The sequence below is a fragment of the Ammospiza nelsoni genome, chromosome 12 (genome assembly GCF_027579445.1).
Source record: "Ammospiza nelsoni isolate bAmmNel1 chromosome 12, bAmmNel1.pri, whole genome shotgun sequence".
Taxonomy (NCBI): domain Eukaryota; kingdom Metazoa; phylum Chordata; class Aves; order Passeriformes; family Passerellidae; genus Ammospiza; species Ammospiza nelsoni.
The window spans coordinates 14,655,740-14,795,712 of record NC_080644.1 but is presented as its reverse complement, the minus strand read 5'-3'; the positions used below and the strand labels follow the sequence as shown (position 1 = coordinate 14,795,712).

The following is a 139,973-nucleotide window of genomic DNA, read 5'->3' as shown; positions in this document are numbered from 1 at the left end:
GGGCTTCCCTCACAGACCTGAGCACAACCTTCTCCTCTGTTTATTCTGCACAGAGCTAAACACACTCCTGAAATGAGAATAACAAAGCAGCCTCAGTGCCCAAAATGACTGCCCCTGAGCACCCCAGTGACAGCCTGAGATCTCCTGCAGCCCCTTTGCCTCAGTGAGTGTGACCAGAGGCTCCTGGTGGGAGGTGGGCAGTGCTCAGCCTGCCCCGGCTGCCCAGCACAGAGGGGCAGGGGGGCTGCAGCTGGGGGCTGCCCACCCCAGCATGGCTGGGCCAAGCACAGCCAGCTGTGGATCCTGGGCAGGATTTCCCCTGGAAACAGGGCAAGAAAAACCCCACGAGCTCGGAATGAGCTCCTTGAAGCCCATCCAGGAGCAAACGGGAGCCAGCCCAGCTCCTGGCAGGCCAGCACTGCCCGGGGCTGGCGGCCCTGGCTGAGCTGGGCAGCAAATGAGGGACACAGGTGCCAGTCAGGGCCAGAGCCGTGCCAGGGCTAGTCCTGGCTGCTGCCCTGTGCTGTGCCCCGCGTTGTGTCCTGTGCTGTGCCCTGCTGCCCGGCGCTGTGCCCTGCTGCCCGGCGCTGTGCCCTGTGCTGTGCCCTGCGCTGCTGCCCTGTGCTGATGCCCTGCGCTGATGCCCTGTGCTGTGCCCTGCGCTGTGTTCTGCGCTGTGCCCTGCGCTGTGCCCTGCACTGCTGCCCGGCGCTGCTGCCCTGCACTGTGCCCTGAGCTGTGCCCTGCGCTGTGCCATCCCCTGTTGCCCTGTGCTGTGCCCTGCGCTGCTGCCCTGCGCTGCTGCCCTGTGTTGTGCCTTGTGCTGTGCCCTGTGCTGTGCCCTGCACTGTGCCCTGCACTGTGCCCTGCGCTGCTGCCCTGCGCTGCTGCCCTGTGTTGTGCCTTGCACTGTGCCCTGCGCTGTGCCCTGCGCTGCTGCCCGGCACTGCGGATGGCACCGGGAGGATGCGGGGAGGCAGCTGCCATCTGGATCCAGGGCTCTCCATCTCTGCGGCGTGGCAGCAGCGCTCGGTGCTGATTGTGGGCAGATTAGAGGGGACACAGCGTGCTCATCCCGATCCTGCTGCGCTGCCGCTACCCAGGCTGGAAATAAAGCCTCGTTTTTCATGCAAAGATGCACAATGGTTAACAGGGAAAAGCTTGCCTGGGAGGCATGCAGGTAGCAAACCAATTTCCAAACGGGTCTCCAATTACTCCTGATGGTTATTCGATTTACATTTTTTTTCTGGCTCACCAGATGTTGATGCTCCGAGGGTGAAACCGGGCCCAGCACGAGGGTGTGGGAAGGTGCAGGAGTCCCCTGCTGCAGAGTGGCACGTTTCCCTGGAGCTGATCTGTTCCTCACCACTCACAGCCATGCTTCCATCCGTACTCTGCGTCACGGACACGGAGAGGAGCGAGGGAGCAGGGCTGCTGCAGACACGGAGCCACATCTGCCAAGCCCACAGCTGGAAAAGCCCTGTTTTCCTGCCAGCACAGGCAGCAGCTCTCTGTCCCAGAGCATGAGTGGCAGCTCCTACCAGGTGACAGCTTCCTGTGAGAAGCCCCTGGGCTGGCTCTGTGCTCTGCTTCCTCGGAGGAGAAGCAGTGGAGGTGGATTCATGAGGCTCTGAGAGTCCATTTTGCAGGAAATGCTCCAGGCTGCCCGGGTCCTGTGGAATGCCAGCCCCACACCTCTACATGGACACAGCTGCCCCTGGCAATGCAGGTGCCAGCCCCACACCAGGCACGGGGGCAGGAAAGTCAGCAGGGCTCTGCTCCTCAAAGGGATGCTGGTGCCAAGCTCCAATGGAAATGATGGCAACAAGGCTCTGAATCCCGTTCCTGCCCGGGCCTCATCCTGGCCCTGAGCTTCCAGAGTGCGTCACGGCAAAGGCCCAGAGCAGAGTTTGTTATGTGGCACCTCTCTCCTGCAGGGGACTGGCACGGGGATGGGACATTTGTCTGCCCCTCCAAAAGCCTAATGATAGTGCAACCACCCAACCACAACCCTGGGACTGATCCCAGCCCATGGTGCAGCTGAAGAGGAACCAGGGGTGGCACACAGGGACAGGGACAGCAGGCACTGATCTGCCAGGCACTGCCACTCGCTGCCAGCCAGCTCCATTCCCCACGGGCTCCACTGCCCACAGCCCCACCAGCTCTGGGCAACCTGGAGCACATTTACATGGGAAAACCCACTGGGAGAAGGGTGAGGGTTGGGCACAGGGCTGAGGGTCAGGGAGCTCTGCCCGCACACACTGCAAACCATCCCTGCCAGGGGAAGGACAGGGCACATCCCAGGCACGGCAAACACAGGTCAAGGCCATGCTCAGTGCCAGTGGCCACTCGTGACATGGGGACAGGTGCCCAGAGACCACCAAGGCTGCAGCCAGGCTGGGGCCCAGGCACGGGTGTGCTCACACAGTGAGCCCTCTCCCTCCAGCACCCCTGAGCATTCCCTGGCACACACCTCCAGCCCTGCACACCTGCAGGGACATCACCAGTGACCGCTGCACACGCGTGTGTGTGACACACACCCCAGAGGGGCACACCAACCCCAGAGGGGCACACACACATATCCAAGGGGACACACACATCCAAGGGGACACACACATATCCTAGGGGAACACACACATATCCAAGGGGAGGACACACATATCCTAGGGGAACACACACACATCCAAGGGGACACACACATATCCTAGGGGAACACACACACATCCAAGGGGACACACACATATCCTAGGGGAGCACATATACATCCAAGGGAAACACACACACATCCAAGGGGAACATACGCACATCCAAGGGGAACATACGCACATCCAAGGGGACACACACATATCCTAGGGGAACACACACATATCCAAGGGGAGGACACACATATCCTAGGGGAGCACACGCACATCCAAGGGGAACACACGCACATCCAAGAGGAAAACACGCACATCCAAGAGATGCACACGCACCCAGAGCGGAGCACACACACATCCAAGGGGAAGACACGCTCGCCCATGGGAGCACAGGCAGGCGCGGAGCGCGCACACCCGCACGGCCGGGCTGGGGCCGCTCCCCCGCCCCGGCTCGCTGCGGAGGGCACGCACGGGGAATCGGGGCTGCCCTCAGCCCCGCAGCTCGATCCCGGCTCTGTGCCGTGGCTCCCGCAGCCGGCGCGGCTCCGCAGCGGGTCCCCGCACACGCGCCGGGCCGGGGTTCCCGCACACGCACATGTTTGTGATATTGGTGATATTGGTGATGCGGGGAGCAGCGAGGCAGCGGCGGGGCCGGGCTCTGCCGTGGCTCCCGCACCCCTGCGCAGCCGCGGCCCCGCCACGCCGCAGCCCGCAGCGCAGCCGGCCGCCCGCTGCCCCGCACGGACACGCGTGGGGTGCGCTGGGCCACGCCCCCGGGGTGCGGGATGTCTCTCACACACACACTCTCACACTCACACTCACATACACACTCACACACACGCTGAGCCCGGTTGCTCCGCAGCCACTTAACTCTTTGTTGCCCGTTCCCGCACCAGCCAGCCCAGCCCTGCACCAGCCAGCCGCTTCCCGCACCGTCCGGCCGTTCCTCCCGCACCGTCCGGCCACACGCCCCGCTCTGTCCGGCCACACGCCCCGCTCTGTCCGGCCATCCCTGCCGCACCGTCTGGCCACACAGTCCCCTCCGTCCGGCCACACACCCCGCTCCGGCCGGCCATCCCTCCCGCACCGTCCGGCCATCCCTGCCGCACCAGCCGGCCCCTTCCCGCACCATCCAGCTCCTTCCCGCACCTCTCAGACCTTCACCCCACGCCGTCCATCGCTCCATCCCGCACTGTCCGAGCCCTTCTCCGCACCGCCCGTGTCCTGGCCCCGCACCGTCCATTCCCGCCCCGCTCCCGGCGCCCCCCGCAGCCCCTCCTCACCTGGCCCGGCTGTGCGGGTCCCTCGGCGGGGCAGCGCCCGCTGCTCGCAGCGCCCCGGCGGGCTGGGCGGGGGGCCCGGCTCGGCTCGGCCCGGCCCGGCCCGGCCCCGGCCGCTGGCCGGCCTCGCTGCCCCCCTGCCCGCGGCGCGGTGCGGCCGCCTCGCCCCTATGCGGAGGCTCGAGCGGCACCGAGGCGATGCCCATTCATTCAGCTTGGCCCCCGCAGCCCTCCCCTTCCGCCCCGCGCCCCAGCCGCCTGCATGGAGGGGGCTGGCGATGCTGCAGCGGTACCCAGAGCCCCCGGAGAGCACAGTGCGGAGAGGAGGGAGGGAGAGGAGGAGGAAGGAGAGCAGAAGGAGGGAAGAGGAAAGAGGGAGAGGGAGATGGCTGCCCCCAAAACCAGAGCTGGATCTGGAGAAGACTCTGGGATTTCCACCAGGAAATCAGGGCAGGGAGCGGAGCGGGGCCGGCGCAGCACCCCCCGCCCAGCCCGGCACGGCAGCCCCAGCCCCGCTCCCGAGGATGCCCGGCCAGGGGCTGGGGCTGCGGGCGGTGGGCACGGCCCCGGGCAGAGCCAGGGCAGGTCACGGCCCCCCTGCCCAACCCAGATGTGCCCCCTGAGACCGGGCTGACCCAGCCGGGGGACGCCAGCCTCCCCAGCCAGGAGCTTTGCTTTAGGGGCATGGAAAGCTCAGGGGGCACCTTTTGGTGGTGTTGCCGACCCAGTGTACGGGGGCTGCACGCTTGGCCCCACACCTGCAGCTTTGCAGAGCCCAGCTTTGCTCAGGCGGGGCCCCTTGACCCTCCCACACAGTCAGGACCCCCTCACATGCACCAGGGTCCTGAGCCCCAGGATAACGTCCTGCACGCCACATCAAAATTTCTCAGCTTTTCCTAATCTGGGTCTTGCCTAACCCTCTGGAAAATAATCCACTGACCATCTGCCACAGTGAAACTCATTTACAGCCTCACACAAATTAGGCTCAACTGTTCACTTCCTGCTCCTCTTCTGCTCAGGGCTTTTGGTCGCTCTGGTGCACGTGTGTCTCCCTTCCCACAGGCTGGGGGTGACCTTCCCACGGGCTGGGATGTCCTTGCCATGGATTGGGGGTGACCTTCCCATGGGCTGGGGGTGACCTTGCCATGGGCTAGAATGTCCTTGCCATGGGCTGGAATGTCCTTGATGTGAACTGGAGGTGACTTTGCCAGCGCTGGGCTGCAGGGCAGTGCTTGCTTCTGACACACTCTTGGATCTCAGGGTGCTTTATCCTGGTGGGATGGCATTCCCATGCCCAGCCTTGCCATGGACTGCGGGTGACTCTGCCATGGGCTGTGATGTCCTTGCCCTGTGATGTCCTTGCCGTGGACTGGAGGTGACCTTGCCATGGACTGGGCTGAAGGGCAGTGCCTGCTCCTGACATGCTCTGAGATCTCTGACATGCTCTGAGACCACGGTGTTTTCTCCTGGTTGGATGGCATTCCTATGCAGCCGTGGCATTCTCATGCCCTGATGGCATTCCTGTGCAGCCATGGCATTCCCATGCCAGGATGGCATTCCCATGCCCTGATGGCATTCCCATGCAGCCATGGCATTCCCATGCCAGGATGCCATTCCCATGCCCTGATGGCATTCCCATGCAGCCATTCTCATGCCAGGATGGCATTCTCATGCAGCCATGGCTTTCCCATGCCAGGATGCCATTCCCATACCCTGATGCCATTCCCATGCAGCCATTCCCATGCCCTGATAGCATTCCCATGCCAGGAGGGCATTCCCATGCCCAGGGCACAGAGCCCTGCCCTCGGGAGGGCTGAGCAGCCTCTTTGGGGACCAGCCTGTCCCTCTGGGTGCCCTTGGAGGTGTGTGCAGGGCAGGTGAGGAGCCTTCATGGGTCCAGGCAGGACCGAGCAAGAGCTCTTGGATTTCCCTCTGCCAGGGATCCCAGGCTGCCCTCACTGGGTGATCCAGGCATTGATCCAGGTGTTGCTGGTTTCAGAGGTGATTCCAAACCCATGGATTTTGCTGGTTTGGGATGCCTGGCCAGGGCTGCCCCGTGGGAGTGAGGGATCAGAGCCAGGACTGCTCAGCTCTGTGAAACACCTTTGCAGTCAGTCCCTGCACCTGCCTAAAGCCCAGCCTGGGGCTGAGCACGGTGTGGGAGCAGCGACCACGGGCATTTTCCCATCCCTTTGCCCGGGTGCTTTTGCAAATGGAGGGCTGGCTTTCTGGGGAAGAGGCTTCATTCTCTAAGGAAAATGGAAATATACAGATTTTTTTTTCCTTCCTGTAGCAGATTCAGCAAAAGTGCAGCTGCCTTCCCAGTCCTGAATACAGAATTGACCATTCAGTTCATCCCTAAGGGGAAATGGCCCAGCAGAGAGGAACAACGAGCCCCACAGTGCTCTCTGCACCCTCCAAAGTCTTTCTCAACCCTCGAATTTTCCTCTCCCAAATTCCAGGGGTGCCAGGCTCCCTTTTCAGGGCAGTGAAGGTTTTCCTCATGCTTCCAGCCCCCCTCTCTGAAAAGCTATCAGCTTCAAAATGTGTAATTTTTTCCCCTTAAACTGTAATTTTCCAGGTTATTTGTCCATGGTGGAGCCTGGGGGGCAGAGGCACTGGGGCAGCCAGAGCAGGAGCTGGGTGGGTGCTGAAGGGCACCCCAGGGGGACAGGACAGGGCATTCCAGCCATGCCAAGGGCATGGAGGGCTGGCACCAGGCAGCCTGGCACCTTTTGGCTGTGAGGAGCAATGTTTTGCCATCCCTCTACCTATCCTGAGCCTCATGGCCGCTCCAAGTGCTGGAAGGACATGAAAGGAAGGCACAGGTGATGATGTTTGCTGCTGATTTCACCGTGAGTGTCTGGGTGCTGCTCAGGAAAGTCACTCAGTGTCCTGAGCAGGCCAGGCCAGGTGCAGTGCCAGGGGCATGGAGCAGCCCTGGCAGGCTGCAGGAGGCCCTGCTGGGCTTTCAGTCAGCAGCCCAGCCAAGGCCGTGTGGAGGAAAAAGAGTAGGGAATTTAGGAAGACATTAAGGAATTAATTATTTTATAATGTTTAAGAAGAAATTACTCCCTGTAAAAATGGGGAGGTCCTGACACAGAGAAGTTTTGGCTGCCCCTGGATCCCTGGCAGTGCCAAGGCCAGGCTGGATGAGGCTGGGAGCATCCTGGGACAGTGGAAGGTGTCCCTGCCCAGGGCAGGGGGGTTGTAACAAAGAAGTTCTTCGAGGTCCCTTCCAGCCCAAACCATTCTGGAATTCTGGGATTCTATGGATGAAGGGCAGCTGGGGAGGTTTTTCTATGAAAGAGCCCAAAGCTTCATTTCTCAGCTGTACCAGAGTGAAGAGGGGGCTTGGGCACCTGCAGGAAAGCCACAGGCAGCTCCAGAGGCTTCTCCAAGTGAAGACAAATGGATCTCATTCCTGGTGATCCAGGAGGGACAATGGAGGGTGACACAGCTCAGGGCAGAGGCGAAATGATCTCTGCAGGAGCTGCTGTGCTGAGCCCTGGTTCAGTGCCAGGCTGGGACCTGGGGGCAGCCCCAGTGCAAGGGCAATGTCCCAATGTCCCTGAGCAGGGGAGGGCTGTCCTGAGGCACTGACACACCTGGAGCACTGATGGCACAACAGGAGGGACTCAGGCGTGGCTGGGCTCCAGGGGGAGCAGAGCAGTGTCTGCACAGCAAGGATGGGCAATGGGCAGCACATTTCAGAACTTTATTTTGTGGGGCGTGGTGCAGGATCCGCCAGCAGACGGAGGGAGGGCTGTCATTGAATCACCCTCCAGCTTCCCTGCCCCAGGCTGCCCCTGCAGGAGCTCCACTGCCCTTGGGCATGCACAGAGCTGGGGCTGGGCCCCCCGGGCCCTTGGGAGTGCCAAAGGCACCCGGGGCCATCCCAAAGGCACCGTGGGGCATTCCAAAACCACCCCAAGATCATCCCCAAAGCTACCCCAGGGCTGTCCCCAAAGCCACACCTGGGCCATTCCAAAGCCACACTGGGGTCATCTCCAAAGCCACACCTGGGCCATTCCAAAGCCACACTGTGGTCATCTCCAAAGCCACACCTGGGCCATTCCAAAGGCACCCTGGGGCCACCCCAGGGCCACCCTGGGGCCACCCCAAAGCCACACTTGGGCCATTCCAAAGCCACTCCAGGACCATCTCAAAGCCACCCCAGGTCCACCCCCAAAGCCACCCGGGTCCATCCCGTACCTCTCAGCTCGCTGGGCTCAGCACTGGGCCAGATTCAGCATCCTGAGTACCGTGTGTCCCTCTGGGCTCCAGGGCTGTCCCTCATGAGGGGACACACAGAGCAGGGGCCGTGTCCTCCCGGGGATCAGGGTGGTGGCTCTGTGCTCAGCCAGGCCCAGGGGCTGTCCCTGCAGTGATGGCAGCCTGGCTGGGTGTCAGGGGAAGAGAGGAGCCTGGCACAGCACAGGGAGCTGGGAGTCACCACAGGGATGTGGCTGGAGCTGGCGGGTGCTGGGGATCCCCAGCCATGGCTGGGAGAGGGGACAGGCAGCCAGCAGGACAGGGAGCCAGGCCTAGGGCAGGCAGGGATGACAGAGGCATGTAGGAAACAAGGGAAGGGCACCAGAGAGGCTTTCTGAGCCTTTCTGAGCATGGCTGAGTGTGTGCAGAGCAGGAATAAAATCAGAGAGCTTTGAAACCTTTGGGAGGAACACGGGGCCAGGAGTCAGCTGGGCAGGGGGGACAGAAGGCAGGGACAGTGTGAGCGTGGGGGTGGAGAAGAGAAGGCCTGGGACCTGGGGCAGCAATCCAAACAGTCCAAGGGGATTTCTTCAGCCTTAGAGATGTTTGTGCTGCAAACCTGAGGGGCCTGGCACTGCTCATGGGGACAGCAGAGCAGGGGGAGGTGTGACCAGGCTGTCCCCATGGCTGGAGCTGAGATGCAGCCAGGAGAAACAGGGGGATCCAGAGGAGTCCCAGCACAACAGCAGGGCACAGCACAGGAGGGTGAGGGCTGGCACCTCAGGGGCCCTTGCAGCCCTTCTGGAGGGTGCTGTGTGGGAGGGCTGACAGGAACAGGGTCCTTGAGGGAGGAGGAGAGGGGAGCAACTCCCAGAGGAGCTGTTTGGAGCTGGGGAGTTGGCTCAGGTTGGGATTTGTGTTATGGTTTGCCCCATGGGCACAGGGAGTGTGTGATCCTCCCCCCAGGTCACACCGAGGCCCTTCTGTTTCAGGTTTTGGCATGGCAGGGCTCAGCTGGTGGTGGCTCTGCACAGGACAGGCTGGGGGTGTCACTGCTCTGAGGCAGGAACAGCTCCCCTGGCACTGCACTGCTGCTGTCCCCAGGGGTGACAGAGTGGGTCAAACGTGACAATGGCCAGTTCAGTTACAATGGGCCAGATCTTCAGTGCCAGCAGGAGAAATGATGGCTCTGGCTCCATCCAGGAAGCTGGGGAGTGACTGGGGGAAAATGTGTGGAGTGGAAGGTGAGAGGAGAAGGAGGCAGTGCTCAGGGATGGCCACAGTGCTGAGCATGCCCAGGCACTGCTGGGGCTGTGGGACAAACAGCCAGGGCTGGCCCAGGAGCTGGGGACAAGTGAATGAAGGCAGGGGAGGGCACTGCATGTGAGCAGGGTGCAGAGCTCCCAGCCCCACAGAGGGGCAGGAACAGGGATGGGCACTGAGCACTGGGCTCCCCCAGACTCAGCAAGCTCTGAGCCCCTCCAGGGAGAACCTGCAGCCTTCTGCACTTGAGGGTGTTGCAGGTACCTCTGGAGACCACTGAGGGCTGGAAGGGCAGGAAATCTGAGGTGGGCTGTGAGAGATGAGGGATGTGCCTGGTGGGTCAGACATCCCCCTCCTCCCCAGCAGGCAAAGCTCAGCCTGGCTTTGCTTTGCTCTCCTGCCCATAAATCTCTCACAAGTCAAATCTTGCCCTTTGTGCTCCTCACTGCAGTCAAACCCTGGTGAGCAGCAGCCTGTTGGGGCAGCCTGGTGCCCAGAACCTCAGTGTCCCCCTGCCCCTGCCTTGCTCTGACCTGGCAGCCCCTCCAAAGCCTGGGCCACATGGAGGAACCTCTGCCACAGCAGCCTGTGCTACCCTTTGTCCCAGAATTCCTCCTGAGCAGGCAGTGGCTCCTTCCAGGCCATGTGGCTCTGCTGAAGAGAAATTTGAAATTCTCTCTGAGCACAGATGGGAGTTTATTCTGTGGGCAGCTCTGGGCAGATCAAGGAGCTCTTGCCCTGTGTGGAAGCCACCAGCCTTACTGAGGACAGACATGTTCCATGCAGACAAAATGCAGCACCTCCAGTCAGTGAGATCTTGGAATGAAAAATGTCCTATGCCCTGTTCTTGGAGCTCACACAAAACAGGGCACAGCAAGGGCTGAATTCCCAGCAGGGTGAGAGGCTGAATGGAAGCCATTGCAGCAGTCCCATGTGAAATTCAGTTCCACCCAGGATGAGCCAAGGAGCGAGCACAGCAGCGCTGGAGTGTCTCTGCTCGGGGAGGAGCGCTGAGCAGTAATGGGATAGAGCTGCAGGGAAGGGCTCAGTGGGGCTCAGGAGGAAGATTAGGTGCTTAGGGAGCAGAGGAGCATCTGCAGCCTGGTCCGGCCCCAGGACAAAGCACAGAAGGGATTGCAGCTCCCCTGCTGGACCTCCCCTCAGGGCAGGGCTGCAGCCAGAGTCAGGAATGTCCTGCAAGGCACCCACCAGAGCCATGATTCAGCTCCTGGCCCTGCACTGACACCCAGCAATCCCCGAGAGCAGTGTCCCAACCCTCCTGCAGCTCTGGCAGCCTCAAGGCTGTGCCCATTCCCTGGAGCCTGGGCAGTGCCAGCACCCTCTGGGGGAGGAACTTTAGGTGTATTTAAGGACATCCTTGGGACTGTTTGCCACTGCTGGACATGCAGACAGAGCACCAGTCTGCTCCAGTGGGGTGTTTGTAGGTTTTTACAGCAGGAAACCATGGCCTGGGCATGAGGACACAGCTGGACACTGTGTAGTGCATGTGGCATCTGCACAGCTCTGAGTGATGCCTGTGAGAAATGAGCCTGTACCAGAACAGAAGGATATTTAATAAGGCAGCTCCTGTCCTCCCTGCACAGCTCAGGAGCTCAGGGTTCTGCCCCACTCACAGCAGGCTGGGGAGCAGCTTCACTGAGGAGCTGTAGCCCCTTCCCTTCCCTTCCCTTCCCTTCCCTTCCCTTCCCTTCCCTTCCCTTCCCTTCCCTTCCCTTCCCTTCCCTTCCCTTCCCTTCCCTTCCCTTCCCTTCCCTTCCCTTCCCTTCCCTTCCCTTCCCTTCCCTTCCCTTCCCTTCCCTTCCCTTCCCTTCCCTTCCCTTCCCTTCCCTTCCCTTCCCTTCCCTTCCCTTCCCTTCCCTTCCCTTCCCTTCCCTTCCCTTCCCAGGCAGGGGCACCAGGGCAGGGCAGGGCACCAGGGCAGGGCACCAGGGCAGGGCAGGGGGTCGTGCTGTGCCCATCAGCACCTGCAGGATGGCCCTGAACACCAGATCTTCGCAGGGCTTTGCCCCTGGAGCCCAGCTCAAGGTGCTGCCCTGTGCTGCCAGCCGGGGGAGGTGCCCGGGCAGGGCAGTGCCAGGAGAGCAGTGAGCCAGTGGCTGGTGGGAGGCAGGAATCCCTTCTGGAAGGAGCAGAGGAGCAGGAGGGTGGTTGTTGTGTGAGGATAAGGCCAGAGCAGGGTGCACAAACCCCCCCTGTGCCCCGTGCCCTGACTCCTGCCCTGTCCCCATGGCCCCAGGTGTGCCAGCTCAGCCCACCCACTCCTGTTTGCCCCCTGAACCAGGTCAGATCCTCAACCCTGGGAATCCTGAGCTCCTCCATGGGGGGATCAGCTGCAGGCTCAGAGCATCCAGCTCCTGTGGTGGGGAATTTCACCCTCACCCCACTGAACACAGAGCTCTGCAGCTCTGGGGCGATGGAGCCCTGGGTCACCCTGTGCCTTGGTGTCACCCAGTGCCCCTGCCCATGTCCCCAGTGCCCGTGCAGGAGGGGCAGGCTGGCCCTTCCCCAGGCTGGGAACACGGGTCCCTGCATCTCACAGCAGAGATCAGCTGCTGGATGCTCGTTGCTTGGCAGCCACGGGCTTAGAAATGTCAATTTCTAATTAAAACCATGCACCCAAAACCTGCACAGCCCCCCCAAAGCCTGGGATTTTGTACCCTGTTCTCACTGGGGGGGCATGGCAATACCCACAGTGTGCCAGCACCTGGGCACGAGCTGGGGCTGTGCCAGGGAGGAGCCAGGGAGGCACAGCAGGGCCTGAGCAGGAGGCATCCAGCTAAAAAAGGCAGATGCCAGCTGAAAAGAAGGGAGATGGAAGATGTGACCCAGAAACAGGAGAGAGGAAAGCTCCCCTGGAGTACATGGCAGGGTGCCAGGGTGCCAGGCACAGAAACCAGGGCAGTGGGGTGGGAATCCACGGCACAGGGCAGTGCTGGGGGCTGGGTGTGGGGATGAGGGCATTGAGCAGCGGGCAGCCCCTGTGCCAGGGCAGTGCCAGCACCCTGTGCCAGCCTGGCCACAGCCCCTCCTTGGGCACCCCTGCATCCCCTGGGCCCTGTGCTGGGCAGTGATGCCTGGAAATCACCAAATCTCAGAATATTTTGGGTGGGAAGGGACCTTAAAGCTCATCCAGTGCCACGGCTGCCATGGCAGGGACACCTTCCACTGCCCCAGGCTGCTCCAGCCCTGCCCAGCCTGGCCTTGGGCACTGCCAGGGATCCAGGGGCAGCCCCAGCTGCTCTGGGCACCTGTGCCAGGGCCTGCCCACCCTCAGAGGGTACAATTCCCTCCCAGTGTCCCATCCAGCCCTGCCCAGCTGGTGCTCCTTGTGGGAAGTGGTGTTTGCAGTGTTGGAGCTGGCTCACCTGGGGTCACCTGTCCAGGGCCCCTGGTCCCTCTGGGCAGGGCCACAGCAAACCCAGCCCTGTGGCTGCAGCAAGGACAAGGTGACTCCATGGGAAAGTCTGAGCATGAAAAACTCAACCCACTGAAAAGTGCAATAAAAGAAATTAGTTTTTTAAATCCGTGTCATTGGATTGCAGTTTTGGGGAGATTAAAAATTCAAATGTTGGCATCTGAGCCTTCAGCATTTGTATTTCTGTGCTCTTGCTCCATGAGAGTGACAGGGAGAGGGAGGAAAGGCCCTGGGAGCCCCAGTGCAGCCCCCCTGCCAAGCAGGCATGGCCAGCACGGGGCTCACAGAAGCAAACAGCCCCAGTTTATTTTTTGAAGTTTGCAGAACCTCTTTTTAGCATTTTCTCACGGAATAATTCTGGGTTTCTGCTTCCAAGTGACATTCAATTTCCACATCTGAGCTAGGGATAAAATGAATATTTTTACAACCTGACTGAATTCAAACCAAAATGCTCCAAAAAAATGATGAAACTGTCATCCATGGAGCCAGGCAGGGGTGGGCAGGCAGCTCCAGCTGCTGGGTGGCTGGGGGTGCTGGTTTACCCAGCTCAGACTGGAGGGAACTCAGTGTGCCCAGCTGGGGCATGCCCAGCGCCCACCCAGAGGAGATGGGCACTGGGGCAGCCCCAGAGCACAGCCTGGCATGGGGCTCTGCCCCTCAGGGGGGTTTGCCCTGTCAGATCAGCGTGGTACCAGGCTCATCTCTCCATCCTCTGCCTCCCTTGTCTCCTTGCAGCTGATCTCAGGAGACATTTGATTGGCAGGTCATGCCAAACACATTTGCTTTGAAGTTCTCCCAGTTTCCTTGGAAAAGACTTTCTTATCAAAGGGACCTCACTGCCTGGTTTCTTATCAAAGGGACCTCACTGCCTGATTTCCCTCAGGTGAGAGCAGAGCCTGGGCTGGGCAGGGTGGGAGATGTTTCACTGGGCAGCCTGGGCTGCTGCAGGTGTCCCTGCCTCACAAATCCCTGGGATTTGTGTTCCTCTCCAACCCAAACCAGTCTGGATTCTGTCATAGACAGACCAAAAAGAACTTTTTTTCCTAGGGTCTTACATCCCCTATGCCATAAAATAATCCTTTAATTAGTGAGGCCAAAGTGTTCAATAATTAACAGAAGAACCTTTTTCCATCATGTGCATAATGGACAAAACTAGTTAGACAGGTTTAGTTAATCCTGGGTTTGCTCCACTCTCATCCTTCAGCACTTCCTGGCCTATCCAAAATCTCCAAATTCTGTCCAAAATCCAATTCCTGGCTGAAGCACAGACAAAGCAGCACTTGCTCCTTGTTTTGCAGGGTTCTTTGGGAAAAGACAGCTGGGCAAAGACCAAGCCTTTAGCTGGAGAGAGGAAAAATGCAGATTCCAGGTGTCAGGCTGGAGTTCCCTCAAGAGAAGTCAAATTTCCAGGGGCTGTGAGGAGCAAACACAACCTGTGGGGTCACTGGGCTATCCCAGAGTAACTGGCCCTACCCCAGTGCAGGGGGAATCTGGGAGCATCATTCCTGAGGATTTATGGGTGGGATGCTGGGGTGTCCCCTGCAGGATGGGATGGGGGATAGGGCTCTTCAGAGGTGCAGCATCAGCATCCCACAGGCCTGGAGTTAATTACCCAAAAAAGCCAACTATAAGCTTCATAAAAGCCTATAAAGGCTTTATAAAAGCCTAATAGAAATAGAAATAGCTGTGCTTTGTTTTTAAAATCACTTACAACACGGATCATTATTAGTCTAATTATCTCCCTGCAGTGTGGAGATGCCATGGGGTTTTTGGGTTTGTTTAAATTTTTTTGTGTTTTTCAGGCACAGAAAGCACACAGGGCACATTTTGGGGATAGAATAGGAAGGCCAAGCAGGAGGAAAGGAAAGTTATGCTGTCCCAGGAGCCTGGGGCTGACTGCTGGCCCCGTGTCCAGCTCCTTGTTGCCCTTCTGTCTGGATTTGGACAGACAGGTGTTTGCTGAGGAAGGCAGTAAATGGAAAATATAAACCCCCTCCCTCTGAATTATTATAAGTTTGAAATTAAAAGGCTCTCAGGCAAAGATATGGGAGCAGGAATAACAGTTCCTTACTAGAAAAATTAAAAATACAAAGGCAATATTACAAATAAAGAAAAAACACAGAGTGATCACAGGCCCTGTCCCCTGTGTGTCAGGGGGGTGTCCCAGCCCCATGCCATGGGGGCTCAGCCCTCCTGCAGTGCCAGCTGTGGCTCTGCTGCAGCAGGGATCCTGCACAAGGGGGGAGTTTTCCTCTGCAGCTCCAGGGCTGCTGCAGATGGGCCTGGGCTCCCTCTGGCCATGCAGGGCAGCAGAAAGCTGCTCCTCTGGCAATGCAGGGGGCAAAGGCTGCTGGGCTGTGCCAGGCTCAGATTGGATCCAGGTAGGAATGCTTGGCTCCTCCCCTGGGCGGAGCATCTCCCCATGGGATGCTGGGATTGGATCAGCCCTGCAGGGACACTCAGTGGCCATGGACAGCAGAGATCTCCTGGAGGGAGGGTTGGCGGTGGGAGAGATAAAGAAAACTGTCCCAGGAACAGCAGAGAGCTGCCCCAGCTCTGACAGATGATAATTAAATACACACACATCTTGCAGCCCAGGACACCTTCCCAGTCCAGATCCTGGACCCAAGAGCAGCAAGGTTCAGCCCAAGGCTGGGCTGAGGGCAGAGCTGTGGCACCCCTGGCACAGGGTGTGAAGGGGCCAAGAGTGAACAGGAACAGAGGCAGAACAGCCTGGAAGAGAAATTAGTGACAGCTCAACGCAAGAATAAGGACTGAATAAATGGAAATAAATTAAATCCACGGGCAATAAATTAAATCCTGGTCTTGAATATCCAGAGACCAGGTCTGTGTTGTGAAGTCCATGAGCTGAAGGGGACTGAATGAGCTTTAAGGTCTCTTCCAACCCAAAACTTCTGTGATTTTACTGTTCTGTGAAATCCCCATTCTGCGTTCAAGGCATTGACACCAACAAGATCCTACAGCCAAAGGACACAAAGGAGATTTTCCTACATGACCTTGCCATTTTTAGTGACAGGTGCACTTCTTCCCTGCCAGCCACTTGTTCTCCTTCACTGATATTCCATGGATTTCCTGCTGGCTGCTGCTCCCTGGGTGCATCAATGGCAGCAGCTCAGCACATCCCAGAGCCCCTCCTGAGCTCCCTGTGGTGAAGCAGAGCCTGGCCAAGGCCCAGGGAAGTTCAGAGGTGGCTCTGGGGGTGAGCAGTGAGGCAGGAGCGACCTTGGGAGCAGCAGGGCCAAAAGCACTGGGGCACCCAGCCAGGCACATTTGGGCACAGCCTGAGGTGTCCCCATCCTCCAAGGGCACCCACAGGACTCCCCTGGAGCTGGGACACAGCCACTGCAGCTGGGAGCTGCCCTCTGCACCCTCCTGGCCCCATCTGCTGCACACAGAGCCAGGGGTGGCATTCCATGGGCACAGGGATTGCTGCTGCCCTGCACGGGCACCTGTGCAGTGACAGGGACCTGCAGACACTCCTGCCAGGATGGAAAGGTGTTGCCCTGATTTTTTAAGATTTTCTAAGTCTTCTGATGTTTACATTCTTGTAACAAACTTTCTCATACACTTTCTGTAAATAACTCATTGTTTTGCATTCCTTTATGAAGGGGGAGAAATTTGATGGACTGTTGGTTTGTCCAGTGTCACTGGAGAGGTGGCACTGGCACCCTCCAATCAGCTGTCACTTTTGGAAGTCTATAAATGTTGGAGTCAGAAATTAAACTTCCCTTTTCCTTCACCTTGAGAACAGTGGTGTGAGCTTGTGTTCTTTGATGTCCTATAGTGACAGAAAGGTTATTTTAGCATCACCTCAAGTGCCACTCTCCCAGGGGGCTGCCCAGGGTGTCCCTGTGCCCTGGGAAACCCTCAGTGCCTCTGTGGGAGCTCCCTGAGCAGCCAGGCCAGCGTGGGCAGGACAGGTCAGGCTGGCACCTCTGTGGGTCGTTCTGCTGGGATCTGGGAGAGACAGGAGGGCAGGGGCAGTGCCCAGGCTGGCACCCACCCAGTGAGGGCAGAGAGGGGCAGCTCTGCCTCCCTGTGTGCAGCTCTGGCCACCAGAGCTCTCCTCTGACACCTTTGTGGCCTCTGGGCCCTGGCACAGCCCCAGGTGGCACCAGCAGGCCCTGGCACAGCCTTGCCAAGCAGAAGGAAGGCAGGGGCAGAGCCCAGCAGGTGGGGATGGATGGGCTCTGTGCCCCTGCCAGCATCACCTGCTCAGCACGTCCAGAGAGCTCTGGTGGAGCAGGAAATGCCAGGCCTGGACAGTTTGGGTGCAGAGCCCACAGGTGAGGGCCTGTCTGAGCTGCTGCAGGTGTTGGGACAGGAGCAGCGGCCAGGATGGGGACAGTGACAGAGGCCTGGGCAAAACAAGGGCACAGGGAGCTGTGACCCTGCAGCCTGGGAACCCCAGAACCCCAGAATGGCTTCTATTGAAAGAGACCTTAAAGCCCATCCAGTGCCACCCCCTGCCCTGGGCAGGGACACCTTCCACCACCCCAGGGTGCTCCAAATCCTGTCCAGCCTGGCCTTGGACACTCCAGGGACAGGGCAGCCACAGCTGCTGTGGCAGGAGATTTTCTGGCTCTCCAGGAGGCACCAGAGCAGCCAGGAGTGAGTTACTGCCCCACCACTGCCCAGCTGCTCCTGCTCCTCAGAACAGAGCGAGGGGAGCAGCTCCTCGTGTGACAGGAGGGACATGGGGACACATGGCTCCCTCCTGCTCCCAGCAGCTCCAGGATGGCACCATGGCTCCTGGTGGAGCTGGGCCTGGGCTCTGGAGCAGGAACAGAGTTAGGGCCAGAGGGGATGGCACAGGCTGGGCATGGCTCCCTTGGATGCTGTTTTCCAGAGCAGCAGCACAGTCTGTGGGGAATCCCAGCGTTCCCAAACTGCTCTGGCTGCAGGAGCCACCCCGTGGCTGGGACAGGAGCCTGGGATGTGGAACAGCCTCTGCTCCATCCCCTGTGCTCCCACAGTGCAAGAGAAGGGAGGAGGGACCCCAGTGCAGCCCCTCTGGGCAGGGGTGAGGGGGCACAGCTGGACACAGCTGAGACAGGGGTGTTACAGACACATTTTATAAAAAATCCTTTCCTCAGGATTTTTCCTCCTGAGAAGCTGAGAGGCCTCAGGAACAAAATGTAACCAATGGTTATCTGCTGCTGTGGAATGCAACAGGTGCATCTGTGATTGGTCTCATGTGATTGCTTCTAATTAATGCCCAATCACAGTCAGCTGGCTTGGACTCTCTGTCCCAGACACAAACCTTTGTTATCATTCCTTCTTTTTCTGTTCTTAGCTAGCCTTCTGATGAAATCCTTTCTTCTATTCTTTTAGTATAGTTTTAATATAATATACATCATAAAATAATAAATTAAGCCTTCTGAAAGGAGGAGTCAGATCCTCATCTCTTCCCTCATTCTAAGACCCCTGTGAACACTGCCACACATGGGATTGGGAATTAGAGGGGTATTGATTAGAAATAGATACTTAGATGAAATATTGTTTAATATTTGCTGCATTTTACTGTGCTAACTGCCTGTAAAGGGAAGACAAGGATGTGGGGGACAGGGCATACCTGCGAGAGCAACATGAAAGAATGCAGGGATGTGTGATAGGGAAGGATGATATTCATTGAACAGGACAAAATTACAAAGCTACCAAGATAACAAGGCTCTTCTGGACCCCCAACTAGATCAAACCATCCTCATGGATTGGACTGTGACAAAAAGATCAGTAAGCATGCAAGAAGATGAGGTGAAAAGGTCAGCTCTGATGAAGAGTACTTACTTCATCCCCTGTGACCCCCAAAGACCCACAGATGACCACCAGAGACAAGTATGCAGGCCAGGGGACTGATAAAATAATTAATTGATAAGATAATTAACATATGAAGTGGGACATGTGGAGCCAGGAAATGAATATGCATTGATGTATTGCACAACCTAATGTATATATAACATTTTAGAGGATAAAACAGAATGCTGAGAATGGGTAGATGTGCATGTCTTTGTGGAGGTATCCTGCCTGAAAATACATTACTACTTTATATCTCACTTTGTCTTTGGGTTTTAGAGGCTTTCTGTGTGTCACAGTCACGGGGCAGTGCCCAGGGTGGTGTCACAGCAGGGCTGGTAGGAGGGGACAGCCCCAGCTCCCCTGGCCACCAGCCCAGGGGACAGCAATGCCCAGCCCAAGGGGTGGCACCAGCTGCACCTGGCAGGGGCTGAGCCTTGGAAACTGCATCTCATAAAAGCTGTCACCACCTGAAACCTGCATCAATCCCAGCCCAGGGGGGAAATCTCCAATACAGAGAGCATTTCCAAAATGGATATAACTGGGAAAGCAAAAGTGCAAATTGAGTTTTAAAATAAAATGCACAAAATTTAGAATAAAATGCTGACTCCATCCCTTTCCCAGGGATGCAAGGGGTATTTCTTTCCATTTCTCTCAGCCAGCAGTGCTGTGTAACATGCACCAGGTACATGGTGGGACAGAGGATTCCTGCTCTTCCATTAATTTATTCCCATTGCTCTATTTGTTCTACAACATTCAAACCAGCTTTTACTCAGTGTTGATTGAAACATCTTATTTTCCAGATCAAAGTGCTGCTTTGTGCTTTAATGAAATACTTTGACACAATAGCTCTGCGTTTGTTGGAAGTTATTATTGAATATATTGAGAGCTGCTGGTCCTCTCATTAACTTGCTGTGTGCTTGTCTTCCCATCTTGTTCAAAGTGTCAAAACATTTCACTACAGAACAATTCCATCAGGATTTACCAGCAGTGCTTGTACACACCGGGATGAGGCTTTGGATGGCATCTGTGTGCTGGTCCAGTATCAAAATAATATCAACAGTGAAAATTAGAGGCTTGAAATTAAAATTAATTTTGAGTGTAATTGTTGTTTCCCCAGTTAAAAGTTTTTACCCTTTGCCCAAATTCTGCCCTATTTCTCCCCTTTTCTGTCCCTCACCTGTCCTTTTTTCCTTTATGTTCATTTCTCTGCTTGCCTTACACCTGTAAAAGTCCCTTTTTTCCACTTGGAGTGCCCAGTGTGCAGTGGAACAGGGAGATGCTCTTTGCCAGGCTCGTCATCCTCTGTTAGGAACAAAACAATCCTCTTTCCACAACATATTTGCAAAATCCTACAAATATTTTCACTAAAAATTGCCAGTTTTTCTAATCCCAGGGAAAAGTACAGAAAAGGAATTTTAAGAAGAATTTTAAGCACTATTTACATTGTCCTCAGCCTGAAAATATCCATTTTGTGACTGCCAGAGAAAGGCTCTACTTTAAGAGCAGGAATCTCAGATGTGGAGGAGCAGGGCAGAAATTGGGGCAGTGCAGAGCAGAGCTGCTGGCCCCCTGCCCACCTGGCTCAGGGTTGGTGTGGCTGGGTTAATGTGGGGTGTGCACCCCTGAGCTCCTGCAGACAGACACATGCTCTGTCAGGGACAGGCTTGGGTTTTGCACTCCATCTTGTTATAGATACACATTATAATATTGGCTTTTCGCAAATATTAACATGGATTTTATATGTGTGGTGTTAAAGAAACTTTGGTATAAAGATATAGTTTTTATTTCTGCTGTTAATTAAGCTTAAGGCATAGCAGTGCAATAGCTGATATCAGTGTGCTGTGTTCCACTGCCTGCTGGGGTGGGATAACACCCAATGCACACAGGATGAGCACACCTGGGCAGATCTGCCAACCATCAGCACTCACCCTCTGAAGGCAGAGTGGGCCAAGGCTCAAAAACTGGAAATGATAAAGAGAAAGAGCCAAAACCACAGCTAAGAAACACACATGCTCTGAAAAGGCAGAACCGAGGAGGGGCCATGTGAAATAATCCTGAATATGCAAACTAGTTTATGGATATGCATGAGGGTCTATGAATATGCAACAGGCTGATGTAATTCAAGGTATTTCAGGGGTATTCCCGAAGAGAACAGGGTGCTCCTGGCTCAGTGCCAAGATGCACCTGGCTGTGATAACCTTTGCTCTGTGCTCCTTGTCCCTCATTGTCCTTTAATGAACTTTTTACGTTTTCACAGGAGAGTGAATAGGTTTTTCACAAGCTGAACCGTGAGAGGCTTTGAAGGGCTCTTCCAGCCCGTGCTCAGCCCCTGCCCCTGTGTTCATCCTGTCTGTGCTCACGGTGATTCACCAAACTGGGGTTCCCAGAGCCTGGACCAGGCACGGCCCCTCAGTGTGAGGGTGTGCCTGGAACACAGTGCTCACCCAGACACCCAGCTCCATCCCTGTGCTCACCCAGACACCCAGCTCCATCCCTGTGCTCACCCAGACACCCAGCTCCATCCCTGTGCTCACCCAGCTCCGTCCCTGTGCTCACCCAGCTCCGTCCCTGTGCTCACCCAGCTCCATCCCTGTGCTCACCCAGCTCCATCCCTGTGCTCACCCAGCTCCGTCCCTGTGCTCACCCAGCTCCGTCCCTGTGCTCACCCAGACACCCAGCTCCATCCCTGTGCTCACCTAGCTCCATCCCTGTGCTCACTGAGACCCCCCAGCTCCATTCCATGCTCACCCAGACCCCCAGCTCCATCTCGTCCTGGCTTTGGGCTCTCTGTTGCTGCAGAAGGTTCTGGAAGCAGCTCCTCAGCCCAGGCTCTGCCTCCCTGCTCCCTCCTGCCCTTTCCACAGAGTTTGCCCACTCAGCTGTGGGATAATCCAGGCCTGGACCAGGGAGAAGGGGCTGGGGCGTGGGGAGGAGGGCAGGGAAGGGCTGGCATGACCCTGGCACCCCCTGGGGGAAGGCATCAACCAGACCATGGGCCCTGCTCCTGGGCATCCTCACAGAGGCAGCAATGCCAAGGCTGTGTGCTGGGGGAGAACCAAGAGTGGCAGGGAATTGTGCCCTCAGGAAAGCCCCGGGCTGTGGTGGCTCCTGCAGGGTCCCTGGGGCATGGATGGGGAGGTGAGGGGACAGGACACAGGGCAGCACTGGCTGTTCACTGTCTCAGCACAGGAGTTAATGCAGCACAGCTGCTGCCAAACACAGGGTTTGAAATGTTTGAAATGTGCAAAAGGCAGGATCTGCCCACAAACATGTGAGGGAACTACGGAGAATGAGGGAATTTGGGATGGGGAAGTCAAACACTCAAGGTGATGGTGTGCACACAGTCCCTGCAGTCTCTGGCCCAGCAGTGGCACCTCAAGGAGGCAGCTGCAGGAGTTTGGGCTTCTCATGGTGCCAGCCCTGCTCCCCCAGCATCCTCTGGGCCACAGACCCTCATGATGGCAAAGCCTGGAGGTTCCTTTCCTCATTACCTCGAACACCCTGGCATTGCCACCTCCACCCTCTGGAACAGCTCCTTTCAGAGCTAATCTGTTACAGAATCCCAGAATCCCAGAATGGTTTGGGTTGGAAAAGACCTTAATGCTCATCTCATTCCCCCCCTGCCATGGGCAGGGCACCTCCCACTAGAGCAGGCTGCTCCATCCAAACTGCCCTGGAGCACCTCCAGGGATGGGAAGAGGGTTCAGGGTGTGGAGCCCAGCCCAGAGCCTGGGACAGGGCTGGATTTTGTGCAGAGTGTCCCTGTGCCCCTCTCTGCCTCTGATCTTTGACAGAGAGGTGCAAGGCATGGCCATGCTTGCCCAAGCATGCCTGCCCTGGCTGCTGACTCTGAGAGCAGGAATTGTCAGCCAGCAGCACAAAGCCATGTTTCATTCTCCTCAGGTACATAAAGCAGGGTTTGGCCTCACTGCTCTGCCCTTCTGCACCACAGATGAAAGGAGGAGAGCCCTTTCAGCATGGCACTGCCAGGGCAGGGGGACATGGCCAGCAGGGAAGGGCCTTGTTTGTCACCAGGGTCTCTGCCAGGGTACCCGGGCAGGGGAGCAGGGCAGGTTCAGCCCAGAGCCACCATCACCACAGCAAGAGGAAATGGCCCCAGGCTGGGCCAGGGAGCTCTGCAGGGACATCAGGGAGAGTTTCGACAGGGAAAGGGTGCCCAGGGCAGTGCTGGAGTCACCAGCCCTGGAGGCGTTCAAAGCATGTGTGGATGTGGCACCTGGGGACAGGGGATAGTGCTGGGCATGGGTTAGTGCTGGGCATGGGTTAGTGCTGAGCAGGGTTAGTGCTGAGCAGGGTTAGTGCTGAGCAGGGTTAGTGCTGGCCATGGGTTAGTGCTGAGCAGGGTTAGTGCTGGCCATGGGTTAGTGCTGAGCAGGGTTAGTGCTGGACATGGGTTAGTGCTGGCCATGGGTTAGTGCTGGCCATGGGTTAGTGCTGAGCAGGGTTAGTGCTGAGCAGGGTTAGTGCTGGCCATGGGTTAGTGCTGAGCAGGGTTAGTGCTGAGCAGGGTTAGTGCTGGCCATGGGTTAGTGCTGAGCAGGGTTAGTGCTGGCCATGGGTTAGTGCTGAGCAGGGTTAGTGCTGGCCATGGGTTAGTGCTGGCCATGGGTTAGTGCTGAGCAGGGTTAGTGCTGACCGTGGTGTTGTTCTGGAGTCCTGGCTGCACTCACTGACCCCAGAGGTTGTTCTGTCCCTAATGATTCCATGGTGACTGTACTAGGGTGAGGTTATGATGCTGTATCCCCATTCCTGTGTTCTGTTCATGCTGGATGTCATGTCCTGTGCCTTCAGGACTGGCTCTGAAGAGCGAATGTTTTGTTTTGGTTTTACTATCAGCCACTCCCCCACGGCTGGCAGGACACAGAGACGGGCAGTACATGGTGCTGCTTTTGCTTTTTGCTTGGCTTTTCACTTTGCTCGTGCATTTTTGCTTCTGCTCATTAGTTAGTTTAGCTAAGCAGTCCAAATTTTCCCTGGACTGTTTCTCCTTTCCCGTTTTTGGACCTACTTGTACCTGCTGCTGACTGGGCCCTGGGAACACCGAGAGTTTGCACCTTGTGGCTGCAGCAGCTGCCCCGGCACAGGATGGACTGATAACAGAGTGACCACTGTCGCAGACATCTTTTATGAAAAATCCTTTCTTTAGGATTTTTCCTCCTGAGAAGCTGAGAGGCTTCAGGAACAAAATGTAAACAATGGTTATCTGCTGCTGTGGAATGCCACAGGTGCATCTGTGATTGGTCTCATGTGGTTGTTTCTAATTAATGGCCAATCACAGTCAGCTGGCTTGGACAGAGAGTCTGAGCCACAAGCCTTTGTTATCATTCCTTCTTTTTCTATTCTTAGCCAGCCTTCTGAGGAAATCCTGTCTTCTGTTCTTTTAGTATAGTTTTAATATAATATATATCATAATAAAATAAATCAAGCCTTCTGAAACATGGAGTCAGATCCTCATCTCTTCCCTCAACCTGAGACCCCTGTGAACACGGTCACACAACCACCCCCAAGAGAGACTTTCTGAATTTTCAGAGCAGTGACAGAGTGGTGTTATCTGGTATTTTGCTCATTTTGTGTACTGGGGGTGCTGTGCCTGTTAAATAAACAGGTTCTTTCCACTTCTCTCTAAGGAATCCTTCCTGACCTGGTTGGGGGCAGGGGCCATGTGGGTTTGCTTTCTGGAGGGGCCCCTTTGGAGGTTTTCTCCCAAATTTGCCCTAAGCCAGGACAGTGATCAGACAAGTCCCTGGTGGTGGCACAGCCCCAGGTGAGCCCAGGAGCCAGGCCCAGGCAGGGCAGGGGCTCAGGGGCCAGCCAGGCCCTGGGTGCAGGGCAGGGCACGGTGCCACAGCTGGGATCAGCCCTCAGCAAACCCTGCAGAGCCCTGGGACAGGAACACCCTGGAGCCTCACCAGGGGCTCCCGTGGGGATGCTCTGGGACCACCCTGAGGGTGCTGGGTGCCAGAACACGACTCAGCCTGGCAGGGACAGTGGCACGGGCACTGCCAGCACCCAGGGGCAAAGCCCTGCAGCTCTGGGCTCACACAGCCCCTGGCAGCCTTGCTGGGCTGGGGTGAGGCTGCCCAGCACACAAACACAGCCGTGCACCTGGCTGTCCCCGTGAAACGACCTGGAAATGTCCCTGAGCTGCTCCCAGGACACCTCCAGTGCCCAGCAGGGAACAAGAGCGTGCCAGGGGAGAATTACAATGAGCAGCCAGCCCCTGCCCAGCCCACCCTGCCTGCCCCAGCCCTGGGACCCTGCTGGTTTAACTGCCCCAGGGATAAACCCTGCCCAGGGGCTGGCTGTCCATTGGAATTGTGTTCTGCAGTAGCTGCAGCCCCGGGGATGTGCTGGGGGTAAAAGCAGCACTGAGGAACACCTGCAGGAGCCACCTGGAGCAGGCTGGCTGCAGTGCCAGTCGTGGTTCATCCCCAAATCACAGAGCTGGGCTGGGCTTGGATGGGAACCTGAGTCCTCAAAGTGCCTCCAGCACTGTCCCTTGGGGCAGGGACCCTGCTGTCACAACCCCCAGCTCCAGGGACTGGTATCACCCCTCTGTAGTACAGGTATGGCACTAATGAACCTGAGGACTCCTCCAGGACAGGACTCACTCTTCCTCAAAGCACAGAAAAACACAAAGATGTGGGTTTGTCTTCCTTGGGACCTTCCAGGAAACTCCCACCAAACCCTGTTGGTTGTATTTGTGCCCCCGGGATACCAAAGTTTGGGTACAAAAGACAAAAAGCCCTGAATGAAATGAACTGCTGACCACAAAGCTCCCCTGAGACATCTGAGCACTGGAGTGGTGGAGGAGGCACTGATGGGGCGGCAGGGTCCTGCTGAGGGCAGGAGCAGGGATGGGGCAGGACCCACAGGGATGGGATGGGCAGGATCCACGGGATGGGATGGGATGGGATGGAGCAGGATCACAGGGATGGGGCAGGATCCACAGGGGTGGGATGGGCAGGATCCAGAGGGATGGGATGGGGCAGGATCACAGGGCTGGGGAAGGATTCACAGGGCGGAGCTAGGGCAGAGCAGGACCCTGCCCATGCCTGGAGGGGGCCCTGGGGCTGCCCCAGCACCGAGCCCAAGCAGCAGCCGTGCAGTGCAGCTGGGACACGAGGGTGTGCACAGGCTCCTGCAGGAACCTGCCCTGCCCAAGCCCCCCCAGCCCCTTCCCTGCCCAGAGCTCTTCCAGGGCACTGACATTCCCTGTGCTCACCCCTCTGGCAGCAGCAGCTGCTGGGGAACAGCAGAACCTTGGTGTGCAGCCCCCAGCGCTGGCACCCCAGAGGTGGCTCTGGGGGTGGCTGTGGCACAGGGCAGCACATTTGGAAATGCAGAGCTCAGGGTTGGTGCCCTGGCTCTGTCCTGCCCTCTGACTCCACCCTTGATGCAGCTCCCAGTGAGCACCAGCCAGGAGAGGGGCAGGACAGAGGGGACAGCCCCCATGTCCCCACCCTCACAGCCCAGGGTGAACCTGCCTGCTCTGCCAGGGCTACATCTCCCTGTGCTGTGCCACTGGTGTCCCTGGTGTCACTGGTGCCACTGGTGTCACTGGTGTCACTTGTGTCACTGAGGTCACTGGTGCCACTGCTGTCACTGGTGTCCCTGGTGCTACTGGTATTACAGGTGCCACTGCTGTCACAGGTGTCACTGGTGTCCCTGGTGTGTGCCAGTGACTGCTCAGAGCCAGGCCTGGCACCTCACTGTGCCCAGCATCGCCCCAGAGCTGTTATTCACTGGCTCCATCCTTTTCATTGCTTCACCCCCTGATGGTCCCCAAACTCTGTGGTGTCCCTGCTGGGCGCCCTTGGATTAAACAGCCCCAGAGGAGCCCCTGGGCTCTGCCCTGCTCTCCTGAATGCTTCACTTCACGTGCAGCCCCTCAGGGCTCTCCCCCTCCCATCAGCTCCATCCATCACAGTCTGCAGCCCTGCAGCCCCACGTGCTGCTCTTTGCAAACCTTGTGTCCTTCCCTGGAACAAACAGAGCCTCTGCCAGGTCAAGAGCACCAGGGCAGCTCAAGCTCCATGAGCCAGCCTTTGTGTTTACCTTTGGGCACAGAATCCTGATCATTTTGGGTTCATTCTGTGTCCTTCTTGTGGCTCTCTGAGTTTTTCCTCATCTCTGAATTGCTGAAAGGCCTCATCTCCTCTGAGGAATCATCAGCCCTGGCAGCGTTTCCTCTTCAGACTCACAAGAGCCACAAATTCTCTGTGCTACTTCTGCACTCAGGCCAAGGTGCTGCTCAGCTCCTTGGCTTTTCTGAGGGGCACAGAGCTCCCCAGTTCCCCACCATTCCCCGTGATCATCATCTTCCTCCACTGATGGATAGCACCACAAACATCCTGGGCTCCGTGTGCAAGGCTGGGAGCTCCTTCCACAGCCTTCCCTCACCTTCCTCATCCTTCCCTCACCTTCCTCAGCCTTCCCTCACCTTCCCCACTGGCACAGGCCCAGATCAGCTCCCCCGAGGGGCTGTGCCCTGGCCAGCCCTGTGCAGCTCCCTGCTGCCATCCTGCCCCTGGCACCCCTGCAGCCCCTGGCAGAGCCCTGGCATCACCCCCTGGCAGTGGGCTGGGCACGGCCCTGCAGCCTGGCCCTGCTTGGGGACCCTGCCCTTGCTCAGTCCTGGGGGACAGACCCCATTTGGGGACAGCCCTGTGCCTTGGGGACAGCTCCTGATCTGGGGACAGCCCCTGCTCTGGGGCTCAGCCCTTCCTTTGTGTCTCAGCCCCTGCTTTGGGGTCAGCCCCTGCTTTGGGGACAGCCCCACTTTGGGGTCAGCCCCCATTTGGGGGTCAGCCCCCCGTTTGGGGTTCCTGCAGTGCCCTGCAGCAGCACAGCAGGTTTGGGGTGGCTGAGGGGAGACCCCTGGGCCCTGCTGCACTGGGGGTGCCTTTGCAGAGCCCTGGAGCCCCAGAGCAGGCAATGGATGCCCCATGGGCAGCCAGGGTGGGGACAGGGCCCAGCAAAGCCTTTGGCACTGGGGCCCTCCCTGCAGCCTCAGCCAGGGCTGCCCTGAGCTGCTCCATCCCCAGGGGCACCAGAACAGCCCCTGAGCTCTGAGCACCAGGACAGCCCCCCTGAGCAGAGCAATGCACAAATGGCCCATCCCACAGGACTCACTGGGGGCTCAGGTGGCCACTTGTCTTGTTTTGGAAAGACAGGAGTCTGCTAAGGAAGGCAGGAGCCTCCCCTGAAATGGAGAATGTAAACCCTCCCCACCCCTCCCAATTGCTATGAATTTTAAATTAACGGGCTCTCAGACAAAAACATGGGAGCAGGAAATAACAGTTCTTTAAGAGGGAAAGGGAAAAAAATAAAAGGATAAAATAACCAATGCAGTACACTAGAACAACACTGCCAGAGTCAGAACCCAACCTGACACCCTGTGGGTCAGGGTGTTGGCAGCAGTCCCATTGGAATTGTGGCTCAGCCCTCCTGCAGTGTCAGGGGTGGTTCTGCTGGAGCAGGGATCCTGTAGAGAAGGATGGATTCTTCCTCTGAAGATCCCATGGAAGAAGAGACAGCTGCTGTTCCTCTAGGGAATCCAGTGGAGAAGCCGTGCTGGTGTCTCAAAACCTCTGGATTATATCTGGGTAGCAATGCTTGGCTCCTCCCTCTGGGCTCACATGTCCCAATGGGATGCTGTAGTTCTTATCAGCCATGCAGGGACATTCAATAGCTGTTATCAGCAGTGTCCCCTCCTGAGGGAGGTGTGAATGTGGTCACTCAGAGAGAGAGAGAAGGCAAACTGCCCACTTGACAAAGGTAATCTGCCATACAGATGGCAATGGAAAACATCTTGCATTGCAATCTTCAACACCACTTCACCCCTGGGATCGATGGGGCCTGTTCCAAACCTCCCTGTCCTTCACCAGGGGCACTGAGTGATGCCCGTGCCCCAGAGCCAGTGTAGGGTGGGGCTGATCTGGGTGCTTTGGGGACACTGGTCACTGTCTCTGCCCTGCTGAGGGGCAGATGATGCCAGGGTGCCCAGGGCATGTGGCAGTCATGGTGCAGGGTCAGGGCAGGAGCTCTCAGAGCCATCACAGCCCCACAGCCCTGCCCAGCACTGGCTCCCCCAGAGGACATAGGGGACACAGCACCAGCTCCAGGCTGAGCCCTGGGACCCTTCTGCGCCCCCTTCTGCAAGGTCACCCAAACCCCTGGAAATCACCAAAGGTTGGGAGTTGCTGTGATGAGTTGTCCTGTCATGCTGATTTTTAAGATTTTCTAAGCCTTCTGATATTCTTGTAACAAACTTTCTCACATACTTGCTGTAAATAACTCATTGTTTTGGCATTCCTTTATGGAGGAGAAGAAATTTGATGGACTGTTGGTTTGTCCAGAGTCATTGGAGAGGTGGCACTGTCACCCTCCAACCTGCTGCCACTTTTGGAAGTCTATAAACGCTGGAGTCAGAAATTTAAAAACTCTTTTACCTTGAAAAGAGCAGCGTGTCCATGTCGTGTTATTTCGTGTCCTAGAGTGATATTGTCCCACGATGCATCAAACCCTGTCACCACCAGTGTGCCACGAGCTCCCTTCCCTCTTGCTGCCCCCAGAACAGCCAGGGAGGGTGCCCAGCCTGGAGCAGGCCTGGAGCTGAACCCCCTGTGCCTCCTGCTTGAACCCCCTGTGCCTCCTCCTGCACCCCCTGGGCCTCCTGTGCCCCTCCTGTGCCCCTCCTGTGCCTCCTCCTGCCCCTGCTGTGCCTCCTCCTCCTCGCAGCCCTGCTGAGGAAGGCAGGTGAGGTCCTGCCCAGCGCAGCTCTTGCCTCATTCTGCCAGGGAGCATCACGTCAGCGCAGGGTGCCCTGCTGTTGGCACAGGCAGCACCGAGCACACGGGCACGAGGGCACCTCAGCCCCTGCCAGGAGCTGCAAAGGTCCCAGGTGGCCCCAGGAGCCGGAGCTGAGCTCTGCCCCAGCCCTGGTTGGCTGCAGGAGGGACTGGTGGGGCCCAGAGGTGTCAGCCCCGCTTTCAGGCTCGGCTGGGCAGCAACAGGAGCAGTGCTGGCAGCAGGGACAGCAGTGGTGGGAGCCAGGACAGTGGTGGCAGCAGCAGCAGCAGCAGGGACAGTGGTGGCAGCAGCAGCAGCAGTGCTGTGGGGGACACTGGGAGTCTCAGGGCGAGTTGTGTCAGCTCTGAACGCCTGGTGTTGGGGAAGATGAAGCAGGAAAGCCACATCAATATGATTGCCTGGCAAAAGATTTTGAGAATATGGAAACTGTAAGTGAGATTAAAATGAAAGCAAGCTTTGAGATACCTCAGTTACTGAAAAACTGGAAAACAATGGCATGGTCAGCTGAAGGTGATCCCCTTTTGATGGAACAACACCCTCTGCTTGCAGGCAGGCCCAAGGGTCAGAGCAGACCCCACTAGCTTGGCAGAAGGGTCCAAAGAGGAGTTTTTAGGGTTTAAAATGTAACACAGTATGGTAATGTAATGACTCTTATAGGCTGTATGGAAATGCTGTAGGATTTGTATCTTGTACTAGATTGGTTAGAATATTCAGCAGAATATTCTGCACAAAAGAAGATTTATTGTATTATAACAGGAACTTTGCTCTCTTTCCCTCTTGCTTTTATTCTTCTCTCTCTCTCTCTCTTTGGGGCTCCTCTCTCGGGCCTGCTCTGAGCTGTGTTTGGCAGCTCCCAGCAGGGCCCTGCCCCCAGGCCCTTTGCAATAAACCACAAGTTCCAGCCCTGGCTGCAGAGACCTCTGCTCAGAGCACCTGGGGGCTGCACCTGCATCCTGGCCCTCACAGGAGCTGAGGGAGCTGGCCAGAAATGATTCCCTCCTGACCTTTCCCTTCAGAGCAAGAAAGTCTTGATCTAAACTGGAGCCTTGAGTCTCGGAGTTTGGTTGTTAATTGCTGCCCCAAGATGTGCAGGATGTCTCTGTTTCAGCCTGTGTATCAGAAGAACAAGTCAGAGCTCTTCACCTTTCAGCCTTGAGCTTTTGTTTATCAATTCTTATCTATAAAATTTTCTTTCTGCCCATCTGAGGTCTGCTCAGCAGGGCAGCCACAGGCACTCTGTGTTGTCCTTTTATACTACAAACTACTATAACATATTTACACTTAATTCCCAATACCTATCACCCATGTTAGACAGTGCGCTTCTATTCTAGACCAATCCCAAAGTGCCAACATCACTGCAGAAAATGGAGAGGAAGAAGAGGAAGAAGAGGAAGAAGAAGAAGAAGAGGAGGAAGAGGAGGAAGAGGAAGAAGAGGAAGAAGAGGAAGAAGAGGAAGAAGAGGAAGAAGGAGAAGGAGGAGAAGAAGAAGGAGAAGGAGAAGGAGAAGGAGAAGGAGAAGGAGAAGGAGAAGGAGAAGAAGAAGAAGAAGAAGAAGAAGAAGAAGAAGAAGAAGAAGAAGAAGAAGAAGAAGAAGAGCTGGACTGGACATGCGCAAGTTCCTCCATCTTGTCCCCATAACCCCCATAGCAAAAAATCCTAAAATCTACATTTTCACCCTGTGATAATTCTATTATTATACTATTTAAATTTCTGTGACTTTCAGGTCCTCATACAAAGCTGGTAATTTGCTCCAGGGGTCATAATCAAATCTCCAGGTACTCTGGGCTGTGTGCCAGGGTCTGGGATCCCCCTGGCGGGGTCCTGGACACCCAGAAGGATGTGCTGAGTTCTGACACTTGAGCAGCTGAGCAATCTTTAACCTGTTTCTGCAAGTTTTTCTTTTAAGACACCCAAGAAAGGGTCTGTGCAGTAGGAACAAACCCAACTCACTTGATTCCAGTGAGCCGTGTGCTCCTGCCCAGCAAACAGCCTGGGGAATCAAAAAGCCAGCAGGGATTGCTGAGGAGTGAGCCCAGGGATCAGAAGGGCCTGCAGGGCTCCCAGTCTGTCCCTGACCACGGGCACACAGCAGGGAGAGCATCCTGCCCCTGCCAGAACAGGGATGGGGTGGGATGGACTCTGGGGGCTCTGGGGCCCTCCTTCCCCATTGCCCTTGGGAGGGAGAATGCTTTGAGCTGCAGTCACTTCCATCAGTCCAGGCTTTCTGTGCAGGATGTTTTGTGTCAGCCTGGCTCTGTGACAGTGCTGCTGCTGGGCCGTGCCTGCAGCCGTGGTGGCAGGTGGCTCCGTGTCACTGTGTCCTTGCCAGGGCCCTGTGGGGACAGTGCTGTGCCTCAGCTGTGCCTCTGCAGGGCCCAGCCTGGCCTCTCTGGCCCAAATGGAGCCCTTGTCCCCTGTCCTCCAACCCAGCAACCTGGGGCTGCCACAGCAAAGGGAGGTGGGGCAGGGCTGGGTGCTCATCCCCAGGGCTGGGAGCATCCGTGGCTGTGCTCCCTGCAATCCCTGCCCCTCAAAGGGTGGGAGAGGCTGGAGCTTCCCACCAGGACAGGGGCATCCCACCGGGACAGGGACATCCCATCAGGACAGGGACATCTCACACATCCCACCCAGACATCCCACCAGGACAGGGAAATCCCACCAGGACAGAGACATCCCACCAGGACATCCTATCAGGAAGAGACATCCCACCAGGACATCCCAAGGACAGACTCGTGGGCTCTGCTACCCAGAGCAGTGTCCCCAGCCCCCTTGCAGTGACCCTGCTGACCCCTCTCTCTCCCCCATCTCTCAGAGTGCCAGGGCAGTGCCCAGCTGCTCCTGCAGCATTCCCAGGCTCTGGAGGCTCGTGGGCCTGGACAAGGCTGCAGAGACAGAAATGAACCATCCAGGGCTCATCCTGCTGCTGCCATGGCTGTGCCAGCCAAGGTGGAGGTGCTGTGGCTCTGCAGGGATGGGCACACAGAACCATGGCCCCGTGCCCAGCAGCCCAGGCCTGGCACCCATGGTGCTCCCAAAGGCCTGGCACTGGTGGTGGCATCAGGGGGCTGCAGGCAGAGGGCTCAGGGAGGGCACTGAGCCCCCAAGGCAGCATCTGTGCAGATCTCCTGGATAAATCCAGGCCAGACTTGTAGACCAGGCAAACCCAGGCAGATCCAATTGGCAGATTGGGTTAGTGAGGAGAGATAAGCCAATCCACTTAGGGGCTTTGCTGGGCTGGATTGGCTAAACCAGATTAGGTACAGCTGCTCAGGGGGTGGAGGTGGCCCAGGGCTGGGGGACAGCACCAGGGACACAGCACCGGGGCTGGGGGGACAGGGACACAGGACCGGGACACAGCACCAGGGCTGGGGGACAGCGACACAGCACCAGGGCTTCCCTGCCAGTAATCTCTGCAGTCTCCAGGGGAAAACCTGCCAAGTGACATTAATACAGAGGGATGGATTACATGGCAGGCTTGGAGGTAGCATTGGGCACAAGTTTCTGCTTTGGCTTACTGCAGACACCTCAGCCCAGCCCTTCTGCAGGGGCAGGGGATGCAGCAGTGCTCGGCTTCCCTGCCAGCTGCTGCCCCTGGCACTGCTGGGTCCCTTTGGCCAGGGTGCTCCAAGCCCTTCCAGCCTGGCCTTGGGATCCAGGGGCAGCCCCAGCTGCTCTGGCACCCTGTGCCAGGGCCTCAGCACCCTCACAGGGAACAATTTCCTCCCAGTATCCCATCCATCCCTGCCCTCTGGCAGTGTCCCTTGTCCTGTTTCTCCATGCCTTGTCCCCAGTCCCTCTCCAGCTCTCCTGGAGCCCCTTGAGGCCCTGGGGCACCTCTCCTCTCCCAGCCTTGCCTCCCAGGCTCAGAGAGCTGGGCCTGGAGAGGAGAAGGCTCCAGGGATACCTCAGATGCCCTTGGAACCAGGGGAGCTTTAAGATCCCTTCCAACCCAAACCACTCTGGGTTCCACAGTCCACCCTCCCTCCTGTGTGTGCCTGTGGCTGTCCCTGTGTGTCCCTGCTCCTCCAGGGCCCCTCCATTGGTGGCAGTGGCGGGAGGGCAGTCCCGAGCGGGACAGGCCGGGAGCAGCTCCCGGAGCGGGGAGGGGCAGCTCGGCTCTCGGGTTTCCTGTTGCTGAAATGGCTCCCGAGGCATTAAAGAGGTTTTTTCCCAGCCCCACGACCAAAGAAGAAGTTGGGATTCCTTGGCTCTGGTTGTCAAGGTTGTTTATTTTCTCTTATCTATTCCATTCTTTCTCTGACCTGCTGAGGTCTGTCCAGCACGTTGGGTTGTGGCACCCTGACAGCCCTTGGGGTGATGATAACTTTTTATACTAGAACCTACCTGTACTTTATTTACAATAATTTTCCAATCCCTATCACCTATGTTAGACAGTCTGTCTCTACTCTAAACCAATCCAAAAGTGCCACCATCACAGCAGAAGATGGAGGACAAGAAGAAGAAAAAGGACAGGACATGCCCAGATTCCTCCATCTTGCCTCTTGAACCCCCATTCTAAATCCCCAAAATTCTACTTTTTCTCCTTTTTACAAATTCACTATCATTCTATACAAACTCTTGTGGCTTGTAACCCTTCACACAAAGTTGGTAATTGTTTCCATGGGTTAAAATGGATGGCACAGGTGTTTGTGACTGCGTGCCAAGGTCTCTGAGCCCCTGGCAGGGTCTCTCATCCCCAGGGCAGCCAGAGCAATGTCCTGGGTCTGACACTGGGCAGCACCTGGGGCAGCCCCGCCCGCCTCTCTGCATGAATGAGGCAGCTGATGAATATTCACGATTGGCAAAGCAGATCGCTTTCAGCTAAATTTGATCACAATACAGGATAAATTAAGCCCCGGGATGAATGCATCTGAAATGAAGATTAAAAGAACTCACTGTACAAAGTCAGGAAAGTAGGTTTAGCCAAAATCTGACAATGTACACAAACAGATAAAAATAAAGTTCCTTTCACTGAGCAAATAATGAGGTCGAGATCAGCCTCTCTCCAAGTTCCTATGGAAACATGGCTTTTTTTCTTTTTAATTTAAAAATAAAGGGGGTGGGGGTAGAATGCCTGGGAAGCAAATGATGCTCAGAAGGTCCACGGATAGAGGGAGGTGCTCAGCACAAGTGAGATGTGGTGAGGAAACAACCTCCCCTCAGGGGAGGGCCTGGGCCCCACAGGCAGGAGCTGCAGGGGCAGCACAGCCCAGCCCCAGCCCGGATGGGACCCAGCTCAGCTCCAGCTTGCTGAGGTCTGGATCAGGCACTGAGCTCTGCTGGCAGCTGCGAGAAGAGTGAAGAGGAGCAGGAGGAGGAGGAAGCTTTTGGGTTTGCCATGGGAGCACAGAGCTGGAGAGCTGGCTGGAGGCTGAGGAGAGGAATGGGGGCTCGCATCACATCTGCTCCCAGGTTTGGAACATTCACGTTATTGGGGGACCCTAAAGCAAAGCCAGGGATGGCACAACTGGGGAAACTGAGGCAGAGAGGCTGCCAGGGAGCTGGGCACCCCCTGCCAGCGTTTCCATCACCTCTCACTGGTGGTACTGGCATCACTGTCACCTCCAAGGTACCGATTCCCTCACTCACATGTCCCTGGCTGTGTGCTGGGCAGGCAGGACAGGTGGCAGCCCCACTCCTGGGCGAGGAGCATCCTTTGGGGTGGGATCCCCCTGTGCCAGGCTGGGAGCAGGAGGGCAGAGCTGCTGCAGGGGTACAGGACCTTTCTGAGCCCACTGTGACCTGTCCCTGGTGTCCCTGCCAGCAGCTGGGACAGTCCCACCAGGGCTGGGCACAGCAGCACAGGGCAGAGGGTGTGTGTCCAGCCCAGGCAGTGCCTACCCTGGGCACAATTAGTGTCCCCACTGGGCACAGTGTCCCCCTGGCAGTGCTCCCCTGGCAGGTGAGGGGAGCAGCAGCCCCCCAAGGCCAGGGGAGGAAGGGATGGAAGGGGAGGAAGGCCATGTGTCTGTGTCTGGCGCTGCTGTGGCTGAGCAGGCAGAGCCAGGGGGTTCTGAGCCCCCCTCCAGCCCAGCCGTGCTCCTGTGGGGGCTCCAGGCACTGCCCCTGGGCTGGGGGTGCTGGGTCCCAGGGAGGGGACAGGGGCAGGGACAGGAGGTCCCCAAGGAACGCCCTGTGCCCACCACAGCGCTGGGGCTGAGCCCTGTCCATCCCACTGGGCTCCAGCAGCACTGGGGTCACTGATGGCTCCCCTGCCACCCTCCAGTCCTTGCTCAGGAACCTGATGGATCCCCAGGGGCACTGTGAGTCCCTCCCTGTGTCCCTCTGAGGGGCAGTTCCTGAACCAGCTCTGCCGAGGATGTGAAAAGCCACCAGTGCTGGAGCCAGGGCATGAGGGACCCCAGGGGACAAGGGGGAGGCAGGTGGCAGCAGGAACAGGCCAGGGCCAGGATTTCCAAATGCCTGGGATCGAGGGCATTGCAGCCAGGGAGGTACAGGAGGAGATGGGCCCTGGCACAGCAGCTCCCAGGAGGGCACAGGGACAGGCAGGTGCCACCCCAGCATGGGCAGGGGGGAGTTGATGGCCACAGCAAGGTGTGCAGAAAGCTGGGGGGTCACAGCCCTCAGCCCCTCCTTGGAGCTTCCCTCCCTCCTGCCCCAGAGCTGTGCCCACCTCGGTGCCAGCCTGGGAGGAGCAGAGGGCTGGGGCAGGCCTGCAGGCTGGGCTGGGGGCACAGCAGGGTCCTGCTCAGCCCAAGGGCTGTTAAGAGCCATGTCCAGCTTTGGCATGGAGGACACAGAGATCTGAGCTCAGCCAGAGGGGCAGGGACACTGCAGGCAGTGCAGGATCCTGCCCTCCACACATCCCCACCCCATGGCAGGGCCTCAGGAGCTGTGTGCTGCCTTTGCTGGAAACAGCTGCTGCACCAGGAATAGTTATTTAATTATTGTTTTAGAGATCAAGCTGGAAAAACCAAATGATGGTGATTTTTACCTTCTGGAGATCTCTCCACAGGCAAGGAGGTAGGGGTCAGAGGGAGTGAGAGGAAGGCACATCTGCAAGAGGCTCTCCCCTTGCTTTCCAGGCTTTTCCCTGCTCCTCTGGGTCCTTTAGCGATCCCAGTGTGCTCAGAGGGTCTCACCCCTATTTCCTGTGCACTAAAGGGGAACTTATTTCTGTCCCTGAAATGCCAAAACCCACTCTGTCCCCATGTGGGGGCATTTGTGCCTCACCTGAGGATTCTGGCCTGGTGGCCCAGGAGGGGGAGGACCCCAGAGGGCCCCAAAAAGGACTCAGGGCCAGGGATGAGTAACAAGTGGCACAGACTCCATATATCTCAGAAGGCTAATAATAATCTTTATTAAGAAACCCATGCTTTCATACCCTACTTCACTACAGGTGGACTTGATTGGTCCTTGAATTAAAACACCATCACCATTGGCTAATTAAGAAACCACCCTTTGGTAAACACATCTCCATAACACATTCCACATGTGCACAACACCAGGTGCAGCAAGTGAAGATAAGAATTGTTTGTCATTCTTTTCTCTGATTTTCTCCCAGCCTTTCCCAGAATGATACTTGGGAAAGTTGTGTTTGTGGCCAGAGAGCTGCTGCCACAAGGGGCAGCTGCTGGCATGGAGAGGCCAAATGTGCTTGCAGAGATCAGAACCAGCTGCTCCAGCAGCGTGGGACCCTCTGTGTGCCTGGGCAGTGTCACCAGTGCCACCTGGGTCACTGCAGGGCTGCAGTGACACACGGGGGCTGAGCTCCTGCAATTAGTGGCACCCATTAGAGGAAGTGCTGCATTCATTAGTGACAGGTGGCAGCTCAGCCCCCATCTCTGGCACTCAGCAGAACTTCCACTGGAGCTGGCTCCCACCCCAGGAGCTCCCCTGGAGTCACCCCAGACATTCCCAGAGCTCTCTGGGGGTGTGTGGCAGGGTGGGCACTGTCCTGTCCTCCTCCCTGGGCTCTGCAGGGCCTGTGCACCCTCAGGGCACTGAGCACTGGGGCCATTTGCCACAGGCCACCAGGCCCAGGCAGCCTCTCCTTTCCTCCCCACTGCCCTCCCTGTGCCAGGCCTGGGGAGAGCCCAGCACGTGCCAGCCCTGGAGATGGGGCCACACAGGCTGGGGGAACCATCCCACAGAGGGGACCAGGGCCAGCATGGCCAAAGCACAGATCCTCCCAGACTGAGAGGACTTGGGGTGATGAGGGGGGGTCAGGATGGAGCAGCTGCCTTGGCTGAGGCTGCCAGAGCCAAGGGGATCCTGGGCATGGCCTGGGCCAGGCTCCTGTCACAGCCACGGGCCCTGGCTGGGTGATAATTAGTACAGACTCCATGTATTACAGCAGGTTGATCAATAATAATCTTTATTTAGGAAAACCTTGTTCTTTTATAGACAGTTGTGGCACAGGTGGAGTTAATTGATCCTCCAATCCAAACCCCATCACCATTGGCTAATTAAGAAATCACCCTTTGGTAAACACATCTCCATAACACATTCCACATGTGCACAACACCAAGTGCAGCAAGTGAAGGTAAGAATTGCTTCTCATTCTTTTTCCTGATCTTCTCACAGCCTTTTCCCACAATGATGCCTGGGAAAGTTGTGTTTCTGTGGCCAGAGAGCTTCTGCCACAGTTCCCCCTGTGCTGCTCTGAGTGAGCCCACCAGCATCCCCAGGCTCCCCCTGCAGCCCTGCCTGGCTGTGAGCCCCTCCTGCCCCGAGCTCAGCTGTTTTACCTGGCCTTGGCCCCTCTGAGGGATGGCAGCTTTGGGCTCTGTCTCCAGCAAAGGCTCAGGGCTGGCAATGCCAGTGAGAGCTGCAAAACCAGAGGAGGAGTTTGGGCAAATCCCTTTCAGCTCTGGAGCTCTCACAGAAGGCAGAGCAGAGATCATGCTGAGTGACAGGAGCTCTGCTCTGCTCTGAGGTTTGGTCTGTCCTGTTCCATGGAGTCAACAGCCAGTGACACAGAGGGAGAAGGACCAGGGCCTTCACCTGCCCACAGGGACAGAGCTCCCTCTGCAATGGACTGGCTCCTGTTCCTGTCAGCAGCACTGGAACCAGGACCAGAGGTGTCCTTTAAACCCTTTACATTCATTCCCCACCTCAGAGGTACAGGAACAAAAGGATCTTCTTGAGTCAGAGATTCCAAGATCACAGAATCATTGGATCATGGCATAGTTTGGGCTGCAAGGGAATATAAACCACACCTAGTGGCACCCTGCCCTGGCAGGGACACCTTCCACCATCCCAGGCTGCTCCCAGCCCCATCTAGCCTGGCCTTGGGCACTGCCAGGGATCCAGGGACAGCCACAGCTGCTCTGGGCACCCTGTGCCAGGGCCTGCCCACCCTCATAGGGAACAATTCCTAATTCCCAATATCCCATCCATCCCTGCCCTCTGGCAGTGGGAGCCATTCCCTGTGTCCTGTCCCTCCATCCCATGTCCCCAGTCCCTCTCCAGCTCTCCTGGAGCCCCTGTAGGCCCTGGCAGGGCTCTGAGCTCTGCCTGGAGCCTCCTCCAGATGAGCACCCCCAGCTCTGCCAGCCTGTCCCAGAGCAGAGGGGCTCCAGCCCTGGGAGCATCTCTGTGGCCTCTTCTGGACTCACTCCAAGGCCGAGAGATCTGCAATAAGAGATCTGCAGCAAGAGATCAGCTGCTGCCCCCAGCCCCTGTCCCAAATCAGGCAGATGCTGAAGAGAGGAGTTGGTTGTGGTTGTGGTTGAGCCATGGGCAGTGCACTGCAGGTCCCCTCCCACCCCGAGCTCCTCCTGCTGCATTCCAGGGGGTCCTTCCCTTGACCCTGGCACAGATTTCTTCCTCATTTTCCCCCAGATGTCGATGTTTAAAGAGCTCCACCCAGCCTTACTTAAAAGGCACATGAAATTTTCATGTAGTCAATCTGCAGGGACAGCTTTAATGCTGTTTAATAAAGGCTGATGGTGCCTGAACTTCACAGCAGAGTTCCTTGCAGACTCCCTGGTGGAGGCAGCTCTGGTCCCCACTGCCTCTTTCTCTGGATCTGTCAGCATGAGGAGCAAGGCCTGGTGAGCCACGTGGCAGCTGTGCCCCTGAGACAGCAGAGGAAACCCTGGGCACTCCTGGGTATTTTGTGCAAATGAGTCAGCATGGTGAAAAGCTGTGCTCTGGCTTTTACAGCTCTGAACTGAGCTGCTCTGGGTTAGAGAGGCAGGGAAATGCTGTCCCTACACCCCAGGAGGAGTCTGGTGGGGAGACCCAACAGAGCTGGACACAGCCCAGTGTGGTCCTGCCCAGGTGTGCCAGTGCTCCCCTGGGAGCCCAGCCTGCTGCACCCAGGGCAGGTGTCAGCACCTGGCACTGCCCAGGAGGGCCCCAGCACAGGGACCCTGCCCCAGGCTGGCTCCAGGCTCAGCTGCAAAGCTCTCCAGGCAGCCTGGAGCTGTAAACCTCCCCAACCATCCTGGAGCTGCAAACCTGCCCAGCCTGGAGCTGTAAACTTGCCCAGCCTGGAGCTGCAATCCTGCCCATCCTGGAGCTGCAAATTCCCCATCCTGGAACTGCAAACCTGCCCAGCCTGGAACTGCAAACCTGCCCAGCCTGGAACTGCAATCCTGCCCATCCTGGAGCTGCAATCCTGCCCAGCCTGGAGCTGCAGACCTGCCCAGCCTGGAGCTGCAGACCTGCCCATCCTGGAGCTGCAAATTCCCCATCCTGGAGCTGCAATCCTGCCCATCCTGGAGCTGCAATCCTGCCCAGCCTGGAGCTGCAATCCTGCCCAGCCTGGAGCTGCAAACCCCAGCCTGGGGCTGCAGATCTGCCCAGCCAGCCTGGAGCCCCTCAGGAGCCCCTCCCAGCAGCCGTGGTTCAGGCTCCAGCCCCTCCATGGGCACACAGCCCGGGGCTGCTCCCAGCACACCCAGAGTGGGGCTGGAGCCTGTCCCACCAGGCTGGGCTGGACTCTCACTAGGGCATGGCTCACTCCCAGGCTGATGGGCTCTGAGGAGGAGAAGCTCCCTGGGCACCTCATGGCTGAGATCTGAGAGCCCCCAGGAAGGTCTGGGAGCCAGAGGGGGTCTCGGTCTGGGGTGACAAACCCCACCCAGGGCTCAGATGTGGCACCAGCCTGGTCCCTTCCAAGCTGAGATGGATCAAGCCAGGGGGCAGGAGGGTGGGGAAGGGCCAGGCAATGGTTTCCCTTCCCCAGCTGGGATCCTAGCCCGAGCTGGGGACACACCAGGAGCTCTGCTCTACCTCTCTGTGCAGTGCCAGGGCACAGAACTGACCCACCGTTACTCAGGGACACATTTCCCCACGGGCTCATTTCCTGAGAGGAAAGGAGGAAGGCTGCAAACAGAACATCGCACTGGAGTTACAGGTCTGGAATTCAGAGCTCTTGGCTTTGAGAGGTGTCCTTGGCAAATGCCTCTGGGCTGCAGGACCAAAGGCATCCTGGCAATGGCACGAGGCAAAGAACCAGGTAGACACCTCTTAAACATGGGTGTCACCCACGACTGTGCCAGCATCTCCCAGAGGGACTGGGAGCATCTCCCAGTGCCAGCCAGAGGCAGGGAGTCCTTGTGAGGAATGATCAGTCAGGGCCTCACTGGCTCCCCTGGAGGGTGCAGTCTGTGACAGGGACACCCACACAGGTGTCACAGCACACCTGGCATGGGCATGAGGGAGCTGCCCACAGCCTGGCAGTGCCACCAGCACTCACAGCCTGTGGTGCCCACCTCCCCTCTCTCCCCAGGCTCTGGGGTGTGAGGGCATGGATGCAGCTCCATCCCTCAGAAATCAGAGTGGAAATGATCCCAGCCCAGAGAGCAAAGCCATCCCTGCTGTGCTCTGGGCAGGAACAGCTCCCTGGGCTCAGCCCTGGGGCTGCACCAGTGTCCCCAGCGTGGCTGTGGGTCCCTGTGCTCCCCTGGAGCCTCTCTGGAGCACCAGGCCAGCTCCTGCACTTCTGCTCAGATCTCTGAGACCTTCACACACTGCCCAAGAGCAGAGGGAGCCACAGGTGCCCCTGTCCTACATTCAGAGGCCCAGCACCATCTGGTTATTTTGGGTTGAGCACCTGCCTCCTCTCTCCAGCGACAACAGAGCTGTGCCAAGAGCTTGGCATGGAAGGGCTGCAGGTAGGAGGGAGCTGCCAGCCCCTGGCAAGGGCTGCCCTTGGCCTGTGCCCCCTCACCTCTGCCTCAGACCCCCTGAGGACAGGATGGTCCCCAGGCCTGGGGGGGCACTTTGTCCTCTCCTGGGCACCAGGGGCTGCAGCCAGAGAGCAGATCCTGGCAGGACACAGCAGCCAAAGGAACAGAACAGACATCAGCAGCTTGGACAGCCCTGGGCACTGCACAGACACAGTGCTGGCCAGGACATCAGGATTATCTTTCTCCATTAGCAAAAAGCACTATGGGAGTGCTGGCATCCACCTGGAAAGCCATCAGGGACGGTCAGGAGGACGTTTCTCATCAAGAAGGACAGCTGCTGCTCAGCGTTTGCTCCTGGGAGGCTTTGCCTCAGACCCCTGCGTCCCCTTGAAACAATAAACCTTTTATATTCCATATCTTGATGCTTGGAAAGAGGGCACAGGACTCTGAAGGAGAACACAGAACTCTGGAGCTTCCCCACTTGGCCTTGGCTGGCTCCTGCACCAGGAGGGTTTAGTGGTCAGACCACAGCATCTGTGGCAGGGCAAGGAGCAAGGGGGTGCAATAAAATGGCCTCAGGCCACTCTGATGCAGGTGACAGCCCCCTGAGTGCCCCTCTGGCACTGCAAAGGCTCCACCAACCCCTGGTGTGTCACAGCTTGCACCATGGGGGGAGAGCCTGGCAGCACCAGGAGGAGCAGGAGGAACATCTCCTGCTCATGTAAGAACAAACTCTGCTCTGCAGCAGCTCAGGCTGGGCCAGGGGTGGCTGCCAGAGCCACCTGCCCCCGTGCCATGGCTCTGGGGACATCCTGGGGGAACTGGTGCCACTTACAGCCCCTCCTGGGCCTAGGGAGCTTATTGAAAAGAGAGACAGGGTTTTTACAAGGGCAATGGCTTCAGATGAAACTCAGTAGGTTTAGATACAATACTGGGCAGGAATTGTTCCCTGTGAGGGTGGGCAGGCCCTGGCACAGGGTGCCCAGAGCAGCTGTGGCTGCCCCTGGATCCCTGGCAGTGCCCAAGGCCAGGCTGGGCAGAGCTGGGAGCAGCCTGGGACAGTGGAAGGTGTCCCTGGCATGGCAGGGTGAACCAGGAGGGTCTCCGGGGTCCCCTGCAGCCCAGCTGGGCTCTGGGGCCATGTCCGTGTGTCCATGTGCCTGTGTGCCCGTGTGTCCATGTGCCTGTGTGCCTGTGTGTCCATGTGTCCGTGTGCCCATGTGTCATGTGCCCGTGTGTCTGTGTTTCCCTGTGTCCGTGTGCCTGTGTGCCCGTGTGTCCATGTGCCTGTGTGCCTGTGTGTCCATGTGTCTGTGTGTCCGTGTGTCCGTGTGTCCGTGTGTCCATGCCCAGCCTGGGCAGTGGCTGCAGCGCTGTGTGGGCTCCAGGCTCTGTGCAGGGGCTGCCGTCCGCCCAGGGAGGGGAGGGTGACCTTGGCCTAGATTTTAAAGGCCACTTCTCATCTCCAGCAAGCAGCCAAAGGAGGGCAGCAGCAGGCAGGAGAGGATGAGGATGCAGCGAGGCACGGCAGGGCTGGCACGGGCTGCCCCAGCCCTGCTCCCCCCTGCCCTGAGCACAGCCCTGGGGGTAGGACAGCCCTGGGTGGGGGTGACCGTGTTCACAGGGGTCCAAGGATGAGAGAAGAGACAGGATCTGACTCCGTGTTTCAGAAGGCTGATTTATTATTTTATGATATATATTACATTAAAACTATACTAAAAAAATAGAAGAAAGGATTTCATCAGAAGGCTAGCTAAGAATAGAAAAAGAAAGAATGATAAAAAAGGCTTGTGTCTGGGACAGAGAGTCCAAGCCAGCTGACTGTGATTGGCCATTAATTAGAAACAACCACATGAGACCAATCACAGATGCACCTGTTGCATTCCACAGCAGCAGATAACCATTGGTTACATTTTGTTCCTGAGGCCTCTCAGCTTCTCAGGAGGAAAAATCCTAAGGAAAGGATTTTTCAGAAAATACCACGGCTGCAGGTGGGGGTCCCTGAGCTGCTCCCACCAGGGTTGGTGCAGCTCCCCCAACACAGCAGCCACAGCCTCTGGCCTGGCCCTGCCCTGGCTCTCAGCCCCTGGGAGATCCAAACCCTGCCAGGAATGTAAAGCAGGATCCCAGCATGTCCCACAGACATCCTGCACACTGACCATCCTTATTTCCTCAGGGAAAGGTAAGAATTCTCTGCAAGGGACCCCAGCAGCACCATCACACTCCAGACATGTCCCTCAGCCTGTTCAGAACCTCAGAACACCAATGGAGAAGCCCAAGTCAGCTTTGGCAGGGCAGAAGTGATGGTGGCACACAGAACCTCCCTTGGGGGTGCCAAGGGCCCTCCAGGGCCTGTCCTGTCCCTGTGAGCAGCCCTGGCCCAGGGGGAGCAGGCATTGTCCTTGTCCCTGTCTGTCCAGGCCTGTCTGTCCCATCTGCTGGGGATGGGAGCTCCTCCAGGCATCTTGTGCTGCAGCTGGGAGCTCTCACTTCTCCTCTGGAAAGCAGCTCAGAGATACTCTTCAGCATTTTGCTGCTTCAGGGCTTTAATGACAAGTGCAGGGCTTGGCTGGCAGGAGCTGGAGCTCCCCTCCTCCCCAGGAAGCATTAGCAGAGGAAAGGAAAGCTGCGTGAGGGGCTGATGGCCTCCATGAGGGGCTGCGTGAGGGGCTGATGGCCTCCATGAGGGGCTGCGTGAGGGGCTGATGGCCTCCATACAGTCTCCATGTTCTGGGAGGAAGGATTGCTCAAGTGCAGCCATTAGGGAGGAAACAGGCCCTGCCTCCCAGCCCTAAAATTGGAAGGTTTGCTCTGGTTAAACAATTGAAGAATTCCTGGGAAAAAAGGCTGAGGTGTCTGCAGAGGAAAGGACGGGAAAGGTCAGAGCAGGGGTGCCAAGGGGACACAGTTGTGTCCTTGAATCAGAGGCAAAACCTTGCTCTGCACACAGGGCTCTGCTACAGCCCAGCCTGGGCTCTGCAGGGCCCTGCCTGCCCCATGTGCAGGTGTGACACAACCTGGCGCTGCCATCCTGGGATGGCACTGCCCTCATCCCCCAGTGCCTCCCTGCCAGCCCCTCACAGAGCCCAGGGTGCCATGGTGTGTGCCTCGGTGGGTGCCACTGTGGGTGCCATGGTGGATGACACAGTGGGTGCCACCTGTCCCTGTTGGAAGCCCCAAACCCTGGGGATGAGGGTGTGAAAAACACCAATCACTTGTTTTTAAAATTTTTAAAAGTTTAATGAGAATAAAATGGTTATAAAAATAGCAATATAATTAGAGTAATAATCATTTGGACAGTTTGGATTAGGATAATATGAGACAATACAAACAAAGAGTATGGACAGTCCAGGTACCTTTTCTGGGCAAGATAAGCTCAAAAAAGGACGTCCGTTAACAGAGGATTAACCCTTAAAAACAACAGCCTGTTGCATATTCATACACCTCATCCATGATGCATAAATTCCATTCAAATACAGGATTCTGTCTGGGCAGTGTCAACTTCTTCCTCTGAATCCTGACAGTGTCTTCATGACTGAGCAAGGCAGGAAGAAGTTCATTTCTTCTGATAATGGAGCAATAAATTCTCTTTCTCTGAAAGATTCAGGTGTCCTGTGGCTGCTATCTCTCTGTGAGTCCTTTCCTTGAAAAAGTATCTTCCGTAGCATTGTTTCTATTTTAACATTGTGTTATAACTTAAAATTATATTTAACACGCTACTTAAGAAAATTAATCCAGCATAACTTTCTATCACAACACATATAATATTCATTTTAATATTTGCAAAAAGCCAATCATAAAATACACATTTTTCACCAGGGGGATACTTGGGAATGTTCCCCACACTCCTGGCTGCTGCTCTCAGGTGCAGCAGGGGCTCAGCCCCTGAGGCTGTGGCTGCTCAGAGCTCCAGGCTCCCTGGAGATGCTCTCAGATGTTTTTACCTCCAACAGTAGCCACAATTTGAAGTAAAAAAGAGGAGGTTTTAGACAGATGGGGCTCGGGGTTCTCCCAGTAATGAGTGAGAGGAGAAGAGAAACAGCCTCAAGTTGCAGCAGGGGAAATCTAGGCTGGAAATTAGGGACAAGTTCTTCCCTGAAGGGGTGGTCAGGCACTGGCACAGCTGCCCAGGGCACGGTGCAGTCACCATCCCTAGGGGGGTGGCACCTGGGGACAGGGGGCAGTGGTGCCCTTGCAAGTGCTGGGGGAGCAGCTGAACTCCACGATCTTAAAGGCTTTCCCAGCCAAAAGGAGGGGCACTGTGCCCTTGGTGGCACAGCTCTGGGGTCAGACCCAGGCTCCATGGCCAGGGTTCAGCTCCTCTGGGGTGAGCTCCGGGCTGCAGCCCATGGATGGTGCCAAAGGTGGGCACGGAGTCTCCTGCAGGAGCCACCCAGCCCTGCTGGTGCTGCTGTGCCAGCCCAGGCTGCACGGGCACTGGGCAGGAACACAGGGGGAAAGGGTTTTGTGGTTTTTATTTTTTAGGTTGGGATTAAATTGAGAGATGGTATTTTTTGTTTATTTAGATGTTTATTAGTTTTTATTTATATTCTATTATACTGTAATATAAACAATATATTGTATTATAATTTTATTTATTTATTTATTTATTTATTATTATATTATATTCTGGTTTATACTCTATTTCTATATTGTATGATATGATATGATATGATATGATATGATATGATATGATATGATATGATATGATATAATATATATACCAGTCTTCTGAGAACTTGGAGTCAATTCTCATCTCTCACTTCATCCTAGGGACCCTCACAACACCACAGCACTCTGGTTTCTCAGTCTCAGCAGTGCCTGTGGTGCCTGGGACACAAGAACAGCCCAAAATCCCCCTGTGCCCCCCACAGCCCCAGGGTCACTGCAGAGCAGCAGCCGGGACACTGGCACACACGGGGGACACCACCACACATGGGGGACACTGGCACACCTGGGACACTGGCACACACACAGGACACTGGCACACACAGGGCACTGGCACACACAGGACACTGGCACACACACAGGACACTGGCACACACATGGGACACTGGCACACACAGGGGACACTGGCACACCTGGGACACTGGCACACACACAGGACACTGGCACACACAGGGGACACTGGCACACACAGGACACTGGCACACCTGGGACACTGGCACACACACGGGACACTGGCACACACAGGGGACACTGGCACACACAGGGCACTGGCAAACACACGGGACACTGGCACACACAGGGGACACTGGCACACACAGGGCACTGGCACACACACAGGACACTGTCACACAGGGGACACTGGCACACACAGGGGACACTGGCACACCTGGGACACTGGCACACCTGGGACACTGGCACACACACGGGATACTGGCACACACAGGGGACACTGGCACACCTGGGACACTGGCACACACAGGGGACACTGTCACACACAGGGGACACTGGCACACACAGGACACTGGCACACACACAGAGGACACTGGCACACACAGGACACTGGCACACATGGAACAGGCACACATGGGGGACACTGGCACACACAGGACACTGACGCACACAGCACTGGCACACACAGGGGACAATGGCACACACAGGTCACTGTCACACATGGGACACTGGCACACACAGGGGACAATGGCACACACGGGACACTGGCACACCTGGGACACTGGCACACACAAGACCCTGTCACACACAGGGGACACTGGCACACACAGTACACTGTCACACACAGGGGACACTGTCACACACAGGACACTGGCACACACGGGGTCCCCGAGGGCACACAGACAGACTGACAGCCCTGAGGGCACTGTCCAGGCCGGCTGGGTTCCCTGGCCAGGTGTGGCCATGGCAGGTCCCCTGCAGGCCCCGCGGGTCCCCTGCTGTTCCTGCAGCCCGGGGACACAGGGACACAGAGCCCTGGTGGCGGCCGTGCTGCCCCAGCCCTGCCCACGGTCCCCAAAGGAGGAGTGAGTCAGTGCTCCAGGGCCGCTCATGCACCGTGTGGGTGGAGCAGAGCTGCAATTTCTTCCCCAGGAGGTCACACTCCTTGCAAAGGCTCTGTGTTTATTTCTCCTTTTGGAACTCAGCAATCGCTGACTCGCCGACTCCCCCGCAGCCAGGGCTGCCACGCGTGGGCAGGGGACACTGCCAGTCTGCAGAGTGCCAGGCTGGCATCACAGCACAGCCACGCGTGGGCAGGGGACATTCAGAGCCTGCAGAGTGCCAGGCTGGCAGCACAGCACAGCCACACATGGGCAGGGGACACTCAGAGCCTGCAGAGTGCCAGGCTGGCACCATGGCACAGCCACAGGCTCCCCTGGGACCCATGTGACACGAGGGGTCAGGAAGTGAGCAGCAGCTTCACTGCTGGGCCACAGGACACCTGCAGCCCCATGGGCACCCCCGTCCTGAGTGGGACACCGGGGTGTGGCACCCAGCAGTCAGACACAGCAGTGCTGGGACAGAGGCAGGAGGAGCTGGGACGATGCTGGAAGGAGCCTCAGGGCTCCTCCTGGCTCTGTGACAGTGTGTGCAAGCTGAGATGGCAACACCCCATGTCCCCAGAGACATGCAGATGTAACTCAGTGCCAGCTGCACACAAACAGAGCCTTCAGTGCTGGGGACACTCCACATCACTTCCCGGGTGTAAGAGCCAAAATGAGGGATGTGGGACTCCAGGGGCTCTACAAAATGCAGTTTATTGTATCCAAAATGCAGTTTATTGTATCCAAGGTGTTACAGCAACCCAAGGTTGTGGGTGACAGAGCTGTGCCCAAAGCTGTCAGCTCCAGCTGCAGGCAGGCCTGGAGACCCTTTGGTTTTGGTTACAATGCATTATAGACTTTTCTTTGCTGAGCATCTTCATACAGCAGAACCAATCTATACCTTAACTATTATCTATAGTCTATCATAACTATTGTAATTACCATATTCATGTTACTGTTCTCCAATCACTAAAAGTCAGTACATTAGAATTTAAGGTAGAAGTTGTTTTTCAGTTTTCTTGCAGTAGAAAATTCTTTTTTCTACTTGCCACATTTGCTGCCTTGTTTGCCCGTACTGTCTTTCCGCTTGGTAAAAACATCTTCTTGTTTGAGGTGGGTTTATCCTTTGCTCTAAGCCATAAAAACCCCTTCCAACCAACATACCCTTTGCCTCCTTGGTTATCCAGTAAGACTGGCCCAGCAATTCTTTTCTTCTATGTCAAAACTTGCTTCCATCTCTATTCCTTCTTCATATTCTACATTCAAAAATCTCTCTGCTAAGCACACATACCTGTGAGACTTTCTTGTCAAATTTTCATCCTTCCTAACTCCCAGGCACAGCTGCAAGGTCCCTGCTCTGAGCAGAGCCTCGGGGCCGCTGGTGGCCCTGAAGGAGCCCTGTCCCAGCCCGGTCCCAGCCCTGTCCCTGTCCCAGCCCTGCCGGGGTGGCCCCACCTCCCCCAGTTCAGCAGCGCTGGGTCCTGCCCTGCCTGGCCCCGGGGCTCAGGGAAATGAGGGAGCTGCTGAAGGGCTGTGCATGGGGAAGCGTTCCTTTAATCTTCATTCCTTTAATGGTTTCATTGCTTTAATTTTCTTTATTACAGCTCTCAGATTAGTCTGTGGTTCAACCTCCGGGTGATGATCCTGTATCCAGAATCTGATGCTTGTTCTCAGCAAAGGAGCTGATTTATCCGTGCTGATTCGTGCTCCTGGTTCTTAAAGGAAATTGCACACAGAGTGGTTAAGTGTGTTAAGTTGAGGAGTGTTTGGGTGACAGAGGAGGAGCTCATCCATATCAGCAAAAGTCCCAACATGGAAGAGGCTGCTGCTGATTTCAGCTGTGAGGGCAGCAGAGAAGGGATGGAGGAGAGAAGGGCTGGGAGAGACTCCCATTGCAGCTTTCCTAAAATAGCAGAGGCATTCTTTGTCAGACGTAGCAAGCCTGCTCCCACTAGCTGGGTTAATAGGAACATGATAAGAAGCCTGAGATAAGTCCAAAGAAATCCTGGGCATCCCTGTGGGCAATATCCCACAAAGTGTGGTGAGATTTGGGCCCAATATTTTGGAAACAGCACAGAGTTCTTTCCTCTGGAGAGCTGAGAGAAATCCACCACAGGCTGAGCACGAGCCAGGCTGTCCTTTGGGGAGGGGACAGGGCTGGGGACAGCACCCAGCACAGCTCACATTCAAATATCAGAGCTGCCTTCAGTCAGCATCACCAGAGCTCAGGGCTCCTCTGGGAGCAGCTTCAGGCACTGCTGGGAGAGACAGAAAATCCACCAGACATTGTCAAGGCAGGATGGAAGGAAAGCAGAAGTGCTCCAGGAAAGGTCACCTGAAGGAAAAGCTGCTCCTGTTGTCCTCTCCTTGAGCTCTCCTTGCTGAAGGGCTGAAGTGTTCCCAGCCCATGGCCAGCACTGCCTGAGGCTCTGCTGCCCACAGAAGGGCACAGCGCAGCAGCAATGCCCCCTTGTCCTGCCAGGAGGTACCCCCAGGGCAGCCTGCACCCCCCAGACCCAGCCTGTGGCACTGCTGGGCTGCCCCTGCCCTGCACCCAATTCCTGCCCAGCGCAGAGTCCAGGGCAGCAGGAGGTGTCCCCTGGTGTTGAAGATTGCAATGCAAGGTGTTTTCCATTGCCATCTGTATGGCAGATTACCTTTGTCAAGTGGGCAGTTTGCTTTATCTCTCTCTCTGAGTGACCACATTCACTCCTCCCTCAGGAGGGGACACTGCTGATAACAGCTATTGAATGTCCCTGCATGGCTGATAAGAACTACAGCATCCCATTGGGAGATGTGAGCCCAGAGGGAGGAGCCAAGCATTGCTACCCAGATATAATCCAGAGGTTTTGAGACACCAGCACGGCTTCTCCACTGGATTCCCTAGAGGAACAGCAGCTGTCTCTTCTTCCATGGGATCTTCAGAGGAAGAATCCATCCTTCTCTACAGGATCCCTGCTCCAGCAGAACCACCCCTGACACTGCAGGAGGGCTGAGCCACAATTCCAATGGGACTGCTGCCAACACCCTGACCCACAGGGTGTCAGGTTGGGTTCTGACTCTGGCAGTGTTGTTCTAGTGTACTGCATTGGTTATTTTATCCTTTTATTTTTTTCCCTTTCCCTCTTAAAGAACTGTTATTTCCTGCTCCCATGTTTTTGTCTGAGAGCCCGTTAATTTAAAATTCATAGCAATTGGGAGGGGTGGGGAGGGTTTACATTCTCCATTTCAGGGGAGGCTCCTGCCTTCCTTAGCAGACTCCTGTCTTTCCAAAACAAGACACCTGGGCAGGGTCACTCCTTACCCATGTGTCACTCCTGCTCACAGCACACCCAGCTGGCACAGGGATGTCCCTGTGGCTCTGCCCCAGCCCTGGCATGGGCTCCCAGCCCCCTCACTCTGTGTGGTCTCCCCATCATCTCCCACCAGCATATTCCTCATCCCAGTGTGGAGCTGGGGCCTCCCCTGGCTCCTGGCCCTGCTGCAGGGACCTTTCCCTGGCTGCTCCCAGCCCTGGTGCTGAGCCTGTCCCAGCACATCCCAGGGAGGAAGAGCTGTGGGGCTGGAGGCAGAGATCCCCTTGTTCAGCCCTGTCAGGTTTTGCTGTTCTTCCTCATGCCAGACACCCCTGTCTGACCTCTCCCAGATCCCACTGCCCACAGAGGTCCCCATCCCACCTCACCCCCTCAGACACCCCCCAAAACTGCCTTCCTTGTGTCTCCTTGCTAAATCCAAGCATCTGCATTCCTCAAACCTCCTCCAGCCCACTCCTGCCCCAAGTCCTGGTGCCACCATCCCCATCTGGGGGACTGCTCTGCTCTCCTGGAGATCCCACTGGGTGTTTCCTTGGCTGCTGGTGCCACACAGGGCTGGGAGGGAGCAGAACACCTCCAGCACCTCCTCAGGCAGCCCTGGTGCCTCTGGTGCTCAGCACTCCCCACACTGACCCCACAGTGAGCCAGGTCTGATGTGTGCCCCCATCCCTGCCTTGGCCTCCATGGGCTCTCCAGGGCAAATTGCCCTTGCAGGGACGCTGTGGCACCAAGCTGGTCACACATCTGTGCCCCATCTCACAGGACAGCCTCCTGGCACCAGGAATGTGCTGGGGCCAGGTCTCTGCAGCCACCATGCCACTGTCACATTTTCTGGAAAAATCCCCTTGCCCAGGATTCTTCTCTTGGGAAGCTGAGAAGCCTCAGAGAAAAATGAAAACAATATTTTCTCATTTGCTTCTCCTGTGTTTTGCTGCTTTGGAATGTGTTTGGAGATTATTTACCCACAGGTGATTATTTCATTGGTTTCATGTGAGTTGTTTTCACTCTTTGGCCAATCAGGGCCAAGCTGTGTCAGGACTCTGGAAAGAGTAATGAGTTTTCATTGTTATTTTTTAGCTTTCTGTAAGTATCCTTTCTGTATTCTTTAGTATAGTTTAGTATAGCATTCTTTAATATAATATAGTATCTTAAAATAATAAATTAGCCTTCTGAGAACATGGAGTCAGATTCATCATTCCACACTTTGGGAACCCCACAAATCCAAGAGCACCAGCAGGGCCAGTGGATGGGGACAGGTACCTTGGACAGCCTCCGTCTCATTCTTGTTCCAGGCCAGTGGGAAAAAAATGATCCTCACTTCCAAGAGTTTAAAAGGTTTATTAAAACCTAATCAAAAATCACAACAGAGGACTGAATAGAGACAACATTACAGTGTCAGGAGCAGAGGATCTTTCCCAGCATGTGCTCACCCACACAATGGAGATTTCACCTTTTAACCCTTTAGCTCCTCTCAAAGCTCTGTCCATCGACTCCTCCTTCACTGTCCAGTGGTGGAGCTCACTGCCTTAAATCCTGATTGGAGCTCAGGTGCTGCCATAGTGACAAACTGACCCTCCCAAATGTCCCAAACCCAGGTTACCCCTGATAATAACACAAGGGGGTAAAACATAACTATAAATCTATAAAACTTGACATGTATACAGGATATTTGCCCTTTAATTGTGCGAGTCAGCCATGGCATTGCTCACCTGTCACACGGGGGGGGGCACACAGAGCTCTCCTGCATCTCCCATCAAGCACAGAGCAGCAGAGGCTGGGATGAGCAGAGACAGAAACCAGGGCCGTGGGGAGGAGGAGGAGGAGCAGCTTTGGAAGCGGGGCAGCCCCAGCGATGGGGCACAGCAGTGCCCAGGGGATGGGGGCACAGCAGCCCCAGGGATGGGGGCACAGCAGTGCCCAGGGGATGGGGGCACAGCAGCCCCAGGGATGGGGGCACAACAGTGCCCAGGGGATGGGGGCACAGCAGCCCCAGGGATGGGGGCACAGCAGTGCCCAGGGATGGGGGCACAGCAGCCCCAGGGATGGGGGCACAGCAGTGCCCAGGGGATGGGGGCACAGCAGCCCCAGGGATGGGGGCACAGCAGTGCCCAGGGGATGGGGGCACAGCAGCCCCAGGGATGGGGGCACAGCAGTGCCCAGGGGATGGGGGCACAGCAGCCCCAGGGATGGGGGCACAGCAGTGCCCAGGGATGGGGCACAGCAGCCCCAGGGATGGGGCACAGCAGTGCCCAGGGGATGGGGGCACAGCAGTGCTCAGGGTATGGGGCACAGCAGTGCCCAGGGATGGGGGCACAGCAGGGTTCAGCAGCTGCTGCCCAGGGCATCCCGTCCCTGTTCCCTCAGCCGCTCCCTGCAGCACACGCGGAGTCGCTGCTGGTGTCCCTTGGGGCCACAGGGCTCTGTCACCACGGGCACAGGGAGCTGAGCAGGTGCTGTCCCTGCAGCTTGGCTGGGTGGGTGCTCCAGCCCCGCTCACAGCTGAGCCCAGCCCCAGGCCTGGGGCAGTTCTGGGCAGGGACACCCGGGCACATCACCCTGAGCACTGCACAGCTGCTCTCCTTTGGACAGGAATCCCCAGAGCCCTTCCCAGGGATTCCTCTCTCCATAACCTCCCCTTCCACCCTGCAGAGCAGAAACCACTCGAGCCCCTCCTCACCCATGTGAAAAACACGTTCACTCTCCTGTGAAAATGTAAAAAGTTCAATAAAGGACAGTGGGAGCCCAGGAGCACAGAGCAAAGGTTATCACAGCCAGGTGCATCTTGGCACTGAGCCAGGAGCACCCTGTTACCTTCGGGGTACCCCTGAAATACCTTGAATTACATCAGCCTGTTGCATATTCATGGAACCTCATGCATAGTAAACCTTTCCCCAAACTAGTTCACATGTTCCAAGAATTGTTTAGCCTGGCTCCTTCTTGGGTTCACCTTTCTAGAGCATGGGCATTCCTTGGGTGTGGTTTGAGTCCATTATCATCCCCTCCAGTTCTGGGCCCTGGCCCTCACTGCCTTCAGAGGGTGAGTGCTGATGGTTGGCACATCTGTTTAGGTGTGCTCAGCCTGTGTCCATTGTTGTTATCCCATCCCAGCAGGCAGTGGAACACAGCACACTGATATCAGCTATTGCACTGAGATCATGAACAACAGAAATAAAAACTGTATCTTTATAGCAAAGTTACTTTAACACTACACAGATACAATCCATTTTAATAGTTGCAAAAAGCCAATATTATAATGTGTATCCATAACATCCACCAGGCACAGGAGGGAGAGGTGAGGTTCTGAGGGCACTGGGCAGAACCAGGGGCAGAAGCTGAGCCCAAACCCCACTGCCTGCCCAGGCCCTCAGCTGAGTGATGCACACACAGGGGCTGCCCTTCCTGATGAGAGGAATAGCAGATTTGTCTTTACAAACAAGCTGTGGGTCTGCTGGTAGATAAAACCAGCACTGGGAAATAAAAGAAACAATGGGAAGGATTCCACTGATTGATGAATGGAAAAAAGATATTTGCCTTCACAAATAAACTTTAAGTTTGCTGATAAATGAAATTAGACATTGAAAGATGAAAGAAACAGTGAGGAAGAAAAATCCCTAAATTCCATAAGAATTAAAAATGAAAAGGGAGGGTTATACATTAGAGGGAAATCTCTGGTATCAGGCAATTTGGGAAGTCTAAACCTCTCAAGTACCTCAGCCAATGGGGAAAGAGAGAAATGTGGCTGGGAAATTGGGATAAAAAGGAGGCTGTGTCCTCCAAATATTGGAGAGATCCCAGGGGAATGCCCAATGGCCTCTCCCTTTATTAGAATAATCTAAAAGGGCTCCTCTGTCTCCTTTTTGCACATAAACCTCTGATGCTTGTGAATTAATTTTCCCGGCTCTGAGCACCTTGGGCTTCAGCTCTGAGGGACCCTCCTGGGTGCACACCTAAAGATGCTTTCACTGTTTTGGAAAATACACCAAGTTTAAATTGTTTTATTTTATAGCTGTAGTCAGTTTTGTTCGCCCTTGGCATGGGGGAAGGGAATTGAACTTTATTTTCAGAGGATTGGTCCAGCAAGGTCTGATGAGCTTCAAACTCAACAGACTGGTAGTGGCACAGAAGGTACACAAAGAATAATGACCATTAACAGCCATTAGTGACCATCAACACCAAACATCACCCCTGGCTTGGTCAGAGAGACCTGGTCTGGGAAAAGAGGGATAAAAATGAGAACCTAATTAACATTGAAAGTGAAGAGATTGATAAGCAGTAGGAAACCAAACACTGAGAACTGAGCAACGTGGGACCAATGTACATGGAACCAATGAATTTCTATGGGTTGTGACAGTGTAAGTAAATAAAAATTCTGGTAAAGTTTATATGTGATGGAATGATTTTCTCTGTACACCTGTGCAATGTGTGGATGCAATGACTTCTGTTGCACATCCTGGCCAGCATGAAGTAATGCCTTGATTCTCTTACACTGAAAATGTTGGAGAGATTTTGTTTTTCCTGCAGCTTTGGTGACAACTGGGTGGTGACCATGGGGGGAAAATGGTTTATTGCTGATGCACGACAAAACCTTCCATCTCCTTCCATCTCCTTCCACATCCTCCCACTCCTCAGGTGTGGGCAGGCTGATGGTTGAGCCTCACTGGAGCTGGGTGAGGACCCCAGCCACAATCAGAGGAGTTGTCTCATCCTTTGAAGCAGCAATAAATGTTTTGCCACTGAAGAAGAAAAGGGAGAGGAAGGAAAAATAATGTAAATCAAAGGTGGCTTTTCCCTTGGGAGTTTAAAAGAATCTTTGCAGGGAACAGTGGATAATAAGGAAGGTGGAACATCTTTTGCTAATGCAGGAGAGCTCTTGACCTCCCCGATTCTGCTGAGGAATGAAACGAGTGCGAGCCCCGGAGGAACACTGGGTACACTGCTTATGGGGCTTGTTAAGAAATTCGGTGCATTAAATGAGCACTCCTGGGCAGTGAGGAGCTCCAGCAGTGCTGAGCATGCAGAGCCCTCCCCAGCGAGCTGCTGCTAATGAAATGAAGCCATTAGAGCCCCCAAGTGACCAGCAGCACAGCTGGGTGACGTGGCTAACTGCTCCCTGCTGCACTGCCTGCCTGCCAAGGTCTCTCACAAGTCTGTGGAGCTCAGCAGACTCTCAAGTGATGCTTTTGAAATCCTGAAGAGGCTGTCTGACAAACAAAACAAAAATACCCCCAGACAGGAGACTGTGCTTCACACAAAGGGGAAAATGGAGCCCAAGGGGCTGCCCAGCAATTCTGCCTGACTCTTCTCCCAAAGGTTTGCCAGCTCATCCTGCTCCAGCCCCAGCTGCCAGGAATTCACCCCAGGGACATTTGTGTCTCCCACAGGGATGCTCAGGCAGTCCCTGTGGCATTGCCCTGCCCTGGAGCTGGGTGGCAGAGCAGGGATCCCATCCCATCCCATGGATGTGTGTAAGCAGCTCACACCCATCTGGAGGGCCCAAGAACCTTCCCAGAGAAGGATTTCAGCACGGAGTGAATACATATTAATGTGGCCCCATCAAATCCTCCATCAAACCTTATTAAAGGATAATTCACTCCTGTCACTGGGAGCAGCCGGGCTCTGCCTGGAGGGAGCAGCTGACCCAAAATCAGCTTCTGCCAGGGCTGTGGTGCAGAGCCTGCCCTGCTGTTGGATTATACTCCTTTCTGACCCACAGATGGGGCAACTGAGAGGCATTTAAAAACTTTTATTCTATTTTTAGTCTCATGAGATTTCTTGTATTTTGATGTTGAAATTTCCAATCCAGCATTTTGAGCTCCATTGATGATGCTGTCTTATGATCTCAGGTGTGATCCAACACCCTGGTGCTCCATGGACCAGGCATTCCTGGGGGATTCCTTCCACACCAGCAGGAACTGGGGCATGTGGGAAGAACCAGCTGCCAGCTGGGATAGGACTGGACAGCCCAGGATGTGTCACAGCACTGCCAGGATAACCCTGGGATAACAATTCCTTGGAATGGCTGCAGTGAAACAGCAATCAGGCTGGATAATAATTGATATAGACTTGGGAAGGATGAAAGTTTGACAAGAAAGTCTCACAGATATGTGTGCTTAGCAGAACGATTATTGAATGCAGAATCTGAAGAAGGAATAGAGATGGAAGCAAGTTTTGATCTAGAATAAAAGAATTGCTGAGCCAGTCTCACTGGCTAATCAGAGAGGCAAAGGGTGTGTTAGTTAGAAGGGTTTTTATGGCTTAGAGCAAAGGATAAACCCACCTCAAACAAGAAGATGTTTTTACCAAGCAGAAAGAGAGCACAGGCAAATAAGTCAGCAAATGTGGCAAGTAGGAAAAAGGTCTCAGAATTTTCCACTGCAAGAAAACTGAAAAACAACTTCTAGCTTAAACTGTAATGTACTGACTTTTACTGATTGGAGAATTGTAACATGAATATGATAATTATAGCAGTTATGATAGGCTAGAGATAAAAGTTAAGGTATAGATTGGTTCTGCTGTATCAAGGTGCTCAGCAAAGTATAGAATGTCTTGTAACCAAAAAAAAAGTCTATAATGCATTGTAACCAAAACCAAAGGGTCTCCAGGCCTGCCTGCAACTGGAGCTGACAGCTTTGGGCACAGCTCTGTCACCCACAACCCTGGACTGCTGTAACACCTTGGATACAATAAACTACATTTTGGATACAATAAACTGCATTTTGGAGAGCCCCTGGAGTCCCACATCTCTCATATCAGCTCTTACAATAGACTCCATGTATTACAGAAGGCTGATCAGTAATGATAACCTTTATTAAGAAACCCATACTTTTATACCTCAGTTTCCTACAGGTAGACCTAATTGATCCTCCAATCCAAACGCCATCACCATTGGCTAATTAAGAAACCACCCTTTGGTAAATAAATCTCCATAACACACTCACATGTTCACAATAGCAGGTGCAGCAGGTTAAGACAAGAATTGTTTCTCATTCTTTTCTCTGATCTTCTCACAGCCTCTCCCTGGCATCGTTCTGGGAATGTTTTCTGTTTGTGGCCAGAGAGATGCAGAGGGGTTGTCTCTGCCAGCTGTGCTGGGCAGCACCAGATTCCTGCTGAGCACAGGGACAGGGACAGAGCAGGAGCACAGAGACGTTCCTGCAGCACAGATTCACAAATCCCAACGTCCACTGCCAAACCCTTGAGGATGGAGCCACCCAGAGGTCCCTCTCCTGCTCTGCCGCAGCAGCTCTCCCTCTCTGCAGCCAAATTTCACCAGCCAAGTTGGATCTGCAGCCCCTGAGGATGCTGCTCACGGGAACCCTCCCAAAAGGCAGCACAGACAGCCCCTCCCTCCCTCCCAGCACACACGGAAAGGGATTTTTGGGAAGCGAGAGGAATTCCCAGCACTGACAGCACTTCTCCTGGGATATTTGAGCTTCTAGCCACTGACTCCTGAGAAACAATCTCTGGGATTCCCACTGGTTAGAATCCCAGGATGGTTTGGGTTGGAGGGACCTTAAAGATCAAATCTGCCATGGCCGGGACACCTCCCACCATCCCAGGTAGCTCCAGCCCATCCAGCCTGGCCTTGGGCACTGCCAGGGATCCAGGGGCAGCCACAGCTGCTCCGGGCACCCTGTGCCAGGGCCTGCCCACCCTCATGGGAAGAATCCCTTCCCAGTATCCCATCCATCCCTGCCCTCTGGCACTGAGAAATCATTCCCCCTTGTCCTGTCACTTCATGCCTTTGTTTAAACAAAGATAATTTCATTAAAAAAAAAATTAAAAAAAGAGAAAAAAAAAAATCTTGACAGGATGAAACAAGTCAGATTCTCAAGGGAATTCCTGTCCCCCAGAGATCCTTTCCCAACAGACCTGCCACCTTTTTGCTTGCTCAAGTGCAAAGAAAGAATCCCCAGTTCTGTCCGATCAAAAGAAACAGCTCCTGTTTTGTGCATCATCTGAAACCTCCACAAACCCACATCTGCTGGGAAAGGATCTCTTCCAAACCCAGCTTTTTCAATATTATCCATGACATACCGCTTTTCCAAACCTCTGCAGCCTCCTGTGTGCCCACAGCTACCCCCAGGTTAAGCTTTCCTGGGGGCTCCAAGCTGTTCCTTGCACTTCCAGCTGCTCCTCACTGAGGGAGAAATCAGGGATTTTTGAATAAAACCAAAGACAACTTCCTCTTATTTAATTTCTTTATTTAGAAGTTTGAAACCTGCTTTTGTATTTACTGTAATGTATAAAAACCACAGCAATCCTCTCTACCCTGCCCTCCCCCAAAAGGGGGCAGAGCCATCACAGCTGAGGGGGAAGAAGCAGCTTTTGCTACTAAAAATCAACAAATGTGGCTAAACCTGCCCTTGGGAGGAGGAAAAATACTAAAAAATGCTAAAAATCCTTTAGCATAGGACAGAACTACACCTGTTCTGGGGAGCCCCCATGTACCAGGAGCAACCAGCTTGTGCACGACACAGGAGTGTGGTCACCAATTGTTGTGATGTCAATGTGAGGGTCCCCAGGACGAGGTGAGAGATGAGAATTGACTCCAAGTTCTCAGAAGGCTGATATGTATATATATTAATTATATTATATTATATTATATTATATTATATTATATTATATTATATTATATTATATTATATTATATTATATTATATTATGTTATATCGATATACTAAAACTATACTAAAGAGAAAGGAGACATCAGAAGGCTTAACAAGAATGAATAATAAAAAAAACTGTGACTGACCAGAGAGTCCTGACACAGCTGGACTGGGATTGGTCATTCATTAGAAATAATTCACATGGAACCAATCAAAGATGCACCTGTTGGTAGCAACCTCCAGACCACATCCCAAGCAATCAGGTAATTATTGTTTACATTTAATTTCTGAGGCTTCTCAGCTTCTCAGGAGGAAAATCCTGGCGAAGGGATTTTTCATAAAACATGACAGTGACATGGGGGCACTGCCCGGGATGGAGCCAGGGAAGGGAGACTTGTTCTGTCCCCTGTCCCCTCCTGCCAGGCAGGGACTCAGGGTTTGGTTCCCAGTCCATGGGGACAGTGGAGATGCAGGGAAGGTGCCAGCCCTGCAGGTGAAGGGTGTATATTATACATAAAATATATACATAAAAAGTGCATATTATATGGCTCTGTGCAGATATTTACTGTATCTATTTTGTTGTATTGATTAGTAGTGCTGCATTAACATTTTAACAGTATGGTAAATGCAGTTTTGTAGTTAAAAGGTAACTTTTGTAGTTAAAATAGGAACTATGTATGTGGGATTTCTTTAAAGAGAGGAATGAGGTACTTGTACCAGATGGCAGCCACAGGACACCGACATCTTTCAGAGAAAATGAATTTATTGCTCCATTATCAGAAGAAACTAACTTCTTCCTGCCTTGCTCAGCCATGAAGACAGTGATAGGATTGAGAGGAAGAAGCTGACACAGACCAGACAGAATCCTGTGTTTGAATGGAATTTATGCATCATGAATGCATATGAATATGGAACAGGCTGTTGCTTTTAAGGGTTAATCCTCTGTTAACGTGGGTCCTTTTTCGGGCTTATTTTGCCCAGAAAGAAGTACCCAGACTGTCCATAACTCTTTGTTTGTATTGTCTCATATTGTCCTAAACCAAATTGTCCAAAATTTTTATTATTCTAATTATATTGCTATTTTTATGACCATTTTATTAAACTACTAAAATTCTACAAACCAGTGCTTGGCGTTTCTCACCCAGGGCACTCCTGCTGCAGCTGCCCAGGCAGGGCAGGCCCAGGGCACCCAGAGCAGCCCCGGGGATTTTTCCTGCCATCGATTGACCCACATGGGGCTGATTTGCATGGAGGCTGCTGTGCAGCTCATTAGCGCTGCCCTAATGAGGCCCCTGCAGTGGAGCCTCCTGGGCTCTGTGGAGCATCCCCAGCCCTGATTTGCTGAACCAAACAAACTCCACAACTTGTGAAGCTGTAAAGCTGCTGTGTTTATTACAGCGCTGGACACATGTGGGAATTGTTCCCTTAAAATGACACGGGCACCTCTGGGAACTCCAGATCCTTTTTTAATCCCCTCTCAAACACATCTGCATGCAATTTCACAATAGGTTCATAGATATTCATTCTACTGATTTTGTGTGATATTTGCCACTAGTTCTTCTTTATCAGAAAGAATTCCTGGGTCAGGCTGCCCTCTCTCTGTAACAATCTCTGTCTGCTCCCCCTTATCTCTGTCCTTTGGCTGAAGCAGTTTCTCCCAGCATAAGCTTTTTATGAGGACAGGCAGTCAGACTAAACAGCTGTCAGCAAGCTACAGACTTAGTTCAAAGATGTACATTTCACCTAAATCAAAATGGATTTTTACTCTGGGTAATTTCTGCTCTGTCTGCCCCAGCCTGGCCGGTGCCCCCTTGTCCCCAGGGCAGCTCCCAGACCCAGCAGAGCAGCACAGGAGCTCCTGAGGGAGCAGGGCAGGAAGTAATGGCCAGAGCCAGCACATCCCTCCTGCCCAAGGAGCACTGACAATGCTTGACAATCCCAGCAGTACCAGCAGTAAATGATTTCCCTCTCAGAAAGGGGAATCAAGGAGCTCCACTCCATCTTTTTCCATATTCCAGGAGCTCAGTGCCAGCCAGTCCATCTGCAGCAGCTGGGGCAGGCCCTGTCCAGCTGCCAAGGCACAGCAGATATAAACAGTGCTCCAAACAAAGGTGGTGTGTGTCTGAGAGACCCTGGAAAACCTCTCCCTCCTGGGAGCTGTTGGAGGCACAAATGGATTTCTATTGTTATTTCTGAAGAAAAATGAGGGTACAGTAACAGCAAACACCAGAAAAACCTAATAAAACCTGAAAATACTGGAACTGGTGCACAGTGGACAGAGACAGGCAGGATTGCCACAGCAAAACACTGAGCAAAGAACAGAAATTCAACTTGCCCTTAAACAGGACAAGAGAATGCTCCAAGGAAGAATTGCTGGTTCAAAAAAAATTTAACCCTGAGATAACTTCAGATTCCAAACCACAGCACTGCCAAGCTTCCTGCACCTTCCCACCTGCTCCCTTCCCCTTCAGTTTGGTTTTGGAGAGCAGGAACCTCCCTGGCTCACACCTGACACCCCACAAACCCCACAAACCAGAGCTGCCACGGGGCTGCACAAACCCAGCCTGGGCTGCAGAAGCACCCCAAGAGAATCCCAGTGCCAGGGTGGAACCAGGGGCACCAACCCACCCCAGAGGGGACATAGGTGCCCTGCCTGGTGCCCTGGCAGGGGGCAGGAGGGGGTGGCACCAACAGGGAAGTCACCATTGGAGTAACAATGGCCCTGCATGCACAGCTCAAACATTGGCCACATTTCTGATGGACTGGGGTGTTTGCCACACTCTTGGAAATCCCCATTCCCTCACAAATCAGGCAATGGTTGAAAGAACACACCACACTCTGAAACACATTCTATCTACATCAACAGAAATGGGTAGTGGCCCAAGCAACACCTCAGATGAGGTTGAGCAAAGCTTTCTATGTCTTTAATTTTTTTTATTTCTCTCCATTGTGAGAAATTATACTCACTTTCAAAACATTTAAAAGGTTTATTAAAACCTTATGAAAAATACAACAGAAGATTGAATGGAGACAATATTACAGTGCCAGGAGCAGAGGATCTTTCCCAGCATGTGCTCATCCACACCATGGAGGTTTCACCTTTTAACCCTTTAGCTCCTCTCAAAGTTCTGTCCATCGACTCCTCCTTCACTGTCCAGTGGTGGAGTTCACTGCCTTAAATCCTGATTGGAGCTCAGGTGCTGCTACAGTGACAAACTGACCCTCCCAAATGTCCCAAACCCAGGTGATCCCTGATAACATCACAAGGGGGTAAAACACAACTATAAATCTACAAAACCTTTCTTAACATATACACAGGATATTTGCCCTTTAATTGTGAGTCAGCCATGACATTGCTCACCTGTCACACCAATAAAAAGGGAGTTGTGCCACATTGTAACAGGAGGGCAGCTCATTCCTCATGCCTGGATTTGCAGGTGGATGGGACAAGCAGCAGCAATCCATGGTGCAGGACAAGGCAGAGGCCCCACACCAGGAAACTGTCCGAGACTAAAAACTCTGATCTGTCCAACACCAGAGAGCCTGTGGAGCAGGGAGAAGGAATGAAGAGCAGTTTGGGGGTTGGATTCAGTCCGGGATTGTAAGATATGTGTGTGCTCTACTTGCCATCAGTCAGAGGTGGGGCAGTTATCCTCAGTTCATGGGGCAGTTTTATCTCTCCCACAGCCAACCCTCCCTCCAGCAGATCTCTGCTGTCCATGGCCACTGAGTGTCCCTGCAGGGCTGATCCAATCCCAGCATCCCATGGGGAGATGCTCCGCCCAGGGGAGGAGCCAAGCATTCCTACCTGGATCCAATCTGAGCCTGGCACAGCACAGCAGCCTTTGCCCCCTGCATTGCCAGAGGAGCAGCTTTCTGCTGCCCTGCATGGCCAGAGGGAGCCCAGGCCCATCTGCAGCAGCCCTGGAGCTGCAGAGGAAAACTCCCCCCTTGTGCAGGATCCCTGCTGCAGCAGAGCCACAGCTGGCACTGCAGGAGGGCTGAGCCCCCATGGCATGGGGCTGGGACAGCCCCTGACACACAGGGGACAGGGCCTGTGATCACTCTGTGCTTTGTTTTCTTTTTTTGTACTATTACATTTGTATTTTTAATTTTCCTAGTAAAGAACTGTTATTCCTGCTCCCATATCTTTGCCTGAGAGCCCCTTAATTTCAAAATTATAATAATTCAGCGGGAAGGGGTTTACATTTTCCATTTCAGGAGAGGTTCCTCCTGCCTTCCTCAGCAGACACCTGGCTGTTCAAACCCAGACAGCCCTAAAGCACAGGTGCTCCCCAAGCAGGGATCAGCTCCAGCCCAGCAGGAGAGGGGAGCAGGGATGAGAGGACAGCTGAGTGCAGGAGGATTGTGGCAGTGTCAGCTTTAGGGCTGAACTCCATGATATCCAAAAGGTCTTTTTGGATCTTTAATGACTCTGTGACTTTGTCTGTGGCTTGTGTTCCAGAAGGAGACGTTGCAGGAGGGCTGGGAAAACCCCAACCTGTCCAAAGGTGCCACATGGCAACGCTCAAACTCCCCCAACACCTCTGGGCTCCTCACAGAGCTCAGCACCCTCCTGGGTTTCCCACATCTGCTCCTCCAGCAGAGAGAGGATGAGCTTCAGACACAGCCCTCAAGAAGCTGGCAGGGCTGGAGAAGAGAAGGAAAGGTCATTTTAGAAGCTGTTTGCTCCTAAGGGGCCCTTGGCTCAGTCCACCTGCACACCCTCAGGCAGCTCCACCACCACAGGGGCACAGTCCTCAGGCTCTGCCTCAAAGTCCCATCTGAATTTCTTTGTCAGGTGAGCCTTGAACTTCTCAGCCTTGGTCCTCAGAGCCTCATCCACAGCAGAGCTGCAGGTGCAGGAGAACATCACCTGAAACAAAGAGCAGAGGTCAGGCAGAGCCCAGCCATGGCCCCAGTTGGGCAGCTCCTCCCTGCAGGGACGCCAGGCTGGGATCCACACCCTGGCACTCGTGCAGCTCTGGGGGGACCCAGCCAAAGCCCACAGCTCTCACCTCCCAGCCCAAGCCCATGCTGCCTGCTGCCTTTCCAGCACTGAGCAGCACCACACACATCTCACTCAGGGCAGATCTTGGTCTGAGGCAGGAGGTGTCTGTAACTGAATTTGTACTGTGCAATTCTGAAATAGGGCCAAAGGTGAGCTCAGGACAACATCCTGACAGAAGGCATTTAAAAAATTCAAATATGAGTAGGCAAACTTCCAGCAAGTGTCTAAAGACCAGAAAATACTTGCACCCCTCATTTCCGTGGGTAGAGATCTCCCAAAGTATTTCTGTAACAAGGTATTACCAACACTTCAGGACACAGAGGAAACTTAATGAAAATACCTTGAATGTCAGAAAGGAATGGGAGCTCTCTGGAAAAGCTTGGTTATCCTTAGTACAGCCATCCCCCTGTGCACAGGGTGCTGCAGTGTGGGGGAACCCCTGCCTTCCATCCCCAAACACAAATCTACTGACATGTCACAAACTCAGCCTCTGCTGGACTCAGGGGAAAGCACCTGAGTGTGATGAACAGGGCACTGAGCCCAGAGCCCAGCCCAGCTCTGCTCCTCCTGAACTGATCCAGAAATAATTGCCATAAAAAGAAATCTCCTCTGGGAAAACACAGCCTCTTATTTACTGGGAGCTGGATAAAGCACTGACAATGAGCAGCAAAGTTCTCTGCTTTGTGGATGAACATTTGCCTTTTTCTTGCTCATTCTACTGGAAAACTGCCTCTTTCTAACAGAATTCTTACACAGAAATGCTGCTGGTAGGGAAAAATTACTAGAAGACTTTACTTCCTACTTCTTCTCAATGAACTGCACATAAAATCAGTTATTTCACCAAGCTGTTTTGTTTTTTCTTTAAGCACTGGTAGGGCTGCAGAGTCACTGGTGGCTGTGCTCCTCTTGCCTTGGCTCAAACCCCAAAAATGAAGCTGCTGCTTCCAGAGCTGAGCAGGAGCTGCAGAGACAATGCCCTCCCCACAGCTCTGCAGTCTGTGTGTGCAGTGGGTAAGGCAAGGCCCAGAGCTTCCCTGGCTCCATTGAGGAAATCCCACAGGAGCAGAGCATGGAGAGCTCAGTGAGGAGGGGCTCAGTCTGCAAGGGCAATGTGGTGAGTCCTGCAGGGCCTAGGGGTGATCCTGAACCAGCACAGCTCCTGCTGAGGGGGTGAAACACACACTGAGGGAGCCCAGGGATGGACAAGACTCAGGCAGCCAAAAGGGTTTCCCAAATTCTGGGTACTGCTGGGAACTGACAGCACTGCTCTGATCATGCTGCAAACACAGCTGGGCTGTCCTGTACTAGGATGGAAAAAATCCACCAACAGAAATAAAACGTAAATTAAAACCCTCCTGAGACTTGTAAGAATCACAACTGAAAAATCTGAAAGCCACTTGATTAAAGCAATGCTTCCCAGAACATTTTACCCAGCAATTAAACCCAAACACCTTCAGCTTCCCCAGAAGTACAGCAAGGACTTGGGGTCACCAAGGAGAGGAATGGAACTGCATCTGTAGCAGAGCTTCCTGCTGGGCTGCTTCCCATTGCTCAGCTTTGTCAGTGTCTGATTTGGGCTCTTTTTTGTAAACTAAGCCAGTTTGCTGCACTGCCAGCATGAGCACCAGCAGTGGGTGTTGGGGAGGATGGAACAGGAAAGCCTTATAAATATGATTGCCTGGCAAAAGATTTTGAGAATATGGAAACTATAAGTGAGATTGAAATGAAAGCAAGCTTTGAGATACCTCAGTTACTGAACAATGGGAAAACAATGGTGTGGCCAGCTGAAGGTGATCCCCTTTTGATGGAACAACACCCTCTGCTTGCAGGCAGGCCCAAGGGTCAGAGCAGACCCTGCAGCTTGGCAGAAGGGGCCCAAAGAAGAGTTTGTAGGGTTTCAAATGTAACACAGTGTGGTAATGTAATGATTCTTATAGGCTGTATGTAAATGCTATAGGATTTGTATCTTGTACTAGATTGGTTAGTGAGAATTAGAATATTCAGCACAGAAGAAGATTTATTGTATTGTAACAGGAACTTCGCTCTCTTACCCTCTCATCCTCTTTCCCACTCTCAGGCCTGCTCTGAGCTGTGTCTGGCAGCTCCCAGCCCCCAGGCCCTTTGCAATAAACCCCAAGTTCCAGCCCTGGCTGCAGAGATCTCTTGTGTCCGTCTGTCCTGACTGTCCCACCCCCTTTGCTCCTACAGTGGGTAACTACTGACACTGGGCTGAGGAACACACCTGCCCCACCTGTCCCAGCAGAGGCAGCACCTTTTGCATTTTAGAATAACCATAAATTCCCTCTGGATAAGAACCTGATGGCAGGAAATCCTCAGCTGTGCTAAGCAATGGAAAAGCTTCTTAAACACCATCACTGCCCTTGTCTCAAGAAAGCTTTGCTGCAGCTTCCCTGCACACTGAGCAAACCAAGTGTTTGATGATGCTGACTGATGATCAGCATCATCAGTCCTTCATGCCAAAGCTTTGTGTGTTGTTTTTTCTTTTGAAAATTGAATGGCACTTGTGAAAAATTAAACAAACAGACACCCTGCTGCAGTTGCCCAGCCTCTCTGGTATCTGCTGAGCTGAATTTCTCACTGAATAACAGAGGGAAAAAGTCAAAGTAAAGCCCTGTGTGCTCAAACAGGCTCCCATCTCCCACACAGCTGAACTCCTTTGGCGGCTCCTCCCCAGATTTGCTGATGCCCTCCCTCCCACCCCATTTCCCAGGGAACAGCCCCCAACACACCTGCAAGGTGCTGGTTAAAAAGTTGTCCTGGGAGACAATGTCCACAAAAAAATCTGCTGGGATCTCGTTGAGCTGGTGATAGAGCACGGAAATGAGGTTGATGTAAAGGTCCTGGTACTTGCCCATGGCCTCCTCTGAGCGGCACAGGATGTTCAGGAGCCTCTTCCAGTGCTCAAAGGCATCATACACGTTCCCAATCAGGAAACAGATGAAGGCAAACTGCAACTCAGCTGTGTGGGTTCAGAGAAGGGAAACAAAACAAAACACATAAGACTAACAGATATCCTGGGAATGTGTCCTCCCCAAAGCTCTGCAAATGATTTCTAAACTCTGGTTTGGCTTTTGCATAGGGCATTCATACCTCAAACACTGACCCTGTGCTGCTCTTCAGCTGGAGCAAAGCAGAATGGGGCAGGTCACCTGTAACTGTGGTTATCAGCACTGCAGAGGGACTCCACAAACAGTAAATAACACCAGACAACAAGGCAGAGCCTGCTGTTATTCTGTTATGGGACTGCAAACAGCACTGTCCTGGAATTCTGGGAGAGGCCAGCAGTGCCTCAACAAGTGTGTTTGCCTTGTTGAACTAAGAGCCAGGGTTCATCACACTGGATGCTTGGTATCAGCTGCTTTGCCACCATTCCCTAAGGTTCTCTCTACATCCTACAGTTGTCTTTGGTAATTTTGAAAAATAATAAGTTGTATAATGTTAATGTACAAAAAAACGAAAGAAAAACAAAGGCTTATTCCAAATCTGGTTTCAGCTGGGAGGGCTTCTCCCTCCATCCTGCAACAAAACAAAACCCTGCTCCAGGACCTCCACAAACGCAGCACTTATTTGTATCTGTAAGTCCTGGGAGGTTCCTCAAGAGGTTCCCTGAACAGGGAAGGTGCCAGACACCAGGGCCACCTCTGACGGCTGCTTTTGACTTCACCTGGGGCAACCTGGGCTGCAGCACCATGTTCCCACACCAGAGTCACAGAACAGAATGACAGAATATCCTGAGTCAGGAAGGACCCACAAGAATCACCCAGCCCAGCCCCATTCCTGCACAGACAACCCAAAAACCCCACCCTGGGCATCCCTGGCAGCGCTGTCCAAACCCTCCTGGAGCTCTGGCAGCCTCGGGGCCGTGCCCATTCCCTGGGGAGCCTGGACAGTGCCAGCACCCTCTGGGGAAGAACCTTTTCCTAATATCCAACCTAAATTTGCCCTGACAGCTGCAGCCGTTCCCTCGGGTGCTCTCCCTGGTCACACAGAAGGGAGATCGCAGCTGCCCCCGGGGAGGAGCTGCAGCTCCGGCCTCAGCCTCCTCCAGGCCATGGGAACAGCCCTGTGGCTGCTATAAACTCCACAAACTCCTGTCCCGCACTGAAGAGGCGCCTCGGCACAGCCTGCACCCCGAGCACAAAACGCCGTTTCCCGGGCGGGGCTCACCGAGCAGGCCCAGGGGCTGGCCGGGGTAGCGCTGCTCCATCACCCGCTGCAGGGCGTAGCTCAGGTCCATGCTGTGCCGGGTGATCTCCTCGGGGCTGGCCCCGTCGGGGAAGGCCTGCCGGGGCAGCTCGGAGAAGCGGATCTGGGTGCCGGCCCGCGGCCGCATGCGGGGCAGCCGGGCCAGGCCCTCGGCGTAGCTGCGGCACTCGGCGCCCAGCGGCGGCCGGCGCTGCCCGGCGCGGTCCCGCGTGTGCCGCCCCGCCGCCTCGGGCAGCACCTCGGCGAAGGCGCAGATCTGGCCGCTCTCGGGCTGCAGCTCCTCGGCCGCCGCCTCGCTGATGAAGTTGCTCAGCGACACCCACTTCTTCAGCGTCTCGTAGGGGTAGGGCCCCAGGAAGGGGTCCAGCTCCCGCAGGCCGTCCCGCAGCGCCTCGCCCTGCTCGGGCGGCTCGGGCCGCACGGCCTCGCCCGCGGGGTCCCAGCGCAGCACCCGCACCTCGCGGCGCCGCAGGCTGAGGAAGCGGCCGGAGCGCGGCCCCGCGTCCCGCCCGCCGCCGCCGGCCGCGCTGCAGTGCACGAAGTGCAGCCCCGGCGGCACCATCTTCACGCCGCGGAACCGCGGCCCCACGGCCCACGCGCTGTAGTCGATGCCGAACTCGGTGCCCTCAGGCACGTCCAGCACCACCACGGTCGCGCCCTCGAAGAAGAGCTGCCGGGCCAGCTCCGGGTCCGAGCGCAGCGCCGCCATGGCACCGAGCACCGAGCGGCCCTGCCCGGATATCCGGGCTTGGCGGTTCCGGGCACGGCGGCGGGAGGAGCCTGTGCCCGGCCGGCCCCGGCACCGCACCCGGGCGGGGCTGGGCTGGGCTGCTCGGGCTGCGGTGCGGCGGTGCCCGGGGAACAGCGGGAAGTGTCCCCGATCGCCCCGGCTCGGTCCCTGCTCGCTCGCTGTCCCCTCCGCTCATCCCCGGCTCGCTCCCCGTCCCCTCCGCCCAGCCCCAGCCCCGGCCCGGCGTTGCTCCCCTCAGCCTCTCCGTGGCTGGCGGCTGCTCCCCGCTGACCCATTGTCCCCAAATCCGGCTCGCAGTCCCCCCCAGCTGCCTCCTGCCATCCCCCTGGGCCCCGCGCTTCCAGCCCCCAGCGGGGCAGACGGACAAGAGCCGTGCCTGGGACCGATGGATCGAGAGGGCCCCCCGGACAGACACACGGGACTCTCACTGTGACACACAGACACTGTCCCAGCACCACGTCCTCCCTCGCAGGACAGCAGACGGGCTCGGGGTCCCCAGAGAGGGGCAGTTCCAGCCCTCCCCGCACCCCGAGCACTCTCACAAGCACCTTCGCTGCCCCGCGCTGTGCCCCAGGCTCAGCCCCTGTCATGAAGCCGCTCCCGGCTCCGGCAGCCGCAGTTCCCGACCTGGCAACATCATCTGCCCTTGGGGCGCTGAGAGCCCACCTGAGAACTGCGCCAGCTCTGGGCTCTGCAGCTCTGGATGGGTGGGGAGATGTTGGAGTCCGGAGGTGCCCGTAGAGATGCTCCGAGGGCTGGAGCCCTCTGCTCTGGGACAGGCTGGGGGTGCTCACCTGGAGGAGGCTCCAGGAAGAGCTCAGAGCCCCTTGCAGGGCCTAAAGGGGCTCCAGGAGAGCTGGAGAGGGACTGGGGACAAGGGGGAATGGCTTCCCAGTGCCAGAGTACAGGGTTAGATGGGATATTGGGCAGGAATTGTTCCCTGTGAGGGTGGGCAGGCCCTGGCACAGGGTGCCCAGAGCAGCTGCGGCTGCCCCTGGATCCCTGGCACCCAAGGCCAGGCTGGATGGGGCATCCTGGTCTAGCCAAAGGTGACCCTGGTTATGGCAGGGGATGGAAGAGGATGAGGTTTATATTCCCTTCCAGCCCAAGCCATTCTGGGGTTCTGTGATTTCTATGATCTTTTTACACAAAGCCTGATATTTCCATGTGCAGTGCTCCCGTTGCAAGGTTCTTCCTTCCCTTCTCCATCCTCTCAGTAAGGAAAGAGTCCATCGAGGCCCCTGGGTGATTTAGCATCAAACACATTTATTTCACTTTTATTGAATACAAGAACAGTGAGCACACACGCATACACCACCGAGCACTGAAAAGGAGTATGACCAAAGGGGGAGAGGGAGAACAAGGGAAGAGAAAAGGAGAGTTAGTGAAGGAACAACAGAGCGTTGCAGTTGGTTGGTAAGGTGCTTCTCAAAGAAAAATAAATATTATTATTATTATTATTATTATTATTATTATTGTTACTGTTATTATTACTCATGCAATCGCAGGCCAGGTTCAGAATGAATTTGTGGGATTGGGTAAAAACAGGCACTCATGTCTCCCACCCCTTTCCACAGAAAAGGCCCCTGGAAGAAAACAAGCAGTGGCCAGCTATCTGAAACAGTGTGGTGATGGGCAGGCTGGGGCTGAGCAGCAGTAAGCCACACCTTGCCAAGAAAACAAGAAGTGAGCTTTTTTCTTTCCTTTTTTTCTTTTTTGTAAGGAAAAAAAGGTTTTGACAGTGCCACCCATGAACACGCTGCGGGAGCCAGGGGCTGCTCACTGCAAACAGAACTCGCAGCAGCCCAAGCACAGGGAGCCCCACTCCGTAAAGCTGCTCAATCCCAGGGCAGCCTTCGCTTCCCGGGCTGGGCACCACGCTGAGAGCAACTCTGCAGGCTCACAGCAGCCTCGGGTGGGCTGTGGAGGTGCCCCAGCCAGGTGGGCTCTGACCCTGAACTGTGCCATGGTGAACACCCTCCACCACCCCTGGCAGTGCCTCTGTTGGGCACGGCTGGCTTGGGTGCATTGGGAAAACAAAGGAGACAAAAGGAGCCTCTTTGCAGCTGCCCTAAGTGCTGTGAGGCTGGGGCTGTGCTCCCTGGAGGTGTGTGGCTGGCACCTGGGCATGGGCACTGCCCTGTGCTTCTGCCTTCCACGCCTCTCTGCCAGAGAACAGAGTCACTGGGGAGCAGCTGCCAGGGAGCAGCTCCCTGCTGGGCAGTGCAGGTGGGAGCAGGGGCTGCCGACGGCATCCTCGTGGCTCAGGAGCTCCTGCTCGGGCATCCTGCGAGCCCTGGCAGGGCCTGGCACAGCACACCCGGTCCTGGGCACAGCCTGTGTCGGGATGGGAGACTAAAGGCAAAATGGTGCAGAATCATGGGCCCTTCTGTTTCTGTAGGAGCTAGATATAATTCCAAGAAGGAAACCCATTTCTTTCCTTTCCTTTCTGATTTTGGTTGGGAGCCTACCTGAACTGCCTGTTCACAGTGTTCGGGGCCCTGGGCTTGGCCCACGGTCCCCTTCCAAAGGCAGCCCTGGAGGAGCCTCGGCTGAAGGCTGAGCTGGGAGCAGCTCCACTGACACCTCCTGGGCTCCCCCATCCAGCCTGGGACGCTGGGGACACTGCAGGGATGGGCACAGCATGCTCCCTGCACTGCCCATCCCATGGCAGACAGGGCAGTACTGCCAGCGCTGTCCCCAGCCTTTGCCATCATACCCCTGGCAGTGGGGGAGGCAGGGCACAAGCAGCCCCTCTGCCTCTGACCCTACTACAAAACTCAAGTACGTCCATTATTGGGATCCAGAAACAAAGCAAACCCACCCCACGCAGGGGCAGGGCTCCTGCAGGGGAGCCCCGAGCCCTGCAGCTCCCACCTCGCTCCCAGCTGAGCCCGAGCTCTGGGGCTGGGAGCCCCTCTTGCTGTTGGAGCTGGAGCCTTCCCTGCCCCTCCAGGTGATGCTGCCCCTCCAAACCTCACTACCACACACTGCACATCACCAGCAGGACACTCCTGTCCCTGTCCCTCTCCCCTTCCCCCCCCAGCCAGCAGCAGCCAAAACCTTTCCCATTCCTTCCTGCAGGACTCACAGTCCCACGGGTGATCTAAGAGTCTCCAAGTACACCAACCACAGTCAATCCAAGAGTTAACCATTTAAAAATGTTGGCATCGTCTGTACCAGCACTGTTCAATTATTTCAGCATTGTTCCCTCCCTCCCCCTCTGTTATATAGAATAATATACAGAACTGAAATGCACATCCATATGAAACCCCACAGGCTGCTCGTTAGAGATGAGAAACCATGTACATATCATTTGCTTTGTTTGAAATGAAACCCATTCCTAAATACCTTCAGAGAACAAGAGGTTGGACAAGTGCACAGAGAATATAAGGAAGGGAGGGGAAGAGTTAACAGAACCCCCAAAAAATGCAAAAAACCAGCATGGAATGAGGAGAAGGGCGAAACGACACTTGTGAATTGGAAAATAACTCTAAGGTCATAACTTGAATGTTTTTCTCTCTTCTTTCCAGAGGTGGGGAATGGTTTTGCTTCTGCTTGTGGTTTTTTACTTCAGTTTGCTTACTTGCTTTGTTGCAAAGCAGTTTTCCTTTTCATTCAGTGTGCAACAAATGAACTCATGATTGTGTGTCCTTTCATGTAACATGCAAGATGGTGGCTTATTGTATTGTTACCAAGATTATTGTTATTATTATGACTTTTTAAATCTGATTTGATCACCAATCCAGGAAATTCTTCAATTTATCTGCAGAGGGTTGGCTTTGTTTGTTGGTGGTGTTGTTTGCTATTCGTTTCCAGCATATAGCAGCAGTGCAAGGATGCATTTTGTTTCCTGTTTATATATATATATATATATATATATATATATGTATGTATGTATATATATATATAATATATTTGCTATTCCTTTTTTAAAAATTTTTGTCTCTTGCCATGAACATTGCAGCCAGGATGTCTATGTCTTGCTGATAAATCCAGCATGAAGGCTCCTTCTCCCCTCTTCTCCAGGTTGGAATACAGATGTTGGCTTCCAGGAACATGTTGGTCAAGATTCCTGTGCAAGGCAGATGGAAAGGACCAAGTCATGGAGTGCCAGTCCATGGAGGCTCCTCTCTGGATGAGGGCACTGGATAGAAACTTTGCAAACACTTGGGGCCACGGTTTGCATTTAATTAGCAGGAGCTTTGGTAATTAGCAGGAATTCAGGCACTGGGCTGGTGCTGGTACATGAAGGACATGAGGGGAGCTGTCACTCCCTCACTTTAAGCCATTCAACTAAAACTGGGTGGATCCTATGGGATGCAGGAATGTCTGGACTCGTTTGTACTGTGGGACAGGGTGAGGCAGCTCCACCAGGCTCTCATGGCCTCCCCAGCTGCACTGCTGGCCACTTTTCCAGGCTTAAAAGCTGCCAATCCGAACCTTCATATGATAAAGAAATGGAAAACCCCAGTTCTGAGGAGCCTCTCCAAAGGCACCTGCAGCCTGGCTCTGCCAGAGCCCCCAGAACTGTTCCCTCTCCTCTGCACCTCTGTCCCCAGTGCTCCCACACAGGGCTCCGGTGGCTGTGCCAGCCCAGAGGAGCTGCATCTCCAGGCTGACAGGGGCAATGGGTTCAAAGGGGGCTTCTCTAGGTTCAAGCCCTAGAGAAGTGTCTGGGACTGTGACAGCTTTGGGGTGTCTGCAGGGAGGTGCAAACCTTGTGTGCTGCTGCCTTCACCTGTGTGTGTATAAAAACTAAGCCTGGGCATGAGTGGGACTGAAAGCCTGTACGGTTTTTGTAAAGCAAATATAATTTGTGCCAATGTTGTTCTGATACTTTGGCTTTGCATAACCTGTAGCCAAGTGCCTCAGCCTACCCAAAAACCTGAGATCCCTCATTCCCTTCCCACCTCAGGGGGATGAACAGGTTCTTTCCAGGTTCTTTCCTTTTTACATCAAATGCCTCTGAGCCCTGTGCTGAGCAGGACAGCAGGGTGACATCCACAGCATTGCTTTCAGTGGCATGGTAGTGACTTCCTGACCACAACCAGGTGGCTGAGCCCAGAGCCACCATGCCACCCTCTGTGGGGACCAGAGACCGTGACCTGTGACACCGCCATTACCAGCAGGAGTAAATCACACCTGGCAGCTTCTCCACCTACCTGAGGTTTCTTGTCCCTTTCCTCTGGAGAGGGCTCTGTTTCTCTGTACACCACAGCTTTGGTTACCAGCATATCAGGGTGCTGGAGTTTTGCCTCTTTGATTGCTAAAGCCAGTGCCTGGAAAGCAGAAGGGTGAGAGAGAGCATTTATCCTCCCTCTCCTGCAATCAGGCACCCTGACTGCAGCCAGAAAGCAGCTGAGCAGCATTCCAGGGAGCAGAGTGGGATTCCAGGAGGATAGGAATGCAGGGGTGAAGAGGCTGAAGCCCAGCATGAGAATCCAGCATGATTGGGAATTCATCCATGACTCAGAGCCCCCACGAGCTGCCTTTCTCTGCTGTTTTTCTGTACAGATGTGCTACTGAAACCTGGGCAGAGGAAAACACTAGAAAAATCTACAGGAATTATCAAATTCATTATTATAATTCTAAAAATTATTTCAGAGCCTTTTAATTACTTTATCTCTTTATTTCTTTTTCTTAAGTAATGAATCCCTGTGAGGCCACAGGGAAGTGACCTTGTGGACCTAAAGACTTGTGTCAGTCTTTGTGATTTCATCCCAAAAGTATGTCACTTTTGTCCTCTGACACTGAGGCACCGTCACCTGGAGGCTCAATCTGTAGTGAGATAGTGCTGGAAGAGAGAGGTGACCTGGGTCACTTTGGAGTATTTCAACAGAGAAAGGACACGTAGATATGTGTTTATGACTGTAAGAAAGTGATGCCATCACTCTGTTCTGTTCTGGGATGTGGCCTTTGCCATGGCTTCATGGTGGGAGATGGCCCGAGGGTCACTGCACCTGTGGGAACCCGCCCTGCTAGACAGGTCTGGGCCCACGGCAGTCAGGTTTTGGCCAAAAGCAGTAAACAGGTTCAGGCAGAAGCAGAAACATGCAGTGCTGCATCCAGGGACAGCCAGAAGTGGGCAAAGGCAGAGCATCCTGCTCCTACCTGGTCCTGGTCCACATCTTCATCTCCCGTGATGATGATGCGCTTCTCTATCCGGGTCTCGGAGAACCCTCCTTTCACAGTCTGCGTGAGGAGAGGAGAGCTCTCAGCCCTGCCCCAGCAGCCAGCCCCAGGCAGGGGAGGGAACTCTGCCACAGGAGCAGGAACAGCACCAGCATCCCCTCAGAAGTGCCCTGTAATCCAGCAGAACTCCCACTGCCCCTGGCTCAGGGAGGAGGAAGGCACAGAGCAGCCCCAGGGGAAGGAGAGGGGCTGGGGCAGGTGCCAAACACCCTCCTGCTGCTCAGCTCCTTCACAGAGCTGCTGCTGTCCTTATAGAACCACAGAATCACTGAGGCTGGCAAAGCTCTCTGAGATCACCCAGCCCAACTGTTTCCTAACACTGCCAAAGCCACCACTGACCATGTCCCCACGTGGCACAGCTACACATCTTTGAAACCCCTCCAGAGATGGGACTCCACCACTGTCACAGACATCTTTTATGAAAAATCGTTTCCTTAGGATTTTTTCCTCCTGAGAAGCTGAGAGGCCTCAGGAACAAAATGTAAACAATGGTTATCTGCAGCTGTGGAATGCAACAAGTAGATCTGTGATTGGTCTCATGTGGTTGTTTCTAATTAATGGCCAATCACAGCCCAGCTGACTCAGACTCTTTGTCCCAGACACAAGCCTTTGTTATCATTCCTTCTTTTTCTATTCTTAGCTAGCCTTCTGATGAAATCCTTTCTTCTATTCTTTTAGTACAGTTTTAATGTAATATATATCATAAAATAATAAATCAAGCCTTCTGAAACATGGAGTCAGATCCTCAACTCTCCTCTCATCCTAAGACCCCTGTGAACACTGTCACACACCATTGCCCTGGGCAGCCTGTGCCAGTGCCTGACCACCCTTTCTGTGAGGAAATTTTTCCTTTTATCCAATCTAAACCTCCCCTGGTACAACTTGAGGCCATTTCCTCCCATCCTGTGCCTTGCTCCCTGGAAGAAAAGTGTGTATTTAATCTGGGGATGCAACAGCCATGCGTGAGACCCTCTGCTGCAGCCTTGTCTCCTTCACTTCCCACCCCTGGCCTGTCCCTGGCTGAATGCTCACCCCTGGCTGTGCCTGCCTGCTGTGGTCACACCTGGCTGGATGGCACAGGCAGCACCCAGGGCACACAGCACTCTGTGGGATTGCCATGGGACAGCACTCAGCTCTTGGCTTGCTGGAAGGAGAGGGGCCCTTTCTGCTGTACCTGGCACAACATAAATCCACCCATCCCCTAATTCCAGTGGCCTTCAGGAAGCCCTGGAGCTGCTCTCACCTTGGTAACGTGGGTGGTGGTGGAGGTGGAGAGTGTTTCTGCAGTGGCACTGAATATGCTGGTGAGCACCTCCTTGCCAGCAGAGCCGCCCGAGATCTGTGGGACATGAACAGGGGACACCATGGTCAGGGGACATCCTGGAGCGTGCTCAGGGGACATCCCAGAGCCTTCTGCTCCTGGGGAGCTCAGCCCAGCCCCAGCCAGCCAGGACCTCCCTCTGGGATGTACCCCCTCAGCCCAGCAGGGAGGGGAGAGCACAGCAAGGGAAAAAGGCAATGAGCTGTGCTTCCAACTGCACCAAGAGCTTTGGGGGACCAGGGAGAGGTTTCCACAGGTATCCAGGCCCACAGCAGCTGCAGAGGGCAGAGGGTATCATGGCTGCTTTTGGCTTTTCTCTATCCACCCTCAGGGCCACTCTAGCACAGAGTTCTCAGGCTGCCTCTGTCTCTGTCCATCCCACTTTGCAAGCCAAAGGGAAGGCTGGGAAGGATGCACTGGTACCTCAGCCCCAGGGCTGCTCTCCCTGCAGCACAAAGGATGAGCCTGGGGCAGCACCTGGTGTTTGGCCAGGCTGCACTCCATCAAAACGAAGGGGTGGAGTAAGAAATCCCTTTCCAGAGGAAGGGCTGTGTTGGGCAGGATGGTTGGTGGCCACCACCTCCACTGGGAGTCAGGAGACTTTGTGGGTGGCCTTGGGTGACCCCACAGGACACACAGAGCTAAATGTATCTCAGCCCAATGCAGCAGGGACTGGGGTGTTTTTGGGAATTATCCTCCACAGGCAGATGCTCAAGGTATGGATCTGGCATAGGAAGAACCCCACAGCTTGGGGCCTCCTGACTTCTTGCTCCAATCTTCTGAGCATCCTTCTTCCCTTCCCAGTACCAACCTATCAGCTGGGTGCCAGTCCTGGGAACACAGCATAGGGCCCAGTGGGACCAATCCCACCCACTTCCAGCCCCACAGGGTTGCCTTTCCCAGCTTGGCCTTGCTGGTGGCACCAGGTCCCCCCTCACCGGTGACAGGGAGCGAAGGTCTGTGGTGGGAGCGGCCCCTTTGCCAGCCTTGGTGCCGTGATCCTGTAAGAAGAGCAGATGGCACGTTGGCTCATGTTGGCATGGGGCAAACATGGCAGGTGCCACTCTCCAAAGACACCCCCAGTGGGGCAGGGTCTCCCCAGCACAGCTGACCCCGGTCACTCCCACAGGAGCAGAGGGACCGCAGGGGACAGTGGCTGCCCCTCCCTCGAGGGCCAGCCCCGCTTACTGAGGTCACCAGCGCTGTCTCTGTGGTGCCAGCCTGGCCAGTGCTGGTGGTGGTGCTGTCCCTGCTGCCCGGGGTGCCTCCGTCCACCTGCCAGGGCAAAGGAAACCAGGTGAGCCTGGAGGTGCCACCAGGGAGTGGGTGACACTTGCAGGGACAATGTGGCCATATCCTGCTGCCAGAGGAAGCCAGGGAGGGCAGTGAAGCTACAGCCAGCTGGTGGCTGTCACCCACTAGGGATGTTCAGGTGTGCCAGCACTGCCCAGCAGCATGGCAGGTGGGGCCAGGGACACTCAGACAATACCCCTTTAGCTTGTGTTTTTGGAGGACTTCACCACGCCAAGGGTGAGCAGAGGCCCCCAACCACCCCACAAAGCCACTGCCCTCCCAGAGCTGCTGCCAGGGACAGGCTTTGGTGGGCTGAGGCTTTGGGAAGCCTCAGGGCTCAGGCTCTCTGGGGAGCCACCGTGTCACCTGGGCCGTGTCTGTGGCGCTGACCCGATGGGGAGCGGAGCCTTCTGCTTCGGGCTTCTTCACAGTCACAGCGTCTGCCTTGGGGGCTGAGGGCTGCAGGAGGAACAGCAGAGAGTCAGCAGAGCCTGGGGCACGATGCCAACAGTCCTGAGTGCTCTGTCCATGGCACAATGCTGGAAAGAGACGACCTTTAAGGTCCCTTCCAGCCCAGCCACTTGAATTCTGTGCTCCTTGTGCAGCAGCCCCTGCCAAAGCATCCCTGCCCTGCTCCTTCGCAGGTGCCACACACACAATGGCACACAATGTTCTATGAGTGTCACACTGAGTCCTGCCTGGGCAAACTGCAGGGCTGGGATGCTGCCCTGGGCAGACAGGCACCACCCACAGTGCCCTGTGACCCACACACCCCAAATCAGCCCTGCTGCTCTGTCCCTGGGATTTTTTGGATAGATTTATAGACACCATGGATAAAGACAAACTACTCTTCAAAAGCCAAGTGAGAGCCACCAAACCAGTTTCATGCCTATGCTGCAGTCATTTTGTGATCTGTACCAGCTCCTGGTGGCTCTGGGTACACCTGGGGTGTCAGAACCTGGGGGGAATGGACACAGGCTGGCAGCACTGCCCTGCTGCAGGAAACTGGAGCTGCCAAGGGCTCCTGCATGGGAGATGCTTCACCAGTGCTCAGAATTCCTGAGCCAACAGCCCTGGAGTGGATCCCCCACAGCTAGCCACAGCTACAAACCAGGGTTTCCAGGCTGGCTCAGAGACAGCTCCCTCTAATTCTGTAGCTCCTTCCTGGCTTTAGGTCTGGACTAACCTCGGCAGCTCTGGCCAGCACTGGGGACTTACCTGCAGGGCTGGAGGCTGCCCTAGGTGGGAGGGCCAGAGATGGCCCTGCCCAGCACAGAGACAAGGCCACACAGATGCTGTTCCATCCCCATGAGTGCACTCAGCCCCACACACATGCACATGCAATTTTGTTAGCCCTGCTATGACCCTTCCCAGCACAGAGTGACCCTCCATGAGCTCCAGGACGGTTCCACGAGGCCAATCCCCCCCAGCCCCAGCATGACCAGAGGGGTTAGTGGGCAGCACATGGCTCTGCACTACACAGACTGGTCACTGGATTCATGCAGGACACGAGGACAGCTCCCATGGTTAGTGCCACGTGCCGTCCCTGTGGCGCACATGCTGCTGTGGGCTGTGCTGGGGCAGCCACACGCAGGGACACAGGTGACAGTGACTTCTCCTGGTTAGCAGATGCACCAAGCACGTGACAGAGCCATGCAACACAGACACAGCGTGCACCAGGCAGGAACGAGGGGTGGCAGCCAGCATGCTCCCCAAAACCAGCCGGGAGCACAACGCAGGCACGAGGGACACGGAGGCACGACGGCACCGGGCCGGTCTCAGTGAATGGTGTCCCTGTGTACCTCTGCCTGGGAGACATCTGGGCTGGGCTGGGAGACCTTATCCCGGCCTTTGACATCCTCTTCCAGTCCGGGAACTACTTTGTCAGTGTGCTGCAAGGAAACCAGGCCTTCATCTTCTGTTTCACTCTTGTCCTTATCCAGCTCGGGCAGGCTGCGGGAGATGTCCTCGAAGGCCGTGCCGTGGAAGTCCCCGATGACGGTGAAGTCCACCTCTGCCTCCAGGCTGGAGGTTGAGCTGACGGTGATGCTGGAGCACTTGCGCTCGATGGCCAGGTGGTTGTCCTTCAGGAACACCGAGTCCTTCTCCTGGTCGGGCTCCTCGTCGCCGGTGTCGCTCTCGGGGGCCCTGTGCCGGGGCGGTTTCACCCTCTCCTCGGGGCCCTCCCTTGCCCCCGCTCTCTGAGGGAGACACAATCGTGGAGAGAGAGACGGGGCCGTGAGCACCGCGGGGCAGCACCGGCGGGACACGGCAGCAGCACGAGGAGGAGGAGGAGGAGGAGGAAGGCTGCAGCAAACATCACAGAGTAGAGTCAAACACAACTCAAGCATGGAGACCGAAACCTTTCTGACAGCAGTGGCTTTGCTGCGGGAGAGAAGGCGACTCCATTGGATTGTGCCAAAAGTTTGTTGGCAATGAATCATCTCAAAAAGGCTCGGTCAGACAAAAAACAAGCTCGGCCAGCTTGGAGGCACTTCAGTGCACCAGTGGAAGCAGATGGATGCAAAACAATGGGTCTGACAGGAGACATTCAGAAAGAGCTCAGACGAAGGGCTATCGGATGTCAGTGACTCAAAAAAAACAAACAAGGGAAAGAAAGAGAGAAGAGTTTGAAAGGAAAGGGCCCATCGGCCAGGCACGGTGAGGGAGAAGCAAAGGAAGGTGCCAATTCCACTGAGGAGGAATGAGCCAATTCCACTGAGCATCCTGTGAAGCATCACCCTGGGGGGAGGTCCAGCCCAACAGCTGCCCCGGGGTGAGTCTGCCCCACTGACACCACCTGCCCCTCCAGAGGCCTCAGGTGAGTCTCAGGGTGACCTGGTCAGTGTAATTGACAGCACGGCCAGAGCCAAGGGATGACCTCCCTCCATCCACTCTTCTCCAGACACAGACATACCTCTCAACTCTGCCATCGGAGGGGACATGTCCCATTGCCACACTTTGCCATGAAGCCATGGGAAATCTACACCCAGTTGTCCCTTAGGAACAGCTCTAAGCTCATCGATGCCAGAGGAAACCCCACCTCCTGGCCTCTGCTCCAGGTGTTACAGCCAGGGCCATCCCCCACGGGCTGGGCCTGCTGGCACACCCCTCCCTCGGCACTGTGGGAGGTTGAGAGGTATGGACGAAACACAGGGTGTCCAGCAGCACCGGGGAACATGCTGCAGACACGTGTGGGGGTGTGTCTGACCAATACATACAGAGAGCCCTGCAAGGGGAGCGGAGGGGCAGCACAGCCCTGGCCGCGGGGCGAGCGCTCACACTGCCGGGAGAAGCACTTATCAAAACAGCACTGAGACCTGCGAGACCACTGGAACAGCAGCCTTTACATTCTCTTCTTTCAGGCTGGATTTTACTGATGGGTCACATAAATCCTTCTCTTCCCCACTTGGTTGCTGAGATTTGCTCTGGATTAGAGAAAAGGGTTAGTCGGAAGGAAATGAACTCTGCAGGAGCTGCTCAGGCGCTCACGAGAGCGAGGGAAGCTGCTCCATCAGCCAGCCACCAGCTTGCTGAAGGCAGGAAGGGTGGCAGCTAAGCAAGAAGGGGTAATCAACCAACGTAGGAAATGCAGGGGTGAAGCTGGAAGCGTGGGCCGCGTGTCCGTGACAGTCCCAGCTGCTCCAGCCACCCCCCGGCGCCCTGTCCTGCTCCCGGCCACGGAGCTCGGGTGCCCCTCCTGGGTTCAGCATTCTCCAGGGAGCCAAAATGTTGGGGGGCGCAAAACAAAAGCTGATGAACCGACTGGGCAGCGGCTGCGCATGCAGCCAGTGAAGCCTGACCACACACACAGACAGAGAGGACAGGGATGCAAAGCGCCTGCTGCCAGTCAATGGAGTGTGAGGAGCCACTGGACACGGGCAGAGCCACAGAACATGCGCACGAATGGCCCGTCCGGACGGCTCAGTGCGGTTACCACGGCCTCGGCCAGGGTGAGCTCACAGCCAGAGTCGGGCGAGGCCAGCTCGGCACTGTCTTCTTCGTGCTCGGGCTCGGCAGAGACTCCTTCCTTCAGGGACTGAGGCTGGGAGGTGCCTCCTGAACCAGCCCCTTGCCCGAGGGCCAAGGAGCCCACGCTGGACACAGGTCCCACTGCAGAGGGTGAGGCGAGGCCGGTGCTCCAAGGCAGATCCTGTGCCACATTTGCCTTCCCCGTGGCTGTCACCAATGTCTCAGCTTCAGGCACGTGCTCCTGTCCCTCTTGGCCCGCCCTTCGCTCCGCTTCACCTTGCTCAAACATCTTGATCTTGGAGGCCACGGAAGTTTCCCTGTAGCTCTTGCTGTCCTCCGGGCTTCCTGGGGCCAGGGCAGCATCCCTGTGCTCCTGGGCCACAGCTCCTGCCAGCCCAGCCATGCACACCGACAGCCCAGGCCCTGCTGGATGTGTCTCACCACCTGACTGCCCTGTCCTGCCTTCATTCACCACGGCAGAGAGCTGGGATGCCTCGCCTCCTTGGCACAATCCTGCTGCAGGGGACTGGAAGGGAAAGACATCAGCAGCTGCTTTAGGGACAGAGTCATCCTGTGGTGGCTGCCCCGGAGCCAGGTCACTGTCCCTGGTGCTTTCTGGGACTCTCCAGCTCCCACTCTGCAGATCTTGTCCAACACTGAACTCTGAGTCCTGCTGTGGCTCTTGTGCTTTGGGATCTGCACTGGGGAGGGGCAAGTCCCTCAGGATTGTCTCAGTCTGCTGTTCTGCTTCTTCTCCCTCGGGGGGCACCTCAGCCATGCCAAGGCTTTTGTCACGGGACAGTTCTTCCATCCCAGAGCCTTCATCTCTGGTTGGCTTCCCTGACCCTGAGCCCTGGAAGAGCTCTTTGATCATGGGCTTCTCTCCCTGCACTGGCTCTTCAGTGGCAGGCACGTTGTTGTTCTGCGCTGTGTCCATGTCCTGGGCCACCTCGCTGGTGGCCAGGTCTCTGACCTGGACTGACTCTGCTGCAGGGTCTGTGTTTTGGGGTGGTTCTCTTGTAACAGGACTTTTCACCTCACGGGGTTTCCATGAGGCAAATCCCACATTTTGGGATTGCTCTTCAGCTTCAGGATTAGTGCCCATGGGCAATGCCACCTCCTTAGAGGGACTCCCACACTCGGGCATGGCCACCTCTCTGGCAGGGCTGGTGCCCAGGGACAGGTCTGTGCCCGGAGGCTCCGTACCTGGAGATGGCTCCGTACCTGCAGATGGCTCCACAGGGACTGGCCTGGGTTTCTGGGGAAGGGGTGGAGGGACAGGAGCACTGGGTTTGTCCCTCTCCAGCCCCGTGGCGTGAGTGTGGCCCTGCCAAGACCCAGCTGATGATGGTGGTGACTTGGGCTCTATCTCTTCCATCTGAAGAACCACTCTGGTACTTTCCTCCCTATCACTGTCTGCTCCAACCCTTCCCGAGAGCCCCTCCAGTGCTGGGCAGATGTCTGGGGACTGTTCTGGGCTCCCTCTGTGCTCCTCAGCCCTGGGGCCATCCCCTGCCAGGCCACATGGCTTCAAGCCTCCCACCGAGCTCTGCAGCTCCATCTCCTCTGGTCCCACCTCCTGGGAACACAGCAGGGCTTCACTTTCCATGGATGCTCCTCCAGGCACCCCAGCACCAGGTGCTTTCTCTGGCTGCAGGGACAGCTCTTCCCACCCTGAGAGGGGATGTCCCTCCAGGCCAGTCCCATCACAGCTCATCCCAGGTGGCTCTGGTGCTCCAGTGGGTTTTTCAGACACTGTCCTGTGTTGGTGACTTGCTGAGGAGGGGGCTTGGAACCCTTCTGCCACAGGTGTGACATGCTCGGATCCCTCCCTGGATGTGTTTACTGGGGCTTCTGGTCTCTCCTCCAAGCCAAGGCACCCACCAGTGTCCAAGACCAGGTGTGCTTTACTGTCCTTCTCCTCCCCCTCTGGATCTCCTAAGTAGATGATCCTCTGGGTTGCAGAAGTCTCTGAGCTGTCGTCACCAGCCTTCACTTTAATTTTCAGGACCTCTGGGGCTGTGGCTGCCACTCTGGCCTCTTGCTTCCTGAAGGCTGCAGAAGCACGGTCCTTGGAGAGCACCTCACCTTCTCCCTGGGGAGGCTCTGGCTCCAAAATCTTGGTCCTTTGCCTCTCTTCAGGCTGCTGACAGGGCTTGGGCAGCCCTGGCTCCCTGGTGGCTGCGCCTCTGCCCGGCTCTTGGGGCTCCCCCTCTGCATTCTCGGCGGGTGGATGTGCCTCCCCTGGGCTGGACTCACCCCTGCTTTCCTTCTCATAGAGCTCATCCTCCCACACAGACTCAAAATCCTCGGGACTAGCAATCATTTTGGCTCTCTTCCTCGTCTCCAAGGCTGCAGCTGCCGGCTCTTCCTGGCCTGCCCCATCCTTGGCTTTCCCTACCGTCACCACCACTTTGGTCAGGCTGCCACTCGTGCTCCCCTCCGAGGTCCCTGCACGTGCTTCTTCTGTCTTGGCTCTCAGAGTTTTCCTCAGAGCTACAGCTTCCAGCCTAGGGGCTTCTCTCTCTATAAATACCCAGTGCTCCGAGCCCTGCATTGCAATTGGAGCAAGAAGAGTTAAACGCATCAGACACCCGGCCCCGAATGCTGCTGGCATGACTGGCACAGCTGCTCAGCCTGGCACAGGGCTGCCTACATCATCATCACCATCATCACTGTCATTATTATTATTATTATTATTATTACTATTACTATTGTTCTTATCAAGGCCAGAGTTGAGGCTCTGCACAGAGCCCAGCCGCTCATTGATGGGGAGAGGGGCTGGAAATAAGGGGCTGATGCCACACTGGGGATCAAGCCAGTGTCCTCTCTAGGGACAGTGCTCTGCTCTGGGTGGTGGCCCCCTGACACACCTGCAATACCTGGGGCTCTGCTGGTGGCACAGAGTGGGAGTGGAGCTCCCAGCACACACGAGAACACCACCAGGGTCTCTCTGGAGGCAGGGGAACACAGCTGGCTGCCCCCTTGTTTGTAGCTGGCTCTGGCAACTCCCAGGGGTGAGATTTCATTGGAAGCAAGGCCCTGGGTTCTGGGTAGCTTCACTCTCAGTGTCATCCATGTGCCCTAAGAATTTGTCAGAGTGCCAAGAGCACGAGCAGGGAAAGAAACCACTGCAAGCCATCAGCAAGGCCCTGTCCCTTTCCTACCAGCTGCTGCAGCTCAGATTCCCCAAAAGGCCATCCCTCCTTTCCAGCTCACCAGGGACATCTCCTCAGAACCCAGCCATGCTGAAAACAAGTGTTCAGCAAGTGTCACCTGAGAAAGGCTCCCTGGGAAGTGTAAAAGATCACAGGTTCAGCAGCAGGACTGAGCAAAGGCCATGGAGCATCCTGCAGCAGGGCCACAGCGGGAATGTCACCGTGCTGCTGGCAGGGGACACCAGGTCACTGCTGCCAGGGACACCTTGTACATCCATGTTCTCATCCTGCACGTCAGCTGAAGGCCTCATGAGGGCACAGAACAAAGCACTGCTAGAACCCAGCCACTTTTGGAACAGCAGGTAGGAAATAACTCATGGGAAGAGAGTTTCAGGAGAACATCTGCACCATGGGGCAGCTCAGCCACCCCTGGCAGCACATGAGGAGGGCAGTGCTGGGGCTCCCCTGGGGCTGGCACTGCCCATGGCACAGCCTGCAGCAGGGGCAGGGATGGCCCTCGAGGGCACCAGGATGCACTCCAGGCCCAGGGAGGGGCTGCCTGGCCGTGCCCCCTCCAGCCAGGAACAGCTGGAAATGTGAGCCTTGCCCCATGCAGGGCACTGGGGGAATGTTTGGAGCAGTTGCACCAAAATGCAAACCTAGTGACTGATACTGAAGAAAGGGAAAGAGGGGCAGAGGGGAGCAGAGCCAGAGAGAGGAAGGGAAGATAATATTAGAGAGAAAGAAAGGAGGAAAAACAGTTACTAGCGGAAGAGCTCCCACAAGGAAATGAGAAGTCAGTGAAAGCCCCCAGCAGAAGAATGCCATTCCCAGCTGCTCCTTTCTCTGCCAGGTGTCAAAGGAAGCAGAGCTCCCTCGGCACAGTGCTGCAGGCCCTGCCCTTGCCCTCACTGCAGCCCCCCACCTGCCCCTGCCCCAGGCTCTGCCAAGATTCCCTCTGCCCCCAGAAACCCCCAGGAGCCTGCAGGGAAGCACCTGGGGGCTGTGCTGTGATGCAGCCCATGGGCACCCCAGGAGCACACCCCACCCCTGAGGGCAGGAAAGTACCAACTCCTGCAGTGCCAGGGCATCCACAGTGATGGGCAGCAAGGCAGCCTCCTCCTCTGGTGCCAGAGGGATCCTTGGCAAGGACTCTGCCCTGGCCAGGCAGCCCCAGTGAGCAGCAGGGGCTGCAGGAAACCTGATCCCCAGCCCCCTCCAGCAGGAGCCTCTCCCACAGCCCCTTCCCCTGCACCAGCTGCTCTCCAGCTCCCTTCCTCCACTCCTGCCTCCAGGGCAGCTTTTGTTCCTTCCCAGTCCATGGCACTGGGAACAGAGCCCACCAGTGCCTGCCCCGGGGCTGTTCCCAGCTGGGTGTGACCCATGGCAGCACCATCCCCCCTGCCTGGGAGCTCCCTGGGCTGCTCTGCTGCTCTCTGGCCCTCAGTCCCTGTGCTGCTGTGTGACCCTCAGTCCCGGCGCTCTCTCTGTCCCTCAGTCCCTGTGCTGCTCTCTCTGTCCCTCAGTCCCTGTGCTGCTCTCTCTGCCCCTCAGTCCCTGTGCTCTCTCTGTCCCTCAGTCCCTGTGCTCTCTCTACCCCTCAGTCCCTGTGCTCTCTTTGCCCCTCAGCCCCTGTGCTGCTCTCTCTGTCCCTCAGTCCCTGTGCTGCTCTCTCTGTCCCTCTGCACTCCCTGCTGTCCAGCAGCCACGCTCAGTCAGGACACCGCTCACTTTCCTGAGGGTGCAGCAGCTTCTCTCCTGCTCCTGCCCTGCTGTCCCACTGCTGGAAGCATTTCAGCCAGGACAAGGATGGGCAGCTTGTGGGTACCTGTACAAATCTCCTCAGCAAAGCCCTCTCATCCCTCTTCTCTGGCTTCAAACCAGAGTCCTTCAGAGGAGATCTTCCCAGAGCAAAGGGGATGATTTTCTTCAGGCTCCTCTTCTGAACTAAGGCCCAAGATAAATGTAGATCAAAAAGTCTGAACCCTGGAACATCTTCATCCATGACAGGACCTCTTCACCAGTCAGGAAAACCCCAAAGTTTCAGATTTATTCCCAAACCAGCTTCTTCCCTCTCCTCAGGCTCTTGAGATGGGCACAGCCCAAGGGGCATCCAGTTCCTCCTTGGTGTGGTGTACACTCTGCTCTGGAGGGCTCTGGCCACAGCCCACAGCTCAGGGCAGCCCTTTTGTGTCCAGAGCCTGAGGGCTCTGGGGGATGCTTGGGGCACATCCCCCAGGGAAGCAGGAGCTCGTGAGGAGCTGTCAGTGGGCTGGGGGATGGAGCCACAGCAAAGCTGCCTCTGAAGGGCTGATGTTGGGAAGGCTCTGTCCAGAGACCAGTCCTGACCTCCCAAGGGATAAGGGACTTTCACATTCCTGCCCTCCCTCCCCATGCACCTGCTCTAGGGACAGGAGCAACTGGGAAGGGCATTCCCACTGTGGCCTTCAGCACAAGAGACAGAAAGGAAAGAGGAGAGCAGGGAGTAGAGACAGCCTCCGCTCCTGCCAAGGGGGGCCACAGCCTTGGAGAGGCACGTGGGGGCTTTTCCCCTGAGCATCCTTCAGTGCCCCTGCTGCCCTTCTCTGCTCTGAGGGAGACCCAGCTCACCTGAGAGGAAAGCACAGCCTCAGGCAAGGATAATGAGGGAATCAGATGTTGGGACAAAACGGGGCTGGAGAGGCTCCTGGCACTGCCCAGTCCAGTGTTCCTGCCCTCCAGCAGGAGTGGGGCCAGAGGGCTGAAGTGACAGACCACCCAACCCCATGGGCACCAGGGGACGTCCTGGCAGCGATGAGAGCTCCAGGCTCTGCAGATGTGCTGTCCTTGTGCCATCACCCCCTTGGGGCCATGACTCTCTCAGGGAGACCTCAGGCTCTGGCCTGTGGGGACACATGGGGACATGTCAGGGCTGTCTCAGTCACAGATGCCTGTAGAGAAACCACTGGTGAGGCACCTCAGCACCTGCACCCCAGCTCAGGCTGGGCACACCGAGGGCAAGACTGACTCAGGAGATGTGTGTGTGCACCTCACACCTGCTGTTTCTGTCCTCCAGCTCCCAAATCCTGGAATGGGGAGGGTGCCAGCATGGACCAGGAGATGCTGCTGCTCTGTTGAAGGTGCCATATCCTTGCTGAAGCCCAGGCTGTGCCCCAGCCCTCCCTGACCCCCATCCTGCCTCCTGGGGATTGCTTCAGCCAGCCCAGGTTCAGGCTCCTGCCCATGCTAGTGACTCTGCATGGTCTAAGGGACATCCACATCGAGCAAGAGTGTGCCCAGCCTGTCCCCCACCCCTCTGCCTCCCCTGGGGTGCTCAGGCAGGACAAGTGTCCCAGCATTGCACATCCCTGGGGCCAACCATGCCAGAACCAAGGCTCAAACCCCAGGCTGCTTTTGCTCAGTGAAGGCACCACTCCTGGCTGTCCCCTAAACCCACACACAGGTGGTGCTGGGAGGTCACAGCCCTCACACTGACGGAGCATGATGTGCACAGGCATGGCTCCAAGGGTGCCCTTTGTCAGGGTGCCTGGGCCTAGGGAACCCCAGCTGCAGCCAGGACAGCCCGAGGCTGCTGGAGCAGCCACCCAGGTGTCCAGGCCATCAGGTCACCCCTGCCTTGGGACCCTCAGTACTGAGCTCCAGCACTGGGAACTCTCTCCAGGAACACAGAGCCCTGCAGGAACAGCCAGGGGAGAGGTCCCACCAACAGCCCTGTCCTGGGAGGGTCCTGCCTATCACCAGAGAGGGCACCCAGCCATGGGCAGCTCTGCGCAGAGGGCACAAGACCCCTTGGCAGGCTGGGGACCCCCATGGTGGGAGTGAGAGGTGGGGAAGAAAGGGGATGGTGACAACCTCAGGAGAGGAGACAAGGCTTTTCTGTGTGAAAGACTCCATGCTTAGGGAAGCTCCATGCTCAGATGCAAAATCCTCTAAGGTGTCCTCTTCCATCGTCTGTGCCAGCATGGAAACCCCAGCACCCACAGGGAGAGAGAGAGGGAGACAGAGACAGAGAGACAGAGACAAAGAGAGAGAGAGAGAGAGAGAGAGAGAGAGAGAAAGGGAGAATTTGAGAAGGAATGAAGGAACAAAGGGTGAGCAGGTGGGTGAGCTGATGGATGAATGGATGGAAGGATGGATAGATAGATGGACAGAGGTCACAGCTGTGCCAGCTCTAGATGCTCCAATCACATCTCTGCACCTGATATATTCCATGGTAAAAGCAATGTGGGGGAAAGCCCCCCTTCCTCTGAGCACTGTGAGGGGCCACAGCCCCCCCTGCAGCCCCCATCTCCAGGCAGTGCTGGGGCCCACTGGGAGCACAGGCACATCCCAAACTCCCCACAGAGCCCATGGCCTCTCCATGACAGGGGCAGCCAGGGCAGAGCAGCCCCACGGGTGGCACCCACCCTCCTGGAGCCATGTCCCCTGCTGCGGGCACAGCACACACCGAGGGACAGCAGGCAGGGAAGGTCCCTGGCAGGGACAGGGCATCCAGGCTGGCAGGGGGACACTCCTGTCACATGCTGCCTGCACTGAGCCCAGCAGGGACCCAGGCCACAGAGCTGTGCCACATCCACACCCCTCCAGCACGGGGGCTCTGTCCTGGCACCCCACTCCAGCACTCTCCTGTTGCCCCCCTGGTCCCAGTGCAAAGCCAGTGTGCACAATGCCCAGAAGGGAGGATGTGGCTGTGGGATCCAGCACGGCACCACCCATCTTCCACCTCCTCCCACCACCCAGGTTCCACTGCTGAGAGCACCACAGGGCACCCCTGCACAGGAGCCTGGTCCTGCCCTGCTGGGGACAGCCCTGGGCAGGAGCTGCACTGGCCCTGCCCCACAGGCTGCTCCTGAGAAGAGCAAGCAAAACCCCACCCCATGGGCCACCAGAGCCACAGCCCACCTCTCTGGTAGCCCCCAAACTCCTCCAGACAAGGGCTGCTCAGTCTCCTGCAGTGCCCAGGGAGACCCCTCCACCAGCAGTAAAAATGGTTCAAAAACATAGAAACAACATCCCTGTCCCCAGCATGCACAGGGCAGCACAGGAGCTGAAGGACTGCTCCCCAACAGATCCTGATCCTCTCTGGAAGAGAAGCAGCAGAACAAACCTCAGTGGCCTTTTCAGGGGTTCCCTTTGGTGTTTCATCCTCGTGCTTGGGTGAGGAAGAGGCTGGTGAGGAAGGCAGCCTCCTGTCCCGGTCCCTGTGAACCAGTTTGCTGTTGGGCTCCTTCAGGGTCCGCTTCAGCTCATTGATGCTGGCTTGGTGCTTCAGCAAAACGTCCTCTGGCTTGTCTAAAAACTTGGGAAGGAGAGAGGAAAAGGGAGATGGTTAAAGCAGCAGCCCAGTCCAAAGGGATGAGCACGGGCACTGGGAGGGCTGGTGTCACACTGGGCTGGAATTGAGGGGCTCAGGAGCCAAATGAGGAGCAGAATGGAGCACCATGGTCTGCAGGTCCCACTGTAGGACAGGGAGCAGCTCCTTCACTGCAGGCAGCAGCAGAATGTGGGTAGCAGGTGAAGGGCACAGCATGGTCTGGTGGCATCTCCAGGGCTCTGTGTCCTCCTGGCTGGGGACATGCTAAAGCTTCCTGGAGGGGAGAGCTGCCTCTCCTTTGGGACCAGCAAGGAATGGGGCCCTGCTGGAAACACCAGCAGCCTCTGCTGTTGGCTGGTGCCAGGCACAAGGGAGCCCAGGCTCTCTCACAAAGGAATTTCCAGCAGAGCTCCCCCAGAGCAGGCTCTGACAAAGGGCTGGAGGTCCAGGGCTGGGCCGGGATGTCCAGCATGGATCCAAGACTGGATCCCTGTGGATCAGCCCAGGGTGGGGTGAGTCTGATCTGCTGTGGAGAGAGGACAGCTCAGAGTGCTCAGGGAGAAGAGAAGGGTCAGTGTCAGGGCACGGCGTCGCGGTGCCCCCTCATCCTGCCACAGAGGTGGGCAAACCAGGAGGAACCCGGCTTCTGCCTCCAACCCAAACCCAAAGCTCTCCTCAGGTTCAAAAGGAGGCCCCCAAACACCTCCCCAGCACCTTCTGGGCAACACAGCAGAGACCCATGAGAGTCCCAGCAAAAGCCCCACTGAATTTTCCAGACCAGAGGGCTCAGCAGCGCTCAGGAAAGTCCCGGCCTGGCCCCGCATGCCCGAGCTGAGGGGGGCTCAGGTGTGCCCACCTCTGGGCTGGGCGTAGCACATGCACATGCAGGGGGCAAGCGATGAGGCGGGCAGGGTCGGGGCAGTGCCCACCCCGCTGGGGCTGCACAGGGAGCCTGGGCGGGGTCGGGGCAGTGCCCACCCTGCTGGGGCTGCACAGGGAGCCTGGGCGTGCCGCCGGCGGTGCCAACCCCATCCCCTGGCAGTGCTTGCTCCCATTGGCAGCTCCAGCTGGGATCTCTGCTCACAGAGGGGATCCCCCGGGGAGCACCCCTGGATTTGAGGCCAGGATGAATCGTTCCTGACGGGGCCATCACAGGCACAATTTGTGCAGGGAGGGTTCAGCCTCCTTCTCTGCTCAGGCCCCCTCAGGGTGGGCAGGCACAGGGCTGGTGTGAGTGCTGGCCCCCCAGGCAGCTGAGAGCCTCTTGGCCCCTGTGGGGTGGGATGGCAGCCACAGTGCTTGGGGAGCCCCAGCCCAGCTCTCCGGGGGCTGCAGGAGAGCTGGGCAGGGGGTTGAGGCACTTTGGGTCAGGCAGGAGCAGAGCGTGGGTCGGGTGCCAGCAGGAGGATGGGACCAGCTCCACAGGAGAGGAGACACAAGGTGAGGACATGGCGGGGTCAGGAACACGAGCAGAAGCCAAGTCATCCCAACGGGCCAGGGCCTCTCCTGCCCTTGGGAGGGCTCTTGCTCACAGGCACGATCAGGACCACCTTACTTAGTGGGATAGAAGATGCCACAGCTGATGCCCAGCTGTCTGTTCCTCGGGCTCCTCCAGCACCCAACCCCCGGCCCGGTGCATCTTGTATTCCAGTAAATAGGGGGACAGACGGACTTGTTTTGGGAAGGATGGACAATATGATGCACCAATGAGGACTAAGATACTCCAGAGAGAGAATACCTCCTGCTTGTGCCTGGGGGTTGTTTCGTGCTCCGGCTGGCAGCAAAGAGAGGGTTAAAAGTAACCAGCAGGGTCAGTTGAGGGCACTTGTCACAAACACCACAGTTAAGTAGACAGGCTGGTAGGGACCCCCCTCCCCTCCCAGCATGGGGCTGAAATGGGCTGGGACAGCACAGGGACCAGGGTAGGAGGGGCTGGGCTGTGCTAGGCAGTAGTGGGCACTGATGTGCTCAGCCTGTCCCCATCCCTGTCCCAGAACCTGGCTGCTCCCAGGTCCAGCCCTGCCTGGAGATGAACCTTGAGACCACCTGGAGGGCTCTGGGGAATCCAAGTTAATCTGAACCCCTGTGACAGCTCCACTTCCACTGGTGGGGCCAAGAGTCACATCCCCAGGGCCCCACCAGCCTGGGGCACAGGTGACACCCACAGGGCTGCAGGGACCCTGCCCTGAGGTGACCCTTCCTGCCTGCAGCCCAGCCCTGCTGCCTGTGCCCAGGCCCTGCCTGCCTACCCCTCCACCCCCACCCTCTTTTGCCCACCTCGGCTGTACCTTCAGCTCCTTGATCTTTGTCGGGGTGGTCACCTCCTCATCCTCCGTCTCAGAGCGTCTCCTGCTGCCAAACTCACCGTCCTCATCCTGCTTCTCCCCCTCAGGCCCGGCATCGTGGTTCTCGCTGACAGAGGCTGGGCGAGAGAACTCTGCCCATGGGGAACAGACAGGTCACTGCAGCCCTGCCACCCTGCTCCTGTCCCGGCCCCCTGCTCCTGCCCCTGCCAGCTCTGCCAGCTGAGTCACTGCAGCCCTGCCACCCTGCTCCTGTCCCTGCTCCCTGCCCCTGCTCCCTGCCCTGCCACCCTGCTCCTGTCCCTGCTCCCTGCCCCTCCAGCTGGGTCACTGCAGCCCTGCCACCCTGCTCCTGCCCCAGCCCCAGCCCTGCCACCCTGCCCCTGCTTCTGCCCCTGCCCTGCCACCCTGCTCCTGCCCCTGCCCTGCCACCCTGCTCCTGCCCCTGCCCCAGCCCTGCCACCCTTCTCCTGCCCCAGCCCTGCCACCCTGCTCCTGTCCCAGCCCTGCCACCCTGCTCCTGCCCCAGCCCCCTGCCCTGCCAGCTCACACCTGGGGCAGGTGGTTCCAGGGGTCCCAGGTCACAGGGGAGGGGGTGATGTGTCCCTGAGCTGCCCGACCCCAGCCCTGCCACGTCCCCCTGTTCATGCAGTCTGAGCTACCCCTAGGGGTGGGGACAGCCCCTGTGCCACGGGGATGAGGCTGGGGACAGCCTCCAGAAGGAAGCCCGACGGTGCTGTGAGCCAGCCCAGCGAGGCCGGGCAGCGTCCCCTGTTGGTGCCAGAGGCGCAGTGTCCCCGTGTGCCCTGTACCTCCGTCCAGGCTGCGGGACATGGTGTAGCGTTTGCTGGAGGAGCGCTCGAAGAAGGGCGCGGGCCGGTCGATGAGGGCGCTGGCCTGGCGCGTCTGCGCCTGCGTGCGCCCGCTGTACCGAAACTTGGAGCCCATCACCAGGAAACCCTTGGGGGGTGGCTCTGGGGACACCAGCCTGGGGGTCACAGGGGTGGGACGGTGTCAGCGAGCCCCAGTCAGGCCCCCGGGCACTGCTCCCCCACGTGTACCCACCGCAGCAGAAGCAGGAATGTGTCTGCCTCCGGGAAAAGAGGCCTGGAGAAGGCTGAGGGAAGGTGCCTCACCTGAAGAAGGTGTGATGCTCTATGCAGACCTTCCAGAGCCTCTTGGCTGAGCGGTGGTTGGGCAGCTTGAAGCCAATGGTGCTCTCAAACTGTTCGTACTAGGGGGAGACAGAGAGAGGCTGTTACAGACACATCCTGCCCCAGGGGACATGCCAGGACCTTGCCAAGGTCCTCAGGTTCCCCTGGCAGGAGCGGTGACCATGCAAAAGACCCTCAAAAATCTTCTTCAAATTCATGCTGGGATGGTCCATGCCCAGCAGAGTGATAGCCCCCACATCTCTGGGCTAAGCACTCTCCTCAGCTGTAAACAGCTTTTCGGTGCAAGAGAAATTCCCTCAAGAAACAAAAAGCTTTTACAGCTGTTTTGATCTGAGGGCATCACTCCCAGGTGTGCTGTCCTTGCCCTCCAGCCTGCTGGAACACATAGGCAGAAATGCATTTTCCCACCATAAATGAGTGGAAATAAAGTCTGAAAATGAATGAAAAAACCTTGTGAAGATGTGACAAAAATGGCCCTTAACCCCCATTCCTGGGCAAGCTCCCTGTACCAGCAGGGTCATGATGTCTGTCAGCAATGGGATCCTGGGGTCCCTCAGCTGTTGAAGTCACAAGACAACATGAAAGAAAATCCATGCCACAGGAAATGTGCTCTCTTGGCCAGTATGGTCACAAATGTGGCATCCTTGGAGCAGAGGCCAGAGCCAGGTGAGGAAATCCTCACCATCAGCTCCAATCCCTCAGGACAGGTACCCAGGGGCTGCACCAGCACCTGACACCCACCTCCCCCGGGCGGATCTTGATGTAGAAGTTGCTCCTCTTGTAGGAAATCTTGAGGATCTTGGGCCAGGCGAAGCGGTTGATGCGCAGCCGGTCCCTGTAGATGAGGAGGCCGTTGGCACAGACGCCCAGCATGATGTCGATGCCCTCTGAGTCCTGCAGGAGACAAGGGGACAGGAGGGGACAGGTCAGCAGCTTGGCAAGAGCCAGCCTGGCCAGCAGGGCCACATCCCTCCTGCAGAGTGCTGCGGGGGCCTGGCTGGCAGAGGGAACAGTGAACCCCAGGCTGGTGGAGTCTGATCTCTGGAGCTTCTCTGGTGCCACCCAAAGCCACGCCAGGAGCCTTCCCTGTGGGAGGAAGGTGGGCAGGAGCAGGCTGGGAAGCGGCAGCGCTCTGGCAGCCCCGTACCTTGGCGTGGTGCAGGTCCACCCCGTACATGGAGAGCTTCTTGGCGTTCTCCAGGAAATGGATCTCTGCTTCTCCGGGGGTCATTCCCCTGCAGGGAGACACAGAGGGGGACACGTAGCTGGGTGCCCCAGGGCCGTGGGGCAGCTGTCCTGCCCGTGCTGTCCCCTCCCGGGGCTCACCGGTAGGTCTTGTGCAGCTCCATGATGCGCTCCTCCAGCTCGCGCGTCTGGTTGGGGGCGAAGCGCAGCTCGCTGACGTAGTTGCCCACGTGCTCCTCGGTGTCGTGGTCCCCCAGCTCGGCCTGCACGGCGTAGGAGCCCAGCAGGGCGTGGGTGACAAAGGAGCAGGGCAGGCGGCCTGTGATGATGTCGGCACGGAGCTGCAGGCACAGGTAGTATCTGCAGGGGGGCAGGCGGTCAGAGCGGGGCAGGGCACCCAGGAACCAAGCTGGTGCCCCCAGGGCAGGCTGGGGCTCGCCTGGAAGGAGAATTGTGCACCCCACAGCAGGCTGGGGCTCCCTGGGAATGAATCTGGTGCCCTCTGGAGCAGGCTGGGACTCCCTGGGAAGGAGAATTGTGAACCCCACAGCAGGCTGGGACTCCCTGGGTAGGAATCTGGTGCCCCCACAGCAGGCTGGGGCTCCCTGAGAAAGAATCTGGTGCTCTCTGGAGCAGGCTGGCACTCCCTGGGAAGGAGGCCCTTTCTCCTCACCTGGTGATGTCCTCTGTGAGCTGGGCAGGGTCTGGAGGGTAGAACTTCACAGTGAAGGCAAAGTTCCAGGGCCCACCTGGGGAGGGGAGAGAGCAGTTCAGGACAGCACCCAAGAGGCTGCACACATGGCACAGGAGCATCTGTGTGCCCACAGAGGATCCTGCTGCTCCCTCCAAGCCTTGCACAGGGCAGGGACAAGGGGGCTCCAGAGGCTGCCAGGGGCACAGCCCTTGGGACTCCAGCACAGCTTCTGGGGAATCCTCCCCAGAGAGCTGGGGACAGCAAAGCATCACAACTGCAGGAGCCACAAGCTCAGTGTCCCTGCAAAAGCCTCCTGTGTCCCAGAAGGTGACACCTTGGGCAACAGCTCTTCTGCCATCCTAGCAAGGCAATACCATGGCAAATGCACCCCAGGACCTGTCCCAGCAAGGACCCCCACTCTCCCCAACATCCCTGACCCCCTTGCATGGGCCAGGTGGTGCCCAGGGTGGCACCAAGTGTCAGACAGCTCTCCAGTGGCAGAGTCCTTTGCCCCCTCGCCTGTCATGAGTAAGAGAAGAGGTGGGTAACAAACAGCTGAATGAGCAACAGTGTCCTTGTCCCCAGGCCAGTGGCCAAAGGGGAGGTGACCTGCCACAGGACAGCCACACTGAGCCATCCAGGAGCCCCATGGGACATCCCAGGGCTGAGGAGGATGGACCCTCCCCAGGCACTTACTGCGGATCTGCTTCTTGATCTCTTTGGAGGGGTCCAGCCAGTTCTGCAATGAGGAGACAGCAGGTCAGGGGGGTCCCAACTTTGGATGGGGGGGCTGCAGAGGAACCCCCCCATGCTCACCTTCTGGCTGTCTGAATCGCAGAAGGTGAGGCCAAAGTAGTCCTTCTCCAGGAGGTTGAGGTGCTCGCACACCAAGTCAAAGAGCACCTGGCCTCGGGCATGTTTCTGTCAGAGACATGGACAGGCTGATGTCAGCTGGTCCCTTGGGCTCCTGGACACCCTCCAGGTGACCATCAGAACATCCTCTCACCCAGCATGGGCTGCAGCACATCCCAGCCTTGCAGCCCCAGGATCACCTGTGTGTCCCTAAAGTGGGGCCAAAGGGTGTCCCAGAGCTGCAGGGATGGGCTCCTGGTGGCAGTGGTGGCTGGATCCCCCAGCACAGCATAACAAGAGCCACCAGGAGCATGTGGAGTGATGGCAAGCACCCTTGGTGCAGCCACCGCCAGGTGTGTGTGTCCCCTCTGTCCCATCCTGCAGCCACCAACAGGCATGAGTTGCCTCCCTCCCACCCTGCAGACACTGCCATGTGTGTCCCCTCTGTCCCACCCTGCAGCCACGGCCAGGTGCCCGAACTGCCAGGCAGAGCTCTATCCCCAGCCATTAAGCTTCTGACTTAGACACTCTTTTTTCTTATGAGTAGCTGCCAAATTTGGTTTCACTGGGCTGATATCCCCTGCAAGGGTCTTTCTTTCCAGACTTTTAACTAATTTTGAAATTTCAACTTCAATGGCTATTTCTGCGTGTGTTTTTCTCTAGGATAGAGGTACTACAAAGCTGTCCTAGGAAGAGTCCTTTCCCTCAGGACCCTCTGGACTGGGCAGGGTCCCAGCAGTGTCCCCTCCTTGGTGCCTGCACAGGCCCCCAAGTCTGGGACTCACCTCCACCTCGCACTCATATTCGGACGCATCGAGCAGGGTCACCCTGCACAGGGCACTCTTCACTTTCTTGGTGGTTTTCTGGGGTGACTTCTGGGTCTTGCTGGGAGTTGTTTTGTCAGAGAGCCCGTCGGTCTCGCTGTAGTCCTTGTCCTCCATGTCTGTGCCCTGGAGCAGGGACACACAGAGAGTTACCTTACCTGGAACCACTGCCAAGGGACACAGGGGCAGAGGGGGAAGGCTCTGCACAGCAGAGAGGGGCAGCTGCTGATGGACAGTGCCCAGCCAAGGCCAGTTCCACCAACCCACAGTGCCAGCACAGCCCAGCTCCCTGGAAAACGGACACCAGGGGTCAGTTCGGCACCCCAATCTCCCTGCCCAACCACCAGGGCAGCACTCAGCTCCCCACAGCCCCACAGCCAACAGCGGCTGCAGCTGGGGCTTCCAGCCGGGCCCGGGGAGCTCAGTGGGGACACGGCACCCCTGCCCACAGCCATGGCGGGCCGGCAGGGCCATTCCCAGCCCGGGCACACCACCGGCCTCACCATCACCCGTGCCCGGGCTGCCGGTGCTGCCTGCAGGAGCCGCGCGGGCAGCGGGGGCAGCGGCACAGCCCGGCCGGGCCCGCCTCAGGGGCTCCTCTGGGGCTGCCCCCGAGCGCCGGGCCCGCCTCGCGGCACCACGGCCGGCAGCGAGCGGCGGCACGGCCCCTCCCGTGCTGCTCTGCCCGTCCCCTCCCGCGTTCCCCGGCCGACAGCCACTCACCGGCTCCATGTTTCGGGTGTCCGGCTGTGCCCCGAGCTTCTCATTGGGGTCGGTGTCGCGGCCGGCGGGGCTGGGCGCGGCCGTGGGGCCCTGGGCGGCCGCCTCCAGCTGCTGCTGCGGAGCGTCCTCCTGCGCGTTCCTCACCTCAGAGCCCGGGCCTGTCTCCGTTGTCATGACCGCCGGTCACCGCGCTGCCACCGGCACCGGAGAGAGACAGCAGGTGTCACCCGGGGCCGGGGCATGCTGCCCGGGCAGCCGGCTGGGATGCCCTGGCTGCTCGGGGGAGGCTGGGACAGGCTTGGGATGCGCCCATCTCTGCCTCACACGGATCCACTGCCAGAGCCCTGTCCCTGTCCCTGCACAGATCCACTGCCAGAGCTCTGTCCCTGCACAGATCCACTGCCAGAGCCCAGATCCCCGTCCATCCACAGATCCATGCCAGATCCCAGATCCCTGTCCATGCACAGATCCACTGCCATATCCCAGATCCCTGTCCACTCACAGATCCACTGCCAGATCCCAGATCCCTGTCCCTGCACAGATCCACTGCCAGATCCCAGATCCCTGTCCACTCAGATCCACTGCCAGATTCCTGTCCATGCACAGATCCACTGCCAGATCCCAGATCCCTGTCCCTGCACAGATCCACTGCCAGATCTCAATCCCTGTCTCTGCCAAGAGCTGGCTTTGCAAAGGGCTGGTGGCAGCAGCACAGGACCGGGATTTCATACTCTGAGCTGGAGGATAAGAGCAGCAGTGGGGAGGGACATCGGTGACAGGGACCCACCATGGCCAGGGATGCACCTGGTCGTGCAGAGCTGCTCTGACCCCCTGCTCCCACACCCCTGCACCAGCTGGAGCCTTGCCTTGCTGTTTTCTAGGAGTGGGAGGAACAGGCAGGCTGTGAGTCAGGGAGGGCTGCAGTGACACAGGAAATGGCAGACACGGACAGTGCACAGCTCTCACATCCGGGCTGGCTGCTCTGCTCCCCTCCGGCCACCCCAGCAGCATGCTGGGTTCCCACGGCCAGCCTGGGACCCTGTGGATTCCTGCCTCCAGCCCCAGCTGCCTGAAAAACAAACCCAGGGCCAGGAACAGGGAGGGGAAGGCACTTTCCATGCTGGGATGCTCAGCAGTGTGGTTTTGGAACCTTTATGGTTTTGATATGCTTTATGCCAACAGAGCATGGGCTAGCAGGGTGTCCTGGGAGGGTCCATACTCCACAGGTCATGGAGCACCCTTTGGACCATCACCCACTCTCCACCAGGCCGTATCCAGTTGAGCAGCACCTGCTGGGATCATCCCCGAGTCCAAGGGCTATGGCTGCACAAGGTGGCTCACTTGGAGCATCTGTGACCCTGTGGTCACATCACCCACCCTGCCCAGAGAGCAGCCACACCTGCAGCCCTGAGTAATGCCTGCAGATCCTGTTCCAGTTCCAAACCCTGCTGTGGGAGGGACACCTTCCACTATCCTAGGGTGCTCCAAGCCCTGCCCAGCCTGGCCTGGGACACCTCCAGGGATCCAGGGGCAGCCACAGCTGCTCTGGGCACCCTGTGCCAGGGCCTGCCCACCCTCACAGGGAAAATCTTCTCCCCAGTATCCCATCTGACCCTGCCCGCTGGGAGTGGGAAGCCATTCCCTGTGTCCTGTCCCTCCATCCTGTGTCCCCAGTCCCTCTCCAGCCCTCCTGGAGCCCCTTCAGGCCCTGGGAGGGGCTCAAGGTCTCCCTGGAGCCTCCTCTCCTGCAGATGAGCACCCCAGCTCTGCCAGCCTGTCCCAGAGCAGAGGGCTCCAGCCCTTGGAGCATCTTTGTGGCCTCTCCTGGACTCACTGCAGCAGCTCCACATCCTTCTGATGCTGGGTCCCCAGGGCTGGGGCAGCTCTGCAGGTGGGGTCTCACCTGGGTGGGCAGAGGGGCAGAATCCCCCCTGACCTCTGCCCACGCTGTGGTCAGCCCAGGGCAGGGTTGGTTCCTGGGCTGCCAGTGCCCATGGCCGGGTCACATCCAGTTTGTCACCAGCAGCACCCCCAAGTCCTTGTCCCAGGGCTGCTCCCCACACAGCCATTCCCAGCCTGTGCTGGTGCTGGGGCTGACCCAGGTGTAGGACCTTGCCCTTGGCCTGGCTGAGCTCCATGAGGTTCATGTGAGCTCCCCCAGCCTGCCCAGGACCCTCTGGGTGCCCCATCCCTGGCAGATCTGGATCCACAGCTCAGGCTCAGCTCACTGTCACTGAGACTCACAAAGAAACCCATCCCACACCACAGCTCCTGTCCCACTGCTGCCCTTCAGGTGTCCTCAGCCGTGGGAAGATGTGAAACCTTCCCAGCAAAATGACTAAAACTGGCTCTGGGGGTGGAGGGAACAGAGAGGAGGTGATGGAGAAGACAGAGAGTCAAGCCTACGCCTTCCGCCGGATCCGCAGCCAGGAGATCCCGGGAACGCTCCCCTCCCGTGCTTGCGTGCTCACCAAGGGGCCTCAGCTCACAGCCAGGGCCCAGCATGTCACCCCTTGTGCCACAGCCACGTTCTCCTGGCCATGACAGGCCAGACAACCCGCCCTGAGCAGCCTCAGCTCCTCCTGACAGACCCCACACTCAGCCAAGGCCACCAGGAGCTTCCAGAGGTCACTGCTGGTTTGTTTTTTCCACAGAGGAAACAGAGCTGCTTTTTTCCACTGCAAATTCAAGCAGTTGCTCACTCCAAGGCCTGGTCCCTGTGTGGATCATTCCCAAGCACTTCTGCTTGGATCTCAGTGTGTGAATTTTTAATCAACGTGAAATCTTTAAAATGACAACGCATCACTTTGGGCCAAAAACATGCTGAGTTTTTCACTTGGCATTTCTCAACTTTCTTCCAAACTACTTTTTCCCCGAAGTGATCCCTGAGGAAATGAGGGGTTTTTTAAGTGTAGTAAGCTGGGAATTCATCCCATCTCACTTCTGCATCTTAAGCTCCAGTTCCAACCTTCTGATGGTGCGCCAGGAACCTGATCCCAGGGACTGCCTTCCATCTGAAGCCAGGGAGAGCATGGCACAGCAGTGCCAGGGTGGCAGGGCTCTGCTAAAGGAGCCTGGCAAACCCCCAGGGACCATGTCCCTGCTCCCAGGGCAGGGAATCCCTCAGTCTCTGGCCTTGCAGCCGTGCTGGGGAGGCTCTGCTCCCTCCACAGGATCATTGCTGGGGCCAGGAGCTGTTGGAGGGAGCCAGGGCTGGCAGGGGAAGTGGCTGCAGGCACGGCCCCGCTGCAGCTGAGCCCTGCAGCTGCACAGCCCTGACGGAGGGACCACGCTGGCACTGCCATGCTCCCGGGCACAGCCACAAGGGGTACATTCAGGAGCTGTTCCCAGCCCGCCCTGGGGCTGAGGGGGAAGGCCAGGGCTCCTCCAGCACTGCCACTCACCCCAGTGCTGCTGCAGCCCAGGGTCAGCACCAAGCCCCTGGGGACAGTGGCACCTGCTGTGGGACACTGCCACCCTCCATGGCAGCCTGGTCACCTGCACTCACCTGCACCCGGGGCTGTGGGAGAGGGACACCAAGGCCCACATGAGCACCCGCATGAGCACCCTCTGTGCCCAGCTGGGGATGCTCAGCACCCTGGGGGCACCTGCAGGCCCTGCAGGGACCTGAGCACCCTCACAGTGACACCTGTCCCAGCCCCCTGTCCCTCTGTTACCCCATGGCATCCCCATGGCCCTCGAGAGCTGCAGAGGGAGATGCTGCCCTGGGAGCAGCTCTGTGCCATGGGCAGGAGCTGTCCCTGATGGGAGGGGGCAGCACAGCACAGACAGGGAGCAGCAGCCATGGAGCCCTGCCCATCCCACAGCACCTTCCCTGTGCAAATTCAGCTCCTGCTGTCCCAGCACAGACCCCAGAGTGCAGGCCATGGGTTCAGAAAGGACACAGGTGCCAGAGTGCTGCCAAAGGGACAATTCCACTGAAATATCTGCTGTTACAAACCTGTTAAAGAGGTTTACACATGTGCAGTGAACTTGATGGAGTACTAAAGTTATTTCTTTCTAAATACTTCCTACAGCAGGAGCAGGACCCCACCCCTGTGGGCACCAGCCCTCCCAGCACCCAGCCTTGCCCATGGCTGTCCCACTGGAGCAAATCCCGTGCTGAGGCTGTTGGAGGCAGTGGGCACAGACCCCCAGAGCCTGCTCTGTGCAGGCAGTGCCCAAAGGGCTCCTCCTGGCACCCACAGGCCCTGGTGTCCCATGCCTGGTTTCCAGCAAGGGTGAGCTTTCAGCACAGGCCCAGTTTCCATCAAGGGCTGGCTCGATGCAGCTGCAGCTGGAGCCCAGGGCCGGGGATGCTCCCTCAGGGGACAGGGCTGGAGCCGGATGGAGCCCAGGCTACAGAAACAGGCACGTGGGAACGGTGACTGCAAAGGAAGCCTCAGCAGGATCACAGGCAGACCTGCTTGTCATGCCTGGAATCTCCTCCCATCATCTCCCTGCCTGCTCCTCCTCCCCTTGGTGTTTTCCTCCTCCTTCCCCTTCAAGCTGGAGTGTGGATTTCCCAGCTGCTTTGCCCCAGCACTTTCCCAGCATCTCGCAGCTCCAGGCGCTGCAGCGCTGCTCTGGCAGAGCCTTCCCTTCCCTCCCTGCAGGCTGCTCCCCCTCCGTGCCCAGTCACTGCCGGCTGCAGGGCGGCTCTCCACGGCTGAGCGCTCAAAGGGGGCTCCAGCTCGGGTGGGGAGCACAGGGGTGGGTGACAACCCAGTGACCTCCTCTCCCACCCCTCCGAGTGGGGCTGATGGTGGCAGCAAAGCCCCATCACATTGTGGGGTCACACTGGGGACAGATGGTGCCACACAGACACACGGACATGGGGGGCACCCTGCGGGGGTGGCAGTGGCTGCAGGGAACGGGCCAGGGGCCGGGCAGAACCGAGATGCTCCCCGGGGCTGTGGCACCCAGCACCCCGACCGGGCAGGGCTGAGCTGGGCACAGGGCTGAGCTGGGCACAGGGCACAGGGGACAGGGGCACAGGCAGTGCTGTGCAGCCATCCTGTAAACCTGAGGGAGCCCGGCAGGGAGTCCTGGGAATCCTCCATAGAAACAGCAAATAAGGAAAGCAGCCCCAAAGCCCTGACAGCACACAGCACCCTGAGCCCCAGTGCCACCCCCGGGCCCCAGTGCCATCCCTGGGACCTCACCCCCCTGGCACGGGACACACAAATCCCCAAAGAACTCCGCAGTGTAGCCTGAGAGTTCTCCTGTGCTGCTCTGCAGCAGGGCCAGAGGATCATATGAGCTGTTTGTTGTGAAGGGGGGGATCAGAAACACAGGGGATCCCCTGTTCCTGGAGACTGAACCCTGATCTCCTCACGGGGGACTGGCAGGGGCAGAGATTGCAGTGCCCCGAGCTGTAAAAGTGCCTCGTCATGGAATCCTAGAAGCAAGTTTGGGAAAGACCTCTGAGATCAAGTCCAAGCGCCCCCATGGTCCCCGGGCTCCAGGAGCCGCATCCTCCCCATCCTCCCCAGGCAGCCCCCGCTGGCTGAGCCCGGGGCAGCGGCAGCACAGCGGGGCCGAGCATCGCGCCGTGCCCGGGGGGCCCTACCTGGGTGCCAGCTGCCCATGGCTCCGGCTCGGCTCGGCTCAGCCCGGCTCGGCTCATCCCGCCGGGCGGGCGCTGCGGCCGAGGCAGCGCCTTCTGCAGAGCCGCCTCTTCCCACGCCCCGCGCGGTGACGGATGGAAGGAAGGAAGGATGGAAGGATGGATGGATGGATGTGCGCTGCTGCCGCAGCCGGCACGGGATGGGATGGGATGGGAGCGGGGCTACCCTCCCGGGCGTGTCCCCGGGTGCCGGTGCCGCCCCCATCGCCCCCGGCCCCGCAAACGCCTGACTCATCCCGGGCCGGGCACTCCCGCCGGGATCCTCCCTGCGCACGCCCGGCAGGGCAGCAGAGCTCGGCTGCTCATCTCCATGCCAAGGTAACCTGGCACCGTCCTGCCCTGCCAGCCCTGCCATGGGGCCCGGGGCAGCGAACCCTGCGCTGCCATCCACACCCAGGCTGGGCCGGCGGCTGAACAGAGGCTCCTCTTCACCGGCCCTGCCCAGGGTGACACCGGCGCATCCCTGTCCCCAGGGCACGGTCCCCTGGCAGGGACAGCCCCGCGGAGCAAACACGGCACGGACCCTCGGCAGGGGCTCCCTGCAGCCTTGCACTGACCCCGCCGGGCACAGGGACAGCTCCTGCTGGCAGGGGGACAGCCAGAGCACGGGCAGGGACACGGCGGGGTCCGGGGGGCAGGCAGGGGCTGGGGGGTCCTGGCCAGGTGTGGGCAGGACCCGCCAGTTTGGGCACACGCTGATGGGAGCCCTGGGCATGCTGAGCCAGCAGGAACACAAGGGGACAAAGCACAAGTCGTGGAGACCCCGTCAGGCTCTGGCTGTGGGGTACAGGCACTCACTGTGTGGGTGACCACGCTGGATGCAGAACCCCAGAGTGCCCAGCTGCTCACCAGGACCAGCTCCCCAAGTGGTACCCGTGGGTTGGGATGCTCATGGACTGTTCCCCAGTCATGAACATCAGCCCTGGGGGAAGCAGATGGGCAGGGAAGGGGTTCCAGCCCCCACAGCCCTCCCTGAGGTTGGACACCTTCACAGGCATTCCTGAGCCACTGAACTGGGACAGCCCAGGGGTCCCATTGTGAAACACAGCAGCCTGCAGCCAGGGAGAGCCAGGAATCCCACAGCTACCAGCAAACTCACACTCCAGAATCCTTGCCTGACCTGCACTCTAACCCAAACCTCAGCAGTGCAATCCCCACAATTCAGGCAGGCCTGCAGTGGGGCCTGCAGCTCCCCCAGAGCCTGCAGCCCCCCTGGGAGCACCCACCGTGCCAAGGCAGCCTCAGCACCCCCGATGGCACTGCCAGCCCTAAACCTCCCCTTCCCAGCCCTCCTGGAGGCTGCAGCCACTGGGGCTTGGGGCTGGGGGTGACCAGTTCTTGGCTGCTCAGCACTGCTCAGGGCTGGGGTCACCCACAGCTGAACAGAGTCCCTGCAGGCTCCATCAGGTATCCAGGGGAAAACAGGGACAGGAGGGACCTTCCCTCCATCCTGGGGAAAACAGGGAATTCTGGGGAAAACAGGGACAGCAGGGACCTTCCCTCCACCCCTGGCAGGAAGCAATGATGGACCCAGAGAAAGGGACACACACTGCATCCACTACCCACTAACTGCAGAGGGGCCTGTGGAAACTCCTCTGGGCTCCAAAAATCTTGGAAAGGGTGGTCTGGCACTGGCACAGGCCACCCAGGGCAGTGGTGGAGTCACCATTCCTGGGGGAATTTAAAGGACACTCAGATTTGGGGACATGCCTGAGTGGTGGCCTTGGCAGTGCAGGGATAAGGGTTGGACCTGACACATGAAATTCCTTTCCAGGCTCAGGGGTTCCTGACTGGTGAGACCCCCAAGGTGCCTCCTGGGGGAAGGAGCAGTTTGGGGGTCCCACAGGTGCTCCCCTTGCTCCAGAAGTGCCCCCCAAGCAAGCACTGAGCTGAGCTCCTGCACAGGCAGTGCTGCTGGAGAGTCCCCCTTGCCCCTCTGACCCCATGGCACCTTTTCCTCACATCCCTGTGATCCCATATGGCACAGCAGGGCATTGCTGCATCCCCCACTGCCACCTGGAGCACGATTTGGTGCCTCAAGCAGAAGCAGAGCCAGCTCCCTCAGACCACAGTGGGACACAGCTCAAGGCTGAGCTGGGCTTTGGTTTCAGTTCAGAGGCCCAGAAGCCCTTAGATCCCAGCAGAGGATGCTGTGGGGGCGGAGGGCATCAGTGCCAGCCCTGCCCCTCACCCTGGCAGAGCTGCCAGCCCTCCTTTGGAGGCATTTGGGAAGCTGGGGGAAGGCAGAGCTGCTGATAGAGCCTCTGACTTCAAGCACCAACATGTTCCTCATTAATTGGGTAGCAATAAAGCTGGGGTGGAGGAAGGGGAGGGATGGCCAAGCTGTGCTGGAAAGGCTGAAAAATCAACTGAAAAACCTGCCCTGAACCAGCCCTGGGCACATCCCTCCCTGGACATGCCCTCAGGGAAGGAGGGAAGTGTGGGGGCACTGTGGAAGGGGCTGCCCCACTGCCCTGCACCCCAGCAGAAAAAGGGCTGGTGCAGCTCAGGCCCCCCTTCCCTGGCCCTGGGGGGGCATTAGGGTTAGCCCCCCGTGCTGGGGGCTGGCCCTTGTGCCCAGGGGCACCATGGCTCTCCCTCTGAGGACCAGACTGGCCAAGAGCTGCTGCACTGGCTTCATGCTGGGGGAAAGGACTGTCCTCCCTGTGTCCCCTCCCTGAGCCGACCCAGCCCCGACATGTGGGGCTCAGTCACATCAAGGCACCCCCTGTACCTCACACAACTGGGGATGGGCATTTGGGAGCAGCCTGTTCCCATACCCAGCTGGGGGTGGGCATTTGGGAGCAGCCTGATCCCATACCCAGCTGGGGGTGGGCATTTGGGAGCAGCCTGATCCCATACCCAGCTGGGGGTGAGCATTTGGGAGCAGTCTGATCCCATACCCAGCTGGGGGTGGGCATTTGGGAGCAGCCTCCTGCCATACCCAGTTGCCATTTCAGGCCCCATCACCCCTTGAGAGCTTAAATGCAAGTGAGGGCTCCTCATTCCCTGTAACCTCCAGCCAGCAGAGGCACTCTCAGGCACCCAGTCCCAGCCAGCCACAGGCAGACACTGTCCCCACACTGTCCTGCTGCCCTCACAGGCTGAGCAGGGGAAGGGAGGGTTTGGGAGGCCAGGAGCTCTGGCATGGCACAGCTGGCCCACACCCACAGCAGTCTTTTCCCCAAACACCCCCTTTGGACCCTCGTCCCTGTCAGTGTCTGCTCAGCTCTGTCCTCAGCTCCTCCCTCAGAGCACTCACTGGAGGGGCTGCTCTTTGAGTATTTGCGGGGTTCAGCCCAGTTCCCCATTGCTGGGATGCCTGATTCACACTTTCTGAGCATCTGCAGCCACCAGGGCAGGCTTCCCTTGGGTTCCTCTCCTCTGCCCCTCTCCCAGCCAGGTGTGTCACACAGAGGGACCCTGTGGCTGCTCAGCCCCATTGCCACCACTGACAGACTGGCACAGGACTAGGACCCTGAAAAACCCCAGTGTCTCCAAATTGGACTAAATAACACAAACATGTGCAACACAGGCCCCTGTCCATGGCAGGATTCCACACCACACTGAGGAACAGGGACAGGGACACTGACTCTGGGATGCAGCAGGACAGGAACAGCAGGGAGCAGGCGGTCTTTGGGCAGCACCCACAGCTCCAAGGAGAATCTGTAGGGCAGATGAGGAACCTCTGCTGTGCATGGAACCATCCCCTGGTACCTTGGCACAGGGAGCCCAGGAGCTGCAGGAAGGACACAGCCCCTCTGGGGGAGCCCAGGCATGGGAAGAAAGAGGATTTTCAGGATTTTCAGCTTTTGCCAAGGCAAGGGCAGCTCAGAGGCCTCAGGGGTGCCCAGGCCTCACAGGCAATTATCAAAGATAAGAGAGAAATGTTTTTAAGGGAAGGGATGCCAGAGGGATCAGAGTGGGGAGAAGGGAGAGCGAGTGAACTCGGGGCTGCAGCAGGGTGGGAAGCAGCACAAGGGCTCCTTCAGTAGCTCTGACCCTCCTTATAGGGGACACCCTGGGACAGAGGGACACAGAGGGGACACAGGTGCAGAGGAGGAGGCACCTCAGTGCTGCCCTGCAGGGAACCCCCCAGTGCTGCCCACGCCGGGCTCCTGTCACCTCCCCCTGCCCCAGAGGCAGGACATGCCCCAGGTCCTGTGGGACAGAGGTGTCCCACTGCTCCAGGGAGCCTCCAGGGCCTCCCACACAGCCAGGCTCACTGACACCCATCCTTGTGTTCCCCAGTTTATCTTGTACAGTTCCCATAAGCCCCGGGGCTTTCACTGAAACAAAGCTCCCAGGAGCTGAGACAGGACCAGCACGCAGGGAAGGACCATGGCCAGACATCCCCACAGCAGCCCTGGCAGAGATGGATGGCAAGAGGTCCAGCCTGGAACAACCTTTCTTACCTGGCTTTGCCTCTATTCTGCTAAGGAAACATTTCCCCAGTCTCACTCCTGTACAAAGGTACAGCAGCAGCATTTGTGTCCCCACAAAGCTGAGGAGAATCCTTTGGTATCCAAGCACTCAGACAGCACAAACAGCCAGGCTGAGAACCCCTCAGTGACTTGCAAAATGCAACCAAAACAGCAAAGCTACCCCAGCAGCTGTGCTGGACCCAGACCCTGGCAGGTCCCTATTTGGGGCAGAACCCCCTTCCCCAGCAGCTCCTTGTGCAGGGTAATCCTCGGGGGCACAGAGAGATGCCCAGCCCTGCCCACCCTCCATGGAGGGGACAGGGAGGGCCAGGCCATGCCACCAAGCCTGGAGGAGCAGAGTGGAGCTGCCCCATGCCCACCTCCACGGGCCCCACATGCTCCCAGCCCTCCACCATCCCCAGGAGTGGGACCCCTCAGCCCCAGTGCTGCTGCAGGTGGGAAGTGCCCACACCCCGTGGCGTCACTGCCATTCCCTCCTCCATAACACCCTCTAACACCCTCCTGGCTGTGTCTGAGCAGTGCCCAGCCCTGCCCAGCTGCTGTCCCTGTCTGTTTGCAGGGCAGGGTGTATTTATAATGGGGGGGTTTATCCCCATTAATGCAGCATCACCACCACACCGTGCCCCTCCTGCACAAACCCCAAAGCACCGAAGTCCCCAGAGCCCCCACCCTGACCCTGAGGGTTTGAAACTCTGAGTCCTGCAGCACATGTGTGGCTTAGCTGCTTCCAGCTGCTGCAGGGAAACTGGAACTTGGAAATTTCCATCCTCTGAAGCATCTCACAGATACACAAAAGGACTAAAAGGGTGTCAAAGGAGATTGAACAAGAGCCAGGAATAGCAACCAGGGAAGGACCATGGCCAGACATCCCCCTTGAGCCGGCTCACAGCAGCCCTGGCAGAGATGGATGGCAAGAGGTCCAGCCTGGAACAACCTTTCTTACCTGGCTTTGCCTCTATTCTGCTAAGGAAACATTTCCCCAGTCTCACTCCTGTACAAAGGCACAGCAGCAGCATTTGTGTCCCCACAAAGCTGAGGAGAATCCTTTGGTATCCAAGCACTCAGACAGCACAAACAGCCAGGCTGAGAACCCCTCAGTGACTTGCAAAATGCAACCAACCCCCCCCCCCCCCCCCCCCCCGACCAGGATTCAGCTTGGCACAGGGCACCTGCTCTGCAGAATCCTGCAGAAGGAAGGCAGAGGCTGGGAGCACCAGCCTGGCCATGCACTGGGGGTGCACAACAGCCTCTGAGCCCACTGTGAGCTGCAGCACCGAGCTGGGCCAAGCCCTGAGAGGACTGAACCTGTGGGCAGTTCCTGTGGCTCCAGGTGAGGGCATCTGAGCCCAGAGAGGACATGGAAAGATGCCCAAGTAAGATTTTTGAAGTGCTTGGGTTGGTGAATGGATTTGAATGGATTTCAGCCTGGAAAAAAAGAAGGTTCTGGGCAGAGCATGGAGCCCTTTGCAGTGCGTGGAGGGGCTCCAGGAGAGCTGGAGAGGGATGGGGACAAGGGATGGAGTGAGAGGACACGAGGGACTGGCTTCCCACTGTCACAGACATATTTTATGAAAAATCCTTTTGCTCGGATTTTTCCTCCTGAGAAGCTGAGAGGCCTCAGAAACCAAATGTAAACAATGATTATCTGCTGCTGTGGAATGCAACAGGTGCATTTGTGATTGGCCTCATGTGGTTGGTTTTAATTAATGGCCAATCACAGCCCAGCTGTCTCAGATTCTCTGGTCAGTCACAAGATTTCATTATCATTCCATTCCTTTCTATTCCTTGCTACCCTTCTGATGAAATAATTTCTTCTATTCTTTAGTGAAGCTTTATTATATAATTTTCTTTTAATATAATATATATCAAAAAATAATAAATCAGCCTTCTGATACATGGAGTCAAGATTCTCATCTCTTCTCTCATCCTGAGACCCCTGTGAACACCACCACATCCCACTGCCAGAGGGCAGGGTCAGATGGGGTACTGGGAAGAAATTCCTCCCTGGAGGGTGGGCGGGCCCTGGCACAGGGTGCCCAGAGCAGCTGTGGCTGCTGCTGCATCCCTGGCAGTGCCCAAGGCCAGGCTGGATGGGGCTGGAGCAGCCTGGGACACTGGGAGGTGTCCCTGCCATGGCAGGGTGTGGAACAGGATGGGCTTCAAGGTCCCTCCAGCCCAAACCAGTCTGGGATTTCCAGCTGTCCCAGATGTGCTGGAGCTCCCTTGGCAGGCAGAGCACATCTCCCAGCTCAGAGCTGCTGTACCTCAGGCAGGCTCAGGAACCGCTGCTGAGATGAGGGAGGGAAAACAACTCCGGTGGCTCCTCCCACTGCAGCAGGGGGGCTGGCCCGAGCTGAATCACCAGAGCTGACTCACCCCGGGCAGGATGGGGCTCACAGCCTGCCCTGGGCCCCTGCAGCCTGCTTTGGGGCTCTGCAGCCTGCAGCCTGCTCTGGAGCTTGGCCGGCCATCCATCCATCCATCCATCCATCCATCCATCCATCCATCCATCCATCCATCCATCCATCCATCCATCCATCCATCCATCCCTCCCTCCATCTATCCATCCATCCATCCATCCATCCATCCATCCATCCATCCATCCATCCATCCATCCATCCATCCATCCATCCATCCATCCATCCATCCATCATCCATCCATCCATCCATCCATCCATCCATCCATCCATCCATCCATCCATCCATCCATCCATCCCAGTGAGCCTTGAGCACTCTGTGCTGGAGAGGACAGTGGGACAAGGCTCCTCACCCAGGGCCTCAGGGCTGGAGCCCCTCTGCTCTGGGACAGGCTCCCCTCTGCTCTGGACAGGAGAAGGCTCCAGGGAGAGCTCAGAGCCCCTGCCAGGGCCTAAGGGCACTGGAAATAGAGAGAGAGAGACACTTTTTACATGGAGAGGGAGTGACAGGACAAGAGGGAACCATTCCAAACTAGAGATTTAGATCAGATGTTGGGAAGAAATTCTTCCTTGTGAGGGTGGGCAGGCCCTGGCACAGGGTGCCCAGAGCAGCTGTGGCTGCCCCTGGATCTCTGTCAGTGCCCAAGGCCAGGCTGGACAGGGTGGGACAAGATGAGCTTTAGGGTCCCTTCCAACCCAGACCACTCTGGGATTCCATAACTCCTCTCCTGCACCACCACCTGAACCAGGGCTTTATCCTCCTCAGCTTTGAGAGTTGTTTTCCATCTCAGCAAATCTCCCTCCCTTGTAGAGAAGGACATTCAGCCATTTTGTACCTTGTTAGTGAAATACTACAGAACCCATGCCTTGTAAGTCTGTGATACAGGTAAGAAATAATAAACACCTGAGTCTGAACACAAAATACCATCCGGAGTGCTTCAGTCCTGACCTTGACAGAGGCAAAAGCAGGCACTCCCCCTCCAGGGAGGAGCCTGCTGTCCCCCAGCCCTCGGCCAGGAGCCTTGGGAAGGAGGTCAGAGAGGAGAGCACCTTGTTCCCTGCCCAGCAGGGTGGGACTGAGCTCAAAAACATCACACTGGGAACATGAAGGGCAGCAGGAAAGGCAGCAATTGAGCATTCCCTCTTCACCTCAGCCTGTGACGGGTTTCACAACAGCCCAGGTGAGCTCTGTCACCTTGTCCTGCCAGCCTGACCTCAGCTGTCTCACCCCATGGCAGCAGTGCACCATGAAGCAGCAGCTCCTCATCTGCAGGGCTGTGCCCAGTTCTGGACCCCTCACAAGAGAGACCTTGAGGGGCTGGAGCATGTCCAGAGAAGGGCACAGAGCTGGGGAAGGGGCTCAGCCTGGAGAAAAGGAGGCTCAGGGGATCCCTGTGGCTCTGCACAGCTCCTGACAGGAGGGGACAGCTGGGGGGATCAGGCTCTGCTCCCAGGGAACAGAGACAGGATGAGAGGGAACAGCCTCAAGTAGCATCAGCAGAGTTTTAAATTGGATATTTGGGAAAATCTCTTCACTGAAAGGGTTGCCAGGCATTGGAAGGGCTGCCCAGGCAGTGGTGGAGCGCCCACCCTTAAAGGTGGTCAGGAAATGACTGGATGTGGCACTCAGTTTAGCTGACAAGGTGGTGATCAGTCACAGGTTGGAGTCCATGACCTTGGAGGTCTTTTCCAGCCTGAATGGTTGTGCAGCTCAGGAAAGGAAGAGCTGAGAGGTCTGAACCTGCTGGGGGAGGAAATCACCATGGGCTGGCCACGGGAGTCTGCTCCCATGGAAACCACAGAGACACTGAAAACACATCCTCTCCTGTCCTGGGGCACCAAGGACAGGTCCAGCCAGAGCCTGCCTGACCAGGGGGCAGCGAGGGCCCCTCCAGGGTGGCTGGACTGGTCCCTTCTTGGGGACAAGCTTTGGAGGGGCAGGAAGGGCTCCTCCAGGCTGGGTGGGCTGGTCCCTTGCTGGGGACAGGGGACAGGCTTTGGGGAGGGCAGGAAGGGCCCCTCCAGGCTTCCCCTTGCTGGGGACAGGCCCTGCAGGGCTTTGCTGGCCATTTCAGCCCCTTTGCCCAGGCAGGTGGTGCTGTCCTGTGATGGTGTTCACAGGGGTCTTAGGATGAGGGAAGGGATGTAGATCTGACTCTGTATTTCAAAAGGCTTGATTTATTATTTTATGATATATAGTACATTAAAACTGTACTAAAAGAATAGAAGAAAAGGTTTCACCTCAGAAGGCCAGCTAAGCTAAGAATAGAAAGCAAAAGAATGAATAACAAAGGTTTGTGGCTCAGACTCTGTCTGAGCCAGCTGACTGTGATTGGCCATTAATTATACACATCCAACATGGGCCAGTCACAGATCCACTTGTTGCATTCCTCAGCAGCAGATAATCATTGTTTACATTTTGTTCCCGAGGCCTCTCAGCTTCTCAGGAGGAGAAAATCCTAAGGAAAGGTGTCACAGACATCTTTTCATTAAAATCCTTTTATTAGGATTTTTCCTGCTGAAGCTGAGAAGTTTCAGCAACCAAATGTAAACAATGGTTATCTGCTGCTGTGGAATGCAACAGGTGGATCCGTGATTGGTCTCGGGTGGATGTTTGGATTTACTGACCACTCATAGCAGAGCTGGGTCTCCCTCTCTGCTGGGACACAGCCCTTTGTTATTCATTCCTTTTCTATTCTTAGCTTAGCTAGCCTTCTGAGAACTTTTCCTTCTATTTCTTTTTAGTATAGTTATAATGTAATATATATCATAAAATAATAAATCCAGCCTTCTGAACATGAGGTCAACATTCTCGCCTCTCTCTTCATCCTGCAACACTTGTGACCACTGTAACAGAAAGGATTTTCATGAAAAGATGTCTGTGACACTGTCCTGGCCAGGCAGGCTGGGGCTGTGGAGCTGCTGTGCCCACCCCTCTGAGCTGAGCTGAGCTGCCCAGGGATGCTGAGCCAGGGCCAGGCTGAGGCACCACGAGCAGCCAGAGCAGAGCAGACAGCAGCTCGTCATCACAGAGTGTGACAGCCAGCCTGGAGCTGCCAAGGGGAGAACTGGGTCAAGTGGGGAAAAGCAGGAGAGCAAAGGCACAAGGGTGGGATGATCTCACGGGAACACACAGTGATCCTGGGGGACACCTCCACAAGCTGTGGGATCCACCACCCAAAAGGAGCCTGGGTTTGGGGCTCTCCCAGCTCCCCTGCAGCCAGCCCAGCCCTCCCTGATACGTGTTGAGTGTGTGTTTGGGCAATTATGGATTTACATGATGTCAGCAGCTGCCGGGAGCCCAGACATCTGCTCGCTCATCATGCCCCAGCCAGGCAGCACAGACATCTGACCCTGCTGACAGGCACCAAAGGCCTCCCTCACACCCTCCCCTGGCACCAGGGCCTGCAGGGCACGGGCAGTGCCCTCCTGCCCCAGGGCCATCCCCTGAGCTGGGGTTAATGGAGCAGCCTGAGCTTATGGCACAAAAGGACACGCTGGAAGTGGAGATCAGCATCCCTGCGGCTCCAGAGCTGGTGCCACATGTCAAAAATGAATCATGAGAAACTTAGGGAGGGAAAAGAAGCCACCAAACTGACAGGGAGCCATCCCCTGAGCCAGGCAGCCATGGCAGCTCACCCTGACAGCTGCCAGAGGCAGAGCAGCCAGGGCAGAGCCCATCCGAGACACCAACCCTCTCCAGCCTGCTCCGGCACCAGGAACAAGCAGGGCAGGGGAGCACAGCTCTGCTGCATCCTGGGGGACAGGGCTGAGGTGCCTTCTCCTCCTCTGGGCCCGGCAGGATGCAAAAGCAGCTCCCCCTGCTCCCTCACACAGCCTGGTCCCTCTGCCAGCCCTGGGGCACTCCCAGCAAGGTCCCACTCCCACCCTGCTGGGTGACACCTCCCAGCTGAGCAAACAAGCCCAGGAATGAGTTGCTGTGTCCCCTCAGAAGCCAAGAAACTCCTTCCACAGGCTTATTAACAGCCAAATGAAGATGTCCCAGCTGGAGGGGGACAGCCCTGAGCCAGCCCCTGCGAACACCCAGTGCCTCTCCAGAGGGAAGCACAGCCCAGACTCCACAGAGCAGGGAGAGGGAAGAGCCAGCAGCCCCCACAGCCCCCAGTCCGCCCTGGTTCCTCCCCTGCTCCCAGCAGAGCAGGATGGGACCAGCAGCACCCCCACAGTCACCATGTGTCACCACTGAGCCCTGGTGTCACCCTCGGGGCAGGGCACGTCCTGCTGCTCACAGCTCTGGGGACATTCCTGCTTTCCTTGGCCCCACGGGCCCCTCCCATCCCACCAAGCCCCACAGATGCCCCCAGCCATGCCAGGGCCTGGCTGCCCCTGCCCAGCAGCCCCACAGTGCCACAGCAGTGGGGGTGACAGGGGGGTGCTGCTATTGCAGAGCTCCCCAGTTCCCTCATCCCTCCCTGGGACAGGCACCCAGCAGCACAAGCTGAAGTTTTTATCTCTCAGCAGTGATGAGAAACCATCCTCTGCCCCCTGAGAGCCATCCCTGCTGCCCAGCAGTGCCCTCCCTGCCTGGGGACAGCTGTCACACAGCACAGCACACCCTGCAGCTCCCAGGGACCCCAAAGCTCAGCCCAGAGCACCCCAGGAATGGGCACTTGGGAGCAGGGGGTGCATCAAGGACAGATCCACAGCAACCCCAGCCCAGTGCCTGATCCCTGCCCCAGGGAGGGGCCCAGGGCTCTGGCAGCCCCCTGGGGCTTCAGGCTGCCCAGCCTGTCCCTTCCATCACTACAGGCAGCCCCATAAAGGAAGGAATGTGTTTCTTCCAGGGAAACTCTGACCTTTCAAAAGGCAAGGCTTGCACAGTCAGCAGAGTGGGGAACACACCAGGAGTGGAGAGAGGGGAAATTCATGATCTGGTGGCACAGCTGGGGCTTCCAGCTCCTCTAGCAACATCCAGCAAGGGGCACTGGCTGGGCAGGACAAGGCTGGGGATAAAGCAGGTGCTCCACACTGAGCACACAACACCCACCAGTGCCACAGCACATGATGCATCAGCCCTGGGGAGGCACTGGAGGGCTAAAGCCACCCCCAGAACACCCTCCCCATCCTCCAGGCAGACAGGGAAGGCTCCTTCCACCTGCAGGATGTCACCTGAGCCAAACACCCTCCCAGTGCCCTACCAGCACCCAGCCTTGGCAAGGGCACAGAGGAACAGGAGCCATGGGCACACAGAGGAACAGGAGCCAAGGGCACACACAGGAACAGGAGCCATGGGCACACACAGGAACAGGAGCCATGGGCACACAGAGGAACAGGAGCCAAGGGCACACACAGGAACAGGAGCCATGGGCACACAGGAACAGGAGCCAAGGGCACAGCGTGGCCAGGCAGGGCTGGGGGCACCCTGAGGGACCTCCTGTGCCAGCCTGGCTGTCCCCGTCACAAACAGCCACACCCAGGCTCCCTGGCACCCCCATCCCAGAGGGGAAAGCTGCTCCTGCAGCACCCCAGGGCTGCAGGGAGGCTCAGGGTGCTCCTTGGGTCTCCCCTCTTTGGGCTCTGCTTCCCACAGCCAGGCAGGGCAGTGCTGGGGTGGGAATCCCAAGCAAAAGGGCCAACAGAGATTCAAGATATTTTCCTTTCTCAGGGAAAAAGGAGAGGGCAGAGAAACCCCAGATCAGGGTTTGGTGATGCTCTCGTGCCCCAGGACAGGGGGTGGTGGGAAGCAGGGGCTCCCATAGAGCTGCCTGGGAGGATGTGGGGGTGCCAGAACAGACAGGGATTAGGCACGGATCAGGCAGGGCTTAGGCAGGGATGCAGGCAGGGATGCAGGAATCAGGCAGGGATGCAGGCAGGGATGCAGGGATGCAGGGATGCAGGCAGGGATGCAGGGATGCAGGCAGGGATGCAGGCAGGGATGCAGGCAGGGATGCAGGGATGCAGGGATGCAGGGATGCAGGCAGGGATGCAGGCAGGGATGCAGGCAGGGATGCAGGGATGCAGGCAGGGCTCAGGCAGGACTCAGGCAGGGATCAGGCAGGGATGCAGGCATCAGGCAGGGATGCAGGGATCAGGCAGGGATCAGGCAGGTATTCAGGAATCAGGCAGGGATCAGGCAGGAAGCAAACAGGGATGAAAGAATCAGGCAGGGATGCAGGCAGGGATGCAGAAATCAGGCAGGGATGCAGGCAGGGATGCAGGGGTGCAGGAATCAGGCAGGTATGCAGGAATCAGGCAGGAAGCAGCCCTGGTGCCTGGCAGCCCCCTGCTCATCCCACCATGATGCCTCCACTGGGATGTGCTGCTCTGCCCTGAGCTGCACCCACAGCTCTGCCCCACCCAAAGGGCTCCAGGAAAGGCAGCAGCACCTCCAGATGGGACCTTCCCAGCCCAGGTACAGCTGCTGCCCCCAGAAACTGATAAATGCCATGTGGGGAAGGGAAAGGACACGTGGAAACACCTTCAGCACATCTGAGCCCAGCTCAAGAGCCAGTCCAGCTGACTGGGATCCCAGAATGGTTTGGGTGGGGAGGGACAATAAAGCCCATCCAGTGCCACCCCTGCCATGGCAGGGACACCTCCCACTGTGCCAGGCTGCTCCCAGCCCATCCAGCCTGGCCTTGGGCACTGCCAGGGATCCAGGGGCAGCCACAGCTGCTCTGGGCACCTGTCACAGACATCTTTTATGAAAAATATTTTCTTTAGGATTCTTTCTTCCTGAGAAGCTGAGAAGCCTCAGGAACAAAATGTAAACATTGATTATCTGCTGCTGTGGAATGCAACAGGTAGATCTTTGATTAGCTCATGTTGGCTGTTTGTAATTAATGGCCAATCACAGCCCAGCTAGCTCGGACAGAGAGCCAAGCCACAAACCTTTGTTATCATTCTTTATTATTTTATTCTTAGCTAGGCTTCTGATGAACTCCTTTCTTCTATTCTTTTAGCATAATTTTAATGTAATATATATCATAAAATGCTAAATCAGCCTTCTGAAACATGGAGTCAGATCCTTGTCTCTTCCCTCAACCTGAGACCCCTGTGAACACCATCACAGACACCCTGTGCCAGGGCCTGCCCACCCTGCCAGGGAACAATTCCCAATTCCCAATCTCCCATCCATCCCTGCCCTCTGGCAGTGGGAGCCATTCCCTGTGTCCTGTCCCTCCATCCCATGTCCCCAGTCCCTCTCCAGCTCTCCTGGAGCCCCTTCAGGCCCTGAATGGGCTCTGAGTCCTCTCTGGAGGTTTTTCTTCTCCAGCTGAACACCCTCAGCCAACAGAGGCCAACATTCCTCCAAACACCTCAAAATTCATTTGGAAGAAAATGCTACAAGATCACAGGAGAGGAGCAGCAGATCTGTAAATGAAACAGGCAGGAGCTCAAGGAAGAGAATTGCTCTTGCAAATGTCTTTTTTGGGCCCTGCCTGCAATTTATGCTGCTGTTCATCTCCCTTCTGAGGGAAGACAGATTCCCTGGCTGGAAAGAGGAGCAGGAAACTGCTGCATTAACCATGGAAAACAGCTGGAAAATGGATCTTTGAGGGCTTCCTTAAACTACCCCCAGCACTGGTGTTTGTAGCAGAGTTCTGACCTCTCACAGATCAGGGTCAGGAGGTAAATCCAAGCTTTCCCTTTGACTTGGCACCTGGAAATCTGACTGATCACTGAGCTGCAGGAAATCAATGCACTCACCAGCACAGGGAGGCTTCCATGAGCTCCCCACCCTGGCACTGCCCCTGGGCACTGCAGGAGCCCCAGAGAGCTGCACTGGGCTGCTCCCTCAGCCCAGCCAGGGCATCCATTCCTGCTGGCATAGGGATGTGCTGGGCACAGCATCCCACACTGGCTCACCCACCAGCAGCATCAATCCCTGAGGTTTTTCAGGGAAGTGGAGGAGAACATCTTAGGTGGGTTATTTTGGGTTTTTTTAAAAGATATGTTAAGGAGATATTTTCTGCAACAAAATGCCTGTTGCCATAAGGGTTTTAAACCACAAGAAACATCCCCAAAAATCCATTTTTCCCTGAGTGCAGGTTCAGCAAGGCTCAGGGGCTGGTCACAGCCCCACCAGGAGCCCAAAGGCTGCTCTGCCAAGGCCTGGGAGGTGCAGCTGGAACTGGTTCCTGCCAGAGCTCGAGGTGCTGACACCTCTGCAAGCACTGCCTGCACCCAGCCCTGACACCACAAACCGCCACTGCCTGGGATTGATCCCATTTGCTTTGCATCACTCCCAGGAACAAAGCTGAAAACTCCTTCTTTGCCCCTCTGAGCTGCAGCTGGAGCCTGGCTCAGCCCAGTGCAGGCAGCAGCAGCTCCACTGCCAGGCTGGGCCCCCTGTGCCCTGGAACCTGTGGGACCCAGGGGTGGCACCAGCTCTGCCACCCTGGGGAGCTGGCACTGCTCCCTGCCCCCTGCTGCATCCAGGCAGCACAGGGAGCTGAGTCACTGAGCAGGGCCAGCCCTGATCAATCCCAGCCACAGCTGCACAAACCCATCCCAGGGGCTCTGGGATCCATCCCAGCCCACAAAGCCACCCCAGGGCTCTGGGATCCATCCTCCCTGAACAAACCCAACCCAGGGGCTCTGGGATCCACCCCAGGGCTCTGGGATCCATCCCAGCACACAGAACCACCCCAGGGCTCTGGGATCCACCCCAGGGGCTCTGGGATCCATCCCAGCCCACAAACCCACCCCAGGGCTCTGGGATCCATCCCTGGGGCTCTGGGATCCATCCCAGCCCACAGAGCCATTCCAGGGGCTCTGGGATCCACCCCAGGGCTCTGGGATCCATCCCCAGCTCCTGCAGCACAGCTGCTCCAGCCCCTGTTCCCACCCAGCTCCCCCAAGGCCTCAGCACACATGGGACCCCCAGGCCAGCCCTGCCAGGCCCAGGGCAGACATTTTCTGCAGAGCCAACATTGCTGCTTCTCCAGCCCTTCCATTTTACCTCCTGGCCAAACCTGAGCACAGCAGCTGGTTGGTTTTTTGTTTTTTTTCCCTTGCTGTTTAATCTCTCCCCAGCTCCCAGAGGATGTTCTCAGCTACCTCTGATGTGTCTCAAATTCTACCCCCAGGCAGGTGACAAGCATTCAGGCAACTTGGACAATTAAATGACAAGAGAAGGAAGGGCTGCAGGAGAAGCTTAAAAACACAATAATAAATAAATAAAGGGGAAACAAAAAGCAAACCTGAGCAAAGGCTCCCCACCACACCCAAGGGCAGAGCCTGAGGGAGGCAGAGCTGGAGAGAATCACCAGAACCTGCTCTGAGAGGAGGGTCCCAACCCTGGGAGCAGGGACCCCACTGTCACAGCTGCTCTGGGCCCACCACAGCAAATCCCAGCACAGCAATTCGTGTCCTGGAGGTCCTGGGCCATGCACCAGCCTGGGCAGAGGCTGGCACAGCCCCTGAGCTCCCAGCTAAACTGAGAAAGCTTCAGGCAGGACCAGCAGCACAAAGCCAGAGGTGGCTCCAGCTCAGCCAGGTCCATCCCAGCCTGAGCCTGGGCTGGCACAGCACCCTGTGTGCTTCTGCCCACCAGCCCCATGTCACCTCCTGGGACCTGAAGTGGATCTGGGACCCTTCTAGAAGAGAAGAGAAGCCTGGGCTTTTTAAGAGTTGGGGCTGCCCATCTTGGTCAGCATGGAATGAGATGAGGGCTGGCAAGGCCACCCACCCCCAGACAGTATCCCCCTGCTTGGGCTGGCACAGGGGACACACCTGGGCCCTGCTCCATGCCAGGAGCACCCACAGCCACCTGCCCTCCCAGCCTGCCCTGAGCCCAGGGCACCACCCAAGGCAGCCACAGCCACCAGGGAGGGGACTCAGAGCACCAGGGCCTCACATGGCCCAGCACTGTGTGCCCTGCAGCAGCCTCAGGGACTGGCACTGGGGCTGGTGGCAGCACAGGGTGACAACCCAGTCAAGGACTGTCACTGGGGCCATCCCTGGTGGCAGCACAAGGGTGACAATGCAGTCAGGAACTGTCACTGGGACTGTTCCTGGTGGCAGCACAAGGGTGACAATGCAGGCAGGGACTGGCACTGGCCCTGGTGGCAGCACAGGGTGACACAATCTTCACATCCTCCACATCCCCAGCTCTGTCTCCCCGGCAACCCGGGCACCTTCTCGCTGGCAGCTGAGCAGCCCTGTGCACAAAGCCCAGCTGAATCCAGAGCAGGATTGGGGCAGCCTCTCCTTCCCTCACCCTCCCAAACCCCTCCAGCCCCAGTTTCCACCCCAAGCCCATCACAAAGCACCAGCTCACAGTGAGGAATGGGAGGAGCAGCTCCCCCTGCCCCCTCACCAGGGGCTCTGCTGCCACCCTGGAACTGGGGCTGGGGCAGGTGCAGTGACAGCCCTGTCCCTTCACTGGCTGCCTTCAATGGCAGTGTGCACATGGGAGCTGGGCAGGTGACACAGTGGCCACGAGCCCCAGCCTCCCACAGCATCCAGCAAGCCCAGTGACAATCCCTGACAGCTCCTCCACAGTGCAGAGCTCCCTGCACTGCCCACCAAGTGTCCTGCCTGCTGCACAGGGGGGCACAATAAAGGAAAGAACAGCAATGGGCTGGAAGAAGCCAGAGAGGTGCTGCTGGAAGATGATGCCCCAGAGCACACCCACATAGGGCAGGTGCTCTCCTGAACACAGCCCAGCCTCTGTTGTTCCCCTGGGAGCCAGTCCTGCACATCCCCAGCCCACACGGGGCCTGCTGAGATGCTGCCCACAGCTCCACATCCCCTGGGCCCTGCTGTGCCAGAAAAGCTGTAGAAACAACAATCCCAGGTGGCAAATCCTCCTCGGCAGGGATGTGAGAGCAGACAGCTCCTCCCCTGCAGCCAGCCCCACAGGGACCTCAGTGCAGCAGGGCTGAGGCCCATCCCAGTCCAGCCCGGCCCATCCCAGTCCAGCCCATCCCATCCCATCCCATCCCATCCCATCCCATCCCATCCCATCCCATCCCATCCCATCCCATCCCATCCCATCCCATCCCATCCCATCCCATCCCATCCCATCCCAGTCCAGCCCGGCCCTGCCCAGCCCAATTCAGCCCAGCCCATCCCATCCCAGCTCAGCCCGGCCCAGCCCAGCCCAGCCCGACCCAGTCCAGCCCAGCTCAGCCCGGCCCTGCCCAGCCCAATTCAGGACATCCCAGCCCAGCCCATCCCAGCCCAGCCCGTCCAGCCCACCCCAAACCCCTGCCCAGGAGGGTGGGGAGGGTGGGACCAGAGCTCCCCAGGCCCTGCGAGGCCTTGGCTGAGCACGGGGCCGCTGCCTGCTCCCAGAGGAGGGGGCTCCGACAGGGGTGGGCACCCCAGGCTGCCCCGCCATGGCCCAGCTCTGAGTGCTGGGATGCACAAGAGGTGAAGCTCAGCCAAGGCAAGTAGGGGTCTGGCCCTCAGCCAGCCTTTCCCAAGAGTTTGGGGAGCTGGCAGCTCCCCCAGCCTCCAGGGCCCACATTGACACACACCACAAACCTGTTTGCTCAGCTGGGGCGGCACAGAGCAGGGCTCGCTGACCAAGGCATGTCTTGCAGCCAGGACGGGCCCCAAATCAAGAGGAAAGTGCAGGAGCAGCCCCGGGGCAGGGCAGGGCTCTGCCCTGGTGCCCACGGGCGGCACTGCCAGCTCCCAGTGCCTGTGCCAGCCCTGCCAGGGCTCTGCTGCAGCACGGGGTGCAAGGCAGGAGCACAGAGCAGCCTCACCCCCAGCTGCTCCATAAAACACCCAACAGCTCCTCTCAGGCCAGAGGGATCTGTGCAGTGCCCTGGGCCAACTCCTCCTACAGGGACCTGATCCTGCCCAGGGTGTTCAGGGGGCACTGGACAGCTGCTCCCTGCTCACCTGAGCTCTGCAGGCACTAAAACCTGTGAGCAGAGCTGTGGGACTGACCCCAGCGACAACCCCAGAGCCCGGGGGTGTGCCTGGGGGTGGTGCTGGGACCTGGCCCTGCCCTGCCTGGGGCTGGCCCTCCCCTGCTGACCCCCTCACTGCTTTTTGGGACCGGCAGTGAGTGTCCTAAAGCTGCCCCAGCCAAGTCAGCCCGGGCAGGGAGCAGGACCAGCAGCCTGCAGCCATCCCTGCCCTCCTCCCTGCCTCACCCAGGGATGGCACCAGAGCCCAGCCCTGCCATGCTGTGGTGCAGCAGGGCAGGGAGGCACAGCCCAAAAGTCCTGGGAGCCCAATTCAGACCCCACTGCCCACTGTGGGGCACCTGGGCTGCACTCCAGGAGCTGCTGCAGCCCTGGTGGAACAGCCCTCACTCACCCTGCAGGGACTGGCACAGAGCTGCTCCATCCTCCCTGCCTGCAGAGGAAGGCACAGAGCAGGGGTTCAGCTGCCTTGTGCTGGGATGTGCAGCCAGGGCAGAGCAGCTGCTCCCTGGGCAGGAACACAGGGCCAGACAGCCTGGAAAGCTGTGGGTTGGAGGAGGAAGGGAACCGCACCCAGAGCAAGGGAGGGCACCAAAAGGAGCGAGTCCTGGCACAGGCTCAGCCCTGCCTTCCCCATCTTCTCCCATCCAAAGGAAGGGCCAAGCACTCTTCCCACCATCATCATCCTCTGCTCTGCACTCCACAAGGCCCTGTCAGGGTCTGCAGTGGTGACAAAGTGACATTTTCCCCAACAGAAGGTGACACCTTGTGCACCATTGGGGTGGCTCAGTTGAAAGGACCTGCAGTGACCAGCTGGTGCTGTCCATGTCCTGTGAGCAAGCTGCCCCAGGATCAGCCACCAGCCAGCCCCAGGGGGAGGGAGCTGCTGGAACCCAGAGACAGGAGGAGCTCATTGCCAGCACAATCCCTGTGCCATGACCAAAGTGTCACCAACCCTCCAAAGCAGGGGACACCCCCTGGGCACAGAGCTGCAGCTCCCCAGGCCCCAGCACCCAGGAGATAAACGGGCAGCTGTGGAACCAAAGACACCCAAGGGCCTCAGCTGCACCTGGGCCACCAAAGCCACCAGCAAGGCCAGGGGCTGGCTGGCACCAGGGCCACCATGGGGCTGGCACATGTCCTCCTTCCTGCTCCTCATGCCAGCCTAGCATGGGGGACCCCAACAGGGATTTGCACCCATGCAGGGCCAGAGCTTCCTGGTGGCCTTGCCCAGGAGCAGAACACTCAGAACACTCCCCATGAGTACCCAGCCCAGCACAGAGCCCAGGGCACCCTGTCCCACACGTGGGGGACACTGTGGCCATGCAGGAGCACCTGGAACCCACCAGTGACATTGGGCCTGCAGCTCTGCCTGGACCAAGTGCAGACTGCTCACCCCACACCCAAACCCCTGCACACAGAGCAGGACAAGGATCCCTGCCACTGCTGGCTCTCCCTGCACCCCCAGGCACAGGTGGAGTTGGCATCTTGCAAAATGCCTGCAGGAGGAGAGCTGGTGAGAAACTGCTCATCAAGCACAGCAGAGACCTGCCCTGCAGGGAGCCAGAGGCAGCTCCAGCCCTGGGAGCCCATCCCAGCCCTCAGCAGGGACCCAGACCCCACACCCACAGACCATAGAGCATCCTGAGCTGGAAGGGACCCACAAGGACCATCCAGCCCAGTCCCCAGCCCTGCACAGACACCCCAACAATGCCCCCTGTGCCAGGGAGTGTTTCCAAACCTTCCTGGAGCTCTGGCAGCCTCGGGGCTGTGCCCATTCCCTGGGCAGTGCCAGCACCTCTGGGTGTGGAACCTCAGATAAAGAACCTGCAGCCATTACCCTGTGTGGGCAGGAGCCCCATGGGCAGCGAGGTCTGAGCCCTGTGGTGCACATTGTCACACACTGCTGTCATCTGGGGCAGAGCCAGGACAGGGGGTGCAGCTCTGGGGCTCCTCACCCCAATTTTCAGATAAGGACATGAGGGCTGTGCTGCAGCTCTGCCCAGGCTCACCTCACTCTGCAGCTCAGAGAGCCCCAGCAGAGCAGGACCTTGTCCCCCGAGTCCTTCCCAGCCCTCAGGGCTCTGGAAGCTGCTCACATCTGGTTCCCATGGCTGTCACTGTGCTGGGGGGCTCTGCAATGGAGCAGTCCAGCAGCTGGAGGGACCCTGGCATCCCTGAAGGGCTGGGCCACAGGCCCTGGACTCTTCCAAGCATCACAGCAATTGAATTCTGAAGCTCAACCTTCCCAGGCTGCACCTGAGGCCAGCTGGGAGCCCAGGGAGCACAGCCAGCAAAACCCCAGAGCTGCTTTGCAAACACACTGGTTTGTCTCCCTCAGACCCTCCTCACAACAGAGAGCACAGAACCCCAGAGTGGGCAAACCCAACAGTGAGACCCCAAACCCCTCTGGCAGTGGATGAGGCAGCTGGAGGGTTTCTGTGGGCACAGGGGCTGCTGCCCCAGCCCCAGCCAAGGCAGGAAACAATCCCAACACAAAGAGAGCCACAACAAGCCCAAGGCCAGCAGTGTTTGGTGTTTTTGGTGGGAGCAGGCCAGATTGCCAGGGGTTCCTGGCAGACAAGGCTCTCCCTGCAGCACCTCTCCGTGCTGAGCAACCTTTTCTGTGCTGTAAAACCCACTCAACCTCATGTGGGATGTGGAGAGGAGAACAAAAGCCTTCAGGATAAACTCACGCTGCTTGCAGGGGCTGCTCTCAGCACTCAGCTTGGGCACGATTTACAACCTGCAAAGAGGAAAGCACATTTGGTTAAAAGGAAGGGAAAAGTCCTGCCCAGAGATGATGGCAAGCACTCAGAAGGACACGACAGCTGTCACCAGAGGGTGCCTGCCCAGCTCCAGAGCTGTGTTTGGATTCCATACCACTCTCCCCGCTGGAAATGGGAGCTGTGCATTGCTTCAGACTCCTGCTCTCCTGATGTGCAGCCAGCCCCGCTGCCTCCTGGAGAACAGCAAATATTTACTACAGCAGAGCCCACACACCTCTGAGTGCCACCAGATCCCCTGGGCACGGCCCAGGCTCTCCTTTCAGGCCATCTGTGCCACCTCCTTGTCCCCATGGCTCCAGGGCCAGCAGGGCTTTGCCTGGGGGGCAGTGGAGCAGGAGCTCCCAGCCATGGCAGCTCCAGCAGGGCCAGCCCAGCCTTCAGCAGCCTTGCAGAGCCTCTTTACATGACAGCTGCACCCAGCCAGGGAGGAGGATCTGCCCAGCAGCAGCACAGGAGCAGGAAGCACGGTCTGGCACAGCAGGGACAGCCCCCACTCCTCCAAGGGTTAAATTTCAAACATCCTCGGACAGGCGAGGCCCAGCCTCCCCCCAGGCAGAAGCAAAGCAGGCCTATGCAAAACTCCCTCCTCTGCCATGGATTCAGCAAAATCCTTTCACTCTGCACAAGCAAACATCAGCTGTGTGCAGCCCAGAGCCTGCCCTGAGCAGCACAAAGGCTGCTCCCAGCCAGAAATCTAATGTGATAAAGCTGTGAGCTTCAGCAAGGAGACAAACCCACCTTAGAGCAGGTGAGCTGCAGGAGAGGTGAGGTGAGAGGAGAGGAGGGGGTGGCAGCTGTCCTGTGCCTGTCACCCCGGGGAGGCACAGACAGGATGTCACCACGGGCTGGCTCTGGGTGCCCCCCTGCCCAGCGTGGCTGAGCTGTCCTGGCTAAGGGAGCAGGGCTGGTGCCCACACAGGGCAAGGCTGTGCCCAGCTCAGCACTGGTGGCACCCAGAGCCCCACAGCACCACTGCCATGGAGCTGGGGGTGTGTCCCAGTGTCACTCAGGGATGCCACTGGTGTCTGGGGGCTGCTGTCATGCCCACAGTGCTCCATCCCAGAGCCCAGACAAAGCTCCCTCCTTCCCCTGCCTGCTCTGCTCAGGAGCTGCTCCTGCTCAGAGGCTCAGGGGGCAGAGCAGCCCAAGCCCCTGTGGGAAGGGCTCTGTCTGTCCATGGGTGTCACCAGGCTGAGCTGATCCACGGGCTGGGCTCCAGCAGCACAGGGCACACAGAGGATCTGTGGGATTCTCTCCCTGCTCCAGCACAGCTTCCATGGCCCTGCTCATTCTCTGTGGGGCCCAATGATTTCTGTGGGTTCTCCACGCTGCTGCCAGCTTTGTGTGCTTGGATTTTGGATTTCTCTCATCCCAGCTCAAGGGATGGGCGGGCAGGTGCAAGAGCAGCCAGCTTTCCCCAGACCCCCAAGGAGGAGGATGGCACCAGGGCCCCCAGGGCTGCATCCTGAGGGAGGATGGAGGATGCAGCCACCATGGGCAGGGCAGTGGCACTCAGCACTGTGCTGTCACTGCCACACAGAGCCCCTGCCCTCCCCGTGCCCTCCTGCCCTGGGAGAGGCCACCGTGGCTGCTGAGCCAGCTCTGAGCCATGGCCCCATTGGGGTGGGAGCCACTGCACCAATGAGGATCCCATTAATGCAGGGCTCTGGGAATCCTGGCAGTGGCAGCGAGGCCTCCCCCAGCCCGGCTCAATTCTGCCCAGAGCAGCAGCTCCCAGAGCACAAACCCACAGCAGCCTGAGCCCTGAGCTCCTGCCCCTGCTGCTCCCAGAGCACAAACCCACAGCAGCCTGAGCCCTGAGCTCCTGCCACCCAGCCCTGCTGGTGCCAGGCTGCGTGCACAGCCACAGCCACTGCCCCAGGCTCACAAACATCCACAGTGACCCACATTGTCACTACATTGTCACCACCTCGTCAGCACTGCCAGCCAGCCCGGCCCTGACCGGTCAGGGTGGCACTGCCTGGGGACAGACACAGGGACACGGATGGAGGCACTGCTGGCCAGGCTTAGGAAGGAGCCCTTCACTGTCCCAGCTCACCCAGATTGAAAGCAGCCCCTGGCACAGCTGCTGATGGGTCACACTGAGGGACAGGGACTCGGTGTCCCCTCCAGCAGGGCAGGGCACACACAGGGCAGGGGGTGCAGCTGGAGAGGAGCCCAGAAGACACAGGGGAGACCATGGACCACCCCAGGGACCATGGACCACACCACCATGGCCTTCCCAGGCCTGCCCAGGCTGAGACTGAGCTCCAAAGCTCCTTCAGCAGCATGGAGGTGCCCAGGAGGGCTGAGAGTGCCCCTGTACCCAAAACACAGCATGGGCAGCTGCACCTTCTCTACATCCTGCGGCCCTTCCCTGGGTCACCCCAAGTCAGACAGGTCTTACACCAGACCAAGGGGATGAGCAGGAATTTACTCATCCCATAGAATCCCAGAATGGTTTGGGCTGGAAGGGATCCCAAAGCCCATCTCATTCCATCCTCTGCCATGGGCAGGGACACCTTCCACTGGACCAGGATGCTCCAAGTCCCATCTAGGCTGGCCTTGGACACTTCCAGGCATGTTGTGCTACCATGGCCACCATGCCCTACCAGCAGGAAGCATTCCTTGGTTCCCTGAAGAACAGTCCCAGGGAATCTGCAGAGGTCACAGCCCCTGCCCCACGAAGGGATGTGCAGAGCCAAGCCAGACCAGCCCTTCCAGGAGGCTTCTCTTGCTCTGGCCACTCCACAGAACCTTCATCTATCAGGACCTGAGTAAATCTGCTACAGGGAAATACTGCTGAGAATTTGGGCTGGAATTTTCCCCTGCCAAAGTTCACCATCACCACATAACATCAATCTGTATCCCTGTCAAAACCTTCCCACAGTGAGCAGCAGCCCCACCATCCAACCACCCCTCTCCCACCTGGAGCCCTTTGCCATGTCCCTCTCAGCATCCCCAGAGCCCCAAAGCTGTGCCAGTACCCTGATCCCCCATGCCCCTGCCAGCACAGGCACTGCCAGACCCAGAGTGCACCTCATTACAGCATCCAGCTGCTCCCCAGGGGAGAAAAACCCACAGGAGCCCCGAGCCCTTCCCGTGAGGCCACTGGGGATGGGCTGGTGGAGATGGGCCGGGAGGATGGAGGGGATGATCCAGTGGAGATGCTCTGGGAGGATGGAGGGGCCGGGCTGGTGGAGATGCTCAGGGGAGGAAGGAGGGGATGGGCTGGTGGAGATGCCCCAGGAGGATGGAGGGGATGGGGAGGATGGAGGGGATGGACAGTGGAGATGCCCCAGGAGGATGGAGGGGATGGGGAGGATGGAGGGGATGGGGAGGATGGAGGGGATGGGCTGGGTGAGATGCTCCGGGAGGATGGAAGGGCCGGGCCAGTGGAGATGCTCAAGGGAAGATGGAGGGGATGGATGGTGGAGATGCTCAGGGGAGGATGGAGGGGATGGAGGGGATGATCCAGTGGAGATGCTCTGGGAGGATGGAGGGGATGGAGGGGATGATCTGGTGGAGATGCCCCGGGAGGATGGAGGGGCTGGGCTGGGGGAGATACCCTGGGAGGATGGAGGGGATGATCCAGTGGAGATGCCCCAGAAGGACAGAGGGGATGAATAGTGGAGATGCTCCAGGAGGATGGAGGGGATGGACAGTGCAGATGCCCCGGGAGGATGCAGGGGCCGGGCCGGGCCATCCCCGCCCCCGGCCGGCCAGGACGCCTCGCTCGCTGCTGGCACGGCCCCAGCCAGGCCGATGAGCTGATTACAAAGGGGAATGTGTCATTTCAAATACACAATCAGACTTCCCGGCCCTTCTGCCCATAACAAAATGTCTCGTGAAATGGCTCGTTCTGTTCTCCCATAGAAACGTGTTTCCCTTCTAAAGCCTGATACGAGGAGCGGAGGGGAAAAAAAAAAAAAAAAAAGGAAAAGGCAAAGCTAAAAATATCACCCGAAAGATACCATGACAGCAACAGATTCACAGGAAAATGAGGTGGGAAGGGGGCTGTGAATGTGTTAAGATTCTGTTTAATCTCTCCCCAGCCACCTAAAAAACGCACGGAAGGCAGAAACGATACCTCAACATTTCCTTTGTGCGGAGCTGACTCCACCCTGTGTTTTCCTCTCCATCTGATGCTCGGGAAGGATAGCAGCAGACATCTCTGCTGCCAGGCAGCGAGGGGCCCGGCAGTGGGTTAGTAGGAGCAGAGGGAGGAAGGAGCCGGTGGGAGGAACCTGGCAGCAGGGCTGGGCTGTGAATCCCCATTCAGCATCGCTCAGCCGCAGGATGTGCTTTACTCTGGCACAGCACCTGCTCCTGCTGCCCCCAGCGCCTCCCCAGGGCTCCAGGGGGCTCGGGGACAGCCCGGCCCAGCCAGGAGCTCCCAGGGCCCAGCACAGCCTGGGGGAGCGGGCTGGGCACTGAGGGGGGATGGAGCACATCCCGGCCTGCGGCCACATTTCACTGCCACAAAGGGGCCAAGTGGCCGAGTGAAACTGCTGACCCGCTGGCAGGCACAGATCTGCAGCTTCAGCCTCATTTGTCTCGTGTTCTGAGCACAATGGGGTCAGCCCAGCATCCCCTGGCTGTGCTCCTGCAGCCCGGGCTCTGGGCAGCTCCTGCAGGAGGGTCCTGGGCACTGCTGAGCCCCCAGGAGCCTGCTCAGGGCAGGACACAGAACTTCAGCGGGAGGGGGAAAGAAAATCCTCTTCCAGAGAGTTATCATCCAGATTTTAAGGCTCTGTCTGCTGCTTCCATTCCATGCCAGGACACTGATAACCCTGAGCTGCATCCAGAGCCCCCTCAGCTGTGTACTGGGACAAGCAGACAGGAATTTGTATCAAATGACCCATCCAGGGCTCTGGGGTGTCTGTCCCATTCCACACAGTCCCATCACTCCCTGCTCAGTGCAAACAGAGCAAATCTTTACTCCTGTCCCAGTCGTACCAAACTTGAGCCCAACAGCTCTCCTTAGGATTGGATATTAGGGAGAAACCCTTCCCTGCGAGGGTGGGCAGGCCCTGGCATAGGCTGCCCAGAGGAGCTGTGGCTGGACATGTCCAAGGCCAGGTTGGATGGGGCTTGGAGCAACTGGGATAGCCAAAGGTGTCCCTGCCCACGGCAGGAGGGTTGGACTGAGATGAACTTTAAGGTTCTTTCCAACCCAAACTCATGATTCTATGGCTCCAACATCCCCTTGGAGCAAGGCAGGACAAAGGGAGCAGCTGCCATCCAAGACAAGGGACATCCATGGTGCCTGGGCCCAGCACCTGCTTTGCACCAGGGATACTCTCTGTGCACAGGAGCTGCTGCAGGAAGCAGCCACTGCTTCCACACTGGAAAACGTGGCTGCCCAGACTTCCTCCTCTTCCTCTGAAGACACACTTGGGTCCTGGACACCCCACAAGGTTCCCCTCAAGGGCTGGAAGGAGAGGAAGGCTGGATCTGCAGCCACAGGGAGCCTTGCAGCAGGTCCCCATCAGGGACAGTCTCCTCCCTTTCCCACACTTTCCCCCTCCTGTGATCCAGACAGGAGCACCATGAAGGACCAGCCTGGCCAGCAGCAGTGATGATGCTCAGCTCTACAGCCCTGAGTGGCACAGGGCAGGGGCTGGAAGGGGTTCCTGAGGGAGGCTGGAGCTTCCTGCAGCTCGCACAGACCCAGCTCCTTCCAGGCTCAAGGGACAGCACAAGCTCCCAGTGCCTCTGAGCCCAGGCTGAGAGCCCACATCCCCTGCACAGGGTCAGGGCCCAGCACCACAGACCTGCACAGGCTGTGACAAACACAAAGCTGCTGACTCAGAGGCACTGAGTGCTCTGAGGAGAACAATGAGCCCCACAGCCATGGCTGTCACAGCCCCAGCACGCTTTAGGTGCTGCCAGAGAGTCAGGTGTTCATGGATGCACAAGTTCCCCTGTGCAGGAGCTCCCAGCACCCAGGGACTGCCACTGTTTTGTGTTTCTCCTTTGGCAGAGGGAGCTTCAGGCTCAGCTCAGACCTCCAAGTGACAGGCACCGCATGCAAGTCTACTACAGGCAGGCCTGGCAGCCGCCCACGCCGCTCTGACAAAGCTCAGCCCTGCTCCTCGCGCTCCCATCGTGTCCCAGCTGCCACCCAGCACCACAGCCCCGTGCCCAGGCAGCAGGGAAAAGGCCCAAGTGCACAGCCAAGGAGAACTGAGGCAAAGGACACTCCAGTGGTGTCTGTGAGCCTGAGCAGGAAGCTCAGGGAAGAGCCAAGCCCAACCCCTGCCCTTTAACCGACAGGTCATTGTCAGCAGCTTCCTAATTTAGAAACCCTAATTAGTTATGGGAAAGATTTCTTCTGTTAGGGACAGAATTAGTCAGGCACCTGAGTGGTCTGGAAGGTTCCTGCAGGAAAGCAGAAGTCCCAGCAGTGCTGGACAGAGAGGAAGGCAGGCAGGACGCCCAGAGTGACGGCAGAACCCCGCGGGATGAGGGCTCGGTGCTGCCAGCAGAAATCCTTCATGTAACTCCAGAAACCAGGGAGGGATCCAGCTCCTCACCAGGACCAAGGTCATCACCCAGAGCTCAACAGGGAGCTCAGCTGCCTGGGGGAAGAAAAAGACTTTCCCCATCCTGTGCTGCAGTGATTCCTTCAGCTGAGCCAGCCACAAAGACATCTCACATCACCCTGGAAGGTTGTGGTGGGGGTGGCAGGCCAGGGAAGGGGGCCCAGCACGCTCTGTGTCTGCACAGGGAAGGCACCAAAATCTTCGGCGCACCAGGAACACTCATACCTCTAGCTCAGAAATCCCATGCTGGACTCCAAAAACCCTTTCTAGATGCTTCCTCCTGACCAAAACATCTCCCCTAAGAGTTCTGGAGAATGCTCATATCTCAAGAATTGGTAAAAATAAAAAATTCTAGGCAGTCCTAGGCACAACATCTACAAGCAGCCAAAGCAGCAGGGGAAGAACCCATCTCCTGTCAAAGGGAGCCAAACACAGGCTCTGCACCCCAGGGCTCTGCTGGGAACGGCTGCATGGAGGAGAGCAATCCCCATGGCACAGGGATGGAGGGAAGAGGAAACGAGATGGAATCCTCCCCTCCCAGAGGGGCTCAGAGCCCACAGGAGACAGCTGCACCCTGCTCCTGGACTCCAAACACAGAGGCCATGCCTGGGTAAGGCAGGGAGCTCTGGACCTGCCACAGCTTCCAGAAGATGCCCTGTGTCCCTGCAGGCAGCAGACAGGTCCTGATGGAGAGACCCAGCACCCCGGGGAGTCCCGCAGACGGTGCCGTGCCTGCGAGCCAGATTCTGAACCAACATCATTAGAGTCATTAATGAATTCCCTTCCTGCAAGGACCATCACCCAAAGCCAGGCAGCTCCAAACTCGCCCCATTGCAACAAGGACACGCAGCTGAAGCCACCAGAGCCGCTCCCCAGCCATGTCCGAGGGGCCTGGCACAGCCAGGGGATGTGCAGACCCCCGAGGAGCAGAGCAGAGGAACAACGTGCCTCCCCACACCCCGAGCTTTTCTGGAGTAAAAATCCCTTTGGGCAAGTGCAGCAGGAGAAAGCTAGAGGGAAAGTGGCAGCTGAGTGCAGGAAGGAGATGGAGGCATGGGCTGGTCTCGCTGGGGATGCTGGAGAAGCCACACCTCATGCACAGCAATGGAGAAGGGGCTGATCAGGAGTCACCTCACAGCATCCACAGCTGAATGAAGCACAGCTTTGCCATCGTCTGCAGCACACTGAGACTGCCCAGCCGCACACCCCGACCATTGTCTGCCCACAGGAGGGTCCCCACCGAGACGGGTTGAGGGAACAATACAGAGAAACAGCCAGAGAACAGCGACGGGAAATACAGAAACCACTGATGGGGAAAGGGCCACGCAGGTCCTCTAGTACAATCTCCCGGGTAACCAGCCTATGGAGAAAATGCTGAGCTCAAGGATACCTCCAGAGCCCACCTCCTGCCATATGACGGTACTCCAAAAATAACCACAGAAATATGCGAGGACCCATTCCAAGTTGTTCCTGGCTCTCTCCACATTCTCCCTCTAATGTAAATCATCTCCCTCAAATCACAGCCCGGCGGTTCAATGTGCTGCCGCAGCTCGGGGCTCCGGATCCCCGGGGCTCGGGATGCCGGGGGTGGCCGGGTCCGTCCCTCAGGACGCGGCTGGCGCTGCCGCCTGCCCGGAGCCCCCGGGACCGGAGCCCCGCCCGCAGCATCCCGGCGGGACAGGGAGCGGGATGCGCCGCCGCCGCCGCTGAGGGCAGGCCCGGCTCGGGGCAGCGCTCCCGGCCCGGGGCTGAGCCCTGCCCGCCTCTCCCCTCACAGCCCGCGCCGCACCTGGGGCTGCCCGGCCCCGCACCCGCGGCCGCTCACCTCGGCTCTGCCCGCTCGGCTCGGCTCCGTTCCGCCGCCGTGTGCGGGGCGCGGCCGCCGCCGCTGCCCGTCCGTGCCCGCTCCTGCCCCGCCGTGCGGCGGGCGCGGCGCAGCGCGGGGCGGGCCGGGCGCGGTGCGGCGCTGCGGAGGGGCGGGCCCGGGGCTCCCGCACCGCCCCCGCCCGGGCCCGGGGCTCCCGCACCGCCCCCGCCCGGGCCCGGGGCTCCCGCACCGCCCGCACCGCCCCCGCCCCGAGCGCTCCCGGCCCGTGGGGCTGCGGGGGCTGCGGGGCTCCCTCCGCCCCCGGGACACCGAGGGCCCCCCGGCTCCCCACGCACGTCCCGCAGGACGCGCCCCCGGCCACGGGCAGGGTCCGGTACCTTCAGTCTCCTCCCCCGGGCCCCGTCCCTGCTGAGTCTCTTCTGTCACCCGTGCGGGACACGCGGCGGGTCCTGCCCGGCCCTTCGTGGGGCACCCCGGCCTGCCCAGCAGCGCCGTTTGGGGGCACACCCGTGAACCGGCCCCGGGACATCTCCACATCAGCAGCTGTCAGACTTGTGCATTTTGGGGTGGCAGGGCAAGCAGCCCCCCGTCCAGGAGATGCAAACGGAAAGGGGAGGCTGTTGCTCTTCAAAATCTGTGTGCATCTGCAGCACCGACAATTGGGATACATGGGCACACTTGGATGCACAGCAGGGATGCACTGGGGGCACAGGGATGCACTGGGGGTACAGGGATGCACTGGATGCCCAGCAAGGATAGAGTAGAAGAGGGATGCACTGGATGCACAGCAGGGATGCACTGGCCACTCTGCTCCCAGTGTAAGCTCTGAGTATGGGGCTGGCTCTCAGACAGGGAGGTGCCCACTCAGCCCTCTCTGCCCCCCTGTGTGGCAGACCCTGGCTGCAGGGAGGTGCCAGCCCAGCCCTGGGCTCTGGGTTCCCCATTCCCAGGGCTGTGGTTGCTCCCAGCTCAGTTCCTGGAGCCCTCTGCTCACCTGCACCGAGCAGGAGTCCCGACAGCACCCTGAGTGTCCTGCAGGGCCTGCCTTGCACCCTTACCTGGTGCCACAGCTGCCCTCGGTGTCTCTCCTATGTGAGGGACAGAAAAGGCCTCCAGAGGTGGGGGACCCTTCCCAGCAGAGAAGCTCCAGCCTGGAGCCTGTGCCCGTCCTGTGCAGCCAGGCAGTCACAGGGTGTCAGCACATGGTCACCTGCTGGCTGCCCTGGGTGCCAGGGCTCTGTGCCAGCTGCCTCCGGGTGCTGCTCCTCAGCTTTGTCCCCCCAGCCCCAGGGAACCCTGCAGGTCCCAATCCCACAGGCAGCCTGACCCGCAGCACCAGGGCTGGGCTGGGTGCTGGGATGAGGCAGGCTTTGTGTGAATGCTTTAGAAAGTGCCTCCTTTATGAGCCACGCTGAGGCTTTTTCCCTGACAAACCACATACCAGCAGAGAGTACCAGGAACAAAATGAGGCTGCATGGTCCAGTGGTTCGAGCCAAGGCAGCGATGCCAGCGGGATTGTGGGCTCTAATCCCCTGCTGAGCTGTTGACTCACTGTACAAACTCAGGCAGGTCCTGCCCTTTGTGCAGTGGAGAAGCCCAGCTGGAAAGTTGGGTAAATAGCAGGAACCTCTTGGAAAAAAAAAGAAACACCCCCTGCATGGGAGCCAACTTGAGGGAGGGCATTCATTTATAAATAAATATTCCAGCTGGTGGCTGAGATCCCCTGTACAGGCACAGCTTTCCCTCCCAACCTTCACTGCTGCACATCCTCAGGGGACAGTGCTGAAGAGGTGCTGTGCCTGCTCTGCAAGGGACAGCATTTGCTGCAAGGGACACAACTGGTGTGAATTTGTAGGGAATTTATACAGGAGAAAAGCTGCACTGTGCTGTTGAAAAAAGAAATAATTGCAGTTGTGTGCAAGCTGCTGTGACTGTCTGCATTCATCTTGCAGGCCTTCAAAGGGAAAACAGTGATGGCTGCTCAGGGGGTTCTGTCACACTCCAAAGGAAAGTCTGGGAAATGTAAATGTTAATTCACCCTTTGGAGTGAATTTGGGTCAGATAAGTCAGTGGGTGACTGCACTGGCAGCACTCTGAGCACACATATCCCTAATGTCACTGTCCCCTTGGGATGCAGGATCCCCTTTGGGAGCCAAGGAGCTGGAAGAAGAACTTACAGAACAGATTTCCCCAGTGAATCCTTCACTCCTCGTTTCACACTGCTGCAAACAGCCCAGCCTGTTTTCCCCTGACCACCAAGCCAAAGCCTGAGTCTCTCCCACAGCCCTGAAGGCATGGAAAATGCACCTGCTGAGGAGAGGGAAGGAGCTGCCCTAGCAAAATAATCCCCTGGGAGCTCTCATGGCCACAGCTGCGATGGGCTCTCCTGGCTGTTCAATATCTGATAAATGAGCTTTCCTGCATCCCTGCCCAATTCCTGCTGCAGTGATGGGAGCAAACACCACACATGGCAGATGGGGTGGGCAGGGAGGGGACAGCAAGACTTCTCTATTCCCCAGAAAACACTAAGGAAGTGTAAATTTTGCAAGGTTTTCAAGAACTTAACTGAAAATTAAAAGATATTTCAAGAAATTTAAAGACATTTAAGGGAGCTGGCATTTGTTCAGGTTTCTATTTTCAGATGAATTGAACACATTTCCAGAAAACACAGCTGTTTTAAGCCCCAAATTCAGGCAGTCTCAGCTGGTGGATCTGCTCTTCTGCCTGTCCATTGTCCAGGGTCCAGCCTGGATTTCCATGGGTGCACAAAGGAAACCTTGGAGCTTCCTGCAACCTCAGTGTGAGCAGAGGGACCTGTGAGCCTGGGAGCTGCATGGGCAAATCTCCCTCTTTGAGAGTGAGGTAATCCCAGGTGAGGGTGGCCTCACCAGATTCCCACTGTCCAGCAGAATCAGCACAAAAACCCCACAAATAAACGAGGACTGGCACAAATTGCAAAGTGCTGGCAGATGTTTCACAGGTCAGTGTTAGGACAGATTTGGGCACCTGGCTTTTCCCAGATTTTTAGCAGCCCAGGGAGACATCCTGGGGGGATGTGGGCAGAGGTCAGGAGGGATTCTGCCCCTCTGCCCACCCAGGTGAGACCCCACCTGCAGAGCTGCCCCAGCCCTGGGGACCCAGCACCAGAAGGATGTGGAGCTGCTGCAGTGAGTCCAGGAGAGGCCACAAAGATGCTCCAAGGGCTGGAGCCCTCTGCTCTGGGACAGGCTGGCAGAGCTGGAGGCATTCACCTGGAGGAAAGAAGGCTTCAGGGAGAGCTCAGAGCCCCTTGCAGTGATTTAGGTTTATAAAAATGAGGGAGAGCAGCTTTTTGCACAGGCAGATGGTGACATGACAAGGGGAAATGGTTTTAAACTAAGAGACCAGATATTTAGATTGCTTGTTAGGAAGAAAATGTTCCCTGTGAGGGTGGTGAGGCCCTGGCACAGGGTGCCCAGAGCAGCTGTGGCTGCCCCTGGATCCCTGGCAGTGCCCAAGGCCAGGATGGAGCAGCCTGGGACAGGGGAAGGTGTCCCTGCCATGGAACTGAATGACTTAATGGTCTTCAAGGTCCTTCCAACCCAAGCCAGGCTGGGTCTATGGCTCTATCTCCTTGAGACTCTCCAAGCTCTTTCATTCCAGGAAGTTTTCCCCTCTCAATTTACCTCTGCAGTGACTCTGACCTGGCTGTATGGAAGGAAAGCCAAGAGGAGCAGCACATCCTCCAGCAGTACCTCTGGAATGCATTTCTGCATGGAAACCTGCTCTTCTCTGAAGGAGATCGATCAGAGGAGTGGAGCTTGGGGCCCAGCTCCAGGGTGCAGCCATGGAAAAAACCTCCTGCAAGGAAGAGCACCTTGGAGCTCTTGGAGCTCTTGGAGCTCTTGGAGGCCCAGAGCAAACCTTCATGCAGCCCTCACAGCCCCAGTGCTGGGATGGGCCACGTGCAGCCATCACCAGCCCTGCTGAGGCTGCTCCATGGATGCTCCAGGTGCCTCAGGTCAGATGTGGCTGGGGCTGTGTGTTCAATTCCCATCTGTCAGAGGTTATGAACAGCTATCCTATGTCCATTGGGCAGTTTTCTTTATCTCTCCCACAGCCAACCCTCCCTCCAGGAGATCTCTGCTGTCCATGGCCACTGAGTGTCCCTGCAGGGCTGATCCAATCCCAGCATCCCATGGGGAGATGCTCCGCCCAGGGGAGGAGCCAAGCATTCCTACCTGGATCCAATCTGAGCCTGGCACAGCACAGCAGCCTTTGCCCCCTGCATTGCCAGAGGAGCAGCTTTCTGCTGCCCTGCATGGCCAGAGGGAGCCCAGGCCCATCTGCAGCAGCCCTGGAGCTGCAGAGGAAAACTCCCCCCTTGTGCAGGATCCCTGCTGCAGCAGAGCCACAGCTGGCACTGCAGGAGGGCTGAGCCCCCATGGCATGGGGCTGGGACACCCCCCTGACACACAGGGGACAGGGCCTGTGATCACTCTGTGCTTTGTTTTCTTTTTTTGTACTATTACATTTGTATTTTTAATTTTCCTAGTAAAGAACTGTTATTCCTGCTCCCATATCTTTGCCTGAGAGCCCCTTAATTTCAAAATTGTGACAATTCAGAGGGAGGGAGTTTATATTTTCCATTTCAAGGGAGATTCCTGCCTTCCTCAGCAGACACCTGTCTGTTTAAACCAGCTGACACAGGGATGCAGCAGGAGCTGGAGCAGGGCTGTGTAGAGCTGAAGGAGGCCCTGCCTGGCATAGGGGGACAGAGCTGGGGCTGTAGGGCTCTGCAGAGGGGCTGGGGGCACCCAAAGCCCTCATTCCCCAAATCCCAGCAGCAGGGAAAAGGGGGTGTGTATATGTCTGTGCCTTTTCAGAATTTTGGGTTATTTTGGGAATCCCTGCCTGAGCTGCTGCTGGTGCTGATGCTCTGCGATAACAACCTTTCATGGCTCTTGCTTGTTTATGCAGGGCATGAAAAGGCCCTTTGTGAGCCTGGGTTGCTGGCTGCCAGCTGGGATCAGTGAGACACTCCCTGTGTGCTCCTCTGCTCCAGCAAAACCCCCCACAGGAGGCTTGGGGTGCCCACGGGCAGGGCTGGCACCCACAGGAGAGGAGCCACAGCTGCTGCAGCTCCTGGGCACCTCCTGCCCTTCATCCTTTGGGTGCTGGGAATGCTGGGCAGCTCAGGCAAACGCTTCCAGCCAAAGAAAACATTTCCAGCTCTTGATGCCATCTTCCTCCAGGCTGTTTGAGTGGGATCCCAAGCTCAAAGAAGTCCCTGGGACAGATGTCATCAGGGACTGTCACCAGATCTGGCAATCCAGCCCTTATTATCCCTGCATGTCTGCAGCCCTGGAGTCTCAGGGGATGAGCACACATCCCACTGCCTTCATCCTCTGCTTCCCAAGGGCTCCCAAGGACCTTCTCCCCAAATGCTCTCAGTGCCTGCCCTTCAGACAGTTGGGATACTGTAGGTAGTTATGCACATGGTGGAAAAATAGGAATAAAAGGGCAGGAAATGCATTTTTAATTAATCAAAGAGATTAATGACCTATGTCAGAGTTGGGACACATCCCACCTGCTGCCTGGCAGGAGGGAAGCCTGCAGTGGAAGCATTGCAGCACCCCTGGGACAAGGGGAGGAAAGAATATTTGGCCCCAAGACCCAGGGCAGGGTGTGGGGTCGCTGGTGCCACCCAGCAGAGCTGGAACCAGGTGCAAAGAGAGCATTGCTGCTGCAGCAGAGCAAGAGACAGTGACAGTGCTGCCAAGGCGTTCCTGCTGTGCTGTGGGGTGTGAGGGGCAGGGGAAGGGCTGGGCAGGTCCTGCTCCAGCCCCAGCTGTGGCTCCTGAGCCCCTGGATCTGCTCCCTCCATAGCCAGGCTCCCTGCAGGGACCAGCTGGATGCAATCCTGCACCAGCCCTGCAGGGTGGCACTGCCATGCTCTGTGGGGATGCTCAGGC

The 139,973-nt window shown here is 57.2% G+C and overlaps 2 protein-coding genes across 7 annotated transcripts; both read right to left on the bottom strand.

Moving 5' to 3' along the window:
* Positions 1-62,421: 62,421 nt before the first annotated feature.
* Positions 62,422-69,460, bottom strand: AAR2 (AAR2 splicing factor). The gene is made up of 3 exons (XM_059481099.1): positions 68,713-69,460; positions 67,275-67,504; positions 62,422-64,389 (listed from the first exon to the last, which is right to left on the bottom strand). Exons 1-3 carry the CDS (start codon positions 69,458-69,460, stop codon positions 64,222-64,224), a joined length of 1,146 nt encoding a protein of 381 aa, XP_059337082.1. The 3' UTR covers positions 62,422-64,221.
* A 1,288-nt stretch (positions 69,461-70,748) lies between these two features.
* EPB41L1 (erythrocyte membrane protein band 4.1 like 1) lies at positions 70,749-134,115 on the bottom strand. Of its 6 annotated transcripts, none has more exons than XM_059480607.1 (25): positions 134,017-134,115; positions 125,551-125,600; positions 98,512-98,702; positions 97,750-97,914; positions 96,929-97,033; positions 96,809-96,851; positions 96,092-96,167; positions 95,560-95,778; positions 95,381-95,468; positions 94,975-95,127; positions 94,195-94,292; positions 93,871-94,046; positions 93,044-93,192; positions 92,494-92,529; positions 90,549-90,740; positions 89,294-89,392; positions 82,249-84,834; positions 80,114-80,512; positions 78,678-78,770; positions 78,207-78,293; positions 77,957-78,019; positions 76,941-77,036; positions 75,617-75,697; positions 74,668-74,784; positions 70,749-73,577 (listed from the first exon to the last, which is right to left on the bottom strand). In XM_059480607.1, the coding sequence occupies exons 3-25, from the start codon at positions 98,683-98,685 to the stop codon at positions 73,569-73,571; spliced, it is 5,304 nt and encodes a 1,767-aa protein (XP_059336590.1). In that variant the 5' UTR covers positions 98,686-98,702; positions 125,551-125,600; positions 134,017-134,115; the 3' UTR covers positions 70,749-73,568. The 6 variants fall into 6 exon arrangements, with proteins under 6 accessions (XP_059336590.1, XP_059336592.1, XP_059336593.1 ...); XM_059480609.1 differs by having other exon boundaries at positions 78,702-78,770; XM_059480610.1 differs by lacking the exon at positions 78,678-78,770.
* Positions 134,116-139,973: the final 5,858 nt, after the last annotated feature.

Excerpts from the sequence above, each read along its gene's own strand:
- AAR2 (XM_059481099.1), bottom strand. The coding sequence starts at position 69,460 with ATGGCGGCGCTGCGCTCGGACCCGGAGCTGGCCCGGCAGCTCTTCTTC. Across the intron at positions 67,505-68,712 it reads CCAGCCCCTGGGCCTGCTCG|CTGAGTTGCAGTTTGCCTTC; the intron begins GTGAGCCCCGCC and ends GAACCCACACAG. Across the intron at positions 64,390-67,274 it reads TTTTAACCAGCACCTTGCAG|GTGATGTTCTCCTGCACCTG; the intron begins GTGTGTTGGGGG and ends TCTTTGTTTCAG.
- EPB41L1 (XM_059480607.1), bottom strand. The coding sequence starts at position 98,685 with ATGACAACGGAGACAGGCCCGGGCTCTGAGGTGAGGAACGCGCAGGAG. Across the intron at positions 97,915-98,511 it reads ACACCCGAAACATGGAGCCG|GGCACAGACATGGAGGACAA; the intron begins GTGAGTGGCTGT and ends TCCCTGCTCCAG. Across the intron at positions 78,294-78,677 it reads GCGCCACAGACACGGCCCAG|GTGGACGGAGGCACCCCGGG; the intron begins GTGACACGGTGG and ends TTGCCCTGGCAG.